Source organism: Scophthalmus maximus, chromosome 5, assembly GCF_022379125.1.
Source record: "Scophthalmus maximus strain ysfricsl-2021 chromosome 5, ASM2237912v1, whole genome shotgun sequence".
In the NCBI taxonomy this organism is placed as follows: domain Eukaryota; kingdom Metazoa; phylum Chordata; class Actinopteri; order Pleuronectiformes; family Scophthalmidae; genus Scophthalmus; species Scophthalmus maximus.
Window position 1 is genome coordinate 23,468,997 of NC_061519.1, and position 121,896 is coordinate 23,590,892.

Here is a 121,896-nt window from a genome sequence, read left to right on the forward strand (position 1 = left end):
GACAGGAGTCACTTTTTTTTGTTCACCCCATTTATATCAAAGGGGAAGGAAGTAACAGAAAAAAACCTCTGCGCGTAACGGAATATATAATGAACAAATAAATCAAAATATTAGTGGAACCAGCTTTAAATGTATGTTGAATCAGATTAAAAGTAGTAGTTTGAGAGGAGGTTCGAGAAAGGCAGACCGGCTGATATCTGTTGCGGTGTCGGGTGAAAGGTCAAAACGTCATTTAAATTAATGAAGGGCTTCCACACATTTAACTGTACTGATACCTCTCAAATGCATGGACTATAAAACAATTTATTATTGGCCGTCTTATTCTCACCCATCTTTTTTTTTCAGTATCGACAGAAAAAAAAGTTTTTATCACATAAATACAATCAGAACTTGAAAGATGTCAAACTGTGATTTAGCACCTCCCAGTGGCGATCACAGGCAAAGGCACAAACAAAGAAAATTCTGATATAAAACAGTGCATGGAGAGATATTTAAAAAGATTTTGGTTTTATTGCTGCTCGTTTTATTTTCCACCGTCCTTTTTCTTCTTTTTGGGTTTGCTCTCATCTTCTAGAATGACCTCTTCCATCGAAATTCGAACTCTCTTCTTCTTTGAAAGTTCTCGAGCCAGTTCTGTGGACGGACGAGAGCAGACGGCAAATGTTGAACAAGACGTGATAGAAAAAAATATTAATACTATATATTAATACATATATTTTTGAAACTTTTTAATTTCCAAAGGAAGACTGTTAGACGAAATAATACGATAACGCAGCCGGTGTTCGCGGCACTTCACCTTCGGATGTTGTCGCCTCGGCTGCAGGTTCCTCAGCGATCTGCGGCGCCGACGAAGGTTTCCACACGGCGAGGCACGTCAGCCGGGCTGTTGTGTTCACTTCCCCGAGGAGCGTGGGAGGTTCCAGCTCCTGTTGGACGACACCGGTACATCGTTAGATGATCAGCAGCTCAGCAGGTAACAACATTGTGATTTTGCTAATCTTTGTTTCTTTCTTTTACAGATGTGTATGTAACTACTTCTCGGATTAAATTGGAATATATAAATCTGATTGTAGCCATTATTATTGTTTAAAAAATTGTATTAGTCTGTGAGTATGCCAGTCAATTTTTTAAGTTGTGGTTAAAATCCCAAGTAAATGGCCTTGACTCATTTGTCCACAAATTACATTTCTGACTTGCCTCTTTAAGATGGAGTTTCCACATTTTGATGAATCCGTCGTTTGAAGCCGTCACCAACACGCAGTAATCCTCCATATGAAAACTGTCGACTGCTTTCACCCTGAGGTCACATTTTTTAAAAGTTAGACAATACACATAAAAAATTTATTTCACTAAGAAAATATTCTCTACCCATCATCGGAACTGTAGCTCCAAATAATTTTGAAATATTATTCAAGCACCATAAAACATTACCTGGTTTCATGAGCCTTGAACTCGCAAACAAATTCCTCTTTTCCCATTTCACATATCCTCACAATTTCATCATCTCCTGCGACGGCCAGGAGGGAGTCCTGAAGACAAAAAAAGCAGAATACAATATCTATCGAAACTTACAGGTGGCATATTCTTATTCTACATGAATGACTGTCGTATTTTGGTGAGAAAACCACAACAATCTCTGTATCACTTCAGAAAAGTCACTGTTTGTGCAGGTATGTCAATAAGTTCGTAGTAACAGTCAGAGAACTTACATTTAAGAACTTAATGGACGAGATCCTTTTGGGGTTTGTAACCGTTGCCGTCACTGAGGCCGTCTCCAGGTCGTAGATGTTCACCTTGTCGTCCGCCACGACCACATATTTACTCCCATCTGGAGACCATCTAACGATGTGTGCATCTGTCAAACGTGTCGAGAATAATAATGAGTCCAAGGTCAATTCAAATGTCAGTCAGTTCATCATCGTCACAATGAAACTTACTCTGTTTTATGTTTTTGATAAAGGCTGATCTTCCATTAATCAGATTCCACGTTCTACAAAGATTTTTAAAAAAAGATGCAACAGTCATTTTTGTCTCTGTTAACTGAAACACACACACAACGGTGACTTTGGAGCAGAGCTGTGGATTTATACCTGAGAGTTTTATCTGTCCCGACTGAAAGGGCGATTTTCCCAGAAGGATGGACGGACAGCGACGTGACGTGGCCTCTGAACAAGAACAAGAGGATGAAGCAGGTTCCACTGAAACATCACATCCAACAAAATACAACACAACAATCATACCTCTGTGTGTGTGTTTGTGTGTGTGTGTGTGTGTGTCTGCACTTACTTGTGAGCTTTGATGGACTTCAGGCACTCCCACTTCTTTGTGCTCCACACACACAGGAGTCCGTCCTCTCCTCCACTCAGCAAATGGGACGTTCCATAAAACTCCAGGCAGGTGATGGTGCCTTTGCAATTACAGACACTGGATTAAATTTCTTTAGAGTTAAGCAAAAAAGGTAAAGATTTTTGTTGTGACGTACTTCTACGTCGTCAAGAAAACAATTAAAGTCTGTGAAGCTTGTCTGGATAAACGTACAGTTATTCATTTCAAACGACATCATGAATCAGTGTCCCACAGTGACTAGACCACAAGTGATGCAGGTGGTCTGGAGAAGTGGATATTAAATAACGTGAGAGAAGAAAGAAAGCAACTGGATTTCACAAATTTAGATAAAAGGATTGCTGGGTTTTAAGGAAATGTAAAAATCTGGAAAAGTCAACACAAGCCACGGGAATTTAATTGTTTGTTTAAAAAGCATGTTGCATATCATTAAATTCTGAGTGTTAAAAGTGTTATTGAGCATGTCTTGTCTAGACAAATTCAAAAATTAATGATCATTATCAAATCCAAAGAGAGATTATGTTTTTTTGCACAGTCTCATGAAATGATGGGCGTAAATAAAGCTATGGTCTGGAAGGTTACATATCTATTTTACTAAGTGTGCTAACTTCACTCCATCAACAAATCAGGGGGAAAAACCTTTAGATTGAATCTAAATTACCTTAATATGGATTTAGAGATGAATCTCATCCAGCATCCTCTGATCCTTGAGGAGGTTCAGACAATTAAGTTCTACATCTGGTAAATATGTGGCACTTTATAACTAAAAGTTTTTTGTTTTCAGACAGTTGGTGGTTTTTGTACTTATTAACATTTTGCATATTTCCTTTTTGTGTGTTTAGGTTATTTGACCACCTGCACATCACTGGTACTTTGTGTATCTTAAAATGTTCATGTGCGTGTGGATATATTATTATTGGGGAGTTGTGTCGACGGTCGCTTCATCTGTCCTGAGCAAAACAACAATTATATTGTGATGGCACTAAAACCCTAATAACTGTCTTCATCCTCAGCCACTTCCCATGTGCAGTTTCCTCTCTCACTGGACTGCATCTTTGAGATAAAATTGTCATATGAATATTAAAACAGAGACTTTCAGGAAGACCCCGTGTGAATTAAAACCAGTAACCCCAGAGATGCTCACCGTCGTGGTGCAGCAGAGCACCGTGCTCGACCCTCTTCTTCATGTCGTACAGCTGGATGGTCTCATCTCTGCTGCCCGTGACCACGAACCTCTCGCTGGCCGCCGCCGCCGAGATGGAGGCTGAGTGGGCGTGATGCGTGAAGTCCGCCTTGGCTGTCCACTCCTGCATCACAAAAAATATGAATAATAATATTATGAATAATAATAATGCTGATGATGGTGATAATAATAATAATAATAATAACAATAATAACACAACATTAAGTAGGTATGTAGGTAGGTAAGAGTATGTGAGGGACATTTTGATTTGAAAATTCATATGCATGAAAACATGTGAGGGTACTCTCTCCCATCATCTCCATTAAAGGGCACTGAACTTTTTTTTCATCATTTCAGGTTGTTGTCAAATCTTCGACAGTGACATTTACAAAGATTACTATGATAAAGCAACAACAATAAGACTCCGACTTACATGTTCATCCGTTTTCACCCGGTAACCGAACACGACCTGCTCGTAGCTCCCGGCTACCAGCTCCAGCACCGCCGCCATGCTGCCGCTTAGCCACTTAGCCACTTAGCTTCCTTCAGACTTCAGACTTCTTCTGTCCAAAATGCGTCACTTGGGTTTCAGTGACATCCAACACACAAGTTCAACCAGACACACACACACACACACACGAGAGACGCAGCGGGACGTTACGACGTGAACGAGGACGGGGACGAAACTGAATCAAACGCCTCTGTTAGCTAAACACACGTCCACAGCCAAAACAACGTGTGAGGCTGTGGCTCATGCGCAAAAAGTATTAGCTGGCAGAGGTGGTTTTTCAAAATAAAAGCCGGTTTAAAAAAGTTATTTCTCTAATTTTGAGCAATTTGAGTAGTTGAGATATTTTGAATTTCCTTCTTGTGGGTGAAGTGGATGATTGTGGATTTTAATCAAAATTACCCATAGATAGATAGATAGATAGATAGATAGATAGATAGATAGATAGGAGGATATATTGTAAAATAATCTTGAGGTTTCTTTTGAATATGTTAATTATCGTATATCCAGTATATATATTTGTGGATTGTGAGTTATTAGCCCAAATTTCCATCCATGTTGTTGGAACAACAGCTTTTTTTTTCAAATCTTTGATTATTTTACCAAAATATTAAAATGGGTCAGTCTGTCAAGTCAGTGGCTTCAGTGGCTGTCACTGGCAAATATCATAAATATTGTTTCATCTATTTCAGGAGCGGAAAATTTCATGCAATTTGTAAAAAACTTAATCCAAAGTGTTCATCTCTTCTTCTGCATTGATGACAAAAAGTCAGCTTGTTTGAGGGGGCGGGGCGTTGGCGTCTCCCCCGTCCTGTTATTGGCTGTGATGTCATGATCCACGCCTCAGATAACTGTCCCCATGAAACGGGAGGTTTGTCAGGGGATGTGAGAAGTACGACTAATCTTCTCCACACCACGGAAACATGGCAAGAGGGTAAGTGTTCCTTTTTTTGAATGCTCAATACAGGAGAACAACTTGTCTTTAAAAAGTTTATTTTCTTTAGATCTTTTTTTTTGCATGTTTGTGATCAGCTGAGAGGTGACATTTTAGATCACAATGACTCTTTTCAAGACAGAAATATGTGATGTAAACACTGGCTGCGCATTTAACGTGACACTGCTGATGTGTGTTGTTGTGAATAAGATGAAAACAAGTTTAGTTTCCAGTTTTCCAGAAGAGCACGTGGTTTGTGCAGAGGTTAATATCTGGATGTTTTTGTTTAGTGTGAAAGCTGTTGTTTGGATGTTTGTGTGTGTGAAAGGGTCTGGTAGTAATTACAGTTATGCAACAGTCAGGACATGCAGTTGATCAGAACCAGCCAACAACACTTGCAGCTGTTCTCTCCCTTGTGATATTCACATCTGATTTAAGAACAGAGAAGTTTCTGTCTCAGTATGTGCCCCTTCCTGTCATTTGCTTCTTACTCATCTTATTTTTTTCTACTCCCTCCAATGTGGCGGTAATCTGTTTGTGTGACAGGAAGCGTGTGGCAGTTATTGAGCTTTTTGAATTTCTTCAATTTCAGTGTCTCTTTTTCTCAGCAATAAAAAAGAGGTATATCGTATGGTGAGATTGGGCCGATGCAAAAATGTTTACATGCATGCTAATGAGGTATTTTTTGGTGAATTGACCCCTAAATATCAGACAAGGCTATACTATACATATCTTTCATACATTTCTAGCCTATATTTCAAACAATCAACATGTTGAAACATGAAATATACAGTTTTTCGAGCCACAGCAACTTCCTGTTGAATACAATTATCTGGACGAGTAAATCAAGCGACACAATCTCATCAAAAGTTTGAGAAGGAGGGGGGTTTCCTTGACGACGTTAGCGCGTGTGATTGTTTAAACTGCTGAATTAATCATTGGCAGTTAAGAAAAAACAGAGAACTCCCCCAGACCACATACTGGCTGTGAAAAGTATGAAGACAGACGTCCCCTTCATCACTTGTTCCTCCCAGGATATAACGTACAGCAGGACACCTCCCCTCCAACTCCACGTACAGTAGACGAAGGTTTGAATGTGGCCGTTTATTAAAAGCTGCTGCTGGGAAAAAACAAAACAAAAAACTAGCAGGTCAGTCAAGGATAACAAGGAAATCATCACGTCAATTTAAAAATATCACAACCTATAGGTAATCATTTATAGATTAAGAAAATATGTTTATCGTTGAACTTTTAAACCATTAGAGTAGGCAGGCTGGCTGTTTTACATTTTTTGTAAGTATTTTCTATTCATATTCTACTAATATTTCTTGCGTTCATTTATTTTCTTTGCCTCTTCACAGTCAACAGGCCAACCAGGAGCTCGCTGAGGTGCTAAACCAACTCTGGCAACTGGACAGCAACCGCCTCCGGCCGGGGACGGACTACATCATTTCCCTACAGGTCGGCTCCAGAAGTCTTTGCTTCTCTGCAATGCAAAACATCCAGCCAAGGATAAAGACGCTATTTGCAAACCCCAATCTTGTTTGCCATTCGTGGCATGGACTCCACAAGATGTTGGCAATATTCTGGTCCATGTAACTGGGGACTGTCATGTGTCATGTTTATGATAACAGTTTGAAACGACATGGTGCATTGTCATGCTGGAAGTAGCCATTAGAAGATGGATAAACTGTGGCCATAAGTGATTCACATCTAAACACCATCGTCAGGTCAAAACTTTACGGTTTCCCAAAAAAGTTTGCAATTCTTTAGTGTATGGTTAAAGCCTAGCATGCCAAGCAGCACACATGCGAAAGACATGGCGGTGAACATGCTGAAAGCAACACAGAGTCTTAGCACAGCCTGACAGGACCTTGTTAGGCCCCACCCATGCTTAGATTGTGCAAGGAATCGGCAGTATTGCAAATTCTGACCAACACCGCTTGCTGATGTCTGTCTGTGCATGTGTTTCATCCAGGGGAGGGCAGGTTATGTGGCTCAGGGGAGTAACTATGCCAGAGACAGAGCCAGGGCTCCACTCTTCACATACGTCAACGAAGACAAACTCAAGAGTATCGAAACATACGCACGTGAGTTCACGCAGTCTATGTCATTTTGTTTTTCAATTTACCCATTGCACGTGCCTGTTTGCTAGAACCACATTTACGCACTTTTAACAAGCTCGTGTCATTTACATGCAGATTTCATCAACTTGCTGGACAACTATGAGATGTCCACGGGCGTGTCAGAGACGGTCACTTCAGAGGAGCTGCAGGAGAACAAGCTCTTCATCAATTCCTTACTGGAGACGGATGTCATGAAGGTGCAGTGACTCTCAGAGAGCCGAGTGGGTCTGGGAAACACACCTGTCATCATAATACAGTTACGACACACTGATTCTACACTGCAGCTGTTCACACATCCTGGTTACCGCCGGCAACGCTGAAAGAGCGTCAGGCTGTTTTTCACTGATGAGTTTCAGGACTCTCTAGTTACAGGTAAAATCAGGCCCAACAATTTTATCTTAGCATGATAGCATGATATTAAGTATTAAGTGAATTAGTCTTTTCCACTATGATAAGAAGCATTTTAACACAGAAGAAAATATTCACATTAAATAACAGCTACAGATTTTCTGTGTTTACCTTCAAAACTCTAGATTATTATTGTGCAACTTTACACCATATGCTATCACAATATAAAATACCATAACATCTCTTTTTCACTAGAGTTTGTTGGGGAAATATAACTGTATTATGATAATTATTTCAATTCTGTATATACCTGTTTGTTTGCTGTATGTCCATATTCTATCTGTTAATGTAGTTACATTTATTAAATTGCTCAATAAGAATTTAAATCTGTTAACGAGATAATCTTGACCGTTTTTTGCACTTATCTTATTGTGTATAGAAATGTTTAAAACCGCTTCCAAGGTCAATAATTACATTTCTGTTTCAAATGGTACAATGTTTTTAGCCTGACAAACTGTCTCATCTGTCAATATGTGCCGTTTGCAGTAGTCTGTGCTTCTGATGTTTCTTCAAACCACTTGAAAGCCTCAAAAGGTCATTACACGTTGTTTATTTTCTCTCTTCGCAGTGCGCTCACAAGTATCTGGTCCGGATGGGGCAATCGCCATCAGACCCCGCACAGTTCAAAAGACAGCTGTATGACATCTGGTTCCGTCTCTACCACAGGGAGAGAGGTGGAGGGTGAGTTCTAACTGGAGTAGCATTCAGCTCATCTACATTTAAACCATTGTTTTGGCCCATTGCATTGTGTTTATGTTAAGTTATTGTAACTGTATGCAATGGCCATGCTTGGAGGCTGAATAGAGGGGGAAAAGATAAATATAAAAGGAGGAAAATATCTTTACTTAAGGTCGAAACAACAGATTTTTCCTCAAACTTTTAATTGCTTATAGTTATCGTTGGTTCCTAAGGTTATGGTTAGTTGTCATCCGACAACTGCTCTGCAACATACCTTTTTAACTATATCAACAATCTCCAAGGTCCAACATGAACATTCACACAAAAGAGAAAATAATGTAATTGGATGTCACTGGGTGGAATTCATCATTTTATTAATTTATTTTTAAGAGAATCTTAAAGTCAATTCAAAAAAATCATGTCTTTTTGAATTTTTTGACTGTTTTTTTTTATAAAGAGAGTAGCAGGTTGTTTAACCTTAAATGGCACTTTCTTAAGGCAACAGAAGATACGATATAATCTCTAATTGGACAAACGGGGACGTGCAAGGACACTTAATAAACCTGCCACTAAACATACTGACCTTATTCTCTTCATAGTGAAGATTCTTGCGGATTTGAACACGTGTTCGTTGGAGAAACCAAATTTGGCCAGGAGATCATGGGTCTTCACAACTGGGTCCAGTTCTACCTGCAGGAAAAACACGGCCACGTTGACTACAAAGGTTACAAAGCAAGAGACAACAAAGACACAGTAAGAAAATGTTCACATTGAACAGAAAATACCAGAATGTTTTTCTCTTATGAACTTTTTATTATGTCATTGTTTTTATAGCCTGACGAAGACGACCATGTCCTGAACCTGCAGTTCAGCTGTAAGGGCTTGGTGAAACCCGTTGGCGGCTGCTTCATTGGCGTCAGTCCGGAGTTCGAGGTGGCCCTCTTCACCATCATCTTCCTCATGTCCACTGAGAAGATGACGTCTGTGGTGGTGAAGGTGGACGAGTACAAGCTGGAGCTGGTCGTGTATCGGCACGGCCGGTCCATCGGCACGTCTTTCCCCAAACTGCTCAGCAGCAACAACAGGGATTTGTAATAATTCACATGTTTTTTGTTGTTACAAATCTTTGGCTTCATGTCTATACAGCATAATCTGAAAACATACCTGGATCAGGTTCTCTTTGCACTAAATGTCAGGCTTTAACTATCTATACCGAGCAGAGGCTTGATATGATGGAAGGAATATAAGTCGTTATTAATCACATTTCTATGATCTTCTTTGTACAATTGTGTGCAATCGTATATTATTTTATATAAAACCTTCTCTGTTTACGATCTAGTTGTTACATGTTCATTATCCCCTAATAGCTGTCTATGTAGGAAACGTTTTTGTTGTTGTTGCCCTGATCTCCGTCTGTCAGGCAGCAGGCGCGAGGGCTGAAACGAAACTAAAAGTTACAGATTTTACCATAAATCGTTTTACTCCAGGTATAATTTTAATCACACAACAATCTGCCACAAAAAAAAATTCAGTAGTGCTTTAGTAACCTGGCAGCACTATCACCGGACAACAGTTTTCTGTAAAAAAAAAAAAAAGAAGAATGAATAACCTTATTTTTGATTTATATTGTTTTAAAATCAAGTGCCTCGTATCATTGAATATATTCCAAGTGTTTTCTTTGCCAGTGACGGTAAAACCCCAATTACATTTTGAGATGAAAGTTAAAGATTAAGAATTATATATAATTTTTAGGTACTCGTATTAAGTATTTCCATGTTGTGCTATTGTATACTTTTATGTGATTTTACTGCACTACTTTTACTGTAGTTAGAATTATTGTTTAGATTAAGATTTTTCATTATCAAACATGTGACGCTTATGAAATAAATGACAAAGTCTCAAATTATTGTTTAAGGTCAAATTATATATTTTTGACATTTCACAGACTAATGTAACTGTCCTTCAATAAATCCTACCTGCATGAATAATATAAAGTGTTGTTTCTTTTAGAGAGGACTTTGATTCAACTGTCTGGTCCTTTTGGAGGATGTTATGTAATGTGTGGTGTTGTTTATTTAGGCTGTTGCTGTTTTGCATTTTACAAAAATAGTTTCTCTACTTTGCCTACCCATGTAGACAGAAAAATAATCTTTGTAATAAAATTGTTTTTTTTACAAAGAAATGTCACAGATGTGACAGGAATGATTGAGAAGCTGAAGGTTTAATCAATGACCAGGGAAGTAGAGTGGTACAAATAAATCCACAGATCAACTGACAATGAATATAAAAAATAAAAAATTCAAACACTACTACTAATTATATAAATGGGGGATGACAAACTAATACAATCCACTGATAGACGGTATTAGATTTATCTACAGTAGGTGTACGTAATAAACTGCCAAACTGAGTGTAGAACACAAACTTGTGTACACTTCACACTGAAGTTGTGTTTTCCTTCTTCCTTACTCCAGAAATCACCTTGCCAATGTCAAATGTGACAAATGCCAGTCAAGGTCACTTTTTTTCTGCAGGACGAGTACTTTTACTGAATTTTACTTGTAACAGTTGTGGTATTAGTACTTTTTGAGGACATGCACACTCCTTTTAAAATGCAGTAACCACCTTCAACTCAGACATGCACTGACAGCCCCCCATACGCACGCGCGCACACACACACACACACACGCACACACACACACACACACACACAAACAATTCATTCAACATACATATTTATGGACAATGTGCAATCTGGTAAATGTGCAATTATGGACAATGTACAATCATTACTAGCATAACCATCCGTTTAAAGTGCCTGCGAGTCATTACTCAGGGGAGCAAGTGTCTAACGCGCCTCGCCTGGGACACTCCCTCGCTCTGCGCATGCGCATTCAATCACCAGACCGCAGAGATGAGACGGTTGTTGTGAGAACTGCCCGGTGAACGAGCAGGTACACACACACACACACACACACACACTCTCACACACACTCACGTTGTCCGGGGCGGACAGAACTGTCCGTGTCGCTCCACCTCACCGACCGCGACTGACGACTTTTCCCCCCGCGGATAAACTTTCTGAGCTAAGAGACAAGTAGCGTGGCTAGCTAGCGGCTAGTAGCCGCTCGGCTAACGTCACCGACGGTTGGCAGCTCGCTCGCGACGTGTCTGTTCGGGAGCCACCTGACAACCGCTCACATGATTCCAACTACTGCGGCCAGCTGCTCCTGGTACCAGCAGGAAAGGACAACAAATAATAAATCAAATCTGAATGTCTTCCGTGTTTTACAGGTGTATTTCGGATCCTGTCGCCGAGGGGAGGCTCGTCAAACAACAACAACAACAACAACAACAACAACAACAACAACAACATGTTTGGTAAGAAGAAGAGAGCACCGCAGCCCAGAGGCAAAGGAGCTGCTGCAGCCAAGCAGGTAAAAAAAAAGCAGATGTTGAATACTGTTGGATTAAACACAAAATATATGCTTCATCAGCTTCTTCTGTCTTTGAACTTCTCCTCCTCAATGGTAGTTGAAGTATTGCCTCCATATGAATCCTATACTAGGGTAAAAACACAGGTAGTTATTTATTAGTTGTTTATCTAACAAGGACTATAGACAATACAAGTGTGGTATCAGATGTAAGTCAGCGATTAACAAGCGATAATCTGTCGTTGCCTGGCAGAGGCCACCGCGTGTTCAGCAGGTGGCAGAAGTACAAGATAACAATATTAGATTAATCGATTAGTTGTTTGGTCCAGAAAATATCATAAAATGGTGAAAAATGTCCATTGTGTTTCCCAAACCCCAAGATGATGTTTTGTTTTGTTCACACACCAAATATATTTAGTTCACTGTCACAGTAACCAGCACATATTCACATTTAAGATTCTGAAATCAGAGAATTATGAATTGTTGTTTTTTTCATAAAAACTTGAACCGAGTAATCGATTTTCAAAATAGTTGGCGATTAATTTAGTAGTCGATCACTAATCGATTAATCGATCATCTGTTGCAGCTCTAAACGATATTAATAATGATGAGTTTGATTCATGTGGCACTGCAGCTCACGGTGCTTTACATGAAACGGGTAGTAAAAACATAATTTTGGGCCTAATTTGATTTTAACACAAAACAAGACTTTGCATTTCATAAGATACAAGAGTATGTGATAGTGTTAATCTGACACATAACTATTAACTATATCTGCCAGCTAAATGTAGTGTAATAAGAGTACAATACTACACTCTGAAATCTATTATAAATAATAATGATTATATAAGTATAAAGTAGGATAAAATATAAATACAAGTACAAATTTAGAAAAAGCTCCTCAAATATTCTACCTAAAAAAAATACAGTACTTGAATATTGATTGATTGACTGACAATACTTTGTCAAACATGTTGGAATTTGTCTTGCATCACTACAGCAGCTCCATTTGCCACTCAAAATCCAACAAAACAAAGGATTCATAGATTTAACATCATATAACATCCATAAAAGACAGTTACATATTTCTGATTTGGAATAAAGTTCCATATTTAATTCTAGGATTGACACAAAGGAGTGCCCTAATAAATCGTGAAACCCTGTATCTTCAGTTCAACTGTTTACAACATGAGTCAGAGGAGTCAGAGACAAAGTTATTGGCCAGCCTTAAAATGTTCTTGTGGTCAACGGAGTCATTGAGTTTCTGAACTCTTCTGTACTTTGTTACTTTCTGAAGAGGGAGTGACGTGTATGTTTTGCGTCCTTGCTTTCAGATGGGTCTGTTTGTGGACCTGGGCCCCGAGGAGATGATGATGGGTATGGAGGAGGAGAATCTGGACGACTCAGACCTGGAGGCCGAACTTGCTACGATCACCGGAGATAAAGCTGCTGCCACAGGGAGAGCGAGGCAGAAGGGGAAGAGTGAGTTATGATTTACAGTCCCAAACAATCCCCATTGAAACATCCAGTAAGACTAATGTTTGAATGAACAGAGGAATCTGCAGAATACGGTGTTTTGTGAGATACAGTGAACAAATTTTTTAGTTTTCCACGAACATCGTCTTGTGTTGTAAGACTTTCTGCAACAACATGTTTCTGCAGATTCATTGTCCTCAGAGAGTGTTAATGCAATTTTTCTTGCCACTGTATCCTCTAATGACTCTGCTGTGTAATTAAGTATAAAGTATTTTATCATGTGACATGTGCTGCCGATGTCACACACAAACTCGGCTCGACATACTTATAACTGTGTCTTTGTGTTTTCAGGCCCCTTACCCATGGAAGACATCGCAAGAATGGCTGACGAGTGTATGAGAGACGTTGACGAAGATGACGACGACGATAACGTGGAAGACGACGAAGATCTGATGGTTGGTGTTTGCATATATTCATCTTTTTAGCACCAGACGCATGTTTTGAATGTTAGATGTTCATGTTAGAAGAAGTAGCTCTACAACAAATGTACGTTATTATGGGTTAAGCCCACACGAAGGAAACTGAATTGATTGTAGGCCTTGTGGCTGTTGGACACACACACACACACACAAACTGAATGGTCAATTATAGTACATATGCGTTTTCATATGACAAATTTCTCAAATACACAGACACACAGCTAATCTGGGATGTCAGTTTGTAGGCATAAGACTCACATTTAAGATTTTTCATATTAATGTAATTTATTCTTTCTTATAAAGTACCTTTAGGTCACACGTAAGCCATTTCAAAATGGAATGCGATATTATTATTATTAACTTATATTTTACTTTCTAAAAGCTTAACTGTTGCATGTGCACGACTCGTTAATGATTCCCATTCATACAAGAGTGAGAATGTCATGTCTCATTTCATATTTGAAATTTTTACGTAATTGGCAAATGTAAGGGATTTTTCACAAGACCTGAATCAAGCAATAAAAGCTGCAAAATAAAAAAAAGATTTAGAATAAACTAATATTTGATAAATATTTAAAACAGGAGAATAGAAGTAAGAAAGTCCCAAATTTAATTCTATAGATGGCAGAAGAAAATGGAAAATGCATACATTTTTTTAAAGCATCACTTTGAAAGAATTCAGAGTTTGTGCAGACGTTTTTTGGAGTTTGTTCCAGATATGTGGTGCATAAAGTTCGGGCCTGGGGACAGTCAGCAGACCTGTTCAGACGATCTCGATGTGAGAAGTCTGGATAGTTCAAATCATAGCAATTCAAGTTTATGACACACTTGAAGCAAACACCAACATCTGAGAACTGGAGCGATGTTTTCCCCTGTCCTGGTCTCACTGAGGACTTACTGAATTTCTAAAAGCTCAACCTAAACTGGTCGTCATGTATGTTCTGTGAACAATATCTCTGGAGACGACGCTGAACAAACACGGCAGTACCTTTGACAGTAGTCTTGTGCCAGCAAGTTTCACGGGTCACACATTTCGGTTTCACGAGGCAATAAAACTGCGGCTGATTTATTGACTTGTTGATCTTAATTTTCATCTGGCACATTTTGGGTTTTACAGCACTTTCAAGAACAACTGAACAACTTTTTTCACACCTTAAAATACGAACCATCACTGTTAGCTGTTGATCAGTTGTTGTATTTTTTTCCTCATCAGGCCGAACTGCAGGAAGTGGTGGGTGACGGGGAATCCGAGGATGTTGCAACCGTTTCTTCCACATCCCCGCCACCGCAGGTACAATGCATGCTGCTCTCTGCCAGCCTCCACTTTAACACGTGTCGTTTGGCAAAGGCATCAAGAGAAGGGCAAAAACTTAAGCATTTTTTCCTCCTGCTGGCTTATAAAATTAACTGCCTCTTTATACCCTGAACAATTTAGATTTTTGTTTTGTATAAATACCTCCAAACAATAGTCCTGTACCTGATTATGTGACCGGTAGAATAGATGCAATTCAGATTGGTAAATATGTTCCACTATTGCTTGTGCGTTCCTGTAAACACATTTCCTGATACTCATCCCACCTGTGTTTCGGTCTTCTTAAAAAAAAGCGTTGAATACTGCATTTGCAGTTCTCTATTTTCCTTCACTTATTTACCTCTGACAAATACTTTCCACTCGAAACGCGCCGTTTTTGTGTGTGCTGAGTAATTTCTTGATCTTAGCTTGGGCTGGATGTTTTCCAGATAACGCTCACGGCACCCACCTCTTGTATTTGGTATTGCGCATATTGCACAGCAGGAGGAAGTGAAAGTGTCCTCAGCCGCCCCCGGCAGCCTCCAGCACACCCTGGAGGAGAGGGCAGCCATGTACACGGCGGCCTTACAGAACGCCAAGAGCGCAGGGGAGACTTCTAAAGCCAGGAGATTCGAGCGTGGTCTGAAGGTGGGTGAGACTGATGAGACCTGATGAGAAGTTACATCCTCTGCGATTGTCATGCTGTTTTTCATCTTTTAAAATCAATTTTCATATTCTCATTTTCATTAAATAAGTTGTTGATATAATTTGTGCTTGCGCGCTGAACTGAAATTGGGTATTACACTTAAGTAACCCTTGTTTTACATCATACTGACTGTTCCCATTGCCCCCGACAGACGTTGGAGATGATGTTAGCTGCTGTGAAAAAGGGGAGGCCCGTGAACGAGGCAGAAATCCCTCCCCCTGTTTCCACCGGAGCCCCGAGCGCTGCCTCGAGCGCTGCCCCTCGGCCCGCAGCTCCCAAGCGACCCGCTCCCCCCGTACCCCCGCGTCCTGAACCGACTCCTTCAGCTCAACAGGAGGAGTCGGAAGCCGCAACGCTTCCACCTGCAGTACCAAAGATCGTTACGCCCACCAGCAAAGAGGAGCAGTCGTCGACCACCAGCACCACCACCACCACAACCACGCCCCTTCTGAGCAGCGCCCCGTCTCCAGAGGAACAGGCACAGAAGCCTGCCTTCCCGCCGCAGCTCAGTCAGACAGAGGGTGAATTTGTCTTGGATTATACATTCATATGCATTAATTAAAAGCTTTGGAAGGTCAATTAAAATCAGGAAACATGTTTTCAGTTCAAAGGACTAATTCTAAGAAGTTTCTTTCTGTCAGTGCACCAGTCAAAGCACAGGACAAACTCAAGACGACCTCCGTCATGTATTTATGGTGTTTAAATATATATTATATCGTGACACTTAGTGGAATTGAACCTCACACTTGAATAAGTTTGCCTTTTAATAATTGTTTTTTAGTTTTAATCTTGTTGCCAGGAGGCAGATACAGTATATTAAATGGAGGCGGTTGTCTAGCCGCCGAATATGTGATGAATGTGGCCTTTCACTGTGGTAATTGTTGTGCGTTTGTCTTCCGTGAATCCACAGTCAACGAGGTCACCAAGAAGATGCTGCTGGAGCGGCAGAGGGAATACAAGATGGCAGCGCTGAGGGCCAAGAAGCAGGGAGACGTGGAGCAGGCGAAACTCCACTTCAAGGAGAGCAAGGTGAGTTATACACGACTAGAGACATCAGAGGTTTGGTTTAAAACTGAGAAATGTGCATCAGTGGTGTTGTGTTTTGTTTACTTGGTATTTGCTCTTAAACAGCATTAAATTCAGTTTCTTCAACAACAACAAAAAATATTAAGGAACATATTACAAAACCTTAAATTAAGGGCAAAATCCAATATGGTTTTATTTTTCTGTTGCCTGCTGTTGGCAGTAACGTTAGTTATAAAATGTTCTTGTGCCTGTGGGCTGTCAGGAGACTTCATAAACTGTTGGTTGATTTGACAATGTATTTTAACTGCAGGAGTCTTTTCTTTCTTTTTTTGTGGAGTTTCAGTCAGAACCATCAACTGTCGCTGACGCTTGCTACCACAGTGTAGGACAGTTCTTTTTTTCTTTGTAAAAAGCTTGAAAAAAAATTACCATCTGTGTTGGTTTTCCATCTAAGTTTGATTTTGTTAGTTATTGAGAGTCTTAACTTAAACCTTCCAAAGCAACCCTGTGGTATAAAGTCTCATAGAATCTCATAAAAAAAAACCTACTACTTAACTTTGGGGCGAATTTGCTCAACAAATCACTATTGTCTGTCCAATTAAATATGTTTATTGATTCTGTCTATTACATTTCAACTGCCGATGTATCACTATGACCTCAATAGAGATAATAAGGCCTTGTTTGTGTATCTTTAATTTTCTGTAGGGTTGTAGTTCATCTGCATTGATTAGTCTTTTATCTAACTAATTTTTAACGTCTTGTTCCTGTTCAGAATTAAAGTCTTGTAGTTGAACTATGAACTAAATTACACAAAATAGAAAACCTAAACCAATTGAGAGGTCATAAATTTGCCGAAATGTTCGATGTTTGAAACAGAAAGTTTAAATGTCAATATCACACATTGTCAGTATTTGTGCAGTCTGTTGTCGGAGCCTGTTGCTGCACATTCTGACTGCAGGAGTTTTTTCTCAAGTATGTGAAACATCCCAACGATCCGGACGCTGACAAAGACCATCATTATGTTTGACACTGTTGAGATTTTCTTTTGCTTTTTTTGGGGGCGCAGAGGTTCGATGCAGTGATTGAGTCTCTGGAGAAAGGACAAGCAGTCGACCTGAGCGGCCTCCCTCCATCTCGAGGACAGGGTGAGGAACCCTGGAGTAACACATTCAAAGCCCTTAAGTTTAATGTAGAATCTCAAGTTACAACAACAGACACATTGTGAATCTATATGAGAGTGTTAACGTTCTTTTCCCATCAGCCCCTGCAGCTCCCAGAGACGTGCTGGACGCTTTGGAGCAGAGACGGGCAAAGTATGCGGAGGCGTCCGCTCAGGCTAAAGCCAGCGGAGATGACCGCAAGGCCCGAATGCACGACCGCATCGCCAAAGTACGTTGAATTCTTTTTGATAATGTTGTGGACAGATTGGTTCTTTGAATTAATCTCTTAGTTGATGCTTAGAACAACATAACATGTTGGAATGAGTACAAAGGAAAGCTATACATTTAACGGCCGGCCAGATGTGTTGCTCGTGCGCAGGACTAATTGAACTCGAGATGATCTCTAAAGCCCCGCCGCCCGAAATTCAGTCATACTAAAGCTATGCTTTCATTCCCGACTTTAATGCTTTGAAGTCAACCGCGGAAAATTAATAACAACCTCGTTGTTTAATGATCTGAACACAGGACCGGCGCATGCACTGCTGCTGCTGCTGCTCTGGGCAAAAAACTGTTTTGCAACGTACCCTACCAGCAACGGCACACAAAGTGTCGCTCAAAAAACACAAATATTCTATTTTCTATATATGTACATAGCATTTTGAAAATAGTGGTTTGCCCTGTATTTTTATTATATATTTTTGCTACTCTTTGTGATACTGTGCTGCTGTGACGAGTACATTTCCCCGACGTGAGATGAACAAAATTCTATTCTATTCCATTTCTTACCTTAACCCCTGCTAAATAACATGGATGCATGACATGGAAGTGAACATAATTTTACGAATTTCAACCACAATGTCGAGGAACATTAGGAAGATAAAATAAACTTTCATGTGTCTCACAATTTACTATGCAAATTTTTCACAACTATATTGCTATAGTTGCATTTAGGATGTTTGTCTTTTTTAATCATTAAACGTCTTGTGTTCCTGCAGCAATACCAGAGCGCCATCCGAGCTCACAAGGCAGGAAAGGCGGTCGACTTCGATGAGCTGCCGGTTCCCCCTGGTGAGATTCCTCTGGGCTTCATGTTTTTTGATGTCGACTGTGTAATATTCCGACTCACTTGGAGCTCTGTGGAATTAGATTTGCATTGTCGTCCCTGGGTTTTACATATAGTGTAAATAACAACACAAAACCATCAGTGAGTCTCTGTGCCCCAGTGCCACGAGAAACGATTTCACTCCTGACCAAGATCTGGAGCTTACGGTGTTTAAAAACTCTTTAAAAAGCTTTTTTAAAATTTTATTTTACAGGCTTTCCTCCAATCCCGGGCCAGAAAGCCACAGGAGCCGAGCAGGGATTCGTCGCCGCTCTGGAGGCAGCCGATAAGCTCGCCTCTACGGATCCTGCTGAAGTACCAGATGAAGAAGAAGTGGATGAGGAGAAAGAAGAGAAGGTGGCTGTTAGCATCACGTTGTCATTTTTGATAGGGTTTTTTTTTTTGTGGGTAAATTGTTGACACAGTGTTTTGTGTCTGTTGTAGCCTGCTGTTCCAGAGGAGCCAAAGAAGCTGACATTAGACGTCTCCACCGCAGGTCAGGGACGGAAAAGGACTCCGTCAGCTTCACCTGACAGATCGGCTGCAAGGGAAGGACTCTCACCAACAGGTCAGAACGTAAAGCTTCTACGAGTAGTTGATTTATTGGCTGATCAACATGAAGTCCCCTTTAGATTGATAACCGATTATTGTTTCTGTTCTTTTTAAAGCAAAAATGCCAAATATTCTCTGGTTTCAGCTTCTCAAATGTTGAGATTTGTTGCTTTTTAATTTAAAAATCTTCCGCTTCTGGACTGTTGGTCAGACATGACTGTGTGGGTTCTTTTTTTTCTTTTTATCGACTTAATGATTAATGAACAAATCGAAAAAAATATATCATTGAGAAAATAACTGACAGGTTGGTGGATAATTAAAATAATCCATCAAATCCAGGTGAAAATACACACATTTGTCATCGTTAACTGTGTGAACAGAGTAAGACAGCTCATATTATCCACTCCTAACATCTCTGCAGAGATAAACCTGATGTCCACTCAAAACTACATTGGATTGTTTTGCCTTTAAACTCTCTGTCCTCCTTTGACCTCCAGCGGCTCAGCAGCTCGAGTTCCTGGAGGGCCGGAAGAGGCAGTACCTGAAGGCGGCGCTGCAGGCCAAGCAGAAGAACGACCTGGAGCAGGCCAAGAACTTCCTCCGCTCGGCCAAGGGCCTCGACGCCACGATCGAGACGGCACGCAGCGGGAAAACAGTAGACATCAGCGCGGTGAGCAGAGTACAGTTATTCTGCTACTTGTGGTTTATAACCTGAGTCCTATTTATGATTTTAGCCAAAACATAACTTGCTGGTAGAAATGAGCCTCATTCATATTAACCTGTGGGGATGGAGGCCGAGGGAGTACAGTCAAATCAGCTGAAATTTCTTCCAGATTTAATATTTTATGACTTTTGTTATGTTGTCATTTAAATTATGACTTGTTTTCTGTTTGCTATTAAGAAATAATGAAAAATGTCCGACAGGTTGATTTATTGAGCTGTTTTTTTTTTCAGAACCAGAATTTCCTTTTTTAAGAAATGCCTGTTATGCATGTGGAGGATATATTTAAGTAAACTATATCGCTGTTAACAATATTTGTTAAAATTGTGATAAATTGGGCTCATCTCTTTCTGTGATCCCACTGTATCTGACCTTGTCTTGTGCTGTGACTGTAGTTGCCGTCGCCCCCTGGTGACGAAGAAGACGACTTCATCCTGGTTCATCACAGCGATGTCCAGATCTCGGAGAAAGCCGAACAGGTTTACACACAACTGGCCAAGATCCTCAAAGAGCAGTACGAGGTAAAACCGCAGGACTAGCACTGAGATAACTATAATCCTGTCGTCGATCAGCATTTTTGACTTTTTGACGGATATTGCTTAAACTAAAAGGCACATTGATTTTAGAAACTCCTGATGAAAGTTGTTTACAAAGTGTGACGTGTACAAGAACCTCCTGTTTTTCACCTCCATGTGTAAATTTGATCATTGTAACAAACCAAAAGTAAAGATAATAATGGTGTACAAACAGGATTTTTGAAAATGACCAATATCAGGGTTTTTAAATAACACCAGAACTGTCCTACAGTGAAATCAAGTCTCATCACAGTTTCCACAATGAGAGTTTCCATCGCCCAGAAGAGTCTAACCCAAACATTTTTAGTTTCAAAATTAATTCAGAAAAAAAGCTTTATTTGTATCTGTTCTCAGTCTGGTTTCTCTGAACTATTTGTGATTTTCCTTGATGTCTGAGATTTTTTCTGGCTCTGCTTCTTTTTTTTTAGAAATGTATGACTCACTCCAAGCAGTTCACACACCTGGGGAACGTCTCCGAGACCACAAAGTAAGACTTGCAGTTTTAATTAACTTTAGGTTTTAAATAAATGTCCACTAATCCAATACACTCTTTGTAAAATTCTGTGAATATTTCCTCACAGCTTAGCTGTCGGTTAAATAAAGGTCCATGAGTGGCATTAACTGACAGGTTGATATCATCTGTCCAGGTTTGAGAAGATGGCGGACAGTTGTAAGCAGAGCCTGGAGGTCCTGAAGCTGGCTCAGTCGAGGGGTCTAGCTCCTCCGAAACATCACTTTGAGGAGAGATCGTTTCACACCGTCAGGTGGGCACATTCTGGAGATCTGACTCTCAGCTCATAAGTAGGATAAAAATTTCTCAAATGTGAATACCAAACACATCCTGTTCATCACATCCTTTACTCTCACTTCCTTCTTTCCTTCCCTTCCTCTCTTTCAGGATATTTCCAGAGCTGAGCAGCACTGACATGGTTGTTGTTGTTGTAAAAGGGATGAATCTTCCTGCGCCAAGTGGTAAATTATCAATCTCTACATTATCAGTTTTGAACAGTACAATGTGTCCAAAGAGGCATCTGGTGTTGTTAACGCTCACACAGTTGGATGTTTGGTTTCTTATCCCCTCAGGGATTCAAGCAAACGATCTGGACGCTTATGTCAAGGTTGACTTCCCCTACCCCAGCAGCGTAAGAAAGTTCAACCTGTCGCTCGTTTTCTTGTCACAGCTGCGGAGACGACACACACACACACACACACAGATGATATTGATGTTGTTGTTGTTTTGTCGCCACCAGGAGCAGCCTCAGAAACACAAAACAACTGTCATCAAGAACACTAACTCCCCAGGTGACACATGAAGTTCAACATAGATTTAAAAAAAAATTATTGTGAATTTCCGGTGGATTTAAAATCTCTGCGTTACTGAATAAATGTTGACTCTGCAGCGAACTGCGTCTCTTGATGCGTCTTCTTTTTCACCCAGACTACAACCAGAGCTTCACGCTGTCAATCAACCGCAACCACCGCGGCTTCAGGAGGGTGGTGACGTCCAAGGGCCTCAAACTGGAGCTGCTGCACAAAGGGTGAGCTGCTGTGTCGCTCCTTCTCTCTCGCTTTCCTATTTTGCATTTCGAAAATAAAGTTGAAATGACTTTTTTTAAGAATACATTTCTAGATTAGACTTAGTAGCACCGGCGCCCGGTCGTCCTTCAGCGGCCGCGGGTTCGACTCCGACCCAAACCACTCTCCCACACTTCCTGTAATGACTTTCCTGTCAATAAAGGCTTAACAATTCCCCAAAATATATCTAATAACTTTATTCTCAACAAAAGAAAAGAAAAAAATCTTCCTCCTCTTAATTTTTAACTTACTGCCCCCAAAAAATATATTTGTAAGATCACATCATCAAACCCCATGGAAGTAAAAAATAGAATAAAAAAAATTCCTTCAAATGTTTTTATTATAATTTGAATCCTTCACTCTTGTTTCATCATGGAAATTGCTTCATCATAATTCCTCATCATGATGCATTTGTCAAAGTGAATCCCTCAGTCCTGAATCTAGAAATTGACTGATTGATTATCAATGACAGAGTCGAGTGTTATCGTGTTCGGACTGTGACAGTGATGTTGTTGTTGATGATGTTGTTGTGTGTGCGGTCTCACAGAGGTTTCCTACGGAACGACAAGTCGATTGGAACGGCGCTCGTGAAGCTGGACAAACTGGAGACACAGAGCGAAATCAGGGAAATCGTAGAGGTGAGCGGCATTTAGTAGAAAGAATGAAAAAAGACTAGAGCAGAGATGAAGGGAAAAGATGCTGCCGTCTGACTGTTTGCCTGTAAACGTCAGTGTTGTGTTTGTCCCGTCAGGTGATGGACGGTCGTAAACCCACCGGAGGTCGTATTGAAGTGAAGGTCCGACTGCGGGAGCCCCTGAGCGGTCAGGACATGCAGACGAGCACCGAGCGCTGGCTGGTGATCGACCAATCACAGGTAGCTACGCTCAGCTCACTGCATCATCATCATCATCTCAGAAGACAAACCTGACATGTTTATAAAACTTCTGATGTTGTTGTTTTTTTTTACTCCAAGGTTCTTGTCTAGACGATCCTGCGAGATTAAAACTAATTCACGAGATACAGGTGATTATTAAGTCATTTGTTGTTATTATTTTAGTGTAAAATCTTTAAGGTAGAGGAATAATCTGACATGTCGGCAAATGCTCTTTTTTTGCTAAGCGTTAGATGAGACGATCAAGACCACGCCAGGCTAGCTGTTTCCGTCCGCTATGTCTTTATGCTAAGCTAAGCTAACCGGCAAGCAAATGTGCATATTTCCCAAAAAGTCAAAACTTCTGATTTAAATGTGAATGTTTAAGTATTTGGGCAATATTGGAAAAAAAGAAAATTTTCTGGGAATTCAAGAAAAAAAACGAAATACTAATCGTAGTACCTCGTACTAGTAAAAGTCACCCTTCGTTTCCTCCTTTTCTTTAGTTCTGATACTTATCATTTATACTTACAAACTTATGATGATGTCGTACTGATGAGCCAAAAGATTTAGTATTCGATATTTGTGAAACCGATACTTATGTATAACTTAAAAAAATGCTTCACATTCTACGTTTGAACGCAGGCGGAAGAACCGATCTTCTGATGTTCCCCCTGAAAAATGACACGTAGCCTAAAACTACGATTTTATCCTCTTGTGATATGACTTTATTCTTGAAATCTCAGATCTTTTCCCCTCAAGTGTCCTGAATACTCGCGCCATATTTAAAGATATGTATTCAATGTCTCATTACTTCACTTTTATCTGACCGCTAATCTCTTTGTCTTCCAGATTGAAAAGGCACTTAATCAGAAAACACTCGGACCGACTTGGGTCCTTTGACTTTTTCAAAAGGTTTGCACATGTTGCGAGACACGAGCTCCCTCTCACGGCCGCTCTGCTCGCCTGCGGTCTGAGGAGCGTCAGACCGTCGGCTCAAGACGCATCAGAAGACGTTTTCCTCTGGCGGCGGCGTCAGCGCGGCTCCCGAAGGAGCTCGGTGTCGAGCTCGACCTGAATCCTGCTGCCCGACCATATATAGTTAATATAATATAGAGAAGAGAAGAGAGAAAAAATGTTGTACATATTCCTTTATATATTATGACAGCTCTGGTATCTAGAACTGCACCTATGCACTAATACCAAAGTAATCACTGTTGCTGTCGAATCCTGCATATTTGAAAATCGCCTCTCGCTGCCGAACCTGCTGCAACGGACGACGCGAGTTAACGACACGTGACTAATTCATGGGTTGGGGGTTTCTTCTTCTTCTTCGTTTCCACACTATTTAAATAAATATTCTCGGCCCCGTCACGTATGTTACAGAGGAGTAAGCCAAGGAATTTTTGATCCTATACAAGGTACAGATTATATGTCAAACTTATTTTAAGGACCACACTCCCTTTTTCTTTTTCTTTTTTGACACCTTTCACTTTGATTACTAAACACTCATTTATCTGTGGCTTCAGGTGAGTTTGATGTGTGTTTACACTAAAATAGCACAAATATGAGAAACAAACGCTTTCCAAGGTTTTAAACTTAAAACATATTTTCATTATTTCATGGCAGATTCAAGTTAAATAGCCTCCTACCACTTATCTTAGTTAAAGGAATAGTTCAACCTCTTTTTGGGAAATTCACTCGGTGCGTAAGATGAAAGGATCAACACCACTCGTATGTCGGAGTTAAACGTGAAGCTGGAGTCAGGATGCAGTGAGCTTAGCTAAGCATAAAGACTAGAAGCTCTCTTACACGCCAGGCTAACCGTTTCCCCCTGCTTCTAGATAATCGCCTCCAGCTCAGCGCACAGACATATGAGTGATGTTGATCTTCTCGCCTGACTCTCAACCAGAAAGCAAAAAAGAAAATTCCCATAACTTAAACAAAAAACTATGCATCAGTTCTCTCGTGGTGGAAACTCAATGTTGGATTAGTGTAAGTGGGTTAAAGGGCCAGTTCACCCAAATTAACAAAAAAAGTAATGTAATTTGTGGTATTTTATTGGATCTGAATCGTTTTCCAATCCATCATCGCATCTTTTGAAGTGCTTGGTTTGATGTGGGATCAATAATTGTTAGTTTCAATTAACGTTTTTTTTTATCCTGTCATGTTTTTATGGTAATAGTGATTTTTGTTTCAGTTACCAGACATCACAGCAGTTACCCCCGTTCTGTACTTCACCGAAGCTTCATAAAAACAACACAGTGAAAATATTAATTGTACTTCATCATCATTGTTCAGTGAATGATGCTCTAACCGTATGTTTTAACAACTTGGAACTTGATCCAAAATGATCCCGGCGACTGAAACCCATCACTAGTTTAACATCTTTCAGCTTGTTGTATGGGTTTTAAAGCCCACAAATAAAAGGAAAAAAAGGAAATTAAAGCCACATTGTGACATTTTTTAATTTTTTTATTTGAGTGAACTGACCTTTTAAAAGTTTCAACATCAACATTGAAACAAACGCTGACAGAGGAATCCATAAAGAAATAAAGATGCTGAGTCGACCACATGAATCTCATTTCCAACTGGTTTACCTCAACAATGTCTGTCACATTTATTTAAGATGCCAAACGTGTCTGATTTCTCTTTTATCATTTGCTTTTCAAGAAAAACATGTATCTGTATAACTGACGTCTAACTTACTAGAAACGTTGTCCTGAGTAATTAAAACACTTGTTCCCAATCGTTTTATTTTTCTGTTGTAATATTTTTGGTCGCCTACATTTCTACAAAGATCTGCGACGTCATGTTGCTAAATAAAAAATATATCTTGTTTTTAATTTTGCACTGTGAAGTATTTTCTAATACTTGTTAATTTCTTTGAGGAAAAAGTTGTGAGAAAATTTATGTTGAAGCAAATAAAAGAATCACCCATTTCAATTTTCTATAAGTTTTTATTTTACATATACTACAGGGTTTGTTTTAGATGAAGACCACTTCATGACATTTGTAGTGTAAAGAAAAGAAAAACATGTACATGATTTTTGGCTTTTCAAACATTATTGACCAATGTTTATTAAAAAAAACTAAAAAATGTGGATGGTTTTTTAACTTTCATCCACAAACGGCATGACCATGATTTAATTGCAGAGTTGATTTCCTGTCCACCGGTTGAGCTTGTTTCTCGTTTTCATGCACTGTTTGTTTTTTTGATAGTAACATCTTTACAACTGAATACTAATATAGAAAAAAAAAGGAAATGCTACTTATTCAAACAAATTGCACCTCTGTTTGGATTCAGGACATATTGCACATCAGATAATGCAAAAAAAAAAAACAGTTTGAAAAATAAATCCTGCTATCTCCTCTTCATTAATGGTAATTGATTAAAAAAACAGAACTGCTGAACGTCACACAGTGATTCCTGGACACCAGCTCTGGTGACCTTTTGACCTTTTGAATCCGCTTTTACTCACATATACTCTGCTACACGCTCCTAGAATACAACAGGTCTGATTTAAACTCCCAAGCGTCGGCTCGTTTTGCAGATTTGCATGTGATTGTCTGGTGATGACGAGATTGTTCATCGTTTTTCTCCCAATAAAACGCTTGAACGCACAGTAGCCCCTTCGGTTTTTCTTTTACATTAGCACGACTAAAGATGGGAGAGGTTTGCCATAATGCAGGATGAGAACTGTTCGGAGCAGTGTGTCGGGGTATTTGGTGATTAGTCTAGCCAGAAACAAACGGAACAAACAGACAAAAACAAAAAACACATTGAGCAGATTTTGAACAGAAACAGGATAAATACATTCTTTAGACCCCCCCCCCCTCCCTCCAGGTCCATGTTGAGGTGCGGTCACAGTGCAGAGCAGAGAAGAGCAGCTGCAGGTGAAAACTCCCAAACAGCCCGCCTCCTGTGTTACACACAAAACAGTTGAGGCCTCGGGAGGAAAACGTGTCTGCGACCTGCAGGGCTCCTACGCAGGACGGAGCTGATCGCGGGGCTGTGGACGAAAGAGGACGAGATGCAGAAAAGTTACGAGATGAAGATACATTCAAGCCTGAAGTCGATCTTGCAGGAAACCCCCCGGATTCTTTACAAACTTTTCCCCCTCTTTTGCTGGAAAAGGAAAAGTTTCGGTCCTCAGAACACAGTGGCAGCGAAACCCCCCCGACGGCTGCGTTTACTCTCCTGTAGATGGCTTAGAATCCAGTGCACTGCTTCTGCAAGTTTAACACAGTTTTTATATATTTTATACATCTTTACATCCTCGACAGTTCATTCTCTTTGTATGATTGAAAAAAAGACACCAAAATAACATTTGACGGGGAGGATGTTTTCTTCTTTTCTTCCAACCACTGCTTGACGAACACCGAGCGCTGATGATCTCTGAAGTTGATGAGATTAAAAAGGTTTTTTCCCCGCTTCTGCTTTATGTCCCCCTTTATGTACACACAGTTTGAGTTTATCAATAAAGCATTGGAACCTTTTTTTTTTTATTAGTCGTCTACTTTGTCTTGGTGATCTTGTTTCACGTCGGTGAGCCGACGGTCACTCTGACAACACCGTCTCTTTCAGCGGGATCTCTCCCTGGAGGCTACGGATGTTACAGTCGCGACGGAGGAGAAATCGTTCCGCCTACAAAAAAATATGTACAACACATCTGTCCGTGAAGTAAAGCATCCGGTGATCGATGAGTAAAGCTTAAAGAGGTGAAGCTGAGATGGGGTTTTTTTTTCCCCCCTTGATGAATCGCTGCTGCAGGCACTGAAAACCACGGTGCAAAAAACCTAGAGAGTCCTATATTACCACACAGAGGCACCGTCTCCCTCCTCAGTCAATGATTTGTAGTTTTCCTCGGAATCTAAAAACCAAAGAGAAAATAGTCTGAACTGTTTCCCATCGGCCGTGGATACGAGTCTCCCTCCGTGCTACACGAGAGGCCTGAGAGTTCGGTGCTCCGGGAACTTCAGGCCGCCACAGTGGCGTTGGACTGACGGGGCATCGGGGAGTGGGAAGGGGTGGTGGTGGTGGGTGGGTCCGTCCGTGTGGGCGTGTCCCACATCTGGAGCAATGATCACCTACACTTTGTACTAACACTGCTGTAAAACGGTGTCCAGGGCCTGTGTTTACAGAATCTCAGCATCAACTCGACAGAGATACTTTAATAATACTCCTAATACTTTACGTTTAGAATCAGGTGTGAAAGGGGTGTGATCATCATCCACGGTTTCGGCCCAGGGGTTTTGCGAGTCGGACTCCAACCTCGAGGTTCCGGGTTCGCGGCACCGGCCGGAGCAAGAGAATCACGACAACAATAATAAAAAGTGATGAGCTTTCTCCAAAATCGCTTACTGCCCCTTTAAGTGTGGCGGTCTGGGGAATCATATTTGTGTCTGGGGGTGTGTTGCTCAAACACACCTGTGGCTCTTTCTACTGTACACCCATAACTAAAGCTCAGGTCCTTTAAAAAAGGAGTAATTACTGATTTGGGTTTTTCACAACAAGCAGTTTCTGTAAGAGTAAATCTATCTTCAACTTATGCGACAGCTCCTCAGATAAAACTCAGATTAATATATTACCCTGCCATTCGGCGTCAGGTTAATAATAACTAATCGCAGACTATTTCAGTAATCAGTTTATCCTTTAACCACAGATTTGATGGTTTCATAATTTTTTTTTCTTGTATTTTTTTTAGTAAACTGAGTATCTGAGTTTTTAACTGTTGGTTCCACAGAATAAAACATTTTTTGACAACAGCTCGAGCTCTGGGAAAGATTTTTTTTTACCGATTTATGTTTTGTTTTCCCCTCCCCCAAAAAAAGAATCGTCGGTTGCATCCCTATTTAATAATTTAGTCTGCGCCTGAGCTATTTTTATTTCACGGTTCGTCACAGTCTGCTGAGCCTCACCGGTCCAGATGTTGTTGGTGCTCTCTGCTACAAAAGAGACTGACAGCGGTCGAACACACGAGCCTCCACAGATTATCAATATTTAGGATCAGCAGCCTATACCCCAACCCTATCAGGCTCTCAAGTAGAAATAGATTCCTTCTTTTTGTGATTTCTTTGCTTCTACCTGACCTGACGTGACGTCTTTATTAACGGTGTTACTGGCTTCGGCTCCCGAATGTGTTTTCACATCAATAGGCACTTGACTACTCTCTAACGCCGCAGCACGACGTGGACGGTGTGGGTGTGGCGACGGACCCGGTTGTGATCGGAGCACCAGGCCGGTGAGGGGAAAACAGATGACCCTGCTCCGAGCTTCCTTTGGGTGACCCCAGGCGACCTCCGGAATTGGATGCATAGGTTTGACCGGAGGAATGATGCTGCTGCTACCACCAACCTGGCACGGCACAGTTTTCAGGCTCTTAGTGAAAGTGCAAACGGTCTGAAGGGAGATGACGACGGAGGGGAAGGAGGGCCGGGCTGTGAGACGACGTCAGAAGGTTTAAAAATAAAAGAAAAAGAAAAAAAAGAGAGCCTCGGAGGTGAAGCTCCGCGGTGGAGGGAGGGTGTGTGCTGCCGGCTTCTAGGAGATGATCTCCAGGATGTAGAAGACCAGCTCCATGACGACGGGGCCCTCGCTCAGCTGACACGCGCCGCTGTGGATGACAGGGATCAGCGCGCTGTCCAGGTCGCTCAGGTACTGGGGCAGCAGCGGCTGACCGTTACTTCCTGCCAGGTAACCCACCTGCGACACCAGGGCAGATGTTAGACAGGAGGCTAAAATACTTGGAGAAATGAATAATCGACGTCGTTCCGTGATCGTACCTGGTCAGAGTCCAGCGTGACCCTCAGCCCCAGCTTGGCCATGCCGTCCTCCTTCAGCAGCTTCAGGTGCGGACACAGCGCCACGCAGAACGCCCTCGCCACGTTCTCCGTCAGCCGGCTGTGGTCGGCGGGGTCGCTCAGGCCGTTGGGCTGGTCTTCGCTCTGGAGGAAGAAGACCTGAGGGCGTCGCAGAAACACGAGGATCCAGTGGGGGTTCCATTTGTTGACAGTGATTGAACAATTCTTCTACCGACATTTATTTACTAGTTTATTTATCTATTGTGAGAGAATCAAACCTCTACACAGAACTGACTCAGATACACTGGATTTAAAGATCTCGGCTGCAGCCTGAGGTTGTTACTCGTACCTCCGTCCAGCGGATGACTTTGCCGTTGGCTTTGAACTCGGAGCCGTGGAAGATCTTGACGCTGGTGATGGACTCCATCGACTTCCCGTCGATCGGACTGATCACACTGGATTTGTCAGAAACACACAGCGAGACAGTGCTGGATTAAGACTCCGTCTATATTTAACTGTCGGGCAGGAGACAGGAGGGAGCTGGGTGGATCCTGCCAGCGTGCCCTCGAGCAAGACACTGACCCAGGTTTTACTCGGCCAAGTGAATGTAAATGAATGTAAATGTGCCAGTGTAAGACAAACAGAACTGTTGTTTTTTAATTTTTATATTTAACCGCTGCTCCTGAGGAAACATTGAATTAAACGTCAAATTATTATAATTTTTTTTGAAATCTTATTCTTGTTTTTATTTTAAATCTCTATTCTTGTTTTTGAGTATTTTCTTTGTGTATCTGTTACCTATCTATGTGTTTCAGCTGTTGTTTTGCTACTTTATCCGTTTTGGTGAGTTGACGGCAATTTTTCAAATTCTACTGAAAGCTGTATATTTTATTCTCCCCTTTCAATTGAAGAGCACAAATGAAGTGAGCAAGAAGCCTGAAAGTGAAGCGAACAGAGGAGGTTCAGTGATGGATAATTCACCACAGTTCAAACTGTCCTGACGTGACAACAGCACGTCGACTTATCTGCTGAAATGAGGGTTGAAACTGCTGCTGTGCAGAGAAGTATTCTTCTAATGAAGTGATACGGTATCTGGGGGAAAGAGCTCAATTATATTTAATGGTGAAAAGTGATCAAGGCTGCTGTCGAACTGATCGCGCTGGTTCTGTGGCGCATCAAACTACATCAAACTACATCACTTCACTCTGCTGCTGCTGAGAGTTTCCACAGTTTCACTTCTCTCTCACCCCTTGTTGAAGTTGTGGTCGTCCTCTGTCCACTGGATGTGCACAAGCTCTTGGTTCTCCTCCTGGTCGGCTTTACCGCACGTGACGGTGAAGTCCTTCATGTCCCTCAGGGCTTGCCGTAGAGAGTCCATGGTCTCGGCGGTGATCTGGATCATCACGCCGTCTACGGGCGGCAGGAGAATGAACAGACAAATGATCCACTTGCACCCTCTGTGGACCGAGTATGTACTTTTGTATGTAAAGTGTTCCACTTTCATAAAAAATATACTCTGCTGTAATATTTCCGCAGTTTTACAGCCAACATGTCGTTTGTTGTCACAGTTCTCACCTTCCACGATGCTCGTCTTCGCCAAGAAGCCCGACGAGGCTTTCAGGGCTCCACTGAACACAAAGAAGCAGGCTCCGGTAACTGGGGAAACAACCACACACACACACAGAACAAAATAATCACAACTTCGGTCCAACTTCACCGGTCGACCAAACAGCTGAGGGTCAAATTTATATTCAGGCAAACAGACGGAAAAACAGGCTGGAGATATCCAAATGTGATGTGTGTGGTTGCGTGTCAGCACCTTTGCGCGGCTGGTGGTGGATGCTGATCGCCTGCGTCTGGTAGTTGCCGTCGTCGTTCTGGACGCACACCAGGTGGGAGTCGGCGCGGTCGTTGAAACACGCCCCCATGGCCAGCACGTGCTCGTTGGACTTGTTCATGGCCTTCATGAGCTGCAAGGGCAAATAACATCCGCGTCTAATTAAGCGTGCCTTTGGGAGAGTGTGTGCGCCGAGGACAACGGGCTTCAGAGAGGCCGCCTGGTTAATCCTTAATTGCGGAGTGCTCGAGGGCAAAGTGCTCGAGTTGAAAGGGACGAGATGACAGATTGCGGAGAGAAAAAACATTGACGCGGATGGATATCAATAGTTTTAAAAGATCCCACACATTAATTCCTCTAAATCCCCCATCTGAAGCCGTCCTTTGCAGATCAGAAATAAAACTGGAAGTCTGTGGAGCGATTTTAAGCACTTGCTGCGCCACGGGCCCTTGTCTGCGAGCTGTTGAGACATGCTTGCCTGCATCAATGGGCTCCCATCTGTTGCCGCGCGAGCAGCCAAACACTACAACTGGCACCGCTCTCTCCGCCCATCGGCTTCTTTTCTCCTGCCAAACGGTGCGTTCGTGTGCATCGCTTCGTTTTTTCGGTTGGACATTCATTCACACCCTCAAGGCGCATCTACCCAGGGTGAACCTGTGTGTGTGTGTGTGTGTGTGTGTGTGTGTGTGTTACGAGTCTGGTGAAGGGTTTTACTGTGTTAGCGTCTTGAAATATATATTATATGTAACGCTGGAAAAGAAATGCTCAAAATGTGCAACATAAGAGAAACAGCTCTTCGGAGTTTGAATTGGAGTTTTTTAGGTTTTTAACTTTTGAGGATCCTTTGACTCCAAACATGTTTGGTGCCGTTCAAAAACGAATTCTGGTAGAGCTGCAACCGTTAATCGATTAATAATCGACTACTTAATCAATCACCAACTATTTTGATACTAAATGAATCGGTTCAAGTCATAATTCTATGATTTCAGCTACTTAAATGTGAATATTTTCTGGTAGAATGAATATCCTTTGGTGGGACAAAACAAAACATCATCTTGGGGTGTGGGAAACACGATCGACATTTCATGGACCAAACAACTAATGACACTCACTGGAGCGCGAGTGTTTAAAGAGCAAAGTCTTGGTCTGCTTCAAGTGAACTGCTTCTACCTGTTCCTCATTAACAATGACAACATGAGATCGATTAGCAGATTTGACAAATAATGATCATAATGGTTCCAGTTATAATGAATTTGTGAAGAGTTTTATTCCTGGTTTTCTCTGTTTTACATGATATTTAATTGAATACATTTGTTATCTACACTATTGGTTGGACAAACCCACATATGAGCTACACTAAAGGTGTGAAATCCACCGTGTTTGTGATCCAGGGCGCTCACCTCGTTGTAGCGATTGCTGGGGATCTTGATGCTCGTCTTCCTCACCTCCATGTCCACAACCAGGCCTTTCACCGCCGGCAGCGTGTACTGGTAGTTACGAAAGTCCTGCGAGAAAGAAAGTTGGAGGAACGAATAAAGAGTGAAACGCAAATTGGAGGAAACTGTGTTTGAAATTAGATGTTTGATTACGTTGGTCGTTGTTGTTTTTTTTAAACTAAATCTGCCAAAAATAACTAATAATATAAGAAGGAAAATCCTTTCTTGACTTAAATGTCGAAGATTGTATCGCAGGCAATGTTATTTTTAAACTGAACAGAAAACAAAGCACTCACTGCGAGCAGGTTCATGATGGTGTGACCGGTCTCTCCGAAGAGAGGCTTTCTGAAGCGAACGCTGAACAGCGGACACGGATAAACTGTGAAACAAAATGCTCCATTATCGATAAACGCACAACAGAGATGTATTGATATTCACTTTTATATTGTTCCCTGTAATTAGATTTTTAACGTCATCACGCCAATGATTATTGTTCATCTCTGTCATGTATGAAATCCTCGAGCAGAATGAAGCCAGTTTGGAACAAAGTTTGGGATTTGGGGTCGTAGCCTGGACTAAAACACAATGGTTTTGATTTGTTTTTTTCATTTCTTAGTCTGTTGTTGTTGTTCCGCACTCCTCATCTGTTTTCATTCATTTGTTTTATTGACCCATCATATCGATCTTGGTTCTGTCCTTTTTTGTTCTGTATGCCAGAGGTTTCCTGGATCACCTCTATCAACTCCACAACTTAGTTTTTTCCCGTCGTCTTCATTCATAAGGCAGATGAACCGACACACACACACACACACACACACACACACACACACACACACACACACACACACACACACACACACACACACACACACACACACACACACACACACACACACACACACACACACACACACACACACACACACACACACACACACACACACACACACACACTCTGCTCTTCGCCTGCAGTGAGGGAGGGACACTCCTAATCCACATGTGAAAAATAAGGCAGTTTCCTCCAGCAACCAAAGCTCCTTAGGTGGCTATTTTCAGCCTTATCCCCGCAAACAGCTGGATGTAAGATCTCGCCACAAACTCTCATTAGCAGTAAAAAAACAGGAAAAAAACAATCTCAGCCTGAAACTGCAGCTCGCAGAGGAATCGCCTGCTCACAAGCCTCACGACCTCCTGCCTGTCGCCGCTTAAGGCGAGAGAGCAGAGAAACGGCGCCGTCGTCGTCGCGGTGGGTTAATTTCATGGTAATGCTAACTAACGTTTGTGGGGTTTAAGAGCCTCGGCTGTATGTGGCTTGGTTAATGTATTCTATCTGTGCTCACTGGAAGCAGGCAAGAGGCTTAGCGGCGGCGGGCGGCGCTGGCAGGTCTGGCAGCGAGAGACGGGGATTTGGCGGAGAGGAACCTCTCGGATAAAAAAAACCTCCACACAAGATTTCCTGGTTCATGTGAGAAACGTGGAACATCACGCCTGTATGAGGTGCGTCTTCTGACAGCTGACGTATTAAAACTCTCTAGCTCAATCTGGATCTTAATATTTTAACCTAAGAATTTTTTTTTTACCATTGAATGTTATCTATCTATGTAAATCTTTGTTCTGCCTTTCATTTGATGTTTGATTGACATTCTCATAAAATAAGGGATCCTAACTAACCTTGAATCCGAGGCTCCATTTTGCCTCACAAGTAAATTACCTACTATTATTAATTCAGCATTTTCTATAATCATGCTTAATGCAACAAACAGCAGCAATGATCTCACTGAGTGATTACAGTTTGGCATCTTTTTGATCAATATCTATGTATTATTCACATCTGAAATATGACACCTAATCCTTGTTCATATTTGTCCAGCTTTTATGGACTTTGAATGCTTAAAAGTTTGATAAAGAAATTGGGAGAAAAGTTTCATATAAATATGTTTATATTTATCAAGGTAATATATATATATATATATATATATAAAATTATGTGGCATCCATTATTCATCTCAGATATACCCAGCCCTGAGAGATGAAGTGGACCATAGAGCGAGAGAACAAAACGCTCCACTACCTACAATCCTGCTGGGCAATGTTCAGATAAGGACTCAAAGATTGATGTTCTATCTGCTGATGAAGACCATTTGATATGAGTGAAAGCTCCAGAAGAGCTTCCAAATGGACCTGGAGGTTTGTTCTTGGTACAGTTTTACGAGTCGCTTCTGCTGCGTCTGGAGTTTTTGGCACTTAATTCTATGTCAACCACTTTAGAAAAACATTAAACTACATCATCAGATTACACCTCCACTGGACCCCAGCTGTCCGGACTCACAGCGGTACTCGGCACCCAGCCGCAGCATGAGGCGGATGGGGAAGACCTTGGCCCAGGGCGTCTCCCACTTCTGGATCAGGATGCCAAAGAGGTAAGGCGGGTTCGGCAGCAGGAGGTCCTGCAGCGACTGGAAGGAGGGGCTGATGTAGAGGAATCCGCCGTGCTCCTTACTGCCCAGGAAGCTCTGCGTGAAGAAGGAGTGGCTCAAGTGGCCCAGCACGTTGCCTTTAGGAGAGGAGGAGGAAGAAGAGAGAGGTTAGTGATATCGGACATGTCAGGAGGAGGAAGGGTGAAATAGGAGAAGGAAGGCTCAGCAGGAGGGGCGAGGAGAGGGTGGGCAGAAAGAGAGCCATTTAATAGGTGTTCAGGGGCACAAGATAAAAACAGCTAGGAGTGAGATGTAAGAGATGGGATTAGAAATGGGGGGATGAAACGGAAGAGAGAAACGGGAAAGACAAATGGGAGATGGGAGGGCTCTCTGTGTGGATAAAGAGCCTTGCTTGGTCTGTATTAAGTTCCACTTCACCCGAATAAAAAACGTAACTGCTCGCCGCCGTGGCCTCGTATTACCCACAAAGGGCTCATGTTACAAATTTTTCCGTGGGAGGGATCAGTGGCTCGCGTAACACGATAAACCTACTGACAAGACAAAGCTCGGAGTCTGGGACTCAAAGGCAGCACTTCCGCTCGAGGTCCTGACTGATGGCGACATAATCGGGAACGACGCGCGCGATATGGCTCCTCTCCACCAGCCTTTTAAAACTGCTCCGGTGTGAATGTGAGAGAGGAAAATGGCCCGAGGGGGAGCGAGCTGTCAAAGTCAAACGATATTAGCCGTATTTGCTCTGCAGCGTACGGAGATAAAAAAACACAAAGGCGAGCGAGAGGCGACCTGACAGCAGGACGCTAATGTTTGGATCATTTTTCAGCAGTGGTGGACAGTAACCTGGTTTCTAAATAGACGACGACCGGGTGCACCTGTCGTCTCTGTGGGACCAAAAGTAGAGCTGGAACATTTTCCCCTCGAATTACCCTGCATTACCTTTCGGGACTGCTCATTTTTAACTGGACAGCAGCGCCTGACCTCGGGACACGATCTCGTAATGAGCTGCTGTCCCGCGGTGGAGGTGAACTAGTTTCACAGTGAGCCCCCTGGTGGAGCCTCTGGTGTTCTCTTACCACTGAGGGCCTCCTGGTAGAGGTGCACGAAGTGGGTGAAGACGTCTTTGGGGATAGTCTTCTCGTCGGGGAGGCACTGGAGCAGAATGACCACCTCTGCCTGGCCGACGGCGTGCATGCCTTTGGTTGTCACGTACCAGCACTTCCGGTTTACGTCTGTGGGTTGACAGAGCAGAGATGTGGAGTGATTTGATTATTGATGATATAGTGGTCGACCGATATGGCTTTTTCCGGGCCGATACATATCATTACTGATCTAAGAGACCGATAACCGATGTTTGAAACAAATATTAGTCCGCAGTAGAAAAGTCTCAAAATTTAGAATAACGCTGACTTAACACAAACTCTTTGTTGAAATGCCTTAAAGCGTATGTTTAAATTCACAGAACCTATCAACATGAAAGTGAAGGGAGCTTTCAGCAGCAGCATTATGAAGTTGAACAAACAAACATGGATGGGACGGGACATCGCTAGGGTCCTAAGTCCAGAGACTCGTGACTGTGGCTGCATCAGTGCTAAAGTAGAACATTTTAAAATGAAATTATCTTATCGACAAATCAGCTTAAAAATAATCACAGATACCGATGATCATAAAAATTGTGAATATCTGCCAAGCCTGCTTCCACATCCTACGGTCAATTTAGAGTCTCCAATTAACCTAACCCCATTCTGCATGTCTTTGAATGGTAGATAGGCAACTTACAGTTAACAAGCTTGACCATGGCGAGCAGGTTGGCGTTGAGCACGAAGACCAGGGGGTCTGGGCATCCCTCCTCCAGCTGCTGCAAGAGAACGATCTCCGACGGCCTCTCCTCCACCGCGTAGTCTGCGTGTGGGTTAGGGTGAGGTAAAAGACGGAGGAGTATGGGCGGAGGAAGGGAGGAGTTGAGGTTAAGTAAGATAAGGGGGGATGAGAAAAGGATGGAGATGTCAGAGTCAGTGAGAATGGAGGGAATGAAATGGAGAAGCAGATATATGTGAGGCAAATGACATTCCCTTCAACAAACTTTCCGTTTTCTCTCGTTGGCAATGAGCGGTCGTAACATGAGTAAAGCACGCGAGAAAACACACACTTGTGTAAAGCACAAAAACACGGCAGCTGACGGAGCAATGAAGTGGCAGCAGAGTGGTGAGGATGGGGGCAAGCACCTGTGATGTGGCCTCCCGTACCTCCTTTGACTCCGGTGGAGATGAGGATGGGAGGGAGCCCGTCCTCCGGAATCAGGCTGAGGGAGCTGCCCACGGGGCTGCCCACCGGGGCAACAGGGGTGTGGGCCGCCTGAGGGCGGAGAGGAGAAGAGGGTTGCAGGGTTAGATGTACTGTAGGTTTATGTAGATTAGGCACAAGGGCTCGTCTGATTTCGTCCATCAGCCGTCGCTGTCTAGATTCTTAATCACCCCCGATTTAGTGGAATACCACAGCTGATAGTTATGTTACTTCAGGTAATGTCGGAGAGCACCTCTACACTGTCAGGTGTAGAAAATCTACCTTACCTTATTATAATTTTTTCTCGAAGCTAAAATAAAGAATTTGTATATTAACAATGGAGAGAAAAAAGTGAAATGTGTGACGTAAAAGGCTTCGCTCGTAGTGACCAACCCACAGAGAATCATCATCCGACTACGGAGCAATAAAAGCATCTTTCCAATTCCTTGTTTTGGTGTAAGAGCATCCATCGTCACCCTGTGGTTCACTCTCACTGCTCTTTTCCAGCAAAAGCAGGCTACTATTTAGTTCTGATACATTATTAATACGTTGCCTGTCCCAGCACCAAACTGGGGAACACAGTGGAGCATTTAGCAGCTAAAGAGACTAATATTTCCCTAATGAGTTGGTGGAGAAGTGATGAAAGTGAAACTGTAAAAACAGTGGATACAAAACTCCACGTAACCTGTTTTTTTTTTTTAATGCAAGCTTCCCTTCATTTGTCTGAATGTCCTGTCACTTTTATTTCCTACATTTTAAAGGTGTTAAACCATGACAACGGTGAGAAAAGCACAATAAGAGTCCCGGTTAAATCAATGGCTCCTCGCTTCTCTACTCCCACTGGTACAAACTACTGCGGTCGCCGCACTGAAATCGAAATCTTTTGGCAGCAAATTCAAATCCATACGTCATGGAGTTCACGCCAGTGTGACCTTCACATTGTCACGTGGACGTCTGATTTTATATTCAAGTCGCGTCTTGCATAGCATCTCGGTCAAAGCCATTTGAAAGGCTCCGACAATCAACTTCTGTTCAATAGGCCATGAATCATCCCGACAGTTTCACATTCAAGTCCAATGAGTGTGAGGCAGAAGAAACCACCCAAACACAACTTGTTGTTTTGTTGGCTGCCACTCCGGGTCACCTACGTTGGCTTAGAGTGAATCCAGTACAGTACATTCCAGCTTTGAGCATTTCAGCCTGAGGAAAATGCATAAATCTGATTTGTTGCTGTCTTTTGAACTTTTGTTTACTGCCCGTTTGTTCAGAACTCCACGACCCAGCCGGTAAACCAGCGACAATCCCACAGAAAGAGTTCTTTGTGTGGCCTCATTCAGCTAATATGATGCATACACGCCGAGCTTATAGCATTAGCTGTGGGTAACCGTTTTTGAGCTGTACCTCTAAGGAATCAGAAGCGGAGGAGGATTTGTTTGAGCCCGTGGAGATGGCCAGTGACTGGGAGGGGGCCGGGCTGGAGGAGGTCGTAGGTTTGGGGGACTCTGCCGCGTCTCCGTTAGGTAGGACGCCGTCGGCAAACCACACCCTCCTCTGCTCACGAGTGAGGGACCCTACACATGGGACACAAAAGGTTGAATTTCACTTGAATGTCCGAGTTGAACTCCAGCATGTCGACGAATAAGGTGAAAAGGAGCCGGGAGTAATTTTATGCCTGGCAAAGGTCGTACCCTCGTTGCCGGGCTGTTTTAGGACTCCCACGGGCACCATGACGGTGGGAGGAGGAGAGCTGAGGACCCCGGAGGCCTGAGCCTGCTGCAGAGGGGGGATGGTGGAGCAGTACTCCGCTGGGTTGTTGGGGTTCGGACTGTGGTTGCTGCCAGTGGCTGGCGTCTCCCACGATTGAGCTGGCAAGACAGAAAAGATCATTACTAGGCAATGAGCCATCTATGCGCGCTCGCGTGCGTACGTGCGTGTGTGCGTGTGTGTGTGTGTGTGTGCGCACGTTAATTCTTAAAACTACACAGTCTGGAAGGTTAAGCTTTAACATACTCGACCAACCCTTCACCTGTTTTCAGACATGTACTGAAGTCCGGACATTTTCCTGAAATGTTCCGGATGTTAGAAGACAAATGTCCGCAAATTTTACTAGGGGTGTTCCAGTCAATGCCTGAATGAGGCCGGAAAATTCACAACGAGTGAAGGAAGCAATTTACCTTTGCTTCCTTCTAGTCAAATTTTCAACGTTTTAAGTCTTTTCAAATGGAGCAGCATCCCCAGTCGCTTTTATTCACCTAGGTTCATATACATGACATATAAACGGGAAAGAACAAAGAACAAACTTTTCTACTTGAAATGTTGCTCACCACTCGTCAGCGCAGAGTGACAGGTGACGCAGACACGGGCCTCTTTCCTGTCCATGTACGTGAGCCTGCACTTCACACTGCAGCAGGTGGCACAGAACACCTGAAAAACAACAAGTGCACACGCGCACACGCACACGCACACGCACACACACACACACACACACACACACACACACACACACACACACACACACACACACACACACAGACAGATGAGCACACTGGATGGAAAAGATGGGCGACATTCTCTCAGACTCATTTCACATTTACTGTTAAAGATTTTAAAAAGAAGAATAATTGGAAAGAAGTTCTGATCAAGTGTGCAGCAAATTGTACCACTTCATGGATATTGATTTCACTTTACTTCCTGTCCAGTGCACTTATCTAGTAACATTTATTTACATAAATGTATTCAGTAAAATGATAAGACTGAGGGTGGAGCCTCACAGCATCACCGTGAGCTGGACTGTGGAGCTAACCAGTCCGGGGGTGGATGTACCTAGCATCCCGCTATGTCTATTGTTTTTGTGTGGCCGCGGTGCTGGTGTCAGTATTACTGCAGTGCCAGCTCCTCCCTGCTCAAGTGGCAGAGTGTGTGTGTGTGTATGTTTGTTTGTTTACCACCATGGGAAATTAAGAAGCAGGCCGGCAATTTTTTTTCCCAGTGCAGTGTCAGCGACCCCATCTTTACTTTAAAGCGCGGTGCGGATGCCACCGCCGCATGTGTGGGTGGCCGCGATGCCAGAAATGTGCCTGCACCACCCACCGAGTTTATCCGCAAAGAGAGGAACTCATCCATCAGAGCATTGTAGTTAATTTACCGCCTCACGAGAGAGAGAGAGAGAGAGAGAGAGAGAGAGAGAGAGAGAGAGAGAGAGAGAGACTAACAAAGCCTCTTTATTGAAATCTGATTTAATCTTATTCTGTAAAATTTGCAGTGTATTTCCTATTATTTTCTCATTTCCTTCAGCACATTTACCCTCTGTTATTCCTAACAGTAGTGTATTTGTCATGACTGTATTGCACCAATCGCCCAGAACACTGATGATTCTAGACACTAGATCTAGTGTCCAGGGCATCAGCTGGATCCTTGGAATGAACACACTGTAGACAGTGGAGAAATCCAAAGGGAACACAAGCGCCTCATCCCTAACATAATCACAAACTGCAGTAGGTTACCACTGAACGATACTGGGGGCATCGAGGGTTCGTTTCTGCTGAAACGTTGTAATGCGAGTTCTCGGTTTTGCCACTTTCCCCTGAACTTGTGCTGACGGGGAAACATTAGTTGGCATCGCCCTCGGCCCCACCAGAGAGGTAGAAGGTGTCGGCAGCAATCGTTAGAACTGATTTTTTTTTGGTTGATGTCATACATCTTAGTCTTAATATAATACATCTCCCTGTATATTAATCTGAACAGGCCACTGTGAGGGCAGGAATTGCAACCCTGGCGTTTTTCTCCCAGTGATGACTTTGCTGCAAGACAGAGATTAGTGTGTTCTGAAGGGCTCCACCCCAGAAACTATTTATTTTCTAGTAATCAACTACTAAATTAATCGCCTAACTAATTTGATAATCGATTAATCTGCTCAAGCAATTTTTATGAAATAAATGTCAATATGTTCTGGATTCTATGACTAAATATCTTTGGTGTGTGGACAAAACAAAACATCATCTTGGGGTTTTGGGAAACATGATCGACATTCTTCACCATTTTATGACATTTTATGGACCAAACAACTCATCGATTAATCGATAATGAAAATAATCGTGAGCTGCATACCTACATTGAAAGGTTCTGTACAAATAAACCTGCTTTGCATAGTAAAACTCATTATAAATGTAGCTACAGCACATTGTCTGCTTTCTTGTTACTAATCGTGAGGTCGATGTTTTTTTAGTTTGGATTTCCCCTCGGGGCTCCTCTAACCTTGCCACAGGCCCGGCAGTGGTGCCTCCTCTTGGTGAAGGTGAACTTGACATCGCATTTCATGCACACGGGAGCCTGCGAGTCGGGCACCCACACGGGGGCGACCTCGCCCAGGGAGCTGGCGGGTTTCTTGCACAGCGCCCCCTGCTGGCCGGCCTGGAGGTCGTTGTCAGGGCTCTCCGAAGGCACCGGGGTGGGAGAGGGGACAGCAACGTCTCCGTTCACCCCGACCGCGGGCTGATGATCAGTGCCAACGAGCGTCGTTTCAGACGACGGCGTCCCTCTCCGACACTGGTTCTCCAGATTCTTGTTCTTGCTGACGAGCTGGTTCTGGACCTGGCCGGACAGCGGCTGTGGAATCTGAAGTTTGAGGCTGACCGGCTGCTTCGGCCGCGCCCCTCCGTAGGGAACGCTGACCGGCTGCAGCCGACTGTTGTTGAGCTTTGATTGGACGCTACCCGACCCCGCCGCTCCTCCGTCGCCGCTCTCCTGCTTGCTCTCCTCCATTTCTTTCTCCTCGGTCACAGAGTCCTCTTTGGAGGGAACAGGAGAGGGAGAAAAACCCTCCTCCGCCTCCCGCTCCTCCGTCTCTTTCAGCGTGGCGTGACTACTGCCCTCTTGCTCCGAACCATTGGGAAGGCTCGTTATTCTGAGGAGCTGTTCTATCTGTCCCTCTCGATCAAATCTCTGCTCCTTCTCCAGTCCAACCCCGTTAAGAGCAGATAAACCATTCTCCTCTGCCTCGCAACCAGCCTGAACGTCTCTCCCCCCATTTAAGACACTTTCTCCCTGTTCCTTGTTTGAGTTTGCAGTTTGTCTCTCTTGTCCATAGTCCTGTAAAGAGGCTGCACTGGCCTCTTTCGTGACATCGTCCTCAATTTGCGTCGTCACTTCCACATTTGAGTGAATCCTCTCAGACAGAGCGTCTTCCTGTCCCGGTCCGAGCTCGAAGGTAAAGTGAGTGTGACTGACAGTGGAGCTTCCTCCTGCTGCCGAAGCAGCTCTCTCCTCCTGGTAAGGTTTACCCGTCTGGTCAGAAGCACCGGGCGTGTTGTCTGGAGGAGAACTTATCTCCTCTCTAAGCCCATCGTGTCGTGGGCTCGCAGAGCAACCATTCTCCACGGCACCGCATGCCGTCACGGGGGCCGGCGAGAGGTCGTCAGTCCCCACCAGTTTGCCGATGTTGGGCTGGGGGAGTGGTGGGCTGTGGACGTCCGCCGGCCTCTCCTCTGCCCAGGATGGAAGTTCGGGACCTGTGTGTCTTTTGGGGTCTGCCCCCGGGGAGGCGCTGGATGAGGAGTCAGGGAGAGTCTTGAAGGGCAGCGGACTCTCCCGGGGGCTGAGGTCCGCGTGGGCCAGGGCGGGGTTCAGGGAGAGCAGGTGGGCCGGCGGGGCCAGGATCTGGGTCCACTTGGCGTCCGACAGAATAGGGGTGTCCGTTTCATCTGGCAGACACGGAAGAAAAAGAGAAGAGGGAATTAGATCTAGTTTGAGCTGCATCTGAAAGAATGCAGGTATTGTTTTGATGAACTGCTTATTTGTTTTGTCTATTAAATGTAAAAAAAAAAATGCAAATCACTACTTCATCTGAAAAAGATGGAATGAGATCATGCTCAAAAAATGCCTGGATGATGAAAATAGTCGCAGATTATTTTTCCGTCCATCGATTTCAAGATCTTATAGTTGCTTTACTGCACATTGCATCGAATTTGATCCCTTTTCTATACAGCAGCACGTCGGTATCACATCACATTTGAGACGAAACAGAAAATAAGCGCCAAAGAGTCAGGTGATCGAAAAGAGCTAAAAATGGCAGAAACAAACCAGGGGACAAATTGAGAAATGAGGTTGGCATGGAGTGGGAAATTAAGTGTGTGGATGGACTGGGAAATTGTGAGAAAGTGGGCCAATGGGCTCGGTCGCCCCGGGGGGGAGCCATCAGTCAGGCTGACACATGGCAGCTTTGTAATATGAAGCGGAAATTCTCATAATATTCATTCAAAAACAACTTTCTCGCACAGCCGTGTCAGCTACTGTATGGCACTGTCCTCCCCCCACCGGAATTCATGCTAAGCTGTTTCAGTATGCGCTGCTACTCAGTGCCACACACACACACACACACACACACACACACACACACACACACACACACACACACACACACACACACACACACACACACACACACACACACACACACACACACACACACACACACACACACACACACACACACACACACACACACACACACACACACACACACACACACACACACACACACACACACAGTTAATCTGCCAAGCTGGAGCTCCGGCAAAGGACACACAGATAATCACTCAGCCAAAATACGAACTGAGCAAACAGAACTGTCAAAATATATTCTGTGTGTGTGTCTGTGTGTGTGTGTGTGTGTGCGTGCGTGCGTATAGTCATTAACAATAAATCCAGTAAAAGAACAGTCTTTCTCCTCTGATATCCTTTCTACTGGACAGCTGAGAGTCTGCAGACATAGCCACGTGATGCAGTGATTACTTTAAATTTACCATAAATAAACTCTGTGGGAACAGCACAGTTTAAAAAAAGTACCTTGATACAACTCCTTTACATATTGTTAACAATAACTGAAAATAGACAATGTCCTTGTCTTGCACCAATTACACAGTTTCACAAAAACCCAAGGGAAATGGAGAATCCAATTAGTCCAATTCCTTCTCTGCACACCCTCAATCACAACCTGTAAATGTTAACATTACTACGTTTCCTTTTTAAAACGCATCACCGTTGCTGCGGTTACGCCCGTCGTCCACACTGCTCCAGAGTTTCCGAGCACCGTTTTAGTTTGGGCCTGTGTTGTATTAGGGATGGGCAAAAACTGAAACATTTTGAAAAGATTATGCAGGAAAAAAAAATGAAAACATAGTAGTATGGATGTAGCCTGAGTTGTTGGGCAGTGGTTGACTGTCGTTTCTGACAACTTGATAAATTTACCCATTAGGGTTATGTAATGACATCTTCACGGCACCTCTTCTGAAACATCTCGTCCCATTTGTCTTTTCTTAAGCACAGATACTCTGTCACTGTTTGTTCCCCCGTCGCGGCAGCTCACCTTCGTTCTGCTCAAACTCGTCCAGGACCTTGTCCAGGTTGAAGGCCTCGGCCTGGAAGTAATTCTCCATGGGTCAGGAAGCTCCACCCTGCCGACGGCCGCGTGAACCTGCAGGCAGGGAGAGCGCGTGTCCTCAATACTGAATCAGTTCACATTTCCACAATCCACACCGTATGTAGTTGTCTCCCAAGGCCTGAATCACATCTCTACGCACTTGAATAGTACGTGTGCAAGTTGAAATATCCCCTCTAACAAGCAGTCCTCTCTTTTGTGATTACTCGGGGGTCACAGGGACATTAAAATACCATTTTAATATCAGTGCTTCTTTTCTGTCTGTCTGCTCACCTGCACAGAGGTCCTCCTCAGCAGTCCCAGGCGGTGTGTGCTATTTGTCCCAGAAGGTTTCCCTCTCAGATATCACTTCACCCAGTCTGGCCAGCGCCCAGCGCCCACACCTGAGGCAGAGAGGGAAAACACCGTTCAGTACGGAAATACGGTCACGATCTCCCCCTTCTGTTCCGGCGTTTTTTGCAGAACATTATGATGTCACACTGAAGTTGACCTTTGACCTTTTGGTGGTCTTTATCCTTTTAGACATTTGTGTGAAGTTTCTGTCACGATTACAATGTGAATTTTTGCGTCACGGCCAAAAATGTGTTTTTTGTGTTTTCTTTTTTTTGCGGCCAGTGACCTTTGACCGACATCTCCAAGTGAAAAGAGATTTGAGGAAATTTTCTCTCTCTCTCTCTCTCTCTCTCTCTCTCTCCCTCATTCCGGAAAAATCCCTCTCAAGTGGCCAAGAACATGTTTTTTTTCAAGGTCAGCAACTTTGACCTTTTGACCTTTGATTCAAATTAGTTCATTCTTTAATCCGAGTGACTGTTCTGTATGGGCCAGAATGTGCTCCTGACATATTGCATTCGCAAGAACATGAGTTTGACCTAAGTACCACTGAGCGTTTGTACCAAATTTGGAAGAATTTCCTTCGAGGGCGTTGCTGATATATGATCGCATTGACAAGAACGTGATGGACAGACGGACACAACCCGGACACATAGCGCCTCCTGACGATGAATCAGAACAAAATCTAACATCAGACCAGGACACAGATCTTAAAAAGCATCCTGCATCAGCTGATGATACAGTACAGCATGTATCTTATCATGTGCTCAGCACAGTGCAGATTATCATACACAGGGAGCCATCACCCACACACACGCTCCACGAGGCAATCGACAGTCATGAATGGAAAACAGCTGAAGCCTGAATCACGCCACCGTAAACCTGCCCAGAGTGTCCTTGGTAGAGAGGATGGGATGTGGTGGGGCGTGAGGTGTGTGTGCGTATGTGTGTGCGCGTGCGTGCGTGTACAGCTGCAAATGAGTAACAGCCAGGCTGAACTTCAGGGTCACCCTCATAAGGACAACAGCAACCCAGGGATTACACACCAGAGACCGAATATTCCGCAGAGCGAATGCCCCGGGAGAAAAGGAGCAGAGTCGACACATTTTCCGCTTAGTTTAAGATGCAAGCGTGGACACAGAATGTCAGCACAAAAGCAGTGACGGCACGGGACGGGAGGAAGCTACATGTCGTGTGTTGTGGGGGTCAAACCCGTTTGAACGTGGCTGAAGGACAAGGATGCGATCGCAGTGCAGTCGCTTGGGAAAATCGACAAAGTCGGCGCTCCACAAATCACCGGTGCTTCATTTAGAAAACATTACAAACCCTATAGGCAATCACAGTCCAGATGGAGTGTGATGAGTCAGTTTAGGCACAAAATGCACCGAGTGACATCACCGCTCGGTCGATGTGGGAATGAACTTTATTTACTTGCTGATATTAATGTAAAGTGTGACAAGGCTCAGCTGTAAAACCACTGCAATCACAATCTTACTTACAATTCGGAAAAATTCATTCAACAATTAATTCTTATTTTCACTCACTCAACTTTTCCAAATGTTTTTTGTTGTTGTTTGGCAGAGCTATGAGCTCCAGTTTCATATGTCGGGTATCATTATGAATATAGCAGCACTAGGTGGTGCGGTGTGTTCCCCCAGCACAGATTAGTGCTGCTGCTGCTGCTGCAAAAAAAAAAAAAAAACCCGCCTGAAGACGTCACTTTGCGAAACATTTTCTGACAATATATAGACAATAGAGTTTAATCAAGAAAATAATTCACAGATTAAACAATAAAATTAGTTGCAGATACCAGACTGATCATTCTGATACCACGGAAAACACTAATGTGTTCTAAGCAGCCGTACAAGACCTGTTTTTGTTTTTTGTTTTTTTACATTTGATGCTTTATTACCAAGGTGACCTAGAAAAGGGGGAGAGAGACACAGGAAATGATATGCATGAGCAAAACTGAGCACCTCGTGGCAGGCGCCATGGGTTTGCATGAAATTTGCCAAATTTTTATTTGAATCAGGAACTAGATTCAACTTAAATTTGACCATACACTTGATGTCACTTTTCAATATTTCACACATCTGCTCAGTCCTATAAAATGTACTGAGCTCTACTCTTCTTGACTTGTTTGCATTTTGAATTTATTAACTGCATTATTATTACTACTTCTGGGAAAACAAACAGACGCCAGAGCGACATGTCTCGGCTCTTCTTGCGACACCTACCCGTTGAACTCTAAGCTCGAGACCATTGTGGAGCAAGTCCGACTGAAACATGTCACAACCGCACAGAGCATGGAAACAACCAGACGGTTTCAAAATCGAAAGGTAAATAATGCAGAGGTGCAAGATGGGGATCCAGTTTGGGAAGAATGAATAAAAGACTTCACAATCACCTGAGCCGGTCACTGAATGGAAGCAACAACTAAACACTGAAGTTTAACACCGACCGACTTCTACGAGTCAGTGAAGCTCCCGTAGACTCCCGTAGACACACACACACACACGGACACACACGGACACACACACACACACACACACACACACACACACACACACACACACACACACACACACACACACACACACACACACACACACACACACACACACACACACACACACACACACACACACACACACACACACACACACACACACACACACACACACACACACACACACACACACACGGGGACAGGAGCCCGTCCCTGATTAAGATTTAATTACTCTGCAGAGGCGCTGAATAATGCATCTTTAGTCAAAGTGCGTTTGGGGGGGGGGGTATTTTTAGACATGTAAACTTGGGGGAGATGCTTTAAAGGAGACATATGTGCATGAGAGAGTGCGTAAGTCAGAGTCTGTGTCGCTACAACAAAATAGTCCTTTCGGCGGCGCGGCGCACAAACGTGCCACTGGAACCATGTGACCTTCAACTCATCAGCTAATGACTGACATGTAAAACTATCTGAACAGCGAGCGACTGCTCGTGGTGTCGTCTCACGTCGAGCGAGAAAAATCAAGACGGTGCGGTTCACCCACAACGAAGCTGCATCCAACAACATTGATTCTCTTACTCGATTTTCATCTATCAACTTTTCTTCTGCTGACATATAATCACGATATATCACAGGTGAGGCTTTAAACGTTTACAGATAAGGAGGTTATGTTGTCAACTGTTTGTTTGTTGTAGGATTAGCAGGATTACACAAAATATACTTCTCCTATTTTCACCAAACCTGGTGGTGGGATGGGGCCCGGCCCTGGGAAGAACCCACTAAATTCTGGTGAGGCTGTGACAGACGCCATTCTAGTTCAAATGTAAACTAATGAAACAAAAAATATGGCAACTCTATATGTGAACCTGTAATCGATAGGTGATTTGTACTTGATGAATGGCTCTGATCTAAACTATTGATTATCAATATTAAATCTGATCTGTACTGCTCATCTGCTTCCGCACATCCTCCATCTACAAACGCATGTTGTGTTTAGAGCATCGTTCAGGGATGCAACTAATGAATTCCTGTCATTGACCACTACAAGTTCCTCAAATCACTTGTTTCGTTTTCAACCAAAAGGTACGGACCCCAAAGATTTTAATTTATTTTAATACAAAAAACAAAAGCATTACATTAAAGACGCTTCAACCAGAGAATGTTTATATTTCCTTACTTGATAAGTCGGTTGAACAGTAAATCAAGTATCACACTGATCAATTAAGTGATAGTTTCAGCTACGACAACATTGCTCGTGGATGTTAGATCAACCACAATGCACGAGACACAAGCATGAAATGTGACTTATCTCATTTTCAACGTTTCTCAGTGTCAATATAAATAACTTGAGCGTGTCTCTATCGGGTAAATGTTCAATTCACCGACTCTGCTCCGGCCTCCAGTGTGAGCCAGACATGCTCATAATGAAATGGCCTTACAGACTTCTGACACAATAAAGCGTGGTTGACGGGACATCCCGGCACGGCGGCATAATTAAATAAGACGAGCGCATAAACAGCGAGGAGGCTCGGACACACTAGAAAGCTAAAACAGTTCGTTAAGCCCTCGCTGTCAGAGCGAGACTCCGCTTCCTGTTGTTGTTGTTGTGATTGTTTCCTGTGAGGGAGCTACGCTCACTTCCTCCACAATAAGCTGGAAATCCCTCGCGGTCATTGGTGTAGTCTGACATTTATCTTTTGGTTATGCAATATATAGGAAACTAAAAATGTGTCTGGTTTCGTTATGTCGTACTTTCCTCCTTCAAGAATATTTGTTTCTGGTTTCCTTTAATTTCTATTCAAAATGTTCCCAAGGTCCACTTCCTGCATGAGGAGGGTGCTGACCTACCAGGTTCTGACAATAGGTCTCACAATTTTTTTTGTGCCAGTGTACTGTAGATTTGACATGAAAATGACAAAATGTTAATGATAATGTTTTTATCATGATTGTTTTGTACTGTTTAGAGCCCTACAGCATTGAATTGCACCCTTCAATTAATCGATGACGCGTCATCAATCTGTAGATAATTCAATAATCAATTTTTTTTTTGGGAAACACTTGCTTGTCCCAGTTTCTCAGCTGTGAGGATTTGAGGTGAATGTTTGTGAAACAGGAGTAAACTCTTCTTCGTGGGGTTTCAGGCTGCTGGTCGGACAGAACAAGACATTTTCAAGTTTTCACTATTATCCGACATTTTATCGATACAAAGACCAATTAATTGAGAACGTGATCCGGGGATCAATCGTTAATGAAAATAACCATAACTTGGCAGGCCTTCATTTCCAGGATTCTGGTCATGTGCATGCTACCACTTGAACCACTCACATTAATGGTGTTACCCATCATTAATGTGAGTGATTGGACCTGTTCCTTTTTGCTGTGACAAGTCAAAACCTGTCATAAGAAAACAACACTCAAAAACGAGCTAAAATTTTGCCACAGATTAAACAGTAATGAGCTGTAAGAGTAAAATGTTGGTCTCCAGTAAGTCTGACTTCTGAGAAGGACATTTGATTTCCTCTTCAAATTAAGAATAAATGCCCTGCATAAATGTTCCTAAGTGCTCCGACCCGGGCTGGGCTCCTGAACTATTCATTTAGGAGAGCTCCAGAGGAGCCAGTCAGGAATCACCAGCTGATGTCAGAGACGGACACGGAGACGGAGACGGAGACGAGCATTAACCAACGAGACGAGACCTTTGTGAAGCAGGAACTAGAGTAAATGGAGCAATCTTTCACTATTTTAGCTTAACAAATGACTCAAAGCTCATAAAAAAAAAGAAAATGGATCTTAAATTAAGATTGAGATGCTCAAAAACCAAACATTAACGTTGGAGGCAACTCCACAGTTAATCATTACTTAAAATCGAACAGTATCACAGTCGAGAGCATATTTTTGGCCGGCCGCGCTTTAATACGTTGACACGCACCGTACGTTACGCTGGACGAGGAGGAGGACTCCTTCAGGGGGAATAATCACGACAAGCTGTGCATTAAATCATGATGAATGGTGTGTGACCACGCACCGACGCGTCACGTTTGCAGGCCCGTTATTGGCCCATTTGCAGAGGGAGGGGTATTTGTGCAGACATCACCATGAATCATTTGTGTCATTTAGCTCTGCACTTGAGAACGATTCTTACTCTGAACTGAAAGTTTTAGCTGAGGGTTTTATTCTAAGTGCACCGGTGCTTCTTCTTCTTTCCTTTTTTTTGGGGGGCCCGAGAATCGTTTCATTAAAGTTTCATACGTGGTGACTTTGGCGAGGAGGATATGAAAGGAGGCAGCGATACGTTTCTCTTCTCGTGAATTTGTCCCACGCATCTACTTAGTCAGACAATCAATCAATCCTGCAAACAGTCAATCCTGACAATGGTACATTCAATTTAGAGCCTAAACAATTATTTTCATCATCAATTAAATTGCTGTTAATTTTCTAGATTATTCTAGTCTGTAAAATGTTTTTAAAATGGATGAAAAATGCCGTTTGAAATCTTTCCGAGACAACTGTGGTGTTTTCAATGTAGTGTTCTCTCAGACAAATTATTCAAAACTAACAAGATATATAATATGCTGTCATACGCGACAAAGAAAATAAGCAAAAAAGCAAAATCTCAGGAGTTAAAAGCAGAGAATGAGATGATCGACTTATCGACTACTGTCTGTCTGGCAGCAAATTTGATTTTAATAATCAATTCATCGTTTCTGTCATTTTTGTTCAGCCAGAAATCACTAAATATTGTCTGAGGATTTGCTACTTTTCTATATCCAATATTAAACTGAGTAAATTCTAGGTGTGGACCACAGCTGTATAAGTTAGACGTTTAATCTATGGAAAGAATATTATACAACTAATCATTTCAGTTTTTCAAGCATAAACGGGACAAATATTCTACTGTAAATTGTAAGGACTTGCTTCTTTTCTTTATCATATGTGGAAGTAAATTAAAAAATATCAAGAAAAAAAGTTCAAGAAAACTGAAGACATCACCGTCGGGTTCTGAGAAACAGGTTAGTGCCAATTTCTAACTAAACAATAAATCTGAAAAATAATGAACATAACCATTTGTTGCAGCCCCATTTCAGACTGTTAGTTCAATGAAACCCTGAACTTGAACATGAAGGCAATTTTTCATGGCTCATTTTAAGGACAAATAGGGATTTTGGACTTGAACTTAAACCCTTTCAATCTGGGAATCATCTTCGTGAAGAGACTTAATGTCTTTTTGGCAACTTCTCAATTGTTCTCCAAGAAAATCAAGGCTCTTGCCCAAAGTTTCTCTAACGTTCCTCTTTTTTCTTTCTTTCTTTCATTTCCCTGGTGCTACAAACTTCCCACGGCTGTGAGCTCACATCCTGATCAACAGCGTTTCAACTAAGATGCGTACGCGACGCGGCCGGCCATGCTCCAGATGCCGTCTAGCACGGGGCGAAACACAGGAAACCCTCAAATGATCACTTCCTCCCTCTAAGAATGGACTGACATCACCTTTTCAACAACACGATCGCATGACTGAGTGACACATCTCTATGTAACGTTTACCGCCCTGAGCGGGAGTTCACTGCTGGGAGTTGTCCTCCTTATTCATTTATTGTAATTTCAAATCCCGAGCTCGGCCAGAGATAAAAGAAATGAAAGCAGGAACATATCAAAAGAAAAACACGCGGCAGGTTCGTTTCCTCCAAATAAGGTCACACACACACACACACACACACACACACACACACACACACACACACACAAAAAGATTGAATTTCTTCTACAGGAGAAGTTGGAAAGGTAAATCCTTCTGAGATGTGAGGAAGGAGGGAAAGGTATAAGGAAGAAGAGCGGAGCTGTCCCGGTGTTCAAGAGCTGTGCTCCGCTCTCACATCAGCAGAGTGTCAGAAGCCATTAGGAGCTTCCTTTTCCCCCGCATGTTTTGATCCACATTTAACCACCACAAGACAGGAGAGGAAGAAGAAGAGGAGGAAGAGGCAGACTGCCGGGCGGCCGTCAGGGAGACACTTGTAATACTTTGTGAAAGCGTACAGTCACCTGGGGAGTCTCTGCACACACAAACACACACGCACGCACACGCACACACCGCCTGTTGGATCAGACTACTCAGTCGAACCCTCCCTGTGGGTTTCGATATCCCGCTTGACGAAGTGAGTGAGGAATCATTTACTCTTGCTACAGGTGAAAATAGAACAAGAGCCCTTATCAAATGTCCTTGTGTTTCAAATCCGCCAAGCCGGTCCACGCTGGAGGGACGCCGAACAGGACCAGACGGAGAAAAGGGATGGGTGTTATAAAAACCTGAATATTTTGAAGATGACAAGTGACATGACAGAATCCGAGGTGTGGCAAACGTCTCGTCTTATTTCCAAGACGACATTTTAGTTTTTACTCTCTTCTCCTCTCTTGGACGGGGACTATTGCTGCGTTCCAGTGTGACCTCGGGACTCGGAATTACGACCTCCGAGGCGGAAATTGCAAATGGAACGCCCCCGCCAGCCGAAGAATTCCGACTCGGGATGTCGGTGAGAAAAAAAATCCCCAACCCGACTTCCGGGGGTCCGAGTTCCGAGGCAAACTGGAACACAGCGTAAATCCAGAGTGGCACTGTGACTGACGTGGCCCCTCCCTCCCTCAACTTCTCCACCTCCTCTGTCTCCAGGCCTGCAGGAGGCAAACGATGCATCATGCAAAAACACACACACACACACACACACACACACTCTCTCTCTCTCCAGGTGCAGACAGGTAGACGGGACCAGTAGCTGGGTTCATCATGCAGCCATGTTAGTATGCCTGCAGGGCCAACTACAAGGCAGCAGCCTGAGTCAGAGGGTGAACTCCCCTCACAGGTGGCCTGAGGAGGGGGAACACACACATGGACACTGGTGTGCAGCAGGTTGAAATTTAAAAAAACAAAAGGGAGCAGCTGTAGTATAAGAAAATTAATAAAAACCTGCCACAGTTGCTTGTTTTTGTTTTGCACCAGAACTTGAGTGTGTGTGCGCGTGTGTGTGTGTGTGTGTGTGTTAGCATCAGGGCTGCTAGCTGCACGGCACGTCCTCGACACACCCGCAGGAAAAGGCCTCTGCGAAGTTCATCACAACATCCACCTGCGGAGTTACAAATATGAAATATATATATATATATATACATACATGTGTGTGTGTGTGTAGAATAAATGAGACGTGAGGCTGAGAGGAGTTAAGCTAGTTGTGTGTGAGAGTGTGTGTGTGTGTGTGTGTGTGTGTTAGCCTCCGCACGGTTCAGTCGTGCGCCGAGTGACGGCAGCGAGCCGCTGGTCCTCCGGAGGCTCCCGGGGCACTTGTCTCGACGGTTACCCCCCCCCCCCCCCCCCCCCCCCCCCTCTCTCTCTCTCTCTCTCTCTCTCTCTCTCTCTCTCTCTCTCTCTCCGTCTCTCTCTCTCTCTCTCTCCCTCTCGGCTCGTAGCGCCGCGGAGGACGCGTTATAACGCGTTGTGTAATTGTCGTAAAACGCGACCGCGTCGCCGTAACAACCCGCCGGCGGCCGAACCCGAACCCGAGCCCGAGCCCGAGCCCGGCCCGTCGCGGCTCGGGCTCGGGCTCGGGGAGTTCTACTCACCGGAGGAATCCTCATCTCTACGTGCAGCCGCGCGGAGCCCCTCCGTCGGCGTCCGTCACAGCTAATCGCCTTCGGAAAACTATGTTCGCGAATCCTCCTCCTCCTCTTCCTCCTCTTCCTCCTCCTGCTCCTCTTCGTCCTCTTCACCGCCGCCGCCCGCTCGTTCGTTCGCCCGCCAGACTCCGACGGCACAAGTCGGAAAGTCCAGGCTGTAGTCTGCCGTAGTTGTGCGACAGCTGCTCACGTCTCCTTCATCCCTCGATCCCTCCTCCCTCCCTTCGCGATTCAGTGTTAGGGGGGGGAAATAAGGAGCGACATCAAGGTAGCCAGTAGATCGCGTCTGCGACTTCCGGTTGTATATTTCAAAATAAAAGGGCCATGTTAGACTGCATCTGTCGTATTAAAAAAGATGTAATAAAATAAAATGAGCAAATTAATAATTATAATAATACTTTATGATGTCGTCAAAAAAACGAGCAGTTAGGATTTGTAAAAAAAAAAAAAAAAAAAGTATGAGCCAAATGTGGGGGGGGGATCACCATGAATGATGGTGAGTCAAAAGTGTCTATCTGTAATAAAGCCAAATATAAATCCCATGCATTCATCAGTCAAAACTACACATACATTCACAAGAACTGTGCACAGAGTATACAAACAAACAATTATTCAAGTGACCCTCATGAGCAATTATTGAGAAAAAAAACTTCTTAAAGTCACAGTGTCTGGAAATTATTTTGGAAGATAACATGTAATAAATTAGATTTATGTATCCCACAGTAGGTTTATCAGAGAATCACGAAGATGTAATTTGGATCAACACCAAATAAATAATAATTATTGCTCCTGAAAACAAAGCAATGCGGTTTTCTCTTATTACACACTCTGAGTTCACACTGCAGTAAATCCTACATTCATACAAATGATTTTTGTGATAACACTCTGCATCAGTTTACTTATTTGTTTTTGTCCTGGACATAAAACCTGTGCCTTCTTAAATCATCCGTAATACGTAGCAGTGTCGGTGAAGTCATTTTGACTCAAGGTCCAACACTGCCCACCTGAGTCATATTCTCAAAATGCATTAAAAAACATGTCTTGCAAACACAAGTTGGATTGTGGTTTATATGTAAGTACACAATTTCCATAAGTTAGAATTTATCAGGTCAGTCTGGATCTTTGCATTAAGTGCATATTGTGTAAAACTGGCCCAAAAATCAATCAATAGTTTATGAGCTTTTATTTTCACGGTGACCACACACGGTTTCCTGTTTCGTTCCAGCCGTTGCGGTCTCAAACTTGACGCAGTTGAATGGGCTCGGCTCCTTCCAGCTCCTGCACCGAGGTCCAGCTGCAGCTGCAGGGACATTTTGGATCAAACCGGGGCTGCAGACGTGCCGAGCCCCGGGGCGGGTCCGCAGCGCGACGCCCCCAGAGCCAAAATGGCACGTTCATCCCCGGTAACCTTGTCGTCGGAGCTTCCCTCCTGTCGTGTCAGGGAGTCCGCAGCAGAGCAGCGTCACACACGATCGATGACACCGGGATGTGACGGTGTGGGCGCGGGGATGTAGAGATGAAGTGAAGCCCCACACAAACCCACACAAACTCCAATTCCACTAAGTCGTTATTTCAGATTTTTTTTTATAAATTCCAGATCTAAGAATTTTTATTTCCATTTCTGATTCGTAATTACTCTGTAAAATAACTTTCAGTGTTGTCAAATTGCTCAATAAAGTAATTTTTTTAAGTAATTCTACTTCATACCTCGTTCTCCATTACATTTATTTGGCAGCTTTGGTAAATAGTTACTCTGCAGAAATAAAAGAAATATCCCCGGTTATAAAAACTATAGAACTACTGCAGTGTGCAAAACTTCAAATCAAAAAATGTATGTATAATAATAGTTATAAATGAACAAATTATAATGGGTCAGATATATATAAAAAAATCCTTGGAATGACATTAATGCAGCTGTAATAATTAAAACCAAGTAGGTTCACATAACACATGACAGAAACCTTTCTGCTGCTTTTACTTTTTGATACTTTTATGTTGCTGATAATATTTCTATACGTCAACTTTGGAAAAGTTACAAATGCCAATTTCAATTACCAAAACCCCAAGTGATGTAATCGTAAATATGGAATAAAAACAAATGATCGAAGATAGAATTAAAAATAGCAAGTTTGTGATGTCGTTAACAGCCACGTCTGGGATTTTCAACTCACATTTAGGAAAAGAAAAATTGGAGAAAAGTAGTTACTTGAGTACTAGATTCTATTTTTTACCATGATCTGCTACAGTTGAGAAATAGTGAGCTTTATACTTGACAGCTAGTTACTTCTTCTTAGCTTCAACAAACTACAATTTAAGCCTCTTTTTACGTTAAACTCCGCGATAGTATAACAGTTAAAATTAATAGTAAAATAATGATATACTAGTTAAAACGAGGCTTCCTTTCAACCAGATACATCATTAAAATGCTGCTAAAACATTAATGCATCAGTGATGACATTAATAAAATATTTATTCTGTTGCTTAGTGAGTAGATTTTGTTAATGTTTCTCCAGTAAGTGCAGGACTTTTACTTGTGGCATACTTTTCAGTTTTAATAGTTCTTCCATTGCTGTTGATCTATATTCTTTCATTCCGATTAATTCCACATTTGTGTAAATGAATGAAACACAAGATTTATATTGTTCAAGCTTGATCTGAAAATATAATTTTGCTAGTTCGAAACTATAATCTATCTTCAACATTTCTCCTCCAGACGACTGTAACACAACAGCTCGGATATCTATGAATTCAAGGAAGTGTAGAGGAAACGCTGCACCGTGTGGTTTATTCTATTTTAAACTGAAGATCAATAACTACTTCAGAACTGCTCCAAAGAGCAGGAAAATACAACACTGCAGCTTTTTTGGTTCAACTGTTTTCCCCCCTACGTTTTTTTTTTCCAGTGACCAAATCAAATCCAAAAAAATCAAATAAGAAAAGAGAAACAATCCAATAGCCCAAAACTTGTTTTATTAAATTCATTACCACCACTATATGTAAAATGAATTACGCATTCACTTTAATTGTAATTTCATAAACAATCTCTTAAATACTAGCCATGTTTAACCATGTAGAAAGCTTAGAGTTTTCCTAAAGTATTTTGAGTCCTTTGGGTGCAGAGATTCGTAAAGATCCTTGTTTGTTTGTTTTTCGGTGTCCACAATATCAACGCCTACTGAAATCAAAATCTACTATATCTGCATGTTGTTGTTGTTGTTGTTGTCGTGCTGTTGTGGCAGGCTGAACCAAAAGTGGTTCACCTCTCCGCAGATGATAAGTTGCACCTTAAACAACCGTTTCCCCCCACAACAGGAAATGCCCTTTTGTGAGTCGGCGAGAGGTAAAAAATAAAAACGGCTGACGGAGGAAAAGAAAAAAAGGAGGATTCATCAGTTTGCTTCGTTCTTGGACGCTTCGTCGAAGTTCTCCACGAGATCTGCAAGACAGAAAACCGCATCAGAATCAGTTGTCCCATTAAATCATTTCATTAAATTCATTAAATTAAAGAAATATATACCTGGAACATCATCATCCTCCTCTTCGGCGTTTTCCTCCTTGACTGCTTTCATTTCCATCGCTGCAAAATATATGAAAGACAGAGTGAATCCAAAGTTGAGCCGCGATGTTGACAGAAACTATTTCTTGTGTTGTGTTCTTTTTTCAGTTTCACATTCACACTGCCCATTTCACTCTAGATGTCAATTATTTGTTTTTTTTAAATCTGCTGAAACCTTCAGAAAAAAAAAAACTCGGCCACTGAAGCAGTTTGCAAAAGTAAATGGGCATTTTTTTTTCCTGTAAGAGCTCAGTGAAATAAAAATGTGACTGTTTAAAATCAGGAGTGAGCATGTGATACAATACAAAGCTCCAGCACGACACCTTAAATGGATCCGACCTTGGTTTGGACTCATTACATCACATGCTTATTTGTGTAAAACTTGTTTCTTTTTCCTGTTTTGCTTCACTGCTTTTTATTTTTTATTTGCTGCGGTCAAGCTCTTCATGCTCAGTGTGCTGGACTTGCACTAGGAGACACCTTCACCCTTGTGAACCACCAGTCTGTCTCTACATGCTCATAATCCTTCATCACAGTCCCTGCTGCTCTCGTCAGTCTTCCTCGCTGCTGCGACCTGCTTCTCTGAGTCACATGTACAGAATTTCACCTGCGGTGATTCTAAACAAACAACATGGAGCTGCAGAGAGCTGTCGCACAAATCTGCATCAGTACGATGACGTGTAAAAGGCCGTGTGTTTCGACTGTGTTTCTGTTTAAGCAAAGATCAACCACAGGGATTCAGCACATTTATGACTTTTTAAGGCCAAATTTTAAATGAGAATGAAACTGAATACATTTTTCTGTCAAAGTATGTCAGAAGACAAACATTAAGTCCAACAATTAAAGAAATATAATTAAGTAGAAGGCCCCTGCCAAAGCTAATGCACTATATCGCCATTGGGAAAGTGAAAAGAAAAAACTAGATCTGCCTGTATATCTGGATCTGCTCCTAAATCTACTGGGTTCTTCCCTGGGTCGTGACCCCCCCGTGCACAAGTGTCATAGAAATCGTTCCAGTAGTTTTCGGGCTATCCTTCTTCAGTCAAACAGACAAACAGCAGTGAAAACATAACTTCCTGGGTGGAGGTAATGAGTTAGTCAATGTTTGAACGATGTCCACATCTCTGAAACCTTTTAAGTGAAACTGGAGATACGTGTGTAGCCTTTTCTTCTCATTCACAGACTCACTCTCTCCCGTCAGGCTCGTCAAAGCAAATTAGAGTTATTTTCTCTGCAGCGCTTCGATACCGTCATCTGTGACGGTTGTAATTCTTGGCCGTCTGACACATTTTCTCACCCCGGTTCAGTTCCGCATTAAAGACGCTGTGAAGTGGTCTGAGAGACGCCTTTCACGTTCACTAAGTCTGAAAAGTGTCACTATAAAACAGCTGAAGACACTTCTGAACAACAGTGAGGCTGAAAATGACCCATAATTCAACACTCTTTGGAGTTACACTGGTGTCCGCTCCATTCAGAAGGTGATGTGAACATGCAACTGTCACATCCTTTAATGTGAGATACCCTCCACTTTACAAACATAATTTCCACAAAAAAATATCCACTTGTATTCAGGATGATGCCCTGACATTGTGTGTGTGCGCGCACTCACATTGCCGCGGGAACTGCTCGGCAAGCTTGCGCAGGCTGCTGAGGCTGTCGGCTCCCAGCTGGCTCAGGATGCCCGGCAGCATCTCGGTCAACTGCTTGGTCTCGGCGTGGCCCGTGATGGCGAAGGTGTTGGCAGACAGAGACGCCTGCACTTTGGGGTTGTTGAAGTGGATCACCGTCCCGTCATCTTTTATCATGTTCACCTGGGAGAGGGGGAGAAAGAAAACCAAAACACAGTCAGACTTGAACCTGCCACAAGATTCTGCACCATCAACTGCTGGAATTATTTTTGTTATCGTTTTAGAAGGGGTCAAAAGTAGCACAAACACAGCTGTGCATCAATTTTAATAAACACACAAGTCAATGTGCTAAACAATTATAATAATTCAGGGGAAAACTCAACAGGTTAATTGAGCCTCAGCAGGAATGAATGAATGAGACAAAAGGAATTTGTGCATAAAGCTTTTTGACTTCAACTCAAGTATTATCAAATTTTTGTGCTTTGATTTATCTGAAACTCGTTGCAGCAACTTGTTGGATAAAAGCACTCTAGAAATAACAAGACGACACTGCAGGAGAAACACTTTAGTTTGAGCCTTGTCCTTTATCTCTCCTGTGACAAGACAATGATAAAAGACATAAAAAAAACAAAAAAACAGCACTGACAAAAATGTTTCACTTTGAATCTTGTGCGTCTGTCTCACCTCCTCTATCCCTGCGATGTTGTTCACTGCCAGCTTCTTCAGGGAGCCCTGCAGTTTTTTGTCGTCAGCTGTCGCTGTTTTGTGAACAACCTTTTTCTTCCTGCGGGCTGTTCCCTGAGGACAGAACAGGTGTGGAAGAAGAAAAAAAAAAAAAAAAAAAAAAGGATTAGATGACCAAATGGGCCAAAATGTCACATACAGTTTAAGACCTGGTGAACACAACCATGGAAATATCAAAATGAATCATGAGGATAGACAAACTTGAATAAAGTAGTATCTTCAATGACCCCAAATAAAGTCAGACAATCTGCATTTCACTTTTCAACATGACTTTTGATGTTTACATTTGGCTTTTGTCTTTGTAAATGACAACAACACATGAATATTCCAATTTACTATAATATTCCAATTTACTGTGTATACCATGACTTGTACTGAAAATTAGCAGCTTCTCTATAATAAGATTTTATCAAAACAGTGAACTGCACTATGATTGACATCATAGATGATTTACAAATGTATTTTTTTAATGATCATTGCACCTAGATAACTGCAGTGAAAGACAGAAAAGAAAAAGTAAGTGCTACTACACCAGATGTTTAACCAGTGATTGTACAACTCAAATAGTGACTCAAAACAAAGATCTTACACATCCTGATCCCTCACTGACCAACGCCCAGGAAAAACAACAGCGCCTGACTGAGAAGTTACTGTCTTTGTCAGGACGAGTGAACGACAGGATCTTCTCAGCGTGGTGCGATCTGGCCAAAGGCACGAGGCGAGGGCCTTTCACGTGTTACAGCAAAATAAAATGACGCCACCTAGTGTGAGGCCGACGACCTCACAATAAATGGAAACAAAGCTAGAGATAAACCACCCAGCCCTCATCCCTATAAAGGGAATGCTGAGGTCAGGGGGAATGACCTGGCACATGCCGAGCTAACTCAGCTAGCCCAGACTGACATATTCTTAATGAACATACCAACATTATTGCACTGTTTTTTTTTTTTTTTATTATTCATAATTTTAAAAAAGGGGCCCCGAGTAAAAATGTGCTGTTGTGTCGCGTATTCAGCCGACGCCTCAAAATGTGATTTTCACAAAAATCAAAAATCTGCTCCTTTTTTTTTGACCTTGGACATGAAATATTCCAAGTCCAGTTCCTCAGACTTCCAATCGTGTCACATGGTCTTCATCAGAGTTTCAAAATAAAATTTGCAGGACACCATGAACAAGCTGCTGAAGTGGCACTTCTGTGTTAGCAGATCCACTTCTGTGACAGCTGAACATACTCACTCTCTCTCTCTCTCTACTGATGAAGACCATGCGATGGCTGCTGAAAGCTCAGGTGGTAAACTAAAAAAAAAACGTGAAAAAAAATGAATCTTGGATGGGATTATTTTAATTATAAAATAAAATAGGTACATTTTAAAAGATTAGATGTAATTACAGGGCCCTTGCCACACCCCCCCCCCCCCACCCCCCAAAAAAATGGTAGACTTTACCTTTCCACCTATCCGGACCTGAGCCTGAAGTTTGGCGAGCTTCTCTTGATTCATGGCGTTTCTGGTTTTACATAAATAAAAAAAAAATACACAACTTCGTTAATTTGATGAACATTTTCCACGCGACAATAAGGAAACACGAAGTCCACATTTAAAGGGGCAGAACCATGCGATTGTTTGCCGAGACGCACGGAGCGCACAGCGTGGATTAAGCAATCTTAGCTACGATCATTCTCAATTTTGTCCTCACGTTAGCATCATGTGCTGCTCAAACAGCCGAGAGATCCGCTGACAGCTACCGGCGAGCAACACTGACAGCGCCGCGCGGCGTTACATCAAATGGGGGGATGAAGAAGAAGTACACAGAGCCGGACTTTTTTTAAAAAATGACCATGCGATCGTATCGTGAATGAAGCTAGCTTCTGGTTGCTAACTAGCTATGAAGCTAATGTGGCTAACGTTAGCATGGTGGCTAAAGAAACAAGATACAACGACCTGGGTTTTTTTGTTTGTTTGTTGGTTTCGCGGCGGACAAGAAAACGGCCCCGACGTCAAACGACGATGCGATTCGACTCGAACGTCCGCGACGGAATGAAATATCTACGTTTATTTGTTTTCCTTTACCTTTGATAACGAAATGTACTGACAGCCCCGTTGCACTGCTCTCGCTGCTAATGAGGCTGATACGGCGCAGCTTAAACACGCAGCAGTAAAAGACGCTTCCGCTTCGGATTTTCACAATAAAATCGAAAACGTATTAACAAGCAAATTCCTCTGTCTGGCAGCTTCAGCTTCAGATTCCTTTTCCCAAAAAGCAGCAACCGTCTCTCCCCCACACACATGTCCAGACCTTTTCAGTCTCGCCTCTCCTGCTTCATCAAACCACACAACACAGCTGGTCTTACTACCATCGTGTAAACCTCCCAAGCTCTGCCTCCCCTCTCTTGACCTCCAAGGTAATCTTGCTCAGGCTGAATCCCTCTTCTTGAAATATGTATTAACCACAGCCATTTCCATCCTTTTCCACATTTCTGTCCTTGGCACCATTCCCACCCATCACCTCCTCATCACCTGTCTCCTCCTCAGGTGCATTCTCCACCACCTCATCCAACACACTTCAGAGTTCTTCTGTCTTTCTTCAATCTCAATTTTTAAAAATTCATTCATTCATCACCCAGTTCAACATACTTTCCTCCTCCCCTCCAAAAACCCTCTCGACATACTCTTCCCTCAGGAGTATCCCGATACCACATTCCTCCTCTCATCCACACCATAATAAAAAACAAATAGTTTGAACCCACCTCTGATGCTCTGGTCTTATATTCCTGTTCCACCTGGTCTCTTGCACACAAAATATATCTACCGTGCTGTGATTCTCACCTCCATACTCCTACCCTTCCTCTTTGGAAATTAAATATTAGAACATTTCACACCACGTTTGCTTGAAAAATCCCTGAACCGATTGATTGTTTGTTGTTGTAGTATAGTTAGTTATTGTATATATTTTTCTGACAGTGGAATCAAGCAACTATAAGATTCAGATTTCCCATAAAAATCAGGAGCCCATATTCATGCCGTCTCAGTGGGATCCCCTTTCTTCTTTTAATCGATCCATTCTTTTCTCAACATACTGTGATCACTCTGTAAGTCTTTCTCTGTGAGGTTACAGGATATTTTTAATCATGAATAACTCATGAGCATTAGACAGGGGTGGAACGTTTTTCTTTTCTTTGGTGCATTGACAGTATTTTTTTTTTCACTTTACGCCCCTGTGTTTTAGGTTATGTTTATAACCTACATTTTTAAAGTTTGCAGATAAAAATTGATATTTTTTTTGAGTTCTGCCTCCAGGTTGGAAACTTGATTCCAGAAAAAAAAAAGTTGAGTGCTTCTGGACTTTTAAACTGTTGCTTTCGTGCGAACTTCCGGTCTGATTACAACATCCCGTCGTCTACCTTGACGAGTCGAGGCTGCAGCACGCGGTTGTGGGGGTGTGATGTCATTTTAAACCACCCCACCCCCTCCGGCCTCTCCACCCCCATCCCATCCCACCCCGGAAATTTAAAAAAATAATAATGAAAAAGAATCCCTGCTGAAGCAGCAGCCCACACGCACCCAAGAGCCCACACGCACCCGAACAACTTTTACCGGACACCAGACTTTTATTGTGAAGTGCAGCAGGTTGAACATCCGGGTCGTCACTGCCATTGCTCGCCTCCCGCTGCAAGGAAGCAAAGAGACGAGAGACAAAACAAGATGCAGTCTTCTCTGGTGAAAATCGGCTTGTTCTCGTCTCTGCAGGTGTTGTTGTCGCTGACGTGTTTTCAGGATGTGGTCCAGGCGGCCAGCGGGAAAGGTGAGTTGGTGTTTTATATATAGATATATGTATATGCAGAGTTTAAGAAGGACGAACGTGCAGCGGGGTTACACGCTCCCAGAGCCCGGCCGGTCAGTGAACGTCTCTCCGCCGCCTTTGTGTCAGTCAGTGTCCTGGTGCCGGATCAGGGAAGTCGACGGTGTCGTTAATGTCACCACGAGTTCCCCCCCAGTGAGATTCCTCTGAAGAAATCATGTATTACTCGTTGTATCATCCGGTATAATGTGACGAAAATGCTCACGATTCCAAGACGTATAAATATACACAGTGCATTGGAATATTTTAGTAAAATGGAATATTCATGTGTTGTTGTAATTCACAAAGAAAAGTCACGTTAAAAAGTGAAACGCAGATTGTCTGACTTTATTTGGGGTCATTGAAGATACTTCTTTATTCAAGTTTGTCTATCTCCATGATTCATTTTGATATTTTCATGTATTGTTTGATGGGTTGCCTGAGATTTGCACTGCAGGTCACTGTAGGTCACAATAAATCGGCTGATATGTTAACTTTTATTTCACAGAATGATCAATGCAGAAAAGAGATGCGTGTTTTTGTTGACACTTTATGTTAAAAAAATAAAAAAATAAGTATGTTTATTTTCTTTATCATTTTCAAGCTCTATAGATTTTGTTTTTAGGTATCGGAATTTTTTTTTTTACTCCCTAACATCGGCATCGGCCTCCAAAAATCCATATTGGTTGGGCTGGAGAAAAATCTTAGCACTTCAAGTCTGGTGAATAACCTTGGATAATTAAGAAAAAGTTATGGCAAAACTGAGATTAAAAAACAATTCTCCTGACTGTATGAGTGTATTTTTTTTTTTTCTTCTTTACAAATATAGATGTTACAAACTATAAAATAAACGTAAGATAAACAACGACTAGTGGCTCAGTAACATCACTTTTTTTTTTTTTGATGGATTAATAATGCTACATGTAAAATCATTGAAAGAAAAACCTGAACTACCAGACCAAGATTCATGTTTTGCATCACAATACAGTTCATTGCTTTATTAAATATTTGTCCTGCCTGCGAGCTGGTGTGGTAGTGATAGGTGTCGGAGGTGGGTCCATATTCCCCCCCCCCCCCCCCCCCCCCCCCCCCGCAGCTTGATGTATTGAATTACCCCTCATTGTGTTTTATTTTATTTGCCAGTTTCCTGACCGTAGCGTCTTTTGTACAGATGCTGTATTTAGGGCAGACCCACCCTGTGCTTAGAAATATAATACAACCAGTTCCTCCATTCATTGCCCCGCAGGCTTCGGAGATAACATCCACTGGAGGACACTGGACGATGGGAAAAAAGAAGCCGAGGCCAGGTGAGCTGACACCGATCCTGGCTGAGAGGCTTCCCGAGGCACCTGACGGCCGAGTCCAGGCGTCCTCGAGTCGACGTTTCCTGGGTGAACGCGACTGGGGCGCTGATATGTCTCAAAAACACTTCCTGTCACCTTAATCCCACTTCTCATTTTCAATTTCACCCGATCGGAGACTCAATAAAGTCTCTGATCACATCTGTTTTTATTTCACTAAAGTCGCAGCTTATCGATTTTCAATGTTCGCGCGCGTGACAAACGTTCTCGTGTGTTTGTGTCGACAGCGGCCTGCCGCTCATGGTCATCGTCCACAAGACCTGGTGTGGAGCCTGCAAAGGTAAAACGACGTTCTCTCCCGCTCAGTTATATAAAGAAAGAAGTAAATGGTCGACTGGACTCTTTGATTGATAGAAGTCAGGGTATTGGTAATATGTTCGCTGATGGTAAATATATATATACATTTTTTTTTTTTGCTCTTGGGAATCTCAACATCAACTGCCATCATAAGTGAGATTCAGTTTTAGCATATTGCAGGTAGATGCCGTTGTTGCTGCCAGGACGAGAAAACTTTAGTTAAACAAGCTCAGACAGCGCAGCCTGTAATGTGGTTGGACAGGACAAACAAGGAATGATCATTAAAAGCTGGAGGCTAATTCACAGAGGTGGTTTTGCATTTGACTTTTTTATTTTTTATTCAACACCAGAGTTAAAAAAGAAAAAAAGGTCTCGCACTCCATTTGAACTGTCATGACCTGAAGATGAGTCATAATTGTGGAAAAGCTGATCTGAAAACGAACTTTTTCTTTCTGCAAATGTTTTAATCTTGAAACTGCGGAACGTGTTTCTCTCGAGCCAGCATCATTTTAGAGATGCAGAGCGAGAAGTCTGCCGCGACATCATTCCTCTTTGTCCTAGATTTGGGGGGCGGGGGCGAGAAGATAATAAATAAGTGTGTCGTTCTTTTTTTTTTCCACCAGCACTGAAGCCCAAATTTGCCGAGTCCAAGGAAATCTCTGAGCTGGCCCACAACTTTGTGATGATCAACCTGGAGGTAAGAACATGTTGACAGCGGCGATTTCCAGAAAACTGTTACACGACGTTAACGCACCTCAGGTGTTTCAGATTCCTTTTCCCAGGCTCCTAAATGATCCGTCGTGTCGTATCTCAACAGGACGAGGAGGAGCCAAAGGACGAGGCCTTCAGCCCCGACGGTGGATACATTCCTCGGATTCTTTTCCTGGGTACGTAGGGGGTCGAGTCGGCCCCCCACATGTAAACACTGTTCAGGATTCCTCTGGATAATGTGCAGTGGCTGATTATGTCTCGACCAAACAACGAATGAATCCATAATGAAGTTCATATGTTTGTTGGATTTTACTTTGAACTAAATAAACAACTTTCATCATCATTCTTCACCTCAAAGATCCCAGCGGCAAAGTCCATCCTGAAATCACCAACAAGAACGGGAATCCAAACTACAAGTACTTCTACAGCAGCGCAGAACAAGGTAACGGGTCCGAGAACGAGTATTTACCTACGGGGAACTGTCCACTGCCGTTGTGATAACTTCAGACTCGGACAATCTCCTGCTGCGATCTTCAGATGTCCACGCAGTTGTTTTGGATATTTCATGACTGAAAATGGCATAATTGAGTCTGAAGAACCCCCCCCCCCCAATGAAAATGTCTCTGTGTCCAAATATTTGTGGTGTGGACTTTATGTGAACTCTCTCTGAAGTAGATCTGAATATCACTGTCCCTCCCCCCTCCTCAGTTGTTTCCGGCATGAAGGAGGCGCAGGAGAAGCTGACCGGCGACGCCTTCAAGCTGGGTCACACTGTAGATGAGCTATGAGGAGGCGAGAGGCGGGAGCCAGGCTGTAAGGGCTACACTTCTTCTACCTGAGCCCCAGAGCGCACTGCAACACTCTCCCCACCACCACCAACCTTCTCCATCCCCACTTCAATATTTATATTCATACTTTAGACAGCGGGGTCCATCTCACCGAGCAAACTTTTGTTTTTGTGTTAGGGAACGGGTTTTTTTTGTCCTGGTTTTAAAACATGCCAACATACCTTTTTGTACATGTTTTATTTGTGATGGAGCGGTTGTTATAGAAAATAAAATGCCAATGTACGGTCTGTTGAGGATATGAACGACTCACACTAGCCAAGGTAACCAGTAGCTTGTTTTAATAACTCTCATCTGTTGCTGGATGGAAACGGTCACGTCTTCTGTTTCGCAAGCGCGTCGTAGAAGAACACGAAGTTGGAACCGGAAGCGTCTGAATGTTTTCACCCGACAGCAACGATACAGTTGTCCACGTAAGCCGAGATGAATACTTCAACACCTTCAGTGATGTGCTTCCAAAGATACTCCTCGGTGCCGTTCATTATATCTGTGACAGTATTCACACTGTACTTCTGATTTTCTCTTATCCAAATCTTTAAAAATAATAATTTCATTTTAATCCTGCAAATTTATCTTTTCTTAATTATCCTGTATCTGCATAACTTTTTGTGGTTTGAGTTTGTTTTTGCCGTTTGTGAAGTGACACCACCGGTTAAAAACCAGCCTCTTAGAATGAGGGATGGAAACATCGGTTTGAGTATCTCAATGTATTTTATACATGTACACAGCACAGTGTGCAAATAAAAGTTTATTGTATTGAGTAACTTGCGTTTTGATTGTTCCCAGGGTCCGTGTGAGCCACAGGCAGGGGTGTATATGATGTAGCTATGATGCTTATGAATTTATGATACTATGTGCGTTCTAATATTTACCCTGTGTACTCTGTCCCCTTTGTCCCCCCAGTGCTATGCCGTTGGCAACGCGCATGAACAAATGACACCTGCAGTTATAACTATCAAATTTTATTGTCTATCAACAATATTGATCCCTTATCGTTTTTTTGTCAAACAACACGCGACCGCCGTGAACGGTTGAACATCGGCACACGACACTAATCGCGTCACTATTTAAAATCAGTTTGACGGTGATTTTGAATAGTTGCAGTTACAACAGTTTTAAGAACATCGGATTGCAGTCGATCCCATCTCCAGACACGGCCTTCAAAATGGCCTCCGCGTATAAAAGGTCTTATACAGCATTATGATTTTTCATGACAAAATAAATTACAGGAAGAAAAAAAAATTATAATAAGCGTGCTTCTCTAAATATGCCTCAGTTCATGACATGTTAAAAGTGACAGACTATGAGAAACATAAGGAATGTGTGTCTCTGACAAGATGGACGCAAGGATCATGCCGAAGATGTTTCAGGGCACAAGGAAAAATTAAAATCACAAGACGAACATGATATTTTTTTTACCATGACATCATCTAAAAAGATTTTAAAAGATGGGAGGGAAATAAAAATAAAACATTGCTACAAATCACTAGAATTACAAAACACTGCTGCTATAAAATCAGCAGCATTTTCACATATATATATATATTAAAAAAAAGCCTATAAAAAGCTGTGACATCTGTATGCTCCGAGTGACACACAGCTGTAAAGAGCGATTCAAACAGTGATTGTTTTTACAATACAGGTTGTGCACGTACCATTTTCTGACCAGTGTAATCGACCACTGTGGACTCGCTTCGCTCTTCTGCCTGAGGAGGAGCGGCATCGTGAAGCTTCTCAGGATGCAGTTGGAGCTATCCCGGCCCCGACAAAAAGGTTTACACAACATCTGGAACTGGAGACTCCGCATGTCGTCGAAATCTTCTACGAGATTACGCCGAAACCTCTGACGTCGCTGAAGTCGACACTTGGAGACTTCCCCCCCGCCAAGTGCAAAGCTACGCCTAACAACAAAGTGACGGTACAGTAGGAACACTTTATCCACCCCCCTGGTTGAACTGGTTGAAGTTTGTCCAGTTGGCTTCTGGAGGACAGGAGGAGGGCGGTTAGGGGAGGAGGGATTGTGTTTGTGTGTGTGAGTGTGTGTGTTTGTTTGGGAGGCAGGAGCAAAACCTAGAATCTTCCCTGCTTGGCGTCGCCGATGGCTCCCCACACATCAAAGACAAACTCGTCGGGAAAAGCGAAGTCCCCGAGGGTCTCGTCTAACGCCATGGCGAATTCATCCGGGTTCTTCTTGTCGCGGCCGACCTCGACCATTGTGGCGGCTGGAGAGGGACGAGCAGACACTTAGTTATGATGTTAGTTATGAGTTATGATGACACATTAATTCAACCGTTCTGTATTTGAAGACTGAAATTAGGGTAAAACCAGATGTGGATCACTTTTAATGACTGCACATGTTCTCCGATTCATACAGTCAAACATTTGGGAATAGTTCTTTAACCCCTCTCTTACTTTTTGCACCACAAACTACATCCAACTAAATGATCAGACAGTTGAATCGACACTTCTCTAAAACATGAGTGGGTTTAATTCATTAGCTTTAGCTAGATGTACCTAACAAGCTGTAAACTGTGAATCAAAAACAATTAACCTTCGATAATTATTGTGGAGGCAACGTCATCATTGCTTATGACATCTTCTGATCATTCTTGTTGTTAGTGTTGATAATGTCGCTCACCGAGTTCAGTGTCTCTGATGCCCATGTAGCTCTCCAGCAGGTCGTCCACCTTCTTCACCGCCTTCTCCTCAAACTCCGTCGGCTACAAGACACAAACAAGTCATTCAGTTCCTCAACGTTTATTCTATTTTGTCGTTTGTTCGTTGCTGTAACGTTTGGCACATTACTTCCCAGGATGTTGCAAATATTGTGACCTGACAGTTATTTATTATTCCAGCTTTTCAAGTGTTTTTGTGTCTGTGTTTAAGCCTCATCTCTGTGTATCTGTGTGTAGAGCGACAGCCTCTTTGCAGTCCTCATAATAATGTCAACAGCTCCGTGTCCAGAGGGAAAATATAAGCTTGGTCTCCCAGAGGTGGACGTCCATCCACAATACAAATGTCAGATCACAACGATAAGAGTCAGTGAAGGGGACTGAATTTAAATAAACTGTCATCCACTGATACTTGAGCTGTCCCACCCGGGTTCCAGTAGGATTATCTAGAGACACTCACCTCCTCCTCCACAGTGGCCGGGCCCTTGGCGCGAAGCCTCAGGGTCCCCCTCCCTGTGCCGATCTTGTTGTCACTGGCAGGTTTGGCCCCCTTTGACCTGGGCTCGAGCATTTCTGATCAATCAGAAGAGAAGCATTAAAACAGCGGAACTTATTCATAAATGAGAACATGAAGCAACAGAGACAGTTCTGGAGTACCAGTTTGTAACCGTACAGTAGAAAACAGCAGCTGTTCTGATAAACAACAAATCAGCTTCTCAAATGTGACCGTGTGTTCTTTTCTCCCCTCTGCATATTTAAAGGGGATTTAATATTTTATAATCTTTTGGGAGGTTAGTCGGACCAAGACTTCACTTTGCCCTCTGACGAACAGTCAATTCCATTGTTTTTCATTTTTTTCACTTCATAAACTTAACAATTAATTAAATCAATAAAGAAAATAATCCACAGATTGACTGATAATGTTGTGGCCTCGTAGTCTAACGTTTCCTCCACATAACCACAACGTCCAAGATCTTATTCCAGGCGGATTCTGATAATTTTTGGGGAAATTATTCGACAACTTGTTGCAGCTGAAGCTTTGATTGTTCTAAAGCAGAAACCATTTATTGATCAGGTGATTATACTGTTTTGATAATCAGTCAATCACCAAATGTTAAAGCAAAAATGTTGCTTTCAGCCTGTCAAAAATGAAGACTCTCTGGTTTTCTCGGTTTTCAATCACAGTAAACTGAATATCTTTGGGTTTTGGAATGTTTTGCACAGACAAAACAATAAAAGCTGTCAACCTTGAAGCTGTCACACTGGATTCCGAGAATCTGTGGAACCAATTTGTCTTTTTTCTGACAAGATGGAGGTTAAAACGACGAATCGAGAAGAGTGAAAATGGAAATTATCGTAAAGGTGCAGCCCTAATCAAAAGGTCAGTAATGTGATGTTAAAGTGTGATATATAATGTGTCTATAAGTATCACCTACGCCTTTTTCCTGAATCTCGTTTCTCACTCACCAAAGGCCTTCATCGGCTCCACCAGTTTGAGCGTGAAGGTTTTGTCTCTGGGCAGCTCTTTGAGCATGCGGGCGACCTCGTAGTGCCGCGTCCCGACAATGTTGTGTCCGTTGATGCACTCTATGTGGTCGCCCACGCAGATCACCTTCACCCCGTCCACAACGCTGCCCTCTTTGATGCGCTGCCACGAACGAAGAGACGAGGAAGTGAGATTCACCGTGGATGAATGTAATTAAACAAAAGCAAAATGTTCAGCTCAAGTTCAAGTGTGAGCCCACTTGATTCAGAAGAATACAAATTAATATTTTATCAAAAAAGCTTCCATGGAAAGAAAAATAACACAGTTTACGAAAACATCTGAAAAATAAAGAAAACCAACAACTGTGATGCAAATAAATCTGCTCCATCAGTTTAGTAGCAACTGCTCCACATGCGTTTGGTAGATGATTAACATAAATGATGGGAAATCTGTTCATTTCAATATTTTTTTCTTTCTATCTTGCGCTAAAGACAGACCTTGTAAATGTCCCAACCCACATTCTGCTCTCTGGTCAACCACTTACTGAAAGAGAAGATGTAATATTTTGGCTGAACATTTCATGTTCTTAAAGTTTAAAAAAAGATGTGGGAATGTTTCGGACATCCAAGATTAAATCTGAATGAATCAGTAAACTGAACATTGGTTTTAAAAAGATGCAGCATTTCTTTTCGTAGCTCATATGATACAACAGCATCCCAGAACTGACTCGTGGTTTTTCTTGTGTGACAGACAGTGTATCAGGCTGCAGTGCAGCTTCAGAATCACATGATGGCACATGTGAGCAGTTTGCTCTGGTGCAGCGTCAGCGTACACCAGCCTGTATCAAGGGGCAACATACGAGCTGCTGAATCATGATTTCCACCATGAAAGCGAGGTTGTGAAATTAAACGTGGCGGTCGTGCGAGCAAGTCGCCGCAGTGCAAAATGACCAGCTGCTGTTTTCCACGCGCATGAAAATATCACGTTGAATCGTCGCTCCCACATCGAGCGTAGATTTGAAAATGTAGACCTGTATCTCCAAAAAATAATGCCAACGTCCTGTGGAATCCAGACTTGAAGCTGGGACCTTTCAACCTAGTCGTAGTGGTGTTCCTAATAAAATGCTCAGTGGCACATTTAAGACAGATTCTAACACGTCTAAAAATTAAACAAACACAACAGAAGATCCTTTTCTGTGATTTGCTCCCGGTGAGACGTCACTTCCGTATGTCCTCACCTTTATGAAAGCGTAGCCCGCGCCGTTGTCGGTGATGGTGAGGCCGAGAGCGTCTTCAGTTTTGTAGACTTCCACCTCCTTCTTGATCCCTCTGATGTGGGCGAATATGAAATCCTCCAGGCCGATCTGGCCCCCCAGCAGCTTGTCCATGTCGATCTTGTGGGTGTTCAGGGTGCAGAACAGGATCTGTGCGGAGACGTGCAACAGGCATACACAGCACATTAACGATTTTTTTTTTTTATATATACCCATTTTTAATCACGTTGAGCTAAGATAAAAGGTTTTTAATATGCACGAATATAATCGTTTGTCTTCTAGCCTGTAAAGGAATGACCCAGAATAAGAGAGAAAAAAAAGAATCCCAGGTTTTAGTCGCAGTTTGAAAACTGAGAACAGATTTAAAAATAAAAGTGTTGATGACAAAGTGCTGCGTCAGAACACTAAATACAGGAATCATCGGGGGCCAAGTTATGCAGTTATGTCCCTCTTCCGCCCCCCCGGGGGGGTGTCATCTGTCCAAATCTGTGCAAAACGACCTTTTCCTCCTCTGCCAGAAAATGTATTCAAATCTGCCTCGACACCTTGTGGCCGCCACATCGGGGGAGAAACGTGATCGTCCGGAACACGATGCACAAGTGGCCCGATTTAACAGCACTTTAAACAGATACAGGAGGTGAAACCCAGGACGAGGAGGACACTGCTGGTGAATCATTCATTCTGCTCTGACTCACCTAGACAGAGCATGGACGGTATTCATAAGCTCTACTTTTATTGCTGTTTATCACTTATGTTACTCAGCTAAACCTACTCAAATATATACAGTATATATATGAATCTTGATATGAATTTTTTTTCCGTTGTTGTTGTTCTATTGTCCATTATATAATAACCTTAGATACAAGCTTTTCTGTAAAACGTCTGCAGAAGGTGTTGATTTTTTTTCTATGTCTGATGAATGTAAGACTTCGGTTCCTGTTCACACACACTTTCCACGTACACAGCGCGGGGAAGCGCTTCTTACGCTTGACGTGTTAAAGTCGCAGTCAATGCCGGAGTTACGTTTCACATTGTGTAATCTGTACGGAAAAAAGGCTTGTGCTCTGATTTGGAGGTTTTTTAAAGTCTGGCGCGTGCGGAGGTGTATCTGTTTTTGTCTTGTTTGTAGTTATGGTGCAAGACACATGAATGATGCACAAAATAAATACGTTATATCACAACTATTGTGGGATCAGCTTCCTAGCGGGACTTTGATAAAACACAGAGCGAAGATTCCGTAGCCGACTTCTGGGTTGGTGCGTTAGAAAGGGATTGGTTTGTGTTGGCTCATCGTGAGGATGACCTCTGTGCACCAATCAGGCTCTGGCAGCGAGGGTCTGCCTTGTCGGGACCTGTTTATTTCGCTGTTCTCACTGTCTCTCACACACACTCACATTCACACTCACACACTAACACACACACGCACACACACACACACACAATCACCGACACGGCCTCATGCGTTGCCTTGGGTAACCAGACTGTTAAAGAATGGGGTTATAATGGAGAGGAGGCCGCTAAGAGGAGAAGGCAAAGAGAGACACTGAAAGAGTCCGGAGGATAAAGGGAAGGGGTTTACTGTAGCTGATGTGATGGCTCTCTCTCTCTCCCTTTCTTTTCCATAACATCTCTTCCTTCCCCCAAGGCCAGGTTATTACCCAAGAGTGAGTGGGAGGTAGAGCAGCGGACGCCTACGAGCCCGGTTACCAAGACCGCATCAAGCCGCTTCTCTCAGCTCTCAGCGGCACTCCCTCTCCTCCGGCTGTGCCGACGGACATGGCTCGTTCGCACCGGCCGTAGTGTAGCTCGAGTGCAGCGACGCGCTTCTTCACTTCCTAATGACCCGACCCACAAGAACAGATACTTGCACCTCCTCCCACTGGCCGAAACCCTGATAACCACATGGGAAAAGGGCAAGTGGAAGGAGACGCATCTGTTCCGCCATCATCCGTGACAGTGCTGTCAATGGGCCGACGCTTTCAAAGGGGGGATTACAAAAAAGACATGAGAATAAAGAGACAAATAAATTCATTCATTCATTTGGAGTCTGATGTGAAAGTGTGTATAAATGTAGCAGCATTTTCTAACAGGGCTGCGCTGCTTTGCCTGAAATAAAAAGCTTTTTGTGTTGACAGTAGAGAGGAAGAGTGCTCTCCCCAACATAATTACTAAATTGCAGTTACCCTTTTGTTCCCTGAAGGGGAGTGCAAATAGGTCAGCAGCTCTAAACAGAGAAGGAGAAAGAACCTGTAGTTGAACAGCAGCCATTGAGAAATAGGAATATTTTACAAGCAGTTAATCTTTTCTTTACAAATCTCCACCTACATCTTTAAGTCCACACAATTACATTAGAAATCACTTCTCCTGCCTGTGTTTGCAGAAAGTAGAGTTAGATAACTTTTAATTGGACCCCCCCTTCTGTCCCATTTAGAGCCTCGTCAAATTGTGTCGGTTGGAAAGATTAAACCGGGGAATATAGCGCTCACAGTGGAGAGAAGGCGGAAAATAAATGTTATTCCCTATTTCCCGTATTCGTCTGGTGTTATTTCAGTCAGCGCCACGTGTTTTTAGTAGTTAGCAGGGAATGCTGACGTAAGCTGCCGTGTGTATTGTGGTGTGGCTTTTTTTTTTTTTTCAACAGGAAATCGCATCCATCAGCGTTTGAGGCCGGTGTAATCATTGACCCGACTGCGGATGTGAGCTTCTTCTAAAATGACCGTTTCATAAAAGGGGGGTCGGTAAAGCACGAGGTCAACAACCCAAACGAGGAATGATCGGTTTCGTACGGAGTCGAGTCAGACATGATGTGGTCAGTGCATTTGACAAACGCATGTTGACATGTGAATTATACTTTTAGACTGAAAACAATACAAGGTCCATTTTTAGGTTGTTTCCAGTTAACGAGTCATGTTGCAGATTTTCCGCTGGTTGCCGGCCGCCATTAAAAACGTCGAAGAAGAGTGAACGACCAATCACGTTGTTGCGATCTCTCCATCGTGTTGTGGCCCTTCAACCATGGCGCTACATTTAGAAACATCACAGGGCTAGCTCAGCTATGTTTTCATTGTCTGCCGCTGCAACTTTTCCCCCATCACCGTTTTTCAGATGTGGCTTCATTTGCTTGACAGTAGTTAATGAAAATTATTCGGGGGAAAAGAAAAACTATTTGTGTTGCCTTAATCCGGGATTACAACCTACTACATCGATGATGGAATGGTTTGATACTACTTAGCTCGATGTTTGGCTGATTGCCACATGACCGTTTAGAAAGTCAGTCTGACATTTGAGCTTCAGGTCAGTTCAAGAAGACTCGTTTTGGTTTTTTTGCCACCTTAAAAGAAAAATATATGACTGAACCTTTAACTGCTTGCAGCCTCTTGAAAGATTATTTTCTACCATCACGGCAGACAGAGAGATGTTTAACAACAACCAGAGGTCAAACTCTCCTCTGATACCTGATCACCACACCCATCACGGTCACGCCGATCCTCGGACTGACATAAACCCGGAAATCACTTCAGAAAAACGAGTTGGCTGTCGGGCAGCGACAACGCTTCCTCTGCATCATCGCTGGTAAACACGCACACACGCACGCACGCACGCACGCACGCACGCACGCACGCACACCAGTAACTTGGAAAAAAAACTTGAGCCCAAATAGTTAGGGCAAGAATAAACTTGGGAAATCCCAGCATTCCTTCTCGATATAATAAAATAATCCTGCTAGTAGAGTGGAAATGATTAGGCAACAGACTTAAAATATGTAAATAATGGTTGAAGACCTTTCGTTTCTGGGGATTTAAAGGTCGTTTCTGGGGATTTACATTTTTATATAAGGGATTTTGGACCAAAAAGAAACATATTTCATTGCACAGAACATAAATTTCTTGTGCAATTTGAGATTAATTGCTATATTGTGATAAACACTATGCCACTATGTTTGATAAGCCTGTAAAACCTAATGAAATCCAAAACAATGTGTCAGCAGCTACGTACTCTACCTCCCTGCAAAGATAATGATGTCCAGCTTCGAGTGACACTGTCAGATAGATATTTACTGTTAGATGTGTTGACAGGAAGGAAAAATATTATTTTTGAATTCATTTTATAGAAAGTACAAACCACTACTAACCACAGTTGTGCCTCAGGAATAAGTGTTCAGTTGAATTAACGTCTCTTTTGGAAAGTTGGGGAAAGTAGAATATGTGGCAGAGCTTCGTACTGGATTGCATTAGATTGTAAATGTCAAAGTGGCCAGGGAGTGAACATATTGCAAGTGAAAAATAATGTTGAATGAATATTGTGATGTTTATTTCCGTCGACCTGATCCACATCAGAAATGAAATGGTCGAGAAGAAGGTTTTCTGTTTACAGAGTACAGAACAGGTTTACATCGTCTTTCAAGCGTTTGTTCTGAGTGATGCAAGACGTCTCCACATGCAGACAAAGACTCAGAGAGTCTGTTTAGCCTCGACTGCGGTTAATCCTGACGCTTGCTTGGCCTTTTTTCACCATCGAGTTAGTGAGTGTGGGAGCTCGGTTAATACAAACTGCAGACTGAAGCTCAAATTAGATTGTTTCCTCCTAATCCCTCCCCCCCCTGCCCCTGATTAAGAAATGACTGGCTGCAAAAAAAAATGTGAACCACAACCACCTGGAACCTGCAAAAATGAGACGGCTGCAGACCAGCTATTCAAACTGCAGGCAAATGGCTGCGACAGGTGGACAAGAAGCAAAGTCAAAGAGCCACGCCTAAAAACTCTGCAGGTGCGGGAATAACAAGCAGACTTTGACCCGAGCAGAAAGAGCACATAAAACATCGCATCCAAAGCTCCAACCAAACACTTTGACATCATGTCTTGGCTTGCCGAGATAACGGGGAATGAACCCAGTTTGCATAATGTACTCATGTGCTGTAAAGTACTCTCCCTATACTTGTAGTGTATTTGTTACAGTTACGAAGCGGTTACCAGTTATTTCACTCGCACAGATTCCTTTTCCATCGGTTCTGCTTCCTAAATAAAGTTACTGCACCACGAGGTCTACTGTCTAATTAAGGCACAACAATAGATGCTCAGTCAATCCACACATGCTTCGATGCAATGTGATGTCTGTTTGGAAAGCAACATTTTTTTTAACCTGTTAGAGGCGACGAGTGCGGCCTGGGAAGCAAACACCATTGTCCGTTACATAATTCTCATCAAGCTCAGCCGAGCGCTCGTGCAAACCTCAGCGATCCCGGCGACGCCAGTTGACAAACAGCCACAGTCATGGTTTCTGTGCCGCTCGCAGTGACAGTGACACTTGTTTCCTTCACAGAAACGCCAAATTAACGAGCCACCACGAGAAATTAGTTCCATCTTAAAAGTGTTAATGAATTGTGTTAACTCACGCGCATCTTCTTCACCTTGAAAGGAAAATTCTGCTCTGCTGTGTCCATCTTTAACAAGAAGACAACAGCTCCTTTAGATATTTAGATGTTCAAAACGTCGCAGCATAAACATTATTCAAAAGTGTAAAAAGTCCAGCAAACTATGGCTTCATACATACTACACCGTTTTTATTTATATTTATTTTAAATACTTCGTTTTAGCACCACATCAGCAATAATCCTTGTCCATACTAACACACCTAAAAATTGTATATCACATGACCGTTCATGTACACTGGGCATGTGCGTGCCGGTGTAAACAGGAAGCAGATTGACTCCTCGCAGTAGGTTGCTTAGTTATAGAAAATATCACGAACGAGGAAGCGCAATGGTGGAAAGTAAGAGCAGAAAAAAGTAAGAGGTGGAACAGTGAGTGTTAACAATGCTTTGCCTTTACCGCTCGGAGAACCAATCAGGAAGCAAATGACTGCGTCATTTCCAAAAATCGCAGTTTCTGCCCGTCCATACTACACAGTCCTGGAGTTTTCGAACTAAAACGGGGACTGCATCGTTTACTACGTGCTCGAAGACTTCAGAGTAGTGCGGACAGCAGGTATTCCAAGTCTACACAACAGCTAGGGCAGATGACACCTTTAACAATGTCAGATGCTCAGTGTTGTAATTGTCTTAACAGCAGATTTCTAGAGCAGACTGCATTTGACAATGTTGTTTAAAAAAGAAAAGAAAAAAACCATTTGCACATTGGCAAGAGATTGTTAACATTTTTGTAACTGACATTTATTGTTTTTTGTCAGATTATATTTGGACAAAATCCAAGACAAACTCAAGGCACAGAATAAATGCATCTTTAAAAGGACTCTCAAAGGATGACTGACTGCCCTCATCACGCTAAGACGGTGGTATGGTCAAGAGGCAAAATACCGGAAAATGGACTGAAGAGAAAAGAAAAATATATATAGCTCTCCACTTACTAAGTACCAAACAAAATGTGCCACTGGAATATCACTTATTTGTTGATCAGATCATTTCTGAGATAAAATCTGTAATTTGCTGCTTTACGACTGTCCTTTTTGTGATGCAATGCTCTTCCATAGCTGTGCTTGGATAACAAGTAACACTGAAAAACATGGGGTATTATTACGATACTGGTAACAAAACTTGGGTATCATAATAGCACCAGTGTCGAAATGATACGTAGCCTACTTGCATTTATCCATAAGAAATTACACTCCTTACTTCATCCCCGAGTTTGGTTGGGAAATACACAGTCTGATAGAACAGTACATCCTCCCTTGTTTTCATTGGAAGTCTTTCAGGGAAGTGTTGGTAATTTAAGAGGTTGTGGTGCTGTTGAATTCTATAGAGTAGAACAGGTTTTTCTAATATTTACTCTACCCTCAATGATACGATTGAGGGAACAAAATATCAGAAACACCTCTCAGCATTATCCAAAGTATTATTTGAGTAACAGTGGCAAGACTTGGCTACAATATTGGCACCAGGCACCAGCTCGAATCGCAGGTATCCATTCAAATTTAGACTTCCTACCCTGAAACGCTGAGCTTTGTTTGTCAGCTTTGATCTGACAGCACTGAAGGATTTTCTTGTCTCCTCTGACACAGGTCACACCCAGTCAACATTGGCTGGTGTTTATGGAGGGAGGAGGCCCTGGGCCGAGCTGATCCCCAGGGTCCACTGGGTCGCGTCTGGCTCTGGCTGGGACGGGTTATCTGGTTAGATCTGAGGGCTGTGCCCGAGCCGGACGCGAGGGACTTCCGGTTGTAGAACCTGCGGAGTCCAACATCTAACAATATCACATCACACCCCTTCTCTCTATCTATTTGCCTGTGTGTATGTGCGTGTACAACCTTTTGTGAAATGTCCTGAATGGGCCGATACGCTCTTTGACACGTGCACGCGTTTTCCATCTACTGTACACCAAAGGATGCCAATGTGACAACGCGACATTTTGACTTCTGCATTATTTTTCTCTGCTACCTACTTGGCAAGGATAGAGGCGTTACTCAAACAACGAACTATTTACTTTCTGTCGGTGTGCCAACTATAACAATCACCACAAATGTGACTCCATACCGATTCATGTGCTGCAAATGGGCTCGAAGTTCCAAAATCAGCTACAGAACAACACTTCTGGAGCTGCCAGAAGATCAATGCACTCTTAAAACAGGGCAGCTTTCGTAGGGATGGAGGTTCGAATCCAAGCTTGCAATGCAACTTTCCCAAAACCGTCTAAAATCCCAAAACTATTCAAGGAAAAGAACATGGTGTAAGGCAGCTTCTGCACTAGAACAAGTCTACACAGAGACAGAAAGGCGCTGATGAAAATCACCGATAGACATGATGGAACAAATACTTGTCGAATTGATAGAACAACAACAAAACCGCAGCTGGGTTTGAGTCTCATTCATTTCTACCATCAAGTCAGAAAGACGGTGGCCAGTTAAAGAGGAGAACTTGACTGAAGCAACTGCATCTCTGAGCTTCAAGAGTGGAAGGAAGTTCACATTTTCTACAGCGCCTGGGGGCAAACCAGGCTGATAGCACGCTGCCCTGCCGGCCTTTCTAGTCATATTCAGGCTGACACACCACTCAAACTTTCCTTTGAAAAAGGAAGAGCTTAAGCAGTCTGAGCTCAGGACACAGACGCTGCTTTTGTTTTGTTTTCATGACCTCCACGTAGACACTCAGCTGGAATTTGTTGCTGAATGGCCATGAAAATACCCCAGTGACTGCATAATGAAGATGCAGACATTTCTCAATCCTGCAAGGGAGAGAGTCAGCTGGGCGTGCCTCTATAAACACTGACTAGCTTTGACACAACACAATCAAAGTTCAATTTAATGGCCACCACGGGAGACATCTCTGGGAAGAGTCACTTACTGTTCACACCTTTTTACTGTAGTACTGGTCGTAAAATTAGCAACACAACAACACAACAGCGTACAAATACTCCATTTTAAATGAATACTTTAATACTCCAGTAAAGGTTTTGCATTTAGCAAAATGTATTAAAAAGGCATTCTGTCATTGGCCAAAGATTTCAGTTTACTATGATTTTATTTTAAAACAGGCAAAAGTGATAAATATAGACGCTGATTGGTGTTTTAGCCAAAAACAAACAAACAACATAAGACTCAATCGATTACCAAAATTATTTTCTATGAATCTATTCAATTACTGAAGTTACTTCATTAACGTGCTTGTTTTCATGTGTATCCTTGTTAGATAGCTTGGATTAGCCTGGATTGAATATTCACTTATTTTCCATTCAATTTTTACTTGTCTCTGTACATCACTTCACTTAACATGTATTCATTTACTGCTGTGCTGTTTCTAATGTTTTTAGCTTGTTTATTAGCTTCTGGTTCAGTGTGGCAGGTGTACCTTGTTTTCATTAGAGGTGTGGAAATTTTCCTGTATCGGTTGCTGTTAATATTTTATGTTTATCTTGGACCTTGACGTGATTTGATGCAGATCAAATTTCCTTCTGGGATAATAAAGTTGAAGTTGAAGTTGAATTAACTTCACTTAAAGGGATAGTTCAGTGATTTGGCCGAAGTACGCTTGAAAAAAATTGTGCAAACTTTAACGTCTGTCTGGTGGAAAACTGACGCTGTGAAAAAAATACGTCCTTCAGCGTACAATTGAACGGATATATGGTTTTTTTTTAGGTAAGCATTTAAAAATATGGCGAAAAAGGCGTTTTTCTGTGGTCCCCTCTGCTGCAGTGGGACTCAGACTTTCGCTTCTTCCACTTCTCCTCCAAACTCCGTTAAATTACATTGCTGATCACCATCTTCATAAGGTAACATTAACTATGTAGAAGTAACTCATTCAACCCCACTTCAAAATCACATTATGTTCACATCATCCATTTAAGCTCGAGAGTGCTGGTTGGTTCCTGGGTGTCTGAGGAAATAATTAAAACTGCCATGTACAGGGGGGGGGGGGGGGCAACAACAAATATTTGCCCCAGTGCCCCCCGACGAAGTTAATCCGGCCATGAGCACTTTGTAAAAAAGTCTAGAAACCTATCTGTTCGAGAGTACTTCAGGTACCTTAAGTAAAATGGAGCTTTGACCGACTCGCAAACGCAACACTAAATCCCTTACGACGTGACTTGATCCTCCACCACGGACAACAGGTGAGCTCTTACCTCCGGCGGACTGATGGTGAACGCCTCCGCTATCTTGGAGTAGAGCTCCTTGACGTTGGTGAAGCCCTCGATCCTGCCGGTGGGGCTCCCGTGCGCCAGCTGCGTGTGGAACACGAGCTTGGGCCGCAGGTTGGCAGGTGGCGGCGGCAGTCCCGCGCCGTTCACGGCGGATTTGCTCAGGCTGCCGGCGGCACCTGCCGGCCCGACCTCCTCGTTCTCCACCAGATGCTCCTTCGTCGACTTGTTCTTCTTCCTCCACGGTCCCAACGGCATCGTTTCTGTTGTTTGTTAGTCTCTTTTCCTTCGTGTAAAAGCAAAACAAAAAAAAAAAAGAAGAATGTCCGAGCCGCTGCTAGAACATTGAAGTACCTGTTGAGTCCCGAGCCACAACGGTGGAGCGGTCTGTATTCACTTCCTTCTTTCCTTCCTTCCTTCCTTTCCTCGTCGTCCCCACGACCCCGGGCTGCTCTTCGACGGTGAAAAGATTCGGCAGGTGAGACGGTGAGTGTGGGATAAACTCTGACACAACCCCCCCTTGGCCCGGCTGGCTGCTCCTCGGCTAACAATAGCGACTCTGTTGGTGTGTCGGCGGGGCGCAGGCGCAGTGGGAGGAGCCGAGGGCCCCACCGGGGCGGGAGGGCCAGTCTCTCGGTGCACCTGTACACCTGTACACAGCCACAAGGGGCTTTAAATCAATTATTCCTGGTATTTTTTACAACACATTCATGCAAAAGGAATATGGCTTAAAATAGCCCAACATGATACGCCCACACAACAGGGATGGGCTAAAGAATAGATTCATAATTGTCTAGGATCACTGAGTATTTGGATTTTGAGTATCTTCTTCCAACCAAATACAAATCCAATATTTGTTTTGTTGTCCCCCTCTTGATATCATAGATGCACAGCAGAGTAGCATTCCGTTAAATAATGTAAAATCTGTGATGTAGTTCAAACCAATAACAGCAGAATAGCTTAAAAAAAAAGAAGAAGAAGCATTTTAGGCATATTTCTGTGTTGACGAGTGTCAGTGTGAATCTGCAGACAGTGGCACCTGACAGTAAATGGTAACTGCAGGAAATGTGAAAATGCAATTTACTACAAAGAGATGCAAAACTGTGAGAAAAAGATGCAAATCAAGGATGTATGTCAATTTCTCATAATCTACGGAGACCATGTGCGTTTAAATAGTTTTTTTTTGCTTGCTGTAATCATCCCTGCAGTTCATACTTGCCGATTTAAGCTGTCGCTTTCGATGCACTTTGATGTAAAAGAGTGATGTAAGAGATGGAGGGAAAAAAATCCTAATTCAGCTGTTTGAATTGGACAAGTCAAATGGATGTCCTCCATTCTTCCTCATATTAGCTTCAGGTAAACTATGAACTAGGTGTTTAGATCAAGGATGTACACCTCAATATTCATTTAAGACAGATGTGAAAGGTGTAAAACTATCCTTGTCCATGGGTGTAGCCCTGGGAAGACCATTACTGTACTTTTAGTTTTTTTTATCCACAGCTCATTTGTTCACCACCTCTGACCCCCTCTGAGGCTTATTAAAATGAGAACTGTAAATATATGCATTGTAAGATCACGATGTGGAATTATTGTCTTTTTTTAAAAATTGGATTTAATATGGGTTATATTCAATACACTGGTTTCCATACAGGCTGGTGAAGTCACATTGAGCAAGGAGCAGGTGTGTTTACTCTGCAACCTCCCGGGATAATAGTGACTCACCATTTACACAAGCTGATGAGCGTGTATGTGAGTATTTTAGGGACGGTGGAGCCATTCAACACAACTCTTTGTCATTCGAAGGGAACAATTCGTTCATCGCGTGGGCCTATATAGTTTATAACATGGGTAAAAATTTAGAAGAACTGGTGGTGGATGGTGAACAAAACCTATTACAAAAATATGAATAAAAGAAATGCAATTTTGTAGCCATCTGATAATCATAGCAGCCATTATCAGGCTTTTATAGAATCCCCCTCCTCCCCCCTGAGCCATGGTGAGTGATGTGGCGTCCCCTGGTGGGATAATGTAAAGGCCTCTGTGTTGGCAGCTCATATCCAGCAGCTGAAACCAGACGGCTATATTTACACACTCATAGTTTTGCTATTAGCAACTTCAGTGAATGTGTTTTTTTTAATTTGTAAACTTTGAGATTTCACCATATACGCTTTACAACAACAAAATATTCACATTCGACTTATCAAAACACACTCTATTTCTGAAGATCAACACAATTTGCTGGTGCCATAGAGAATCCATTTTTGTTGTAATATATTGCTATGCAGGCGGACTATAAATAGGCCTCAGCAGGATTAGAGGTTTTTAAGTGATTATCGTTAATGTGCAGTTTATTTTTAATGGGGGAGGATTCTTTGGATGCCTCTCCACGACTGGAACCGCTCCAGATCAGTTCATTTGGAAATATTTATTTCAAAAAGTTTCAAAAAGTATCTTCAGATGTACAGTTCTAAAGTTCACTCGACCACTTCCCACTTGAATAACATGTACACACATTTTTTTTAAGACAGCCTCCAAACTAATCTAAATGAGAGCATAATAATTTACGGTTCGGCTCTACATTTTTCCCAGGATCACTGGGAACTAGTGGCAACTGTAGACTCATTCACAACTTCCAACAAACAAAAAGATAAAGTGATTGTGGAAAAGAACCCACATACATATAATGTGCACTTCCAGATATGGACAATCCAGACTGTCCTTCGCCCGTATCAACTCAGCAGCATGCATGGTATTTATAAAAAAAAACACCAACTGGCTCAAAAATAGAAACTGCACATTTGTAAGAAGGGTGGTGCATCATCTGTGAGCTGTCAGAACCGTCCTTGTGTGTTTGTTTGGTAACACGTGTGAGTCATGATGTCATGCGTCTGTCTCGCCTCGCTCAGTCCGTGTCCTTCGTCCCTAAGCAGGTAAATGTCGTTTCAAGACGTCCTTGGCGTTGCCGGGCAACGTCTCGGGAAAGTTCACGTCAAACTCCACCACCAGGTCTCCTCTCTGCTCGGGGTTCTTCGGCAAGGGGAGGCCCTGTCCGGCGACAGTCTTTCTCATGCCGGGCTTGACGACGTCCGTGATCTTCATGTTGCACGTCTTCCCGTCTATCGTCGACACGGTAACCGAGCATCCGCACAAAGACTGAAAAAGACAACTTACACGTGAGCTACTGCAGGCAAAACATATTAACACATGAGGTCACCCTGGATATTTGACAGTGTATAGCACAATGTGGTAAATTCACATGATAACTAAACAGACATAACAAACTGATATTCAATGCAACAGAAGCACTGTATGTTAGAGCCAGACCAATATATCGATTGGCTGATAATATTGGCAGATATTAGCCTGTCACAGACATATCGGTATCGGCTGATATGTTCAGAGCCCGACCGATATTATCGATATTGTGTTTACATTTTAGGTGGAATAAATGTTTTTTTCCTAATTCAAGTCCTATTAATTTGGTTGTGTTTGTCATTTTTAATTGTTTTTTATGATAAAGTTTATGGTTAAACAAAAATATCGAGCCTCAATTACATTTCTTTTTCATAAAGGTTTGATAACGACATCTTAGAATCATACATATATATTTACGTATATCGGCCGATGTATCAGTATCGGGAATCTTGTACTCCCTAATATCGATATCTCCATCGGCCCCTAAAAATCCATATCAGTCGGTCTCTACTGTATGTAGCACGATAACACAAAATTATCATAGGATTAAAAAGTTTGGCTAAATTGTGGATGGTATTGATTTACCTTGCAGCAATACTGTGAATACATCTATTAATTTTGGCATTTATCTTATCAACACTAATGGTGGAAGACTGATACCGGATTTTGAAACTAATTAAATATGACAGAATTTAGAAAATCTGAATATTCTGTTTTTTTGGGGGGACATTTCTGCTCTGCAGTTTCCTCTGTCGTTTATCAGCTGACATGTACGATGTAACTGCAACTAGGCAAATATATCAGAGCAGCTGATTTTGTTGGTCAGGACACATGTTGTGTGATTTCTCAGCATGCAGCTGTCAGATGTCCAGGGATGAGGCGGTGAGATGTATCTCTGAGTGTCGAGGACAGTGAGAGGAGCCATATAAGTACATCTTGCACCATGTGTGTGTGTGAGTGTGTGTGTGGGCGGCCGCCGCCTCTCTGCTTTCCCCATGATACATCTCCTATTTCTCAATGTTGATGAACCAGATTACATAAGTACACATCCAAAGTGTGTGTGTAGTTCTCTAGTAGTATGCTCATAGAGTGTGCCTGTACTTTCCAGGGAAAATCGACTCTTCAGGTAGACTACGCTCAGTTTAGTGGGTTGTGACCGAGCTTTTAAAGCAGCACTCTCGTGTAAACGTGAGCCTGTTCTGATCAGACTCTATTAATACCACTCAGTCGCAGTGGGTGCCAAAATAAGGAAAATTGCCTCACCTGGCGTAAACTCACGCGAACAGGATACACAATGTTGGAACCCTCTCGCCTGAAGTGCGGGTGTGGCTTGTCCTTGATGACGAAGACAATGTCAGCAGGAATGGTGTTTGGCGACTCGTCTCCCTCCCGTGGGAACGTGATCTTGGTCCCCTCTTTCCAGCCCCGCTTGATCTCGATGGTGAGAATCTTATCCTCGTTGCGCATAACCCTGCCGTCCGGATTTAGCCTTTTGCGGGAGATCTTCATCTTCTTGGTGCAGCCGTGGAAGACCTCCTCCAGGGAGACCCTCAGCTCGTGGATGATGGCCGGGTCCTGCTTCCGGCGCTGCTGCCCCCCCGGGCCGATGTGGCCGTCCCGGGGGAAGCCGTTCAGGTTGAAGCTGGTGAAGGAGCCGAAGGGGTCGTTTCCGTCCACCTCCATGTCGTCGTCGTCTCGCCCATTGGCCTTGCGCCCGAAGAACATCTCAAAGGGGTTTGCGCCACCGAAGAAGGTGGCAAAGGTGGCGTGAGGATCCCCGTGGAAGGTGTAGGTGAACGTGCTGCCCTGTCCGTCCCCAGTGGGTCCACTTCCTCCCTTAAGGCCTGGCGGAGAGAGGGAAATGATTCATCAATTCAATTCAATTCAATTTCATTTGTATAGCGCCACATCACAACATACATTGTCTCAAGGCCCTTTACATAGTGAGGTCAATATTACAATATTACAGGGTCATCAGTCATTCATCCTGATACTACTGGGCAGTGGGAGAGCTTTCTGTGGCGCCGACTTTGACGACAGGGATGCACAGTCCCATCTTCTGGATGAGGCCAAACACCAAGTGGCTCGTGTATCGGCCATAAAGTGAGTGGGTTTATTAGAGCCTCAATGATGAGGGGATCAGTTGGTGAAACGTTCGACGGAACAATTTCAATAACCAGTTCATTGTTTTACTCGTTTTTCAAGCAAAAAATCAAACATTAGATGGTTCCAGCTTCTTCGATGAGATAATATGCCACTTTTACTCTGTGGAAATAATATTTTGCCGCAGCCCTACAGTTTATTCATCAGCGTTTTGAGTTGGAGACTGGAATTCTGTTTCGATAAAATACTTTGCGGTTCAAAATCAACTGCATTAAAAATGTTTTTTAAAGGATAGTCAAGAACTTGAGTCTTTGGTGGACAAAGTCTCATTCCATTTTTAGATATTACAGCAGTTTTCCCAGCGGCAATGTTAAAAATCTTGCCTTTTACAACATTTAGATGCTCTGTTTGCTCTGTGACGCTCTTCTTGCATTCCTTTATATGCATATTTTTACATTGCGGTTCCTTTACATTGGCCTTTCCTCGTTAACATCCCTCGTGTGCTTTCTGATACATCAGTGGTCAAAATGAAGTTACTGAGCCACCGTTCATTTTTAATATTTCTTCCCTTTCTCACATCGAACATGCTTCCTCCCACCCATCGCCATCTGGACTGACTTCATACTCAGAAACTACACACGCTGAACAGAAAGGTTTGACATTATGAAAAACATTGTTTTTTGTTTTATACTAAAGCAGCCATTTCTCTGAGAGGCTCTGTCCTGACAACCCTTTGTTTCTTTTTAATTGGGGGTTTATTATATATGCAGATATAGTATAATGGGATCAATATTATTGATAATAATAATATTATGCAGGAAACTGTAGGTGTGCTACCTGCTGACAAGCTGATTTCTGGGCCTGTTGGCTGCAGTGAGTGACTTGAATTAAAAGCCAGCTGTGGTCTCACGTCCACCCATCATCTTTTTATTATAGCAGGTTTATAACGGCACGACGGAGGCGAATGAAGAGTCGTCACGCAACGAATCCACACGTTACCTTCCTCTCCGTGTTGGTCGTAGATCTCCCGTTTCTTCGGATCGCTCAGGACTTCGTACGCCTCGGCGATCTCCTTGAATTTCTCCTCGGCGGCCGCGGACTTGTTTTTGTCCGGATGCCATTTCAGCGCCTGCTTCTTGTAGGCTTTCTTCACGTCCTCCTCCGTGGCCCCCTTGGAGATGCCCAGCGTTTTGTAGTAATCTTTGCCCATCTTCCCTCCTCTCGCAGATGATCGACTGAGGAGACAAATGAATGGACGGACGTGGCGCGCCGAGAGGAGAGATGGGCGCACTCGGGAGCCAGGGGCTGGTCTGGAGGCTGGCGGAGGAGATTCAGTCGGGACCGGTGTCGAACAGGGCGCCGCAGACAGACACACGCTGCAGCGGGATGAAGACCATCTAGAGGCGGTTAGTCGGCGCCGTGGACCCTCGCTTATTTATCCGGGACTTTAAATAGCCTCGCCCCCCCCCCCCCCCCCCCTGCATCCACACAGCGCCAAAGTCAAGTTAAACACGAACACGTCATTCTGCATCCGGTTGGTTGCAACAACGCGACTGGCTCCGGAGCTGCCAGAGATATAAAAGTTAGCTAGTTGACTTATTTTTTTATTCATTTTTTTTTTAGAATAAGATTTTAATACAATTAATAACATTTTAAAACGGTTTTTTTTTTTGCAGTACCCGTAAGTACCTTTTTGTTTTTTTTTCTGTTTCACGTTCATCTATCAACTGCTGTGGTGGTTTTCGTCAGTTAGCTTAAATATTTTTGCTAAAGCTAGCAGCTAGTTAGCGTAACTTAGCTTAGCGTAAAGACTCGAAGCTGCTAGCTAGCTCTGTCCAAGGGACAAAAGTGAAAATCACTTAACACACCGCTCCTCATTGGTTCAATCGAAATTGAAGCGTAACTCATCGGAAACTGGAAATACAAAAACAGCCTTTGCTGTGCTTGATAAACTTTAAAAAAAAAATTTTTTACTGTTTATATTTTTAACTACCTAGCATGTGCCGTTAGAGAATACCTGTTGCTATACTTGTTGTTGCTAACTGAGAGAACTTTTTAAATTTTTTTTTTAAAAAATGTCTTATTTTGAAAGCTTATTTCCGGTTTCGCTCTATCTAACGCTCGCCAACTCGACATCTTGCGCTGGAATCCCGCGGCTCTTTCTAGAAACACTGAAGCACCGAGGCGCGTCACTCACTAAACCGGGCTCCTTCACCTCATCATCCAGGTGAGGGGTGAGAAAAGTCCCGCTCTTTGTGTCTCATGTAAGTGATAAACAAGGTGACACCACCAGACTGTAAACTGACAGCTGGACCTACAGTGGGGGGAAAAAAAAAAAATCACAGCAATCACTATGACAAAGGCTCATTTAACTCACTCTTTATTTCCACAGACACAAGGGAGGACCGGGCAGACAGGGCAACTGGCCAGGGCCCCCACCCCCAAAAGTCCCGGGTTTACTCCAGGTCATTTGGATCAACACACAATTTAATTAAATGGATAAATTAACTATGACGTCTTTTTACCTTTTGCTTAACCATAAAATGTCTTTGTATAAGTCGTTTTTCACGTGGAATACCTGGCTATATGAGATTATGATGGGAATTCTTCACGTGAGGAACCGTTTCACACATGATAAACATGTTATGTGTTTCTTAGGTGACAGACTCAGTTGTCGTCTGTAAATTCTTTATGACACCATAAAACAATTTGATACATATGAGAAAACAATGTCAGACATCCGACTGATTAATAACTAAATAATTTCTTGAAAAAGATAATTGTAGATGTTATATGAATATAGAAGTAGCAAAAATGCACAACGAGCCATTGGACTGTGAAAGGCAGATCATGAATGGTAGTGTGTGTGTGTGTGTGTGTGTGTGTGTGAGAGAGAGAGAGAGAGAGTGTGTGTAGGCTTATTATCCAGAACATTCCTATTGTATCCAATTGGCTCCACACATCAAACTAAAGGTTGAGTTTTTCTCAGTTCCATAATTACGTACATTTCTATCTACTTGTCTATTATTTGTTTATTATCTATTGTTATTACAATCACCCTGGAAACTCTGTCACCAGGTCCACAAATAGAGGAGTGGGGCCCAGACAGTGATGATTGAAAATGATGATGGGGGCTTTGCTGTGGTCGCCTCTTCTGCAGCCACAGCGCCACCTGCTGCTCCACAGAGGAAGTGGAAATTGCTTCTCTCTTTGAGCCAACGACAAGAGCTCTGACACTGCATCGACTGCATGAGTCAGCGTCTGTGCAATAAGGCTGCAGGGTGATAAACTCTGCTCATCACCGAAGCTTTATCTCTCTCCTTTCAAAAGAGGACCTGCAGCGGATAAAGCAGCCTGGCATATTCATCTTTTTTTTCTTCCTATACAACCCTGAATATGGATCAGTTTCGAGGGTTATTCGTTAAACTGGACCAAAACAAAGATGGATTCGTATCAGTGGCAGAGCTGCACAACGAGATGAGGACACATGGGATCATCTCCGCAGATGCCAAGGCCCAGGTAACATTTTCATCATCTTACTTTTTCCCAAACCTGTATTTATGTTCATGACCCTCATTCAATTATTGCATTCATTTCCATTGATTCATTTGTTTCCCCTCCTAGAATATCATTGATTCTTATGACAAAGACCACGACGGCCTTTTGAATTATGAAGAGTTCCTCAGCTATATGATGGCCAGAGAGAGGAAGTGGAAAATTCACTTTCATGACCTTGACAAGAACAAGTGTGGTGAGTAGTTACAGTATGAGTCCTACCGCTTATTAAAGAAAATGTTAATATTTCTCAATGAAACAGTTGAAATGCTAGGCTGTTAAATAACACTGCCTATAAACACAAATATGTGCTCATTTGTTTTTCGAAGAATTACGCCTGCAGTTTTATTCTCCTGCAGAATATGGTTATGTGCTCTACTACTGATCTAGAAGATGTGTAGTTCCACCTGGGCATATTCTTTTTAAACTACTGTAAATGCTCGTTCTTTTTCTGGCAATAAACGCTGTTTTCAAGGTCAAACAAGAAAGAGAGACAGAAAGACGTGCAAACACGAGACTTGTTTATAGTACACCACAGACATGACACTGAGCAGAGCTACAGTCAGAGTGCACAGTGTCACTCCCCAGAGAGACGTTGAGCGCAGCCATCGACTGGACAGTGTTGCAGAAATGAACTGGAAGATCAAGTCCCGGTGTGTGTTTGTATTGTAATTCTGTGCATTTCTTCTCCGATCAGGGGCAATTGACCAGGAGGACATCATATGTTTGTTTAAGGAGTTAGGAGTGGTCATTTCAAAGCCGAATGCAAAAAAAATTATACAAATGTAAGATTTTTTTGCCAACTACTATACCTCATGGATTAATTGTTACATTTGAACAAATGCTTATTGCCCCCATAAAGTGACATTAGGTTCAAACTGGGTTTAAAATATACTGATGTGATGGACATTTCACATTTCACATTTCACTCAGTTTTATAGTGAAGATTCTGCTATCAAAAAATGTAATTGATTACTTTGTTGATTAATAATAGTCAGGTTGCCAGATTGTAAGACCATACTTTTTTCCTGCTATATATGGATTCAGTCCTTTTGTAGAGAATCCACTGACTTACTAATGTTTCTTTTGTAACTGCAGACTTGTTAGTTGGAAAATCCACAACTGTTTAATTAATGATGGTTGGAACATAAGAAGGAAACAACATATCTTTAGTTTATGTCAGCATTCTGTGACCAATCAACTCATTTATCAATATTAGAGACACTACTGGCAACCTTTACTAGCATATGCGCTTGTGTAAAGTGATACTAGGATCGTGTTTTAGACACAATTTGACACTCTCACTCACAATCTGTACATTGTGATGAAACAAACGAGTCACACGGTGAACATATGGACATTTGTTGTGTTTGCTGATGCCAGGATGGACGAGGACAGTTCGATGACGGTGGACTGGGGTGAATTCCTGCACCATGTCATCCTCAACCCCGTGGACAGCATCGGGGAGCTGGTGACCTCATGGAAACACCAGCTGGTAAGAAGAGCTGGTCGAGCGGTGTCTCTTGCTCCTGATGGCTTGTTGACGGGAGTGTCTGTACACTTAAGCATACATATACAGTATAATAACGCAATGATTAAAAACAGAGGGCGATGAATGTGATCTGTCGTTTGTCCGTCTGCAGGTTTTTGATGTCGGGGAGAGTCGTGCGATGCCCCTCGAGTTCCCCGAAGAGGCGTCTGGTTTTGGTGCGTGGAGGTCGTTTGTTGTGGCAGCAGGACTGGCAGATGCCGTATCCCGGACTGTGACGGCGCCCATCGACCGCCTCAAGACCCAACTCCAGGTCAGGTCTACGAACATCTGCATGGTTCTGATTAAACCGTTTTAATAGTGATGCACCTTTAAGGTTCTTGACAAGTTCTCACTTTTTCTTTTTCAAACACCTTTTTGCGCGACACTGAGCGACAGGGCTTCTCACACGTTTTTTTAGATGTCTAGGTGCACTACCATTTAGTGTATCACTGTATACCAGCTATAGAGTTCAGTTGTCCAGCTGTTTGAGCAGAGCTCCACTAACTCACTTTCAGAGCTTTCAACCACACCCCACATTATAACTTGTTATATATGCTGACGAAAGACCATGAAGATTATTGTTTTACATATTGTGCTCCTAAAAATAATGACGAACTTCCTCTGTTAAACTCACAGAGTAATTTAGTGAAATCTTTAACGCCTGCCCTGATATTCTTTCACGTGGTCTGGATTCTGTTCTTTCTTTTTCTTGGTCGGAAATTTGACCAACAGGGAACCGATTTTTGTAATAAATTCCCTGTTGTTACGGTTGAGAGGTTGTATTACTGTACAGCATCAGGGTGTAAAGATAGCGTGTTATCAACTAGCCTTACCTTGTATGACATAATCTGTCTTTCTCCTGATGCTTGAGGAGCATTCGATTTACAGTTCACTGAATAAAAGAAATGTTTTACAAGACTGATCATATCTTTACGGCTGTTTTTTTGCACCCACTTTGAATCAGTGCTACACACTTAATGCTGAAGAATCATTGAGAAAGAGCTCAGTCAGTGCAGCATCTAGCGATGTTTCCCTGTGGCTCACACTGACCTCTTGACCTCCCTGAATGGAGCGTGTCAAAAGACGTTGACGTGATTTTCATTCTGTCCTTTGTTCTGTCGCTTTACACGTGAGACCTTGTTATCTTTGCAGCATGTGAACCTGAATTTATCCTCAAACCGTTAGTCAGTATATCTCTGTGTTGAAACTTTTTCCTGTGCACTCCGAAGGTTCATGGATCCAAGGCCTTCTCCCAGGGCTTCCACGAGATGAGAGCAGGCGGCCTGCGTTCGATGTGGCAGGGCAACGCCGTCAACGTGCTGAAGGGAACGCCACAGTCGACACTGCAGTGTCTTATCTACGCCCAGGTCAGGCATATGTGATAGCAGACGTGACTCTCTGAAGTTTGAATTATTCAGGAACAAGTTTCCCATTTCTAATCGACGTGCACACGCTCAGAGCTTCTCTGCCCTGTCCAGCTGAAGGTCTACACCCAAAACCGAACCCAGGAGACTCTGACGGTGCAGCAGCGTTTCGGGTTGGGCTGCGTCTCCGGTGCCGTCGCTCACGCTGCCTTCTACCCTTTAGAGGTACCAGAGATCAGCCGCAGGTCTGAGTGCTTCAACATTTCTGTCCTGTCCTGTATTTCGGCCATAACAGCAAAAAAATTGCTTATGTATAGAATATTACTAAGTTTAAATGTCGGGTGTCAGAGTTTTTAAACAGTGGAATGTCGTTTGTATTTTAATCATATAAATATATCCAAACACTGGATTTAATGTGTCAGTGGAGGTTTTTATGTATAAATCTCTCTCCTCTTGTCCCTCAGGTGTTAAAGGTGAGACTGAACCTGCAGCAAGCCGGCACCTACAATGGCATGGCGGCCTGCGCCCGATCCATTTACAGACACGAGTCTCTGTCCTCGTTTTACAGAGGATTCAAGCCCAGTATCCTCTGCATGATCCCCTACGCAGGCATGGAGTGTGCGGTTCACCAGGTGAGACGGAACAAAAACTCAAAGGGTTAAAAACCCAGCTCGATCTGACAGATACCGGCCTTTACTATATTTTCTTCTTATCGCAGTCGATCATGAACTGGGCAAAGAGTGATCCGGCCTACAACAGTGACTCCAAACTGTTTTTCTTCAGTTTCGTGGCCTTCGCCTCTGGACAAATGACCAGCTACCCACTGGCAGTGATCCGCACTCAGCAGCAAGCGCAAGGTAACATTTTATATTTGTTTATTCACAGTTGACTCTATTCGAAACAATCTTTGGTCGTGTTGTCCTCATCATCGTTTTGTATGTTTTGCAGCTTTCAGCTCAGAATCACGTCCGGCTTCAGGTGTTTTTGAAGGACTTATTGGGATATATGAAAGACGTGGACTTAGGGGATATTATAACGGCATGGGAGCCAGCTTTGTCAGGGCTGTTCCATGTGCCTTGATCAACTACACTTTAACTAGAACATTTGAAAATCTGTTGGAGTCTTGAGCTTTAGCAGAGAGGTTGTTTTTCTTTTCACACTGAGCTGTCAGGATAATCAGGAACACAAAAAAATAATACAAAAACTGTGGACTCTGGGTAATGTGAACGGGGTGACTGAAAATAATGGGAATCCAGAAAAAGAGTCACGTCTCCCCAGACATGCATTATCATGTGATACAGCCTTTAATACCTCTGCAGCTTAAAGACTTTTACCCTCTGACCAAGACCTGGAGACGCGGTGAAGTTTTTGTGAATAAAGTAAAACCTCATTGTGTGCTTATGCATGGTTCGACTTGAGATTTACATTGTGACTAAATACTAATGTGTGATAACGGCCCACTTAAGACTGAGCAGTGTAAATGAGGACGTGTTGAAGTGTGAGCTGTGTAATAAAGTATGACATTTTAAATCATAACAGGGGTTCAGACATCTCCTTTTTCATTTATCATTAAACAGTGTCAGCAGGGTCCTGAGTTGACCTGTGTCTTTGTTTTGACCTGAATGTGTGCTGTATATTTTTGTATTTAAACTTTTTTTTTTGACATATCAAGGCAGGTGTTGGATTTAAGATTGTTATGGCAATGGTTGCTCATTATCTACGTACTGAAACAAGTCACAGACAGTTTATCATAGGACAGCCAAATAACAATGTAATAAGGAAATTAATTCCTAACTATGTTATCTTCATTATTATAATAGATGCCCGAATATTCAATGTAACGCGAAAAAGCATAAAAACTAAGGAAAAAATGATCTAAAGAAAAACAAAAGCAGTGGTAGTAAGTATTAGGGTAGTTCGCAATAAAGTTTTTATAATACAAGTCTGCACAACATATTTCAGCCTTTTTTCTTATTCTTAACTCTGAAATTAATCTGTGAATCATTCAATGTCATGTATTTATTATTATTATTATTATTATTATTATTAGATAATTATTTCCATCCCATTTTATTTTTTGGATTTTCTGCACACAATTCAGTCATCATCAATAAGACAAGGGTCAAAATTCAAATAACACAGTGGCCTCAACAGTGAGAGAGGATTACCGTATTAAACCAGGTGTAAATAAACAAAGCACATTATTATTATTAATATTATTGTTGTTGTTGTTGTTGTTATTTTGATGAGTGTATTTAATATATATATATCTTTAATTTATAGATATATCGTTTTTTTCTGTATTTTTTTCATTATATTATGTTATTTATTATACATTTTTTAATTTCTTAAGATGTATTTATTTTATTTTTATGGATCAATCCATTCCGGATCGTGGCGGTTAACCAGAGTCGTCGTGGTTATCGCGAGATTACACGTTCGACCGCGAGCTTTCCCCTCCAGATCCCGTGAATGAAACCCGCCATCTTGTCGCGCCGAGCAGGAGAAGAAGATATGGCCGACTACAGCAGCGTGGCTCCGCCGTCCTCTAACGCCGGTGGCGGGATGAACGACGCTTTTAAAGACGCTCTGCAGCGAGCACGACAGGTGAGAAGATCCATCACATCGTTTATTGTATCAGTGACTTTAAAGTTGGAGACAAACGCGGCTTTTTTCGGGGTGTTTTTTTCTGCCGTCACATACGGGGTTCGGAGCAGGCTAGGCTAAGCTAAGCCAACGCGTCACGCCACGCCACATTGCCAAAAAAAGAACCCCATGTGAAAAAATGGAAGTTATTCACAGCGGAGTGCACACGTTCTGTTAAATCAATACGACAAAAGCAATCGGCATCTTAAGCGTCGAGCGTTTTTAGTAACATTAACCGAATTTCGTGGAAGGGTAAGTGAACACGTTCCTTTGTTGGTTTAGACTTCCGGGCGGAGGCGAAGGCCGCAGATAGCGTGTCTGTACATCCTGCAAGAAAAGGAGCGAGATTGCTAGCGAATACATAAAACTCGTCTCATTTTGGGGGATTTTCTGTTGCTTTTCTCTACTTCAGATCGCAGCGAAGATCGGTGGCGACGGCGTTGCGGCACCTCCAACCAGTGAATTTGGCTACGGAGGCCAGAAAAGGCCCCTGGAGGACGCTGGTGGGTATTTTCCCATGCCTAACCTGAATATCGGTCAGTGGCTCGAATCGATTCAATGCAAGTCTTACAACAGTTAGTGCCTGCCTTGTGTGTTTTAGCAGCTACCCAGATTGTGTTATTTTTCTATACATGTTTTTTTTTTCTAATGCGCAACAGGGTTGTCTTGTGTGTCAATGTGACTTTCCAAACAGTAACATTTACCACTATTTACACAGTCTAGCAGATGTTTGTTTGATTGTAGCTGTTGGTTACAGCATGTTGTTTTCTTGAACTCCAAAAGAAACATTACCGTTTGTCCTCACAGCTGTTTTTTTCTAATCAGTGCCCAGCCGTGAAAATGTGTTAATGTTACAATCAAAGCAATCAAGTGATTACAATATAATTGGAGTTATTGCACATATAAACACAATTAAATGACTGCATACAGTTTGGTATTTTTGAGGCACACCCAGGGTGTAAAGCAGGGTTTAGGCGCGGCAGCCGTGGTGATGGAGGGGCTGCTAGCATTCAGATACTCGCCATTTTAAAATTAGTTTCTACACTGCAATAATTTGAACCCGAATACGCTACAAAAGTGTCATTTATATTGATTATTTTCACAATAGACAACTGATTTCCTAGTGAACCGACCGGGAGGTAGAATTTATTGGAGGGCTCTGTGTTAGCTGGTCGGGCATGGTTAGGAGGGCTGAGTTAATATATAAGAAGCATGCATGTCTATGACGAATCAATACAAGGTTTGAGATCTTTGACTATTGGAACAACGGTTTAATTAATAAACTGGAGGTCTGTCACAGTCAAGGATATTTATGGAAAACACTGGGGATGGTCTGCACTAGTTTAGCTAAGTATACCAAATAAACTGGTCGCCATGTAGATTTGTAGTTTTTTAATGGCCCTTGCCATTACCATTTAAATTTCAGATATGTGAACCCAGATTTTCAGACCCTGTTAGTGTTGTGATAGAAGGGTAACTTGACAGATACTTATTCTGGTTATTATGTCGTGTTGTCACAGACCAACCAGAGACCAAGAAAGTGGCTACAAATGACGGTAAGTGACTTAATGATGACGGGGTTATAGTAATGGTCCAGTGCATGGCTGTAATTCTTAATAATTTACTATTTTTTAATAATTGGACATTTGGTTCATGGGCTGCACCCATACAAGTTGTGTAGGTTTTTTCCTCTAATGTATTGTAATATGTTTCCCCCCAGCCTTTTCAGCAATGGGAGGAATGGGTGGCGGTCCCCCAAGGTAGGTACACAAGTAAAATTTAAATGTTAAAACTTGGACACTTCTGGATATACATTTATAACATTTACACTGAATCTTTTCGTTCTTAGGTCATTATCAGAAGAGTTCAAGGTTCCCGATGGCATGGTTGGATTCAGTAAGTTTTCCCCATTCAAACAGTTAACAGTGAAAGCACGATTTTGTGTGTATGCAATGTAACAACCCCCCCCTTTTTTTTAGTTATCGGAAGAGGAGGCGAGCAAATATCACGTCTGCAGCAAGACTCTGGATGTAAAATACAGATCGCCCCTGGTAGGTTTAGATTTATCACTGGTAATTTGTTTTGTTTGGACTATAGTTGTTTAGGGTTTGTATAAACATCTCCTTCTGTGTTATAGACAGTGGAGGAATGCCAGACCGGTCTGTGACGTTAACAGGACCACCAGAATCGATCCAGTAAGTAACCATCCCATGTGGGGCAAATCCTACTTTTAAGAAACATGTGGATGGAATACAATGAAATTGCGAGTGCCCCTCTAAGCAGTTCTCAAAAGAAACTACATTGCACATATCCTTACATAACATTAAATCACCACATTCCACGGCATATACCAACATTCATATAATAGATATATTGCACTGATTAATGAAAATGCAGACAAAATGTGGATGGTCTATGATGAAAACTCATGCACCACGCTGAGCCGCTGATGTGAAACCCAAACCACAAGTTTCTGAGACCGATCCTGAATCATACTTTAAGAAACGCGTTAATGGCATATTAAGCCTTAAAATGTCTAACTACTTTGATTGGTTTGTGGACAAGAATTCCAGAAAGTTAATGATGGTAATTTTTCTTTTTTCTCCAATCAGAGCTGCAAAGAGGCTACTAACAGACATCGTTGAGAAGGGACGTCCAGCTCCAGCGTTCCACCACAACGACGGCCCGGGAATGACCGTTCAAGAGATCATGGTTCCAGCCTCTAAAGCTGGACTCGTCATTGGAAAGGGAGGAGAAACCATCAAAAGCCTGCAGGTGAGTGATTGGCCGGTGCCGGAAGCAAAACAAAGTGAAGGGGGTGGGGACTAGTGTCGAGCAGACGACAAATTTGGCACAGGTGCATTAAACCTAATAAAAAAAATGTCTCTTGACCTGCAGGAAAGAGCTGGCGTGAAGATGGTCATGATCCAAGATGGACCTCAAAACACTGGCGCAGACAAACCGCTCCGTATTTCGGGAGAGCCCTTTAAAGTTCAGGTGGGTCATTGGCCGAGAAATTCTTTGTTTCTGTAGCACTCAAGCTGGGATGTGATAAAATAAGACCTTTGCTTTTAACTCTATTTTGAGCAAATGCTCGTCTGAGGCGTTCAAATCCTGTTACCTAAGATAAGATACGATTGCAAACACACACACACACATACATAGTCAACCATATTCTACAACATTTACAAACATTCATCATAAAACAATGGGCAAATAAATATATTGCACGGAAATAAATATATTGTTCATATAAATTGTGGATGGTCTATGATGAAAACTCATGCACCACGCTGAGCCGCTGATGTGAAAACCAAACCACAAGTTTCTGAGACCTGAACAAATGTAGAGAATTTTGAGGGTTTTTTTGTCCCAACAACAGAAATGTCTTCGTGCCTCCATCGCGACTGGTGGGAGTAATGCTTTAATGACACTTTGCCTTTCTCTCCAGCAAGCAAAAGAGATGGTGATGGAGCTGATCAGAGACCAGGGCTTCAGGGAGCAGAGGGGCGAGTATGGCTCGAGGGTCGGAGGAGGTGGAGGAGGAGGAGGAGGAGGCGGCGGTGGCGGCGGAGGAGGAGGAGGAGGAGATAGCTTGGATGTGAGTGTTTTGTAAGAAGTTTGTTTCGTTTATAATCGTGGAGACAAGGTTTCGAGCCTTAATTTTGCGTTTCTGTTCATCATCAACTTTTAGGTCCCCGTCCCCCGGTTTGCAGTGGGTATCGTTATTGGCAGAAACGGAGAGATGATCAAGAAAATACAGAATGACACAGGCGTCAGGATTCAGTTTAAACCAGGTGAGCACTTAAGCGTGCTTGGTCAGAAAAAGATCTTTGACTAATGGCAAAGGTCATTTAGATGCAGAAAAAATGTGGATGGTCTATGATGAAAAATCATGCACCACGCTGATGAGCTGATGTACCCAAACCTTAAATTTCTGAGACCTGAAGAAATGGAGAGAATTTAAGAGTTAAAGTTTTGTCCCAACAACAGAAATTGAGAAACTCTGTCTCGGTAGCTTCTAATCATTATATCTTCAACTTCAGATGACGGCAGCACACCCGAGAGGATAGCCCAGATCATGGGTCCTCCCGACCAGGCCCAGCACGCAGCCGAGATCATATCCGACCTTCTGAGGAGCGTACAGGCCGGAGGACCTCCAGGTCACGGCGGCGGCAGAGGGCGTGGCCGCGGGCAGGGCAACTGGAACATGGGCCCCCCTGGTGGCCTGCAGGAGTTCACCTTCACTGTCCCGACCATGAAGACCGGCCTCATAATTGGGAAAGGCAAGTGTTGTAACACTCACACTATGGAAAATGGGATCCGGGACCTCCCTGCTCCTCTTCGGGGGGAAAATGTGTATTAAATTCATCATTGGTTGAGACATTCGGTCTTTAAATCATATTAGATCTGATTTGTGGATGGTCTGTGATGAAAACTCATGCACCACGCTGAACAGCTGATGTCAAACCCAAACCACAAGTTTCTGAGACCTGAACACATAGAGTTTTAAAAAATAGAGATAACTTAGAGTAAGTCCAATAATTATTTTTTTCTTTCTCTCCAGGTGGCGAGACAATCAAGGGCATTAGCCAGCAGTCTGGGGCCAGGATCGAGCTACAGAGGAATCCTCCACCCAACGCCGATCCCAACATCAAAATGTTTACAGTCAGAGGCTCCCCACAACAGATAGACTACGCGAGGCAGCTGGTGGAGGAGAAAATTGGGGTAAGACACTGAGTGTTAGCCCCCTTTATATAAGCCCTCCATATAAACATTTGATTAGTGTGAGCGTGTCGACTGACTCTTTCTGTGTTTTCAGGGACCAGTCACTCCAATGGGTGGCCCACACGGTCCCCCCGGTCCCCATGGAGGTCCAGGCCCACACGGTCCCCCTGGACCACCTGGACCCCCCGGGGCTCCCATGGGTGGTCCATACAACCCTGGACCGTACAACCAGGGACCTCCAGGGCCACAGTAAGTAACATAGCACATTTCTGTGTGTGCCGCTGTTGAGACCGAGTTGAAGGATGTGGGAAGTTGATTGGTTATTTCTTTCATTTCACCAGTGGTCCTCCTGCGCCTTACCAGCCTCAGGGATGGGGCAACGGCTACCAGCACTGGCAGCAGGGTCAGCCCGATCCAAGTGCGTACACTGGTAAATGTGACACTTAAAATAAACTTCTAACGCTATTAATGATTATCTTTGGAACACTCATGATTTTTTTTCCCCCAGAGTCAGATCCATATTACTATACAATAATATCTTAGGGCTCATACAAGGCTTAAGGCATTTAAATCAAAGAATGTGGATGGTCTGTGATGAAAACTCATGCACCACGCTGAACAGCTGATGTCAAACCCAAACCACAAGTTTCTGAGACCTGAACAAATGGAGATAATTTAGAGTAATAGTGCAATAATTATAAATTTTTGTTTTGTCCCAACAGAAATTGAGAAACCTTGTCCATCAGCATCTTAAGGCTTAAAGCATTTAAATCATCTCTGCATTTACATTACATTAATGCAAATCTTAACACCCTGGCAGTGCATTTAATTTTAATATACTTTGACTGGTGTTGATGTGAAAAGGCTATTAAATTGCATTGTGTGCATTTTATTGAATAGTTTTTAAGTATGCAATTTAAATTCTACAAAGACCCTGACCCCAGATTTTATATATGCATTATGTACAGGATAGTAACAGCTCAATGTTTGGGCGTGTATGTGTTAACCAAATCCTTTTTGTTGTTGTGTCCAGATAAAGCAGCAGCTGATGCCAACGCCGCGGCGTGGGCTGCCTACTACGCCCAGTACGGCCAGCAGCCGCAGGCTCCCATGACCCCGACGAGCGGAGCCCCTGGCACGACTCAAACCAACGGCCAAGGTAACCGAACCGTTTTGACATTGAGTCGCACGTCGGCCCTTCCAGGTGAAGCAGAAACCACTGCAGACGAGCGTTAGATCAGTGTAGTTCAACTAACTTTATTCCAGTAGTGTCCTTGGCTCGTGTCTTCCTGGTGTCTCTTATCAGAACGCTAAGTTGGTTTGGCTTCACCTTCTAAAATGACTGCCCCCTTTTCTAAAAGAAACATGTTCTTTCATATTGGACAGGGATAGTTCCCCAGGCTGTGACAGCCTGACCCAGGCAGGTGGAGAACAAAACGGCTGAAAGTGATTGACTAATTTACAAGTACGGTTCTTTTTAACAGGTGACCCACAGGCTGCAGGTCTGAGTGGACAGGCAGATTACTCCAAGGCCTGGGAGGAATATTACAAGAAAACGGGTATACGAACGTAGCTCCAGTGTACACCTACTGACACCAGGCAGTCTAAACAGCCGTGGGGCGTTCGGTCGTCTTTTTTTACCAGGTCTTGGGTTATTGGCCCTGCTGTGGAGTGTCGTCACTGTGCCTCCACTTGGTTTGACATTTGACGCCTGTGCTGTTTAGACTGCAACACTCCTTGACTATTCACAGGACTTGAGCTGCCGACACAGAACCACCTTTCATGACCTTAAGAGTAGCTTATTTTCTAGATCATCCTTGGGCTTTGTCCATCTCTATCTGCACTGATGGCAGCTTATTCTAATGTGCCATAAATGTGTGTAGGGTTAAACGATGGAATACGTGATTGATTTGCAAGTTGGATGTTTTGGGCCATGTGTATATAAAAAAATGTAGGATTAATGTTTTCTCTTTTCTCTCTAAATTAATTTCACAATGATACTTGGGCGCATTGACACATTTCTCTCTTCTCCCATTGCAGGTCAACAGGGTCAACAACCTCCAGACTACACGAAAGCCTGGGAGGAGTATTACAAGAAACAAGGTGCGAACTCCTGTCTGTGAAGTCAGACTTTATGTTGGGATCACACCCCATTCATTTAGGCATTTTACTAAATGTGGATTATCACAGTTTGTAACGGCGTTGGCACACGCATAAAAGCCATTCGTACCATATTTTTGCTCTTAGAACAAATAAGGGCGATATGGCCTATAAATAGTATCGGAATATATTTTAGTTATACCGCGATACACGATGTATATCGCAATTTTTTTATCTCTAAAGCACTTAATAAGACACATCTAATATCTTAGAGATACGGCCTAACCCTAGGAGATGTTAAATGTTATATGTTCAATTTCACTTTCATTTAAATGTGTTCTGTAGCCTGCAATGGGTTGTAACGTTAGTTCTACAATATATTTGTGGGAAAAAAAGACAATAATATTAAACATCCAATCAGTGTCACACTGACCGGCGGTTTGCGCTGGATGTTGTTGGTGTTGAAGGGCGGCTGCGTTCTTCCAGCTGCTCTCTGTAGTTGAGTTGCTGCTCGCCCAGCCGCCCGAGAGAAATCCAGAAGGTTTCTGACACACCACCCAGAGACAGCGGTGGTGGGTTCGTTCCCCTTCTCACATGTATATTAATCTCAACCAAGGCTGCAACAAAAACATTTTTTGTAATTATCAGAAAATGATTGTATTAATTGTCTGCAGCCCATGATGACATCCCCTAGATATTTGGTTTACTTTTACATGTCGAAAAAAAACCTCTCAAATTTATGAAGATGGAAGCGGCTAGAATACTTACAAAAGTTTAATCAATCAGCAAAATAGTTTATTAGTTGATGGTTACTCTTTTGCTTAAATTCTACTTTCTCCATAGTTGTTAGAGGCTCTTTGATTGTTATCTGGATTTAATCAGTTAGAAATTAGATCAAGAGCTTTTAATCCTGTCATTCTTAAACATAAATTGTGATGCACACACTCAATCCCAAAAAGTCACTTTGTTCTTTCGAGTTTGAAAACTATTTCAAGCGGCTTCTTACTTGCTGGTTGATGCAACAATACAGAAAGAGGGAGCAAGGCAAATTGCCAACATGTGCCTGTTCAAATCATAAAAACCGTCTCACCCATGATCTTTTGAGATCAATCACACCGTGTATGAAACTGGCCGACACTGCCTCTTTTGTTCTGGTTCAAATGTCTGATCATGAAGTGTCAGAACAGCTGCTGCTCTCGCCTCCATGAGCACGAACCAACAAGTGCTTGGCAGCCTCACCTCAATCGCAGATGAACTGTGTGACTAAATGATTAATCATCTGACAAAAGTAAAAAAAAAAACTACCAGCTTTACATTCCTTGTTGTGAGCGTTTCTGCAGATCGTGATGGGTTCAAGTTACAGGCGAATTTTGTTTGAATTATGGCGATAATCAAGCGGGTCTTCTCTCGTGTAACCCCCCCAGGTCAAGCGACCCCTCAGGCCACCGCAGCAGCAGCAGCAGCGGCGGCGGCAGCGGCAGCCGCCCCCCAGCCCGGGGGCCAGCCCGACTACAGCGCTGCATGGGCAGAGTACTACCGGCAGCAGGCTGCTTACTACGGTACAGCCAACCCCCAGTCGATGGGCACAGCACCACAAGCCCCTCAGGTACGCCCCCGATAAGAATCTGCCCTCCACATTCACCACGTATACTTAGTATCGATTTTGTGCCGTAACCCCGCTTCCCTCCTCAGCTCTTCACAGGGCTCCGCTGGCTGCAGCAGTTACACACACACAGACACACACTTAACCAAAAAACATTTCCTCCCCATGCAGGTTTATAGCTTTTCATTTTAAATTTTGGGAAGCTGATGTGTTTCTGCTGTTAACATGCAATTGTATCTTCTATGTATTTCTTCTGCACAGGGCCAGTAATGTGAAGTGGACATAAAGTAAATGCTTCATTGTCGAAAAAACAAAACCCTTTGTTTAATGTTTGGATGCAGACGCCTTGATGAAGATCTTAAATTTCCTTGGTTTGAAAAAGTGTTTCACATAGATGATGGCAGATTTCCCGGCGAACACATCCTCCTCCTCCTCCTTTATTTTTTGTCTCTTCTATATATTTTTGTTGTTTTCTCTTGTAAATGCTTTTTGTTTTTAGTGAGGTAATTATACACATGGTTCATTCCAGCCCCTGTATCTACATTAAATGTGCTTAGTAGAAGTCATGTTTAATTCAACTGTTGACATTACCATGTAAATCATCTCAGTTTTAAAAATGCTATTTGTGCTCCCATGTTGTGTTTTTGCAATAAAACAAACTGAAACCTCCTGTGTTGGTAAGTTGGGGTGGTCAGAAAGAAACAATCCAAGAGAGGGTTGAGATTGGATTTCTGTATGTTTTTGTTTTTACCGAAGGGGGGAGGGAAGTTAGCTGAGTGTGGGTTAAATTGTTCAAAATGGTAGACTCCAAACAGTTGTGCTGTCCCTGTCTCTCTCCAACTGTCTCTAAGGCTCTTAGATCCATTGTTGTGCGTGTGCATTGATCGCCGAGCGGTTCACACCGACAAACGTCCTCTTGTCCATAGACACGATTATTCTTATTATTTTTTTTAATCTACACTTCCTGTTTGTTAGAAAAGTTGACAGGTTATCTGTGTATATCGTAACTCCTGCATTTGCTCTGCGTTGCTTTTGGCCCTCTGAATTGATTTTTAAAAGAAAAGAAAAGTTTTTGTTGCCTGGTTTGTGCTGTTGACATTGTTGAGGTTTTAGTATGCAACTGTCTTTTTGCCTTGATATAGACACTTCCTCCTCCACAGGCGAGTTTAGAGAAGCGGTAAGCAAGTGTTTCTCTTCACATGTTCCCTCAGACAAACGTGGTCTTGCAAAGATATTGCTGCATATTTTTAGTGTTATACGTATATACCTCTCTATATTTTTGTGCTGTTCTTTTTCCCAGGACAGTCAGGTAAATTGTATGGACGATGCATTGAAAACCGTATTTTTTTTTTGTCTCTGCCCCATTTCCAATTGTGAACTAACTCACATGTATAAATTTGTTTTTGTTATTTTTAAAGGAATGTTTTTTTAATATAAAAACATTGCAAAAAAGAAATCTATTTTTGACTGTGCCCATTCTGTTAGTCTTTACACAGTATGAGAAGGTAGATGTTGTAGGGCCGGGTGGTGGCTAAGCAGTCCTCATCCTTCAGTAACTGTAAGTACAAAAACTGATCTGACGTAGATGTCCGTTTTTTGATGCTTTATAAACTGCAAAAAGATGGAGTATATATATTTTTTATCAAATATTGCCATTTCCCCCCCATGTCTGTGGGTAAGTATGAAATGTTCTGAGGAAGAGGTTTCAGTACGTGTAGACGTTGATTCTTGTACCACATGTTTCTGAGACGTTTAACTTTACTGAATCTTCACAGTGTGTCGACTCCTCGTAGATTGTTCTAGTTCGGTTGCATTTCAGTGCCAGTTGGATTATTTTTATATATTTCTCTGTCTCGAGTGGTTTGAATGTCTCACACTTTGCTGGTAGGAACTGTTTCGAGGATGTCCATGTGGTTATATTTCTCTCTTTGCATTTGGAATATCTGATTTGCTTAAGTGCCATTGTGTAGTTGACTCATGTTCTTTAAAAAAAAAAAAATCAATTTTTTTGCAACACATTGAATAGAAAAAAAGTCCTTCTGCATAACCTACAGTGTAGCATGCTTAGTTTTAATTTCTTCAATGTTCTCATATGAGCATGTGGAATGCCAGTAGTGGACGAGCTTCCAGGTAGTTAAGTATTTGATGATGATGATGACATTTTCTCTGAAATGAGCACTGTTGTTGAAAGGCTGTTGATTTTTCTTAAAAAAACAAAAAGGTCATAACGATCGTTTGACTGCATACGATAAAGCGATATCTGATCTTTGCAGTGTCGTCCCAGACCCTTGCATCTTAGGTTCTGCTGCACTGACACAGGTAAGCGAAACCTAAGGAAAACCAGTGTGTTGTTTCTTTTAAATTGTCCAGTGACATGATCCGATATTGATGCAAACAAATGCCTACCTGTGTCGTTAACATGCATTGATGCTTTTAGTCGTTAAAAAACGAAAGAAATGTCCATGATATTTTCCCCCAAAAAAGTATGAACAGCCCTTTTTCCCCCCTGATGATCTGCCTTCATGAATGAAACTGCATAATGTGAGTTGTATTGACCATGAAGTTTGACTTCTGCCCCCAGAAAAAAAGTTGCGTAGCTTCACTTGAGGAATTATTTTGTCATAATTGTCGCTATGTGCTTATTACGATGATGATGATGATAGCCTTGTGTTGTCCTTCCCGGTAAGTCTCGACAGTGACTGTACACAATCGATGCTTTTTTCTTGTTAGTCAACTTTCCTGACAGTGGTGTAACTAAACTGCATGCCATGCAAACCTGTCGCCAGAAGTTAGCAATGTGCTCAAACTGCAAGTTCAAATCAAAAAGTCGTGAAATTACATGATATATATATATTTTTTGCTCATATCATTTTTGTCCTGTCGTGGTTGTGAATCTGCCCTCAGGGTGCAGTGCAAAATCTGTTGAAACGCTGCTGCTGCCGCCTTCACTTCTCGCTCAGTGTTGGAGGACGCTGCGAGATTTAGGTCGTAGGGTCAGGCCCGGTCGTAGTTTGTGTCCCCCCCCTGCACGCTCACTAAAGGAGGAATCCTTTGAGTCAGTTCCACTGCTGAATGTAGACCGTTCAACAGCTCCAGTCATAAGGTAAAAACAAAAACAAAAAATGCAACGCAATGAAATTTGAATTCTGTGAAGTGTTGGTCAGATACATGTCTCTTTTTAAAACCAATGCCATAGTTGAACTTAGTCGCGTCTCATGGTTGTTTATTTAAAATTGCCTACATCAGTTAACGTGTAGTAAACAGGAAATGTGCGTTTAGGAAGTTGGACGAGGACAGGAACCGATTTTCTTTCAACGACGTGCACTATTTTTACTATTGGCGGGTAATCTTTTGGGGTATATACGTTACTGTTCTCTGTAGTTCTAAAGGTCACGTTTAGTTTTGTTTGAGACTTGCTCGGTGTTTCAACACAGAGGTCGAGTGGGTGTAGGAGACCAACCGAGGGTGAGCATGCCTTAGAGGTAAAGAGGGTTCACGTGCTGTGTATATTAAATCTATTTGGTTTGTTTTTTTTGGAAATGAATTGTTCTGACTTAAGATGTCGTGTTCATCAATAAAGTTGTAACAAACAAATAAACCGGAGTAAACTCTGATTTTTATTAGATCCCCAAAAATGGCAACCAATCATTGAACACAAGTCTTTATTTGCTTAATTTTCACAAGAACTCAAACAGTAAACATTTGTGTTGACAGTGAGATTCACCTTCGAAGAGTTGTTTTTTTCCCCTCAATTTTATCTTAAGCTGTATCCGCATGCACGCTACGACACTTTGTTCCTAAAGTGATTCAGATTCATGGGGGACAAACCAAACAAGTGAGGCGCTTCCAAAGTGAGGCCTAATAAGAGCTTCAGTGTTGATGTGACAAAAACTAAAGTGACAATTTGTATTAAATAACCATTGTGTAAACATTTTGATTATCATATGTATGTCAAGCTGAGTTTAGTTCCCCGTCGATCAGGATCTAATCCCAAACTAGACTAATTTTCCTACGGTGAACTCACCCAAATGGGACAAAGGCAAACCATCACGGCTCGAATTTTACACCAGCATGACTGAATGGATTTGTTTGAACAAGACAAAATGACGTACATCTGTGTGAGTACTGTTTTAGGACCGGTTCAGAATCAGAAAGGACTGATGATGGCCAACTGTGTCAATAACTCGAGGGGGTCGTCCATCACCCCAGAAATGACTGACACGTTATTCCACTTTACCAAAGTTCATGGTCTGTACACGGCAGTGACTGAAGCAAAAAAGTTAACAGGTCATGAAGAAAAAAAAAAGACCTTCAGTGATGAAGACGAGGCTCGAATACGTGAGTTGACATTAAGGCTTCTTGTGTTTTGCCCATCATGAAAAAAAACTGAGGGACAAAATGAAAACATCTGGAAGGTTATGAAACATTGACGTTTAAACCTTGTATTTCCTGTAGCTGATGGGGTCGTGGTCCTCGGGCCATGTCATTTAGGTAGTGTATGAAGAAAGAAAAAACCTTTAAAGTTACTAAATACATCGTCTTTCTTCTTGGGTGGAGCGAGCAGGAGGCCGGACATGTTGCAAAAAGCTGTATGGTGTTTTATTTACATAAACAACTAGAGTCTCTATGACGTTTCTGCACCGGACATGAGTTCAACTGGACGTTAGACCAATTTGTACTTGAGTCATGTCCGTTTAATGTCCAGCCCTCGTGGGTCACTAATACATAAATTCAGACGTGAAGCAACATGTGAGGACAGAGCAGAAGCTCGACCGATTTCTTTTAGTCAAAGTAACTCCCAGCACGTTTCACATTTCAGTCATTTTCCCTGGGCAACGTGTGCTTGTAACAAAAAACACAGTACATTTTAATAGTATTGCATTGCTGATGTTCGGTGGGATCTGATCAATGTTTATCTCATGACGTTCGGCATACGACTGCTAATAAGCTGATCGAACTACAACTTCTTGCATCATTTTTAGCTGTATAATAAAATAAATACGGTAAAATAACCTTTTTTATTTTCTTCACATAAATTGCTCTTACTAGCAGCAAATAGGACTTTTTACACGGCGTAACATCTACTACAAGAGTGTATTGCAAACTCACGAGTTAGATATTATTACTGCGATATTTTGAATCTAACGTGCCGGTGCACAGTGGGAAGGGGAGAGGGAGGCGGTCGCGCTGGAGGCAATGATCCCGTGTGAAGGCAGACGGCTGGTTCGGTTGATCTACGTCCTCGGATACAGAGGAGCGACGAGAGTACAAGGTATGATTTCACACCTCGGTGAAAATTATTTAGTTTTAATCAAATGTTTGGAGCAGACGGTGGGAAATGGAGTCACGTAGGGGGAGTTGTCTGTTGGACCACCTCAAATAAAAGATGCTTTTTTTCTTTGGTCCGACAGTCGGTGTGAGATTTTTTTTCTCTCTCCCCCTCCCGTCACTGGACTCCCGCCTCCAGCAGGGCGCTGGGCACCAGCCGTACCTGCGGGGAACTGCAGCCGCTCGGGTGGCGCAGCGAGTCGCCGGCGCCCAGGTAGGCCAGCAGTAACTCGGAGCGGCGGTGCAGCAGGCGGAGCATGTCCTCCGCCAGACTCTCCACCGAGGAGTAACGCACTTTGTCCAGGTCGAAGATGTCCTTCAGGAAGAACAGCACCTGGTCCTGAGGGAAGAGCACGAATTTGAACTTGAGGTACTTATTCCATCAAATACATTGTGTGCTCCCGGTGCCGAGACCGACCTTGAAGAAGCAGCAGAGGTCGTGCAGGGAGCTCTTGGGTCCCAGGAAGCCCCAGGCCAGGACGGGGCTGATCTGATCGCACACGGCGTAGAAATGAGCGATGAAGCCGTCGGGCACCTGAGACAGAGCCGGGGGTCAGTTAATCTAGTTGTTCCGTCTCATTGTCATTAAATAGTTTCTGTAAATAAGGGACTTGAGCTGAAGACGTCAGATTATCTTTTTGTAACCGTGCAAAAGAAAATATTCTGCAGGTGTCGGACTTGTACCTTCATGTGTTGTCTCTTCTGCTTCAGCACCGACCAACAGCTCGATGCCACCGCCTGTGGAACACATAAAATTCAATGCAAAAAAAAACTCCACATCCCCAAACTCCTTAACTAAAAAAAAAGTTTATGGGAAAACGTGGAACCTGATGTGGACCAATATTTTCTCCAGTTTTTCTTTAATGTATTTGGCATATTTAGTTTTTCACTTTCACTCACGGTCTCCTTGAAGGAGCTGTTGAGCCAGCGGTTGTTGATCACGTTCTGGATGGAGACCGGTGGATTCTCCAGGTCCTCGAAGGAATCCATCAGGATGAAGTCCAGCACGATGTCGTAGAAGTTCAGGTGCTTCACCTGGTGACAGTGGTTAGAAAATATCAGAAGTTTTAGAAGAAGGGGAGAGAGCGGATGCTCTTTTCCTAGTTTAAACGTTTTATATGACTCACTCCTCGCGTGGCCAGCTCCACCTCCGTGTTCTCCCAGTGTTCCGTGTGCTCCAGGAAGCAAATCATCTCCTCAAATACCTCCTCGAATGTCTTTGGGCTCTGGAAAAGGAAACCCGTAAAAAAAAAAAAAAAAGTTGTGAGGGGAAGAATCTCGTGAATGTCAGATCGTTTTCTCGGCTTCAGTCTCACCTTCTGTGCTTTGACGATGATCGACGACAATATTTTCTTCCCTGTGTCGGCCAGAAACGTCCGGGTCGTCCTCTCACACAGAATGAGCTGCAGACAAAACAGTGTTTTACTCAAACGGATCAAAAAAAATTACAATTTTAATGGTTCCCAATCTGTGACATGATTATATTTTCAGTTTAGTAGAAATGTGGATGAACTTGAGATTTCATTCCTTAACTACTTTACAATGTTTTAATCAAAGTCAAATCTTTGTCGAGTCAAAGTTATTGTTTTTTTAAATGGCCTTGCACCTCTGGCCTTTCAATATATCCATCTCTGAAAAACTTTTAATATATTTAGTGGTGACTTCGATCCAAATAGAAAATCCCTAGGTATTTCATGATGTACATTCTCCCCTCAAACTTTTCTGAATCCCACAAGTCTCCCATTCGTCCCGTTACGTCAGTAGGAACCATGTTATACTATTTAATTCATCAGGCTCGACTGTACCTGACACGCCTGCCGCACACAGTGCAACTTAGCCAGGAAATCCACGTCCCCGAGACATTCCAGCATTTCCGTCCTAAATGAGAAGATGAATCAGATTAATCTATGAATTGCTGGTTGTCGTCTTCTTCTGTGTTTTCGCGAGTTCTGTATCAATGCGGCGTATTTTACCGCAGCACCCTGCAGGAGATCTTGCCGTCCTCGGCCATCTGCAGCGCCTCCTCGTAGAACGGGTGGTGGCCCAGAGCGAGGGCGCTCCTCAGCTCTCGCTGCTCCGACAGCTGACAGGAGAGACAAGAAGCAAGAGGTAGAAAGTTTTTCCCCCTACATAATTAGAAAACCCTTCTTGACCATGAGTGTGTGTGGAGTCACACTGGGTCATGGTCACTGATGCAGGAATGGGGGACGGTCTATTTTTAGTTTCACTGCTGAGGAGCCCGGGCAGGACACGGTGAGCAACAAGTCTTTATTTCAAGATCTTGTATATGTTGAATAATCATTTCTGATTTCACTGTAGGTGGTGAACTGTGACACGGCAACATGCAGCCCTGGTGAGAGACAAGGAAAACACGTCTGTGCTTCTTGAGCCGTTTATTTTTTGTACTCTGTGGGTCAAGTGCCACCGGTGGCTCCGGCCCCCTGCAGCCACTCAATACGTTCAGAGAAGAGATGAGCCGAGCGCCGGCGGAGCACCAGGAAGAACAGAGCTATTTGAATCAACCTCCTGCTGGGAGCCAGTCGGCCTTTTTAGATCAAGAGGGTTTTTACTCGACTCTTAAGTGCCTCTCTCACCTCCGCAGCAGAAACGAATGAGTCGGTGGAGGCGATGCTGATGCTGTCTCTCAGACAGACGTCGTCCAGCTCCTCCCGGGCCAAGATGTCCGCCATTTTATCTGGGAAGGAGAATTATCATGTTCACACAACTTCCCGTATTTTGTATTTGACTGCATTATACTGTAAAAACAAGAATACTAGAGCGAGAGTGAACTATAACGTCCTCGAAGCTATCGCATGGATTGGATCTGGATTACATTATACAGATACGCCTTTTTTCTCTCCCCTGCGCTTGTTATAAAGAATTATATAACGGCGTATCAGTGACTCACCCTGGCTGTTGCCGTGGGCCTCGGGCTCCGACACGTCCAGCACTCCCTCGAACTCCTCCTGGAGGTGGTAGGCCCTCTGCAGCAGGGACTTCAGCCGGTGGACGAACTCGGTGCTGATGACGTCCTGATCACACGCGCACACAAAAAAGAAATAAGATAAATGTTGATGTGATAAGACAACCACTCGAACGATAAGTCAGATCATAATGTACAATTCCTCGCGAGGTAGCAAGTCAGGGTGAAAAAGGTGAGACTACAACTTGGACAATATATTTTGTAACAAACTAAAACTCATAAATTATGAATCTAATTGGGGCAAAGCAAGAATGAAGACATTTTTGATTTGATTTTTCTTAAACCTGTTTTCACTCAAAATATCTCTCAGTTCTTTCTCAAGAATTCCCCTTGACCTACTCTTTCAATAAGCTTTCTGAAGGGGAGGGGAGATCCTCGACAGAAGACCAGGCGACAGACCGGACGTCTGTTTGGAGCTTAACCATTCGTCCCCCCCCCACTAATCCAAAACCCTTTCAACTAAGTTTCAGAGCCCATGAGTCGACGGTTACACAATCCAAACTCTGTGACACCGGTGGGCTCTGACAGTTATTCATGTACGTCTACTCCTCTCAGCCCTCCTCTGTGCATGTACAGAAAATGTAAGGGACTCGCTCCGTGTGTTCACCTCCATGCTCTGCTCGGCGATGGCGTCTCCAGATCCTGTGTTGGCGGAGGCACAACTCGCGTCGTCGTCCTCCGCCTGCCTGCTCCGGAACGTCAGCGCCTCTTCCCACCGTCCCAGAGCCTCTTCGAACAAATCCATACCTGCGGACGAAACACGGAAGACAGGGCATCTCCAAAAAGGAATTCAGATGTTTTACAGACTAAATAATCCCATTGTCGTCGGGTACATTAAGTGTTTTGGTTTTACCCATGAGGTACAGGTTTTCCGGAGTGGTGACTGGTAAGTTGACCACACCACAGAGGTCGGCGTCGCCCACTCTGTCCCAGCAGTCGGATTCATTTGCGCAGGTGCTGCTGCTCGACGAGTTCACGCTTTTCACCTGTGACGACGACAAACCCACATGTTTATCTTCCAAGTCCCGGGAGAGAAGCATCTTAATAAAAAATGACGACGCGGGTCGACTCCCCTTCCTGCTGCGCGCCAGACGTGCTTTGTAAACCTCAGCTACAGATCACATTGCATTACTAGTAAAAGGCATCTTGACCGTGCCACTGACCAAAGGCTGCTTCACGTCGGGTCCGTTCGGAATGACTGGAAAATCTAACACGAATTAACGTCGGTCAAGACAATAAATCTGAACCCGGGGGACAAACAGTTACTGGTGTCGCAGTAAACCGAGGGGGAAAGTCCCGATTTAGTTGTACCTTTAAATCGTTACAGCAGGAGAGCGGCTCATTTTGTGCGTTCAACAAACGCTGACTTTCAGACGCTTGAGGTCGACGTCTTCGCTTATCGTGACACTCACACTGAGCTGAAATGAAATTATTAGTAATTTTTTCCCCCTTTGGTTTCTTTCTGTGGTAAACGAAACGCCGCTGATTAAACCAGTTTATTTCCTCCTCCTGTGTGGATTTCCCTGCGTAAATATGTGACATCATTATTTGAACTCGTCATCAAATCATCGGACATTGGTATTTGTTCAAATATGGTTGTATTGTTCTTACATGCAAAACACCAGTGCTTGAGTATATTTTTCTTTATTCTTCTTTCTTTATTTACTTTTTCTAGCTTTCATTGCATTATGTTTCTGGGCTTTGCCGTTTACGATAAAAAAAGAAACCCTCTTTATAATCAAACCTTTGTCTTACCGAGGCCAAGCTCAGCAGCGAGCCGGAGAGCTTCCTGTGGTCTCCCGTGGTGAGCACCAGGCCGGAGGAGTAGCCATTCTTGGAGTTGAGGGAGAGGGTGATGTTCTGACTGGTGTTATCTGGATAATGTTTAACAGACAGATGAGAGTACAGTGAGCACAGTGACACGAGCGTGCAGCAGGATGACGCAACACCACAACTGAGCCAGAACAACCTTTTCTGGGACTTTTTTTTTTGTTGCTGTATTTGTTTTTCTCTTTGACTTAATTCCAGCTCCTTATTTTTTTAATCGTTGAATTTCCGCACAACCAGAGTCTCAAAAAGGAAACTGGCCAGTCAGGCAACAGGTCACGTGGCCTTTGGCAAACCACCTCAGTCATCCTCTATATGCATGAACAGATTTTATTACTTTTATTCACTCTTGAGTCCTGTACGGTACAAGTGTTAGAGGGCGTTTACTGCATCAGATAACAATAATACTCCGTCAATAGAATTAGAAAAACTGAAGTTCACGGCTACAGAAACTGAACTTTGAGTCTCCACAAACCTGTACAAACGTTCATTTGGAAAAGTATCCACAATTTTCTACAAAGAAAAAACGCTAGATGTGACCCTGGTCACATGACTCCATCTAAATCCTACATTTGTGTTCATTTCTCTTTAGGACTCTAATGAGTAACAAATCTTCCTAAGGAAGATTAGAGGAGTTAAATCAGGGCTTTTCCCCCTCAGACAAAGCTCCACCTTAGTTCACTTGCCTCATTTTCCCCCAATGTCTAGATGCCTGTGTGATCATGATTATACTATTTGAGCCCGTAGACACAACGATTGAGCAAAGAAAGCCTAATAGTGCTATTTGACATCACGTCAGACAACACAAAAACAAAAAGAAGATCCCTCCTAAGGCATTTCAGTTTCTGACTCTGGGCATGTAGTCGAAAACGAATGTATCTCCGAACTATCTTCTTAACCAAATCACACATTTAGGTTTACGTGGCACAGTCCCTGTAACCAGGATAATCTGGATATTCATTTTTCGTAAATTAGAAGAAGGCGTGGAGGCGTTATTGGTTGACGGTAAAAATCAAATCAACTTGTCAGGAAGTCTTACCGTTCTCCGCTGCGTCAGGGGAGAAGAACTCGAAACCAGCCTGCTCCCACTGAGGCGAGTGAGCCTTCTTTCTGCCCTTCCTCCTCTGGAAGTGGCGAGCGAGGAAGAGGAGCGAGACGGCGCCGAAAGCGGCGGCGGCCACCAGCTTCTTGGTGCCTGTGCTGACGCTCACCTGGGGGACGGGCCGAGGGACAAGTTAAAAACTTTGATATACATATGTATTAAAAAGAACCCCGTCTTATTTTGTTGGTCTGGGAAGGGAAATTAAAATGTATTTTGTAATCATAAATCTTCAAAACTCACATACACGATCTCTCTGGTTAAACGATAACTGTTACGTGTAGAAACCGACGGGGAAAGAAGACAATAAATACGAAAATGGATTCTGTAGAAACATGTTGAATATTTCTCAAAATAAGTATTTTTAATAAAAGTTATTGATATTGGCACCAGCACAAGCTAATTTCAAGTGACATAACAGTCATAGCAAAAATAACCCTGAATTATTAAAGTTTAATGAGAAAAAAAAGTCTATCCCAAAATATTTTAAACTCTCTACAATACTGTTGTACAGATTATATGTTTCTAGGTCATGTTTTGTTTGGTGCGGATATATTATTTTCAAGTGTGACGTAACATTAGATCCGCATACAGTATTGTAGATGCTCTATGCTTATGTAATAGATGAAGATAGATAGAAATGATTAGGATATCATAACATCTAGAGCTGGAATTTGGCATTCAGACATTTTGCAAACACACAAGGAGGAATCCAGAGGGACATTTTTAGGGATTGTGAGGGAAGTTTTGGAAAATGTAGAGACAGCTTAAGTAGATTATTATATATATTTTTAAACACAGGCTATTACTGTGGAACACCAGCAATACAATGATACAGTATCCAACATCCAAGGTTGGATTTATCTGTGAAATTCTCCACCTTTGATTAGAGATAATAATATTATGACCAAACAGCACAAAAGCTGGAAAAGGAATCGTCCTTGCTCAGGAGTTTAACTGATGCACAAATCAAAGACAGACTCAGGGACCAGCCTGTCATCTAGATTTTTAAAGAATCTCTCTCAGAGAGCCTGCACGGCCCCCGTCTGTCTATAGATAGAAACCCTGACACGGAGATTATCCACACAGACACCGCTGCTGAACATTCCCAACAAATGACGATTACATAAACACTGAGTTTGGAGCTGTGACAACAACCACAGTATTGACTCTTTTTATGATTTTTTTTTTATAAACCACAATGTGCTGGGGAGATGACATGATGCCACAGACCTGCAGAGTTTCTTCCAACGAGATTCTTTAATGATATCAGATCTGTTACCAGACTCTGGTCAACCACAGACTCTCATCACACTCTACTCATAAACACGATTACATGAGAGGCCACTTAAATATCAGTTTCCATCTGGAAGGACACAAAAAACTATCAAAGAAAAACAGCGGATAGAACCATAAATGATCCCGTTACAGTAATCCAGGAGCTTTTTAATGTACTTTCAGTTTTTTGTGCACATTTTCAAACTGTAACTTTAATTTGCACTTAATTTGTGTATGTGCTAAAGTGAAGCTGAAGAACTAACCTGCTGTCAAGCAGATAGTAATACTTAGATACGGCCACTGGTTAATCTGATCAGATTAGAAGGAACACTATTAATTAGAGCTCTGCCAAATCCAATCAGATCAGACGTCCGGGAAACTTGTTGTGATTCACAAAGACGGATCGAAATAATTAAACAAAAGAAATAAAGTAAAAAAAGAAACGTCTCATGGGACAAAACGGGTTGAAGAGCGTTTTCAGATATTTGTGTTGGATGCGCATGAGGGAGTAAATGACCACAGGGGTGAGGGGTTGTAGATTCCTTACTCCAAACAACAACACTGCAAATTAACTCATTACTAAAGGTCTATTCAACAATGTTTTATATACGTCATGCTACTTAGGTTTACACACTCCAACTGACACATCTCGAGTATCTTAGCTGAGTGAAATTAACAATTATTAAAAATACAGTGCAACTTTTTGTTCATTATTCTAAATGAAAAAGGGTAAATCCAACATCAGCACTGACGAAGACAGTGTCGATCTTTTGATGTAGATCATCCACATTTATTTCAGAAGATACAATACATGTGTCTCACCATATTCACATACTCATGATATAAAAAAAGGGCCAACTGCAATATGAGAGACTTGTTCTGCCATTAAAATATATGAATGAAATGTGTGTTACTCTCCACATTGGGAGTGTGAAATCCTTTAACTGTATCTAACTGTACCCCCCCTCAATGACCTCGCCTCTCAGGACACCAGCGAGAAGTCTCAAATAACAAAGCTGTTCCCGAGAACATCTGCCAACTTTTCAATCACACACTCTCACCTGAGCCAGGGAGCCGTAGACGGACAGCGGCAGGTTGACCATGCGCAGCGCAGCGGCCTTGACGGACAGCTGCGGGCACGCGAGGGTCTCGTGTGTCATCGTGGCGGACTATCCATGTCGCCTTGGCAACTCTCTTGGCAGTTTCTCCGCCATTCTGCCCGGAAGCTGAGGAGGAGGACGACAGGAGCGAGTGAGTGGCATGCGAGGGTTTTAACCTTGGGGATATAATCACGTTATTACATAAAGCCTCTCTGACATACAGTGTGTGTGTGTGTGCGAGTCCAACCGGAGCACAGTCGGCCGGGCTTCTCTACAAAACACGCTGAGTAGGAATTGTTAGAATTCAGGATTTTACATGAAATACATTTTCCATTTCAAAATTCCAGACTTTTTCCAGACTGTCAAATTTTTCAGATCATATTTGACATCGGAGTAAAAATTGCTAGATGTCTATTTGAGTAATTATTATTATATAAATGAATATTAGAAGTTATTTTATACAATATCATTATAAAAATGAAAATTATTATGAAAAGAAATCATTTTAAAAAATCCAACTCTTAACATATTACTCTTTTTTTTGGCACTTCATACACAGAAATTCACGGAGGCTTTCTCCAGAAAGTTGCTTGTGATGTGCAGATTGATATTGAAATATTGATACTCATTACCTGTTTGTTCTATGTGTGGCGTTGTTTTATCACTGACTGTGGGAAGAATATTTACAAGACTGCTAGAGAGATTGAGACGGACTGTTAGTTATTCTAAAATCTTTGGATTCACGACGTCTGTTTAGACTTCAGTCTGGAAACACAAATATTGTTCCATACTCTCTTTTCTTTTTTTCCACACTTATCCAGACCTCGATTCCTAGTTATTACCTGCATGAAAACTATGATGAAAGAACCGACGAGACAACAGGACTACGCCCACCAAAGGTATTGAACAGTTCAAAGTTACCTCACCTAACATTGCATACATGACTGACGAGTTCAGTCTCTTACTCTCTCTAAATTCAACACTGACTGTAGAACCACATCTTCTGAGCTGCTGTGTGTGTGTGTGTGTGTGTGTGTGTGTGTGTGTGTGTGTGTCCACCTGCAACATCCAATTAAGTTTGCACACAGGAGATTCACGTGCCTCATGATCATCACATGGATTCTAATTATCCCATTTCAAGCCTGACAACATGTTTACTCTTTGTCTCGTATGTTCACCACTGCCTGTGAATTTCCATTCGGCATTTTGTTAAACATAAATGACGTATCATATCTCGAATAGTTAGCATTGGAAATTGAAGAAGCACAGAAATGTATATGCTACTGTCAAGTAGAGCCGGACCGATATATATCGGCTGATATTTTAAGAGCCCGACCGATTTCTATCAGCCAACTGATTTGAGCCTTTGTGTAAAATAAATGTTTGTTATAGATTCTATGTATTTGGTTGTATTTGTATTTTCAATTCATAGTTATTTATGATAAAGTTCATGCTTAAACTAAAATATCAAGCCTCAATTACATGTCTTTGTCACAAATCATTTGACAATGACATAAATAAATTAATATAAATATCGGCCGACGGATCGGTATCTTTTACTTCCCAAATATCAATATCGGCCCCCGAAAATCCATATCGGTCGGGCTCTATTGCCAAGTAAACCATAATAATAATAATAACAATAATACTGTACTTGGATCCCTGAGATTCATTCATTCTCTTTCTGAACCATGTCTGTATTAAATATCTGCATTAATCTCATACATGTCTGTAATAAACCAAAACCCACGTGGGCCAATAACGATGACCCTGACTGAGAATATCAACACGTCCATTCAATTGTACAACAACAGAACACCTTCACCCGGTACATTAGCAATGAACATAGAAGAGTTCTTCATAACTTTTTACGTTGACGTGGTCAAAAACTCTGAGAAGAATAAAAACCAGCACCCTCATAATAATAATAATAATAATAATCTCGATCGCAGCCGGTGATTAAGTGATGAACCGGCCTAACCGGGCAGCTAGTGGCTAACTTAGCTAACAAGGCTAATAACAGTTAGCCGTTAGCGCATTTTTACAGGCAAAAAACCCCCAAACTCGTCAGCATGAGAACGAAAACGACAGACGCGGAGTTTCCATAGTCTCACCGGTTGGTCTGGAAGTTTCGTGCGGCGGCTCCACCGGCGGTTGTCCCCCCGGTCCTCCAGCTGACCTCGGCGGCGGCAGAGTGAAGGACTCAGGTAACGCGGTAACGGCAGCACGCGTCCGTCTAGCTTGACTTTCAAAATAAAAGCACGCCCCTGGTTGTATTTATAGAGTCTGTGCTCCCCCTCGCGTCTTTGTCAGGTATTACAAATATATATGTATTCATGTTGTATTTTTACTGTAGGTTTATTATATTATAGAGATAATATACTTAACTTTAGTATGTTCCTGATGCATGTGTAGATGTATATATATATATATATATATTTTTTGTTTTATTTTTTTTATTATTTTTTTCAGGACCACCGTGTAAACGTTTTAGGCACTAAAAGTAAAGTGTGGATACTTTAAAAAATAGTAACTTAGTAATAATGATCTATATATTTTTTTTTTAATTGTATCAGCCATTGATGTAAACT

General features: G+C 42.7%; 11 protein-coding genes across 27 annotated transcripts; 5 read left to right on the forward strand and 6 right to left on the reverse strand.

The window, feature by feature from the left end:
* Nucleotides 1-490: 490 nt before the first annotated feature.
* Nucleotides 491-4,279, reverse strand: pak1ip1 (PAK1 interacting protein 1). Its single transcript, XM_035635775.2, has 10 exons — nucleotides 3,960-4,279; nucleotides 3,488-3,650; nucleotides 2,287-2,407; nucleotides 2,091-2,165; nucleotides 1,938-1,990; nucleotides 1,710-1,855; nucleotides 1,432-1,529; nucleotides 1,198-1,297; nucleotides 797-926; nucleotides 491-633 (listed from the first exon to the last, which is right to left on the reverse strand). Exons 1-10 carry the CDS (start codon nucleotides 4,035-4,037, stop codon nucleotides 524-526), a joined length of 1,074 nt encoding a protein of 357 aa, XP_035491668.1. The 5' UTR covers nucleotides 4,038-4,279; the 3' UTR covers nucleotides 491-523.
* A 584-nt stretch (nucleotides 4,280-4,863) lies between these two features.
* LOC118311714 (uridylate-specific endoribonuclease C) lies at nucleotides 4,864-10,168 on the forward strand. The gene is made up of 7 exons (XM_035635776.2): nucleotides 4,864-4,968; nucleotides 6,330-6,429; nucleotides 6,947-7,058; nucleotides 7,170-7,291; nucleotides 8,071-8,183; nucleotides 8,780-8,933; nucleotides 9,015-10,168. Exons 1-7 carry the CDS (start codon nucleotides 4,958-4,960, stop codon nucleotides 9,273-9,275), a joined length of 873 nt encoding a protein of 290 aa, XP_035491669.1. The 5' UTR covers nucleotides 4,864-4,957; the 3' UTR covers nucleotides 9,276-10,168.
* An 848-nt stretch (nucleotides 10,169-11,016) lies between these two features.
* On the forward strand, nucleotides 11,017-26,094 carry cc2d1b (coiled-coil and C2 domain containing 1B). 2 transcript variants are annotated; one of them, XM_035633281.2, is made up of 25 exons: nucleotides 11,017-11,134; nucleotides 11,475-11,617; nucleotides 12,949-13,096; nucleotides 13,442-13,545; nucleotides 14,783-14,860; nucleotides 15,362-15,508; nucleotides 15,718-16,087; nucleotides 16,477-16,595; nucleotides 17,659-17,737; nucleotides 17,854-17,981; nucleotides 18,748-18,820; nucleotides 19,069-19,211; nucleotides 19,299-19,422; nucleotides 19,904-20,076; nucleotides 20,523-20,648; nucleotides 21,131-21,189; nucleotides 21,350-21,466; nucleotides 21,601-21,674; nucleotides 21,786-21,844; nucleotides 21,953-22,004; nucleotides 22,141-22,240; nucleotides 22,825-22,915; nucleotides 23,029-23,151; nucleotides 23,251-23,300; nucleotides 24,001-26,094. In XM_035633281.2, the coding sequence occupies exons 2-24, from the start codon at nucleotides 11,555-11,557 to the stop codon at nucleotides 23,260-23,262; spliced, it is 2,562 nt and encodes an 853-aa protein (XP_035489174.1). In that variant the 5' UTR covers nucleotides 11,017-11,134; nucleotides 11,475-11,554; the 3' UTR covers nucleotides 23,263-23,300; nucleotides 24,001-26,094. The 2 variants fall into 2 exon arrangements, with proteins under 2 accessions (XP_035489174.1, XP_047187772.1); XM_047331816.1 differs by having other exon boundaries at nucleotides 15,365-15,508.
* zfyve9a (zinc finger, FYVE domain containing 9a) lies at nucleotides 26,089-55,103 on the reverse strand. 3 transcript variants are annotated; one of them, XR_004793772.2, is made up of 20 exons: nucleotides 54,818-55,103; nucleotides 45,649-45,758; nucleotides 45,304-45,411; nucleotides 42,195-43,639; nucleotides 40,265-40,364; nucleotides 39,629-39,805; nucleotides 39,342-39,511; nucleotides 37,883-38,012; nucleotides 37,437-37,559; nucleotides 36,734-36,889; nucleotides 35,555-35,779; nucleotides 33,522-33,604; nucleotides 33,190-33,294; nucleotides 31,772-31,922; nucleotides 31,528-31,608; nucleotides 31,200-31,362; nucleotides 30,302-30,407; nucleotides 29,935-30,111; nucleotides 27,262-29,854; nucleotides 26,089-27,161 (listed from the first exon to the last, which is right to left on the reverse strand). XR_004793772.2 is itself a non-coding variant. In XM_035633278.2 (19 exons), exons 3-19 carry the CDS (start codon nucleotides 45,371-45,373, stop codon nucleotides 29,693-29,695), a joined length of 3,603 nt encoding a protein of 1,200 aa, XP_035489171.2. In that variant the 5' UTR covers nucleotides 45,374-45,411; nucleotides 45,649-45,758; nucleotides 54,818-55,103; the 3' UTR covers nucleotides 26,089-29,692. The 3 variants fall into 3 exon arrangements, 2 of the variants coding, with proteins under 2 accessions (XP_035489171.2, XP_035489170.2); XM_035633278.2 differs by having other exon boundaries at nucleotides 26,089-29,854; nucleotides 37,904-38,012; XM_035633277.2 differs by having other exon boundaries at nucleotides 26,089-29,854.
* A 2,721-nt stretch (nucleotides 55,104-57,824) lies between these two features.
* Nucleotides 57,825-62,968, reverse strand: LOC118310508 (transcription factor BTF3 homolog 4). Its single transcript, XM_035633494.2, has 6 exons — nucleotides 62,869-62,968; nucleotides 62,245-62,305; nucleotides 60,740-60,853; nucleotides 60,037-60,238; nucleotides 58,389-58,448; nucleotides 57,825-58,307 (listed from the first exon to the last, which is right to left on the reverse strand). The coding sequence occupies exons 2-6, from the start codon at nucleotides 62,296-62,298 to the stop codon at nucleotides 58,261-58,263; spliced, it is 477 nt and encodes a 158-aa protein (XP_035489387.1). The 5' UTR covers nucleotides 62,299-62,305; nucleotides 62,869-62,968; the 3' UTR covers nucleotides 57,825-58,260.
* A 1,396-nt stretch (nucleotides 62,969-64,364) lies between these two features.
* txndc12 (thioredoxin domain containing 12 (endoplasmic reticulum)) lies at nucleotides 64,365-68,611 on the forward strand. The gene is made up of 7 exons (XM_035633493.2): nucleotides 64,365-64,600; nucleotides 65,883-65,943; nucleotides 66,225-66,277; nucleotides 66,918-66,991; nucleotides 67,112-67,181; nucleotides 67,364-67,447; nucleotides 67,714-68,611. The coding sequence occupies exons 1-7, from the start codon at nucleotides 64,501-64,503 to the stop codon at nucleotides 67,791-67,793; spliced, it is 522 nt and encodes a 173-aa protein (XP_035489386.1). The 5' UTR covers nucleotides 64,365-64,500; the 3' UTR covers nucleotides 67,794-68,611.
* Nucleotides 68,612-68,796: 185 nt separating this feature from the next.
* gipc2 (GIPC PDZ domain containing family, member 2) lies at nucleotides 68,797-83,461 on the reverse strand. Its single transcript, XM_035633492.2, has 6 exons — nucleotides 82,851-83,461; nucleotides 73,246-73,431; nucleotides 71,990-72,170; nucleotides 70,983-71,095; nucleotides 70,489-70,570; nucleotides 68,797-70,072 (listed from the first exon to the last, which is right to left on the reverse strand). The coding sequence occupies exons 1-6, from the start codon at nucleotides 83,121-83,123 to the stop codon at nucleotides 69,921-69,923; spliced, it is 987 nt and encodes a 328-aa protein (XP_035489385.1). The 5' UTR covers nucleotides 83,124-83,461; the 3' UTR covers nucleotides 68,797-69,920.
* On the forward strand, nucleotides 83,230-96,149 carry slc25a24l (solute carrier family 25 member 24, like). 8 transcript variants are annotated; one of them, XM_035633486.2, is made up of 14 exons: nucleotides 83,230-83,351; nucleotides 89,391-89,569; nucleotides 90,556-90,628; nucleotides 91,242-91,444; nucleotides 91,569-91,682; nucleotides 91,788-91,914; nucleotides 92,416-92,503; nucleotides 93,102-93,213; nucleotides 93,362-93,520; nucleotides 94,479-94,616; nucleotides 94,728-94,838; nucleotides 95,078-95,245; nucleotides 95,332-95,470; nucleotides 95,562-96,149. In XM_035633486.2, exons 5-14 carry the CDS (start codon nucleotides 91,641-91,643, stop codon nucleotides 95,738-95,740), a joined length of 1,263 nt encoding a protein of 420 aa, XP_035489379.1. In that variant the 5' UTR covers nucleotides 83,230-83,351; nucleotides 89,391-89,569; nucleotides 90,556-90,628; nucleotides 91,242-91,444; nucleotides 91,569-91,640; the 3' UTR covers nucleotides 95,741-96,149. The 8 variants fall into 8 exon arrangements, with proteins under 8 accessions (XP_035489379.1, XP_035489377.1, XP_035489376.1 ...); XM_035633484.2 differs by having other exon boundaries at nucleotides 90,556-91,136; nucleotides 91,242-91,682; XM_035633483.2 differs by having other exon boundaries at nucleotides 91,242-91,682.
* dnajb4 (DnaJ heat shock protein family (Hsp40) member B4) lies at nucleotides 84,980-89,373 on the reverse strand. Its single transcript, XM_035633491.2, has 3 exons — nucleotides 89,163-89,373; nucleotides 87,324-87,904; nucleotides 84,980-86,018 (listed from the first exon to the last, which is right to left on the reverse strand). Exons 1-3 carry the CDS (start codon nucleotides 89,371-89,373, stop codon nucleotides 85,788-85,790), a joined length of 1,023 nt encoding a protein of 340 aa, XP_035489384.1. The 3' UTR covers nucleotides 84,980-85,787.
* A 936-nt stretch (nucleotides 96,150-97,085) lies between the features above and the next one.
* fubp1 (far upstream element (FUSE) binding protein 1) lies at nucleotides 97,086-106,360 on the forward strand. 7 transcript variants are annotated; one of them, XM_035633239.2, is made up of 20 exons: nucleotides 97,086-97,220; nucleotides 97,672-97,795; nucleotides 98,780-98,815; nucleotides 98,980-99,019; nucleotides 99,109-99,155; nucleotides 99,239-99,310; nucleotides 99,397-99,454; nucleotides 99,872-100,034; nucleotides 100,158-100,256; nucleotides 100,711-100,860; nucleotides 100,954-101,056; nucleotides 101,306-101,545; nucleotides 101,827-101,987; nucleotides 102,082-102,236; nucleotides 102,329-102,417; nucleotides 103,021-103,146; nucleotides 103,472-103,546; nucleotides 104,028-104,090; nucleotides 105,512-105,693; nucleotides 105,952-106,360. In XM_035633239.2, exons 1-20 carry the CDS (start codon nucleotides 97,086-97,088, stop codon nucleotides 105,958-105,960), a joined length of 2,127 nt encoding a protein of 708 aa, XP_035489132.1. In that variant the 3' UTR covers nucleotides 105,961-106,360. The 7 variants fall into 7 exon arrangements, with proteins under 7 accessions (XP_035489132.1, XP_035489133.1, XP_035489134.1 ...); XM_035633240.2 differs by having other exon boundaries at nucleotides 102,329-102,405; XM_035633241.2 differs by having other exon boundaries at nucleotides 97,672-97,762.
* Nucleotides 106,361-109,335: 2,975 nt separating this feature from the next.
* On the reverse strand, nucleotides 109,336-121,557 carry miga1 (mitoguardin 1). Its single transcript, XM_035633247.2, has 16 exons — nucleotides 121,420-121,557; nucleotides 119,267-119,431; nucleotides 116,868-117,039; nucleotides 115,757-115,875; nucleotides 114,855-114,987; nucleotides 114,609-114,748; nucleotides 113,927-114,050; nucleotides 113,613-113,713; nucleotides 112,992-113,101; nucleotides 112,824-112,896; nucleotides 112,335-112,421; nucleotides 112,146-112,244; nucleotides 111,919-112,053; nucleotides 111,703-111,756; nucleotides 111,437-111,553; nucleotides 109,336-111,358 (listed from the first exon to the last, which is right to left on the reverse strand). Exons 2-16 carry the CDS (start codon nucleotides 119,363-119,365, stop codon nucleotides 111,137-111,139), a joined length of 1,785 nt encoding a protein of 594 aa, XP_035489140.2. The 5' UTR covers nucleotides 119,366-119,431; nucleotides 121,420-121,557; the 3' UTR covers nucleotides 109,336-111,136.
* Nucleotides 121,558-121,896: the final 339 nt, after the last annotated feature.

Coding starts and splice junctions, on each gene's coding strand:
- gipc2 (XM_035633492.2), bottom strand. CDS start 83,123: ATGCCGTTGGGACCGTGGAGGAAGAAGAACAAGTCGACGAAGGAGCAT. Junction 71,096..71,989: donor GGAGCCGATGAAGGCCTTTG/GTGAGTGAGAAA, acceptor CTGATTGATCAG/AAATGCTCGAGCCCAGGTCA. Junction 70,571..70,982: donor CGGCCACTGTGGAGGAGGAG/GTGAGTGTCTCT, acceptor TGTGTCTTGTAG/CCGACGGAGTTTGAGGAGAA.
- fubp1 (XM_035633239.2), top strand. CDS start 97,086: ATGAAACCCGCCATCTTGTCGCGCCGAGCAGGAGAAGAAGATATGGCC. Junction 99,020..99,108: donor ATGGGTGGCGGTCCCCCAAG/GTAGGTACACAA, acceptor TTTCGTTCTTAG/GTCATTATCAGAAGAGTTCA. Junction 100,861..100,953: donor GAGGAGGAGATAGCTTGGAT/GTGAGTGTTTTG, acceptor ATCAACTTTTAG/GTCCCCGTCCCCCGGTTTGC.
- txndc12 (XM_035633493.2), top strand. CDS start 64,501: ATGCAGTCTTCTCTGGTGAAAATCGGCTTGTTCTCGTCTCTGCAGGTG. Junction 64,601..65,882: donor CCAGGCGGCCAGCGGGAAAG/GTGAGTTGGTGT, acceptor ATTGCCCCGCAG/GCTTCGGAGATAACATCCAC. Junction 65,944..66,224: donor AAAAAAGAAGCCGAGGCCAG/GTGAGCTGACAC, acceptor TTGTGTCGACAG/CGGCCTGCCGCTCATGGTCA.
- cc2d1b (XM_035633281.2), top strand. CDS start 11,555: ATGTTTGGTAAGAAGAAGAGAGCACCGCAGCCCAGAGGCAAAGGAGCT. Junction 19,423..19,903: donor GGAAGGACTCTCACCAACAG/GTCAGAACGTAA, acceptor TTTGACCTCCAG/CGGCTCAGCAGCTCGAGTTC. Junction 20,649..21,130: donor TCCTCAAAGAGCAGTACGAG/GTAAAACCGCAG, acceptor CTTTTTTTTTAG/AAATGTATGACTCACTCCAA.
- dnajb4 (XM_035633491.2), bottom strand. CDS start 89,373: ATGGGCAAAGATTACTACAAAACGCTGGGCATCTCCAAGGGGGCCACG. Junction 87,905..89,162: donor CGACCAACACGGAGAGGAAG/GTAACGTGTGGA, acceptor TCTCTCCGCCAG/GCCTTAAGGGAGGAAGTGGA. Junction 86,019..87,323: donor TTCGCGTGAGTTTACGCCAG/GTGAGGCAATTT, acceptor TGTCTTTTTCAG/TCTTTGTGCGGATGCTCGGT.
- LOC118311714 (XM_035635776.2), top strand. Junction 7,059..7,169: donor GAGTATCGAAACATACGCAC/GTGAGTTCACGC, acceptor ATTTACATGCAG/ATTTCATCAACTTGCTGGAC. Junction 7,292..8,070: donor TGGAGACGGATGTCATGAAG/GTGCAGTGACTC, acceptor CTCTCTTCGCAG/TGCGCTCACAAGTATCTGGT.
- LOC118310508 (XM_035633494.2), bottom strand. CDS start 62,298: ATGAATCAAGAGAAGCTCGCCAAACTTCAGGCTCAGGTCCGGATAGGT. Junction 60,854..62,244: donor AGGTCCGGATAGGTGGAAAG/GTAAAGTCTACC, acceptor TTCTGTCCTCAG/GGAACAGCCCGCAGGAAGAA. Junction 60,239..60,739: donor ACATCGCAGGGATAGAGGAG/GTGAGACAGACG, acceptor CCCCTCTCCCAG/GTGAACATGATAAAAGATGA.
- zfyve9a (XM_035633277.2), bottom strand. CDS start 45,373: ATGGAGAATTACTTCCAGGCCGAGGCCTTCAACCTGGACAAGGTCCTG. Junction 35,780..36,733: donor CTACCAGGAGGCCCTCAGTG/GTAAGAGAACAC, acceptor CCTCTCCTAAAG/GCAACGTGCTGGGCCACTTG. Junction 31,609..31,771: donor CCACCACCAGCCGCGCAAAG/GTGCTGACACGC, acceptor TTGTTTCCCCAG/TTACCGGAGCCTGCTTCTTT.
- miga1 (XM_035633247.2), bottom strand. CDS start 119,365: ATGACACACGAGACCCTCGCGTGCCCGCAGCTGTCCGTCAAGGCCGCT. Junction 112,897..112,991: donor ATCTCCTGCAGGGTGCTGCG/GTAAAATACGCC, acceptor CTTCTCATTTAG/GACGGAAATGCTGGAATGTC. Junction 112,054..112,145: donor TGGAGCTGGCCACGCGAGGA/GTGAGTCATATA, acceptor CACTGTCACCAG/GTGAAGCACCTGAACTTCTA.
- slc25a24l (XM_035633484.2), top strand. CDS start 91,560: ATGGATCAGTTTCGAGGGTTATTCGTTAAACTGGACCAAAACAAAGAT. Junction 95,246..95,331: donor TGGAGTGTGCGGTTCACCAG/GTGAGACGGAAC, acceptor TTCTTATCGCAG/TCGATCATGAACTGGGCAAA. Junction 95,471..95,561: donor CACTCAGCAGCAAGCGCAAG/GTAACATTTTAT, acceptor TATGTTTTGCAG/CTTTCAGCTCAGAATCACGT.
- pak1ip1 (XM_035635775.2), bottom strand. CDS start 4,037: ATGGCGGCGGTGCTGGAGCTGGTAGCCGGGAGCTACGAGCAGGTCGTG. Junction 2,166..2,286: donor AAGTCCATCAAAGCTCACAA/GTAAGTGCAGAC, acceptor GTTCTTGTTCAG/AGGCCACGTCACGTCGCTGT. Junction 1,991..2,090: donor GGGACAGATAAAACTCTCAG/GTATAAATCCAC, acceptor AAATCTTTGTAG/AACGTGGAATCTGATTAATG.